We start from the raw sequence: 140,059 nt of genomic DNA on the forward strand, positions 1-140,059 counted from the left end.
TTGTCCATTGTGACTGTGCCTTGCAGTCAGCATCCAGAGCTTATCAGAATCCTGCTCAAACTTAATCCCTGCACCTCTGGCGAGCAGCTCAGCTGCCAGCAGCCTCTGCCCTGGCTGAGCAGGGCTGTACCCAAGCAGCTGGCTGGGTGCTGGTGGCAGAGCCCCAGGAGCCGGATCTGGGGGTGGGGGAATTGTCCCCCAGCGTCCGGGTTGGTGGAAGCAGTCAGCAAGCAGAAGCCCACTGGAACATGGATCTGGCTGCCAGCTGCCTTTGTCAGTGGGGCCAGCAGGTCGGGGTGACATTGGACATGCCAGCAAGCAAACAACACCTCTCTGGGGATGGTTTCTCCTCCTGCTCGTGGCAGGAGTCCATTTCCAAGCACCAAGGTCTCTACCTTTGTTTTGGATGAGTATTGTTCTATGCTGCTGGTGCACCAAGGGCTCCCCTGACCTCCATTTGCTGCACTGCTCTGCTTTTCTCCTGATTATTCTCCCAGGAACACAGGAGCTAGCAAGCCACAGAGGACAGGAAGAGCTGGAAGGTCAAAGCTAGGAACTGCCATCTTCATTGGGTGTCCCTGCCCATGGCAGGGGGGTTGGAGCTGGATGATCCTTGTGGTCCCTTCCAACCTTGACTGATTCTATATTCATTGCCATGGAGCAAAGCTGGAGGTGGGGAGACTGAGGCTGGAGGTGAGGAGGAAGTTGTTGAGCAGGAGAGTGGTGAGAGGCTGGAATGGGTTGCCCAGGGAGGTGGTTGAGGCCCCATGGCTGGAGGTGTTTGAGGCCAGGCTGGCTGAGGCTGTGTGCAGCCTGCTCTAGGGTAGGGTGTCCCTGGGCATGGCAGGGGGGTTGGAACTGGCTGCTCCTTGTGGTCCCTTCCAACCCTGACTGATTCTATGACTCTACACTCTCCAGGAAATGAAGGCATCACCACTGGTATTATGAATCACCCTTACCATTCAGAACTGAGGTTTCTTCCTGAGCTCAGTCTAGGCAAGCAGGAGCCCCAGCAAGGCTGTGCCTTCCTCTTTCCAGTAGGCAGCTCTTTGTATACTCTCCTTGTGAAGAGACCTGCACCCTGAACTGAAGTACTCCTCAGAGCAAAGCCTTGGTACACTGCTTCTGCTCCTCATCTTCCCTCAAGGTGATGTTTCCTCCATTTCACTCACATAAATCCACTTCCTTTCCCCCCAGACATCTTCTTGCCAACAGCATCAGCAGCCACAAGCCTTGATTTCAGCATGAGTCAGCAGGGCATGCCTGCAGCACTGAAGGCCAGCTGTGTACTGTACTGCATCAGCAAGAGCATGGACAGCAGGGCAAGGGAAGCTGTCAAGGGTTAGGGTCAGACCAGCCACTAGATGAATGACAGCTGCTCTCTATTAACCCTTCTCCCTTCCCAGAGGGGAGAGAAAGGCAACAAGAGGGGAGGGCTTAGGTGGAAAAGAAAATGAAACCAGCTTTGATGACAATAATAAAGGTGAAATGAAATAGATACACTTACACAACTGGTAAGTAAATATCAAGCCCAAGTCCCCCACCTCCCCTTACACACACACACACTCCCACCCTCTGGATGGCAGGAAAATGATGCCACCATCACTGATGCTGTGGCAGGTACTAGGGTAGTCTCAAACATGACTCAGTGGCAAATGGGAATCAGATTCAGGAGCTGGGATCAGGCATGCAGAGATTGGGATTAAAGGAAGATGGGCAGAGTCCTTCTTGGACACTGGCCACTGAAGGAGAGGCTTGACTCATGTGATCTGTGTTCAAACAAAGCCTGGCTGGGGCACTTAGTGCCATGGTCTGGTTGATTGGCCAGGGCTGGGTGCTAGGTTGGACTGGATGAGCTTGGAAGTCTCTTTCAACCTGCTTGATTCTATGATTCTAAGACTGGATGAGGCACTTAGTGCCATGGTCTGGTTGCTTGGCCAGGGCTGGGTGCTAGGTTGGACTGGATGAGCTTGGAGCTCTCTTCCAAGCTGCTTGATTCTCTGATTCTATAAATCCATAGGATGGAAACTCTTGCTGGCCAGTTTAGGGTCATCTGTCCTGCCTGCTCCTCCCCAGTTATACTGCTTACTGCATGCCTGACATGATACATAGGATTTAGCAGTGCCCTTGGTCTCCAAAGGAGCAGATACAAGCAAGAGCCCTTTCTGCACACCTGTGCCAGTTTTTCACCACCCTCAGTGTGAAAATGTCTTCCTTCTCTCCAGTCTGACTCTCCCTTCTTTCAGTCTGCACCCATCACCCCTCATCCTGACACAGCAGGCCCTGCTAAAGAGTCTGGCCCCATCTTTCTTACAAGTCCCTTTAAGTACTGAAAGGCCAAAAGAAGGTCTCCCTGGAGCCTTCTCTTCTGCAGGCTCAACAACCTCAACTCTCTCAGCTCATCTTCACAGCAGAGGGGTTCTGGCCCTCTGAGCATTTTTGTGGCATCCTCTGGACCTGCTCCAACAGGCTCCTCTGGACCTGTGCTGAGGATCCCAGAGCTGGACACAGTGCTGCAGGTGAGGTCTCACCAGGATGGAGCAGGAGGGCAGAATCCTCTCTGCCAACCTTTTGGCTGCACTGCTTTGCCCTCTGGCTGTGCTTTGCCCTCTGGGCTGCAAGTGCTCACTGCTGGCTCATGAAGGGCTCTTTCTGAATGCCACAGCAAAATACTCATCCATTGGCTCTGCAAAGCCATCAAATTACAAGAGGAGCTCTGCAAAGCCATCAAACTACAACAGCAGCTCTGCAGAGCCATCAAACTACAACAGGAGCTCTGCAGAGCCATCAAACTATAACAGCAGCTCTGCAGAGCCATCAAACTACAGGAGGAGCTCTGCAAAGCCATCAAACTACAACAGCAGCTCTGCAGAGCCATCAAACTACAGGAGGAGCTCTGCAAAGCCATCAAACTACAACAGGAGCTCTGCAGAGCCATCAAACTACAACAGGAGCTCTGCAAAGCCATCAAACTACAACAGCAGCTCTGCAAAGCCATCAATCTACAACAGCAGCTCTGCAGAGCCATCAAACTACAACAGCAGCTCTGCAAAGCCATCAAACTACAACAGCAGCTCTGCAGAGCCATCAAACTACAACAGCAGCTCTGCAAAGCCATCAAACTACAACAGCAGCTCTGCAGAGCCATCAAACTACAACAACAGCTCTGCAGAGCCATCAAACTACAACAGGAGCTCTGCAGAGCCATCAAACTACAACAGCAGCTCTGCAGAGCCATCAAACTACAGGAGGAGCTCTGCAGAGCCATCAAACTACAACAGCAGCTCTGCAAAGCCATCAAACTACAACAGCAGCTCTGCAGAGCCATCAAACTACAACAGCAGCTCTGCAGAGCCATCAAACTACAACAGCAGCTCTGCAGAGCCATCATACTACAACAGCAGCTCTGCAGAGCCATCATACTACAACAGGAGCTCTGCAAAGCCATCATACTACAACAGGAGCTCTGCAGAGCCATCAAACTACAACAGGAGCTCTGCAGAGCCATCAAACTACAACAGCAGCTCTGCAAAGCCATCAAACTACAACAGGAGCTCTGCAGAGCCATCAAACTACAACAGCAGCTCTGCAGAGCCATCAAACTACAACAGCAGCTCTGCAGAGCCATCAAACTACAACAACAGCTCTGCAGAGCCATCAAAGTGCAACAGGAGCTCTGCAAAGCCATCAAACTACAGGAGGAGCTCTGCAAAGCCATCAAACTACAACAGCAGCTCTGCAGAGCCATCAAACTACAACAGCAGCTCTGCAAAGCCATCAAACTACAACAGCAGCTCTGCAGAGCCATCAAACTACAACAGGAGCTCTGCAAAGCCATCAAAGTGCAACAGCAGCTCTGCAGAGCCATCAAACTACAACAGCAGCTCTGCAGAGCCATCAAACTACAACAGCAGCTCTGCAGAGCCATCAAACTACAACAGCAGCTCTGCAAAGCCATCAAACTACAACAGGAGCTCTGCAGAGCCATCAAACTACAACAGCAGCTCTGCAGAGCCATCAAACTACAACAACAGCTCTGCAGAGCCATCAAAGTGCAACAGGAGCTCTGCAAAGCCATCAAACTACAACAGCAGCTCTGCAAAGCCATCAAACTACAACAGGAGCTCTGCAGAGCCATCAAACTACAGGAGGAGCTCTGCAGAGCCAACGAACTACAACAGCAGCTCTGCAGAGCCATCAAACTACAGGAGGAGCTCTGCAAAGCCATCAAACTACAACAGCAGCTCTGCAGAGCCATCAAACTACAACAGCAGCTCTGCAGAGCCATCAAACTACAACAGCAGCTCTGCAAAGCCATCAAACTACAACAGGAGCTCTGCAGAGCCATCAAACTACAACAGCAGCTCTGCAGAGCCATCAAACTACAACAGCAGCTCTGCAGAGCCATCAAACTACAACAACAGCTCTGCAGAGCCATCAAAGTGCAACAGGAGCTCTGCAAAGCCATCAAACTACAGGAGGAGCTCTGCAAAGCCATCAAACTACAACAGCAGCTCTGCAATGCCATCAAACTACAACAGCAGCTCTGCAGAGCCATCAAACTACAACAGCAGCTCTGCAGAGCCATCAAACTACAACAGCAGCTCTGCAGAGCCATCAAACTACAACAACAGCTCTGCAGAGCCATCAAAGTGCAACAGGAGCTCTGCAAAGCCATCAAACTACAACAGCAGCTCTGCAAAGCCATCAAACTACAACAGGAGCTCTGCAGAGCCATCAAACTACAGGAGGAGCTCTGCAGAGCCAACGAACTACAACAGCAGCTCTGCAGAGCCATCAAACTACAACAGGAGCTCTGCAGAGCCATCAAACTACAACAGCAGCTCTGCAGAGCCATCAAACTACAACAGCAGCTCTGCAAAGCCATCAAACTACAACAGCAGCTCTGCAGAGCCATCAAACTACAACAGCAGCTCTGCAAAGCCATCAAACTACAACAGAAGCTCTGCAGAGCATCAAAGTGCAACAGCAGCTCTGCAAAGCCATCAAACTACAACAGGAGCTCTGCAAAGCCATCAAAGTGCAACAGCAGCTCTGCAGAGCCATCAAACTACAACAGCAGCTCTGCAAAGCCATCAAACTACAACAGCAGCTCTGCAAAGCCATCAAACTACAACAGCAGCTCTGCAGAGCCATCAAACTACAACAGCAGCTCTGCAGAGCCATCATACTACAACAGGAGCTCTGCAAAGCCATCATACTACAACAGCAGCTCTGCTTGCCTCTGATCTAGGGCTAGAGAGACTCTCACTCTGCCTCAGCATCACTGAGTGATTACAGCACAGCTTGACTTCTTTCCAGGGCTCACTCTTTTGGTGTCCCTTTGGCTTTCCAAGCTGACAAGTTGTTGCTCTAAATTTATCCTGCTCTTTGGAAGAGGGAGTGGGATAAAAGGGTTTGCAGCTACCAGAAGCGTGTCTGACCCTACTGGGCTACTCTCTCTTCTAATCTCTTTGTCACACCCAAGCATGAATACTCTGCCCAGTTGTTCTTTATTAGCTGGGTTCTGAACACAAAAGGCTTTCACTTCTGAACACCCAACAGAGAGAACATTTCCTCCCACGCTGAGCACCCTTTTTTCCCCTAACAAGCAATGCTTCAGACACAGCCCCAAGCCACTCCAGACAGGCTAGCAAACCCTAATTCAGACTATTGCTATTTGATCTTAAATACTCAGCACAAATTAAGCAGTCATTGCTGAACTGACAGCACCAGCATGCAGCTCCAGCTCCTGGCATTTAAAGGCATTTTCCCTGGTTGGGAAGCTCACAGAACCTGTAGGCAAGGCAAGGAAATGTGCAGAGCTGCCTCCTGTAACCCAGTGTGCACTGAACTAGGGGGGGTTGTGGGAGAAGGCACCAATGTGAAGTGTGGCTGCTGCTGATGTTGTTGTCTCAGGCTAACCTGGTAGCCAAGGAAGAGTTCATAGTGGTGTGCCCCAAGGATCAGTGCTGGGCACAGGCCTGTTCAATATCTTTATTGATGATCTGGAGCAGGGGATTGAGTCCAGCAGCAGTGAGTTTGCAGATGACACCAAGCTAGGAGCAGCTGTGGAGCTGTTGGAGGGCAGGAGAGCCCTGCAGAGGCACCTGGCCAGGCTGCATGGGTGGGCAGAGCCCAATGGGATGAGATTGAACAAGGCCAAGGGCAGGGTTCTGCACTTTGGCCACAACAACCCCAAGCAGCACTACAGGCTGGGGCCAGAGTGGCTGAGAGCAGCCAGGCAGAGAGGGAGCTGAGGGTGCTGGCAGAGAGGAGCTGAAGAGGAGGCAGCAGTGCCCAGGTAGGCAGCAGAGCCAATGGCATCCTGGGCTGGCTCAGGAGCAGTGTGGGCAGCAGGACAAGGGAGGTTCTTCTGCCCCTGTGCTCAGCACTGCTCAGGCCACACCTTGAGTGCTGTGTCCAGTTCTGGGCTCCTGAATTGAAGAGAGAAGTTGAGGTGCTGGAAGGTGTTTGGAGAAGGGCAGCAAGGCTGGGGAGGGTCCTGGAGCACAGCCCTGTGAGGAGAGGCTGAGGGAGCTGGGGGTGTGCAGCCTGCAGCAGAGGAGGCTCAGGACAGAGCTCATTGCTGTCTGCAGCTGCCTGCAGGGAGGCTGTAGCCAGGTGGGGTTGGGCTCTGCCCTTGGCCTTGTTCAGTCTCATCCCATTGGCCTCTGCCCACCCATGCAGCCTGGCCAGGTCCCTCTGCAGGGCTCTCCTACCCTCCAACAGCTCCACAGCTGCTCCTAGCTTGGTGTCATCTGCATACCTGCTGCTGCTGGACTCAATCCCCTGCTCCAGATCATCAAGCTTTCTTCAAGTCTCCACCAAGTCGTGGAGGATTTGGTTCTGGAGCTACACTAAGTGATGTTTTCCAGAGGCAGTTCCTGATGCAGTTTTCTCAGGAATTACCTGGCCATTTCCTGAATTTGCCCAGATCCCAAGAACCCAGCTTTGAAGCCAAGAATCACACAACTAAACAGCTTGGAGAAGACCTCTAAGATCACTGAGCCCAACCTAACACCTAACACCTTCCAATTCACTAAGCCATGGCACTAAGTGCCTCATCCAGCCTCCTCTTAAACACCTCCAGGGATGGTGACTCCACCACCTCCCTGGGCAGCTCATAAAAGAATTACCCCAAAGTTTGCACCTCCTAGGACAGAATGAATCCAACCTAGAGCCTGTGGAGAAGCCTCCCAGAATGATACTCTCAATGCACCACAGCTTTCAAATGATAACTACCATGAAAAACTGTTTCATCACTTCATGTTATCCTCATCTGCCCTTTCAGAAACGTGGAAGGAGAGCCCTGTCAAGCTGAATTACATCAGAGTCTCTTGTGGGCTGCAGACTTGTCTCTCTTGCAAGCTGTAGCCACTGTGTAGATGTCTGCTGCATTATCTTTGCACTTACCTATATGTGCAGGCCAAGTTCATCTCATTCATGCCTCTTCTCACATGCTGCTGTCTGATGGCTGTGCCCAGCCTGAGCCAGGGGAGGGTGTCCCTGCCCATGGCAGGAGGGTTGGAACTAGATGATCCTTGTGGTCCCTTCCAACCCTGACTGGTTCTAGGATTCTATGATGAAAAAAATTCATTGCAGAATCATAGAATTGTTTGGGCTGGAATAGATCTTTAGGATCATAAAAGTCCAGCCACTAACCCAGCACTGCCAGGTCATAGAATCAGAGAATCACAGAATCTCTGTGATTGGAAGAGAGCTCCAAGCTCAGCCAGCCCAACCTAGCACCCAGCCCTGGCCAAGCAACCAGACCATGGCACTAAGTGCCCCAGCCAGGCTTGGCTTCAACACCTCCAGGCACACAGACTCCACCACCTCCCTGGGCAGCCCATTCCAATGCCAATCACTCTCTCTGACAACAACTTCCTAACAACATCCAGCCTAGACCTCCTCTGGCACAACTTGACACTCTGTCCCCTTGTTCTGTTGCTGCTTGCCTGGCAGCAGAGCCCAACCCCACCTGGCTACAGCCTCCTTGCAGGGAGTCGTAGACCCTCAGGTAGTTGTAGACCCTCAGGTAGTTGTAGACCCTCAGGTAGTTTTGTCCCTCTTCAAGCCCCTCTAATGCTGAATTGTGTCATAGAATCACAGAACCAAGCAGGTTGGAAGAGACCTCCAAGCTCAGCCAGTCCAACCTAGCACCCAGCCCTGTCCCATCAACCAGAGCATGGAGCTAACCTCTCCAGCCATCCATGCTGCCACATAACAGGGCAGGGCATAGCACACCACCACATGAACTATTGATCAGGATCCTCCAAAGGCAGTGTTTGATCAGTCTGTGAAAAAAAAAGTTGGGTTTTTCTCCTTAAAACCAAGTGCAGATGGTGATGGTATCAGGCATCCTTCTCTGCCTGCACAGGTGAAGCAGCAAGCCAAGTTCTGGGAACAATTTGTCCCCAAGCAATTGTTTTTAACTCAGAGCAATTGCACAGAAGATTGGCATCAGGCTGTCTCTGTGCTTCAAATGCCCAGCCCTAGAGGTCCTCTGAGAGCACAGAGACCTTCTGGGTTTGGCCTTGGTGAGTGCCTGCTTAACTCACCTTAAAAAATAAAGGGGGAAAAAAGGGAGGAGGAAAGGATTTTTCCAAAGTAGTGGTGAGAAAACAAACCCTGAATTCCCTTTTCATTGTCCAGACAATTCCCAGGTCCAAGAAGCTTAACACAAGCCAGCAATGAGCACTCACAGCACAGAAGGCAACCATATCCTGGGCTGCATCCAAAGCAGAGTGGTCAGAACACTGAGGGAGGGGATTCTGCTCCTCTGCTCCAAGCTGCTGAGACCCTACCTGCAGTGCTGTGTCCAGCTCTGGGGTTCTCAGCACAGGAGGGATATGGACAAAATGTGAAGTGATAAGGGCAAATCCTGCCTGACAGACCTGGTGGCCTTCTAGGAACAGCTCACAACATGAATAGATGGGGGGTGAGCAATTGATGTCAGTTACCTGGCCCTGAGCAAGGCCTTTGGCACTGTCCCACACCACATCCTGGTCTGCAAGCTGGTGCCACATGGGTTTGAGGGATGCACCACTGATGGACACAGAACTGGCTTGATGGCTGCACCCAAAGAGTGGCTGTCAATGGCTCCATGGCCACGTGGAAGCCAGGGACAAGTGGAGTCCCTCAGGGGTCAGTCCTGGGACCTGTCTTGTTCAACATCTCTGTGGGTGCCATGGACAGAGGCACTGAGTGCAGCCTCAGCAAGTTTGCTGCCCACACCAAGCTGTGTGGTGCAGCAGCCAGGCTGGAGGGCAGGGATCCATCCAGAGGCACCTGGGCAGGCTGCAGAGGTGGGCACAAGCCAAGCTCAGGAGGTGCAACAAGACCAAGGACAAGTTCCTGCAGCTGGGTGGAGGCAATGCCAAGCACAAATGCAGGCTGGGCAGTGAGTGGCTGGAGAGCAGCCCTGAGGAGAGGCACTTGGGGGTGCTGGTGGAGGAGAAGCTCAACAGGAGCCAGCAGTGTGCACTTGCAGCCCAGAAAGCCAAGCAGAGCCTGGGCTGCAGCAGCAGCAGTGTGGCCAGCAGGGCCAGGGAGGTGATTCTCCTCCTCTGCTGTGCTCTGCTGAGACCCCACCTGGAGTCCTGCATCCAGCTCTGGAGCCCCTGGGACAAGAGGGCTGTGGAGATCCCAGGGACACCCTACCCTAGATCAGGCTGACCAGAGAGGTGGTGGAAGCCTCATCCCTGGAGGTGTTTAAGGCCAGGCTGGAGGAGGCTCTGAGCAACCTGCTCTGGTGTGTAGTGTCCCTGCCCATGGCAGGGGAGTTGGAACTAGATGATCCTTGTGGTCTCTTCCAACTCTGACTGATTCCTTGATTCTATGACTCTAGGTCTGCCTGTGCCCTCAGGTCCTACAGAGAGATGAGGGAAGAGTGGCCAAAGACTCAGACAGTTCCTGATCCTGCCCTGCAGCCAGGAAAGGAAGACATGGGAAAAGCCCCTTCTTGTGCTGAGGCCAGACAAGTGCCTTGGCAAGTCCCTTCAGGAAGCAGTGTGGGACAGAGGGAAGCAGATGGTCAGGCATTTAGGGGTCTGGCAGGAGCACTCTCTGGGCATTTGGCAAAGCATCCTAATTCAGCTTCATCTCCTTATGCTCTGGTACATGCTAGATGTGATGCTACTCTTCCTTGATAGGAATGTTGGTCCTGAGGGGGGGGTATATCAGAGCAGGAGACAGCATTGTGCATGCAGCTGGTGAGTTCAGAATAACTCAGTGTCAGCAGCCATGTCCTGGGCTGCATCTAAACTTCCTTGGGCCAGCAGGTCAAGGCAGGGCATTCTGCCTCCCTGCTCTGCTCTGGGGGAGACCTAACCTGCACTGCTGGGCTCCTCAGCACAGGAAGCATAGAATCATAGAAGCAGTCAGAGTGGGAAGGGAGCACAAGGAGCAGCCAGACCCAAGCCCCCTGCCATGCCCAGGGACACCCTACCCTAGAGCAGGCTGCACACAGCCTCACACAGCCTGGCCTCAAACACCTCCAGCCATGGGGCCTCAACCACCTCCCTGGGCAACCCATTCCAGCCTCTCACCACTCTCCTGCTCAACAACTTCCTCCTCACCTCCACTCTCACTCTCCTCACCTCCAGCTTTGCTCCATTCCCCCCAGTCCTGGCACTCCCTCACAGCCTCAAAAGTCCCTCCCCAGCTTTTTTGTAGCCCCCTTCAGATGCTGGCAGGCCACAAGAAGGTCCCCTGGGAGCCTCCTCTGCTGCAGCCTGCACAGCCCCAACTCTTTCAGTCTGTGCTCACAGCAGAGCTGCTGCAGCCTCTGAGCATCCTCCTGGCCCTGCTCTGGACACACTCCAGCATCTCCACAGCCCTCTTGTCCCAGGGGCTCCAGAACTGGATGCAGGACTCCAGGTGGGGTCTCAGCAGAGCAGAGCAGAGGAGGAGAATCCCCTCCCTGGCCCTGCTGGCCACACTGCTGCTGCTGCAGCCCAGGCTCTGCTTGGCTTTCTGGGCTGCAAGTGCACACTGCTGGCTGCTGTTGAGCTTCTCCTCCAGCAGCACCCCCAAGTCCCTCTCCTCAGGGCTGCTCTCCAGCCACTCACTGCCCAGCCTGCATTTGTGCTTGGCATTGCCTCCACCCAGTGCAGGACCTTGCCCTTGGTCTTGGTCCCCATATTGCTTAGGAATCCTCTTTAAATATTTGTAGTTTGAGCTCTCTGGACCTCCTAAGAGACACTCCATGGGCTCTCACATCTTCACCACCATGGCCCCCACAGCCTTTGTATTCACAGAGCTCCATCAGACCCCACAGCCTGAGGGACAGCTGCTTTCTTGAGTTGGCCTCTACCCCCTTGAAGGTGCTATGGGGAGTTATGTTTATTAGGAGCATCCTCAGTAATGGAACTGTAGAATGATTGGGGTTGGAAGACACCTTTAAAGGTTATATATAGTCCAACCCCCTGCCTTGATATTTTCAGCTAGCTCAAACTGCACAGAGCTTCATCCAGCTTGACCTGGAATGCTTCCAGGGATGGGGGATACTCAGCTGCAGAGTAGCTGCTAAGGAAAGCAAAGGCTTCAGCCCCACGAGCAGCAGGGAATCAGCACAGGGAAGGAGGGAGGAGGAAAATTTGGGCTGTGGTTGCGCACCCCAGGGACTAATTATAAACCCAGAGCTTCCCCCACATCAGTCCTGACAGTTCTGCAGCCCCCAGGCAGTGTGTGGAAGTGACTCCTCAAATCAGAGGCATGTCACATATTGAACTGAGGAAAGTGAGTCAGAGGTGCCCTAGCAATGTGCCCAAGAAGAAGTGACTGGCATCCAGCTGGGCTTCACCTCCTGCCTTTTGCTGACTCTTTGCCATCTTCTTTAGGCAGAATGAGCTGCTGTGTGGCAGAGCCAAAAGGCTTGGACTGAAAAAGGTTTGGCTCAGATTTCCTTCCTTCTGGAAGAAGCTCTAAATGTTGCAGTGAGAATCATCATACTCCCCTGGACTGATCCTTCTGTAGGAAGGATCAGTAACACTTGGAGCAGGCTCCTTCCTTACACAGAATCATAGAATGAACCAGGCTGGAAGAGACCTCCAAGCTCAGCCAGCCCAACCTAGCACCCAGCCCTCAACAAGCAACCAGACCATGGCACTAAGTGCCCCAGCCAGGCTTGGCTTCAACACCTCCAGGCACAGAGACTCCACCACCTCCCTGGGCAGCCCATTCCAATGCCAATCACTCTCTCTGCCAGGAGCTTCCTAACAACATCCAGCCTGCCACAACTTGACACTCTGTCCCCTTCTTCTGGTGCTGGGTGCTTGCCTGGCAGCAGAGCCCAACCCCACCTGGCTACAGCCTCCCTGCAGGCAGCTGCAGACAGCAATGAGCTCTGCCCTGAGCCTCCTCTGCTGCAGGCTGCACACCCCCAGCTCCCTCAGCCTCTCCTCACAGGGCTCTGCTCCAGGCCCCTCCCCAGCCTTGCTGCCCTTCTCTGGACACCTTCCAGCACCTCAACATCCCTCTTGAATTGAGGGGCCCAGAACTGGACACATCATCTCAGCAGTGGAGTGAAAACAGCAAAATAGGAAGCATTTTTACTTGAACTAATGCATGGGAGTTCCCTTCCCTGGTAGCTCCAGGCTGAGGAGAGACCTTTGTTTTCCTCTTGGAGGGGCTGGTGATGTGGATCAGTGCAAATGTAGAGTTTAGGCTGCCACTGCTGTTAAGGAGAATACAAAATGTTTCTGTAAGTATATGAATGGCAAGAAAAGGGCCAAGGACAACTCCAGTCCTCTTAGATAGGGAGGGGAACATAGTGACAAAGGATGAGGAAAAGGCAGGGGTGCTTAACACCTTCTTTGCCTCAATCTTCACTAGTGTGACAGGTTGTCTCCAGGACAGCTGGACTCCTGAAGTGGTGGATGGAGTCAGGGACCAGTACAGTCCCCCTCTAATCCATGAGGAAGCAGTAAGGGACCTGCTGCGTCATTTGGATCCTCACAAGTCCATGGGACCGGATGGGATCCACCCTAGGGTGCTGAGAGAGCTGGCAGCTGAGATGGCCAAGCCACTCTCCATCATTTATCAGCAGTTCTGGCTCGTTGGAGAGGTCCCCAAAAACTGGAAGCTGCCAATGTGATCCCATCCACAAGAAGGGCTGGAGGGAGGAACTGGGACAGGACAGAGCTGTCAGCCTGACCTCAGTGCCAGGCAAGGGCATGGAACAGCTCATCTTGAGTGCCATCACACAGCACCTACAGGGTGGCCAAAGGACCAGGCCCAGCCAGTACAGGTTTAGGAAGGGCAGGTCCTGCCTGACCAACCTGATCTCCTCTTATGATCAGATTCCTGCCTGGTGCATGTGGGGCAGGCTGCGGATGGAGTCTGTCTGGACTGCAGCAAAGCCTCTGGCACCATCTGCCACCACAAGCTCCTGGCACAGCTGGCAGCTCATGGTATGGACAGATGCACTCTGAAATGGGTCAAGAACTGGTTGCAGGGCTGGGCCCAGAGAGTGGTGGTGAATGGTGCCACAGCCAGTTGGCAGCTGGCACTTAGTGCCATGGTCTGGTTGACTGGCCAGGGCTGGGTGCTGGGTTGGACTGGATGAGCTTGGAGGTCCTTTCCAACCTGCTTGATTCTGTGACTCTATGAAATCACTGTAAGGGAGAATTAATCTTCCTTATTGTGAATCTTTGCATGTGGCTATGAGAAGAAAATGTCATTAATTAGACTTTTAAATCACTTTCAGATACTGGAATCACCTAAACTGCCAGCATTAATAAGACATGCAGGTAACAGTCTGGACCAACTCAGAATGACCTCAGCATCAGAAGTGAGCATAAAAATTCAGGTCACCCTACCTAAACACCTATGCAATCCTTCTTGTGTGCAGCTGCCTAGAACAGGCTGTCACCAAAACCTGCCTGTTTGTATCTGCACTGATAGTTCCAGGCTGTTTCTGTCGTGCAGGAACTGAACAACCTTGAACTTGCACCACTGAAGTAATCACGGGCAGGCTGGTACCAAAGAGCTATTCATCTCCTCCAGAGACACTTAGAAATGGCTGATGACCTGATTTTCATGCTTTGTTCTTCTGCAGAGATAAAGCAGAGGGAGGCTAAGCAATTGAAGTGTCTCCAAGTGAGCAAGACCTGTGGTCCTGCATCAAAGCCTGCATCATAGAATCATAGAATCAAGCAGGTTGTAAGAGAGCTCCAAGCTCATCCAGCCCAACCTAGCACCCAGCCCTGGCCAATCAACCAGACCATGGCACTAAGTGCCCCAGCCAGGCTTGGCTTGAGGGGGGGGAGGAAGCAGTTTTTGCACCTTCTTCTCCTCCCTGTTCAAACCCTCGGGGCAGGAGGATCAGGGAGAAGAAAGGAATTTGGACTGCTCTGGAACAAGGTTGTCCAGATTGGTGATAGATGCCCCATCCCTGGAAACATTCCAGGTGAGTGCCCAGGGCTTTGAGCAACCTGCTCTAGTTAATGATGTCCCTGCTGCCTGCAGGGGATTGGACTAAGGGCTGTAGCCAGCTGGGGTTGGGCTCTCCTGCCAGGCACCCAGCAACAGAACAAGGGGACACAGTCTCAAGCTGTGCCAGGGCAGGTCTAGGCTGGATGTTGTTAGGAAGTTGTTGTCAGAGAGAGTGATTGGCATTGGAATGGGCTGCCCAGGGAGGTGGTGGAGTCTGTGTGGCTGGAGGTGTTGAAGCCAAGCCTGGCTGGGGCACTTAGTGCCATGGTCTGGTTGCTTGTTGAGGGCTGGGTGCTAGGTTGGACTGGATGAGCTTGGAGCTCTCTTCCAACCTGTTCAATTCTAGGATTCCATGATTCTAAGTGACTTGTAAAGGTCCCTTCCCACCCAAAGCATTCTATGACTGTAAGGATAACTCCGATTGCAGCACAGGTTGGGATTCAGGCTGTGGATAGAGCCCAAAGCAGGGGACTGGATCAGCCTGATTGCTCCTGCCCTGTTCCCTGTGCAGGCAGCAGAGCCTGGAAGTTAGAAGCCCTAAACATCAGAGGTGCAGCCAAATCACCGAGGAACCGGAGAGTGGCACTAATAAAGCAGCAGATGAAAGAGGATGAGTTAGTGCTGGGGGGGGTTCAGAGGTCTGCAGTGGGCTGTAAATGCTCCTTGCCGGGCTGGGTACCAGGAACGTGCCGGCCTGCAGGGCTCCCAGGCTGACATGAAATGGTAGCCCAGCACTGACGCTGCTGGAGCTGGAGGTGGCAGCGTGTTGGGAGGGTGAGGTGTTTCCGAAGCGTGTGAGGGGAGGATGCTGACATGAGGACTTAACCCTGGGCACTGCACATGGAGCTGCTTCACTTGAGCAGAGAAGGAGAAATGCTAATCTGGAGCCCCGGTGCGCTGCCGAGCTGCTGGCCTCCGACACCCAGCCTGTGACCCTCAGCTTCGGCTTGCTCCCTGCCTGCTCCACAGCTACTGCCAGGGGCTTGCCCACCACGGGGCTCCTGCCTGCTCCCGCCGCTCCCCGGCCGCCCCGAACCTCGCTACCCCTCGCCAGCGCCGTCGCTCCCCCCCTGCGCTGCTCCACGGACAGCGCTACCCGCGCACGGACCCTCCCGCCGCGCCCCCACGCCCCTCCCCGCCCCGCCCCCGCCTCCTCTCCCGCCCCCACGCCCCTCCCCGCCCCGCCCCCGCCTCCTCTCCCGCCCCCACGCCCCTCCCCGCCCCCAGGCTCCTCTCCCGCCCCCACGCCCCTCCCCGCCCCGCCCCCAGGCTCCTCTCCCGCCCCCACGCCCCTCCCCTCCCCGCCCCCGCCTCCTCTCCCGCCCCCACGCCCCTCCCCGCCCCGCCCCCAGGCTCCTCTCCCGCCCCCAGGCCCCTCCCCTCCCCGCCCCCGCCTCCTCTCCCGCCCCCACGCCCCTCCCCGCCCCGCCCCCAGGCTCCTCTCCCGCCCCCACGCCCCTCCCCTCCCCGCCCCCAGGCTCCTCTCCCGCCCCCACGCCCCTCCCCTCCCCGCTCTCGCCTCCTCTCCCGCCCCCACGCCCCTCCCCTCCCGGCTCCCGCCTCCTCTCCCGCCCCCACGCCCCTCCCCTCCCGGCTCCCGCCTCCTCTCCCGCCCCCACGCCCCTCCCCTCCCCGCTCTCACCTCCTCTCCCGCCCCCACGCCCCTCCCCTCCCCGCTCCCGCCTCCTCTCCCGCCCCCACGTCCCTCCCCGCCCCGCCCCCGGCTCCTCTCCCGCCCCCACGCCCCTCCCCGCCCCGCCCCCGGCTCCTCTCCCGCCCCCAGGCCCCTCCCTCGTCCCCGCCCCCAGGCTCCTCTCCCGCCCCCAGGCCCCTCTGCCGTCCCCGCCCCCGCGCCGATGGCCCTCTCCTATTGGCTCCCACCGGCAAGGCCCCGCCTCCTTCCCGCCCACCATCCCTTCCGGTCCCGCCCATTCCTTAAATACCTCCCCGCGATGCTCCGGAACGTTTGTTGCGGGGTCGCGGGGCGCGCCGGGCCCTCCTTCAAAAGGATTGCTTCCGGTAAGGGCAGGCGCGGGCAGGGATTGGTCGGGGCATGTCACGTGAGCGTCCCACTTCCGGCTAGGCGGCGGTGAGCTTCCGGCCGGGCTGGCTCCGCCGGGCGGCTCCGGGAGCGGCGGGGCCTGGGGTCGGCCGGCAGCTGGGCTGGGCGCGGCCGCTGCTCTCCGCCGCCGCTCGGGGCTCCCCTCCTGGCTTACCCAGTGCCCCCTCGCCTGCCTGCCGGACCCGCACTCTGCCTTTTGCCAAGCACTGAGGATCTCCCTCCGCCACCACCCCCCCCGCTCCCCTCTAGCTGCCGAGTCACCCCCGAGACCCTCCCCGGCCGGGCCCTCGGGGCAGGCGCCCTGTGAGGGCATAGACCTTCCCAGAGCAGGCGGTGGGAGCTGTTCTATCCCCCGCCTCGTCCCCTCCTTCTCCCCGCATCGCCCACCGCCGGGCACGGTGCTGGCTTTCTCCGGCGTGCCCAGAAACGGGATCGCCGCTTGGGTTATGCTGCTCCACCCCCTCGGGGCCGCTCGCCCGCTGTAGACCATCCCCAGGTTGTCCATTCCGTTGCTGAGATTACTTCGTGGCTTTCCTCAGCGAGTTGTTGCAGAAAGGCTTCACCGGGCCCGTTTGCTTACAAGCATGGAGTTCGCGGAGCTGATCAAGACACCTCGAGCGGACAACGTAGTCCTGCACCGCCCTTTTTACCTGGCTGTGGAGGGGACTCTCTGTCTGACTGGCCATCATCTCATCTTTTCCTCACGGCGCCAAGATAACGCCGAGGAGCTGTGGCTGCTGCACTCCAACATCGATTCTATCGAGAAAAGGTATGCCTCCAAATTTCCCTGCCTGCTCCTGTCGGGTCGTTTGTGCCTTGTGAATCGAAAAGTTGTGGCCAAGACAGGCTTTACACCTCAGGTTCCTCAGTTCAGAGCCTGGAGGGAGTCAGAGCATGAGGCAGAACACGGGTGTCAGCAGGCTGATTACTCTGCTTGGATATTGGTATTCAGACTGTACTTAGGGAGGAAGTTCTTCACCATGAGAGAGGTGAGAGCCTGCAGTGGGTTGGCCAGGGAGGTGGTTGAGGCCTCGACCCTGGAGGTGTTTAAGGCCAGGCTGGATGAGAGTGTCCCTGCCCATGGTAGGGTGGTTGGAGCTAGATGATGCTTGTGCTCTCTTCCAGCCCTGACTGATTCTATGATTCTATATTTGGCTGTTGCCTCTTAAAATCATTTTTTATGCCACCTATGGAATTGGAGCTTTTATGTCTAAGCATTTTTGTGGACAGTATTTGGTGGTCATTGCTCAGTGGATTTCTTCAGCAGCCCTCAAAATGCTTTGTAAGGATACATCTTGACCACTGTTCCACGGAGATGAAAGCTGAGACACTACTGAAGTCATTTGCCAGCAAAACTGATGGCACAGTTGGACTCAGGACTTTCTCAGCCATAGATCAGTCTCCTGTTCTTTGATACTATTAATGCTTTACTCCTCCAACTGCTTATGGAAATCAGTAACACCTTTCACAGTATCACAGTATCATCAAGGTTGGAAGAGACCTCACAGATCATCAGGTCCAACCCTTTACCACAGAGCTCAAGGCCAGACCATGGCACCAAGTGCCACGTCCAGTCCTGCCTTGAACAGCTCCAGGGACGGCGACTCCACCACCTCCCCGGGCAGCCCATTCCAGTGTCCAATGACTCTCTCAGTGCAGAACTTTCTCCTCACCTCCAGCCTAAATCTCCCCTGGTGCAGCCTGAGGCTGTGTCCTCTTGTTCTGGTGCTGGCCACCTGAGAGAAGAGAGCAACCTCCTCCTGGCCACAACCACCCCTCAGGTAGTTGTAGACAGCAATAAGGTCACCCCTGAGCCTCCTCTTCTCCAGGCTAACCAATCCCAGCTCCCTCAGCCTCTCCTCGTAGGGCTGTGCTCAAGGCCTCTCCCCAGCCTCGTTGCCCTTCTCTGGACACACTCAAGCATCTCAATGTCCCTCCTAAACTGGGGGGCCCAGAACTGAACACAGCACTCAAGGTGTGGTCTAAGCAGTGCAGAGTACAGGGGCAGAATGACCTCCCTGCTCCTGCTGGCCACACCATTCCTGATGCAGGCCAGGATGCCACTGGCTCTCTTGGCCACCTGGGCACACTGCTGGCTCATGTTCAGGCGGGTATCGATCAGCACCCCCAGATCCCTCTCTGTCTGGCTGCTCTCAGCCACTCTGACCCCAGCCTGTATCTCTGCATGGGGTTGCTGTGGCCAAAGTGCAGCACCCTGCACTTGGAGCTATTGAAGCCATCCCCTTGGACTCTGCCCATCTGTGCAGGCGATCAAGGTCCTGCTGCAGAGCCCTTCTGCCCTCCAACTCAGTCACATCTGCCCCCAGCTTGGTGTCATCTGCAAACTTGCTGATGACTGACTCCATGCCCTCATCCAGATCATCTATGAAGATGTTAAAGAGGATGGGGCCCAGCACAGATCCCTGAGGGACACCACTAGTGACAGCCACCAGCTGGATGTGGCACCATTCACCACCACTCTCTGGGTCCGGCCCTCCAGCCAGTTCCTAACCCAGCACAGAGTGATGCCATCCAAGCCATGGGCTGACAGCTTTAGCAGCATACTCATTGCAGGAAAGCTGAGCTGTACCTGCAGCACTCCATTTTATTCCTGCCCATCCCCTTCTACTGCAGGGATTTCAGGGATTAGTCATCCTACCAGCACTTCTGTCTGCTCTTCATTACCCCATCACACTGCCCCTGCTGAGAGTGGCCATCTCATCTCACCTGGTCATTCTCTTCAGCTTCCTCACTTTAGCCCTTTCTTCATTTCACTTTTGCACTCCTCACAGTGTCAGTGATGCTTTATCTGCCTCTCATCTCACTTGGTCATTCTCTTCAGCTTCCTCACTTTAGCCCTTTCTTCATTTCACTTTTGCACTCCTCACAGTGTCAGTGCAGGTTTATCTGCCTCTCATCTCACCTGGTCATTCTCTTCAGCTTCCTCACTTTAGCCCTTTCTTCATTTCACTTTTGCACTCCTCACAGTGTCAGTGATGCTTTATCTGCCTCTCATCTCACTTGGTCATTCTCTTCAGCTTCCTCACCTTAACCCTTTCTTCATTTCACTTTTGCACTCCTCACAGTGTCAGTGCAGGTTTATCTGCCTCTCATCTCACCTGGTCATTCTCTTCAGCTTCCTCACCTTAGCACTTTCTTCATTTCACTTTTGCACTCCACACAGTGTCAGTGCTTTATCTGCCTGCAAGAACAGATTGCCTTTCTGCCAGCCAGGCTGGAAAAAAGCAGGTTGCCTCAGAATCTGAGAACAGATGAAGTACTGGACACTGATTAACTCTGATTTCTCTTAGTGTTTCTCTGAAATGCTGCATCTTGGGCTGAGGGTGGAGAGCAACAGGGTGGTGGAAAGCTTAGGAGATCTGCTTTTGATCTTATACTGCTCAGTCATTGGGGCTGTTTGGCCTCCTCCTCCTTGCTGCTTGGTACTAAGCTGGCTGCAGCTCCATTTTGAAAGTAGTTACAGACAAGCTTTTCTTTCTTTCTTTTAAGATTTGTTTTCTGAGCTCAATTGCAGTTACAATGTAAGTTAATACCAAATAAGCAAGGATGTGATCAGTTATGATGAGGGAGTAGTGCACTGCTAGCTCAGAACATGATTGAAATCAGGAATAATGTAGCCAGCAGGACCAGGGAAGTAGTTGTTCTTTATCATAGAATCACAGAATCAAGCAGGTTGGAAGAGAGCTCCAAGCTCAGCCAGCCCAACCTAGCACCCAGCCCTGGCCAATCAACCAGACCATGGCACTAAGTGCCCCAGCCAGTCTCTTCTTGAACACCTCCAGGCACAGAGACTCCACCACCTCCCTGTGCAGCCCATTCCAATGCCAATCACTCTCTCTGCCAACAACTTCCTAACAACATCCAGCCTGAACCTCCCCTGGCACAACTTGAGACTCTGTCCCCTTGTTCTGTTGCTGCTTGCCTGGCAGCAGAGCCCAACCCCACCTGGCTACAGCCTCCCTTCAGGGAGCTGCAGGCAGCAATGAGGTCACTTGGTCCTTCAAGCCTTGTCTGCTTCTGTTGCTTCCATCTGGACAAGCTTCAGAAGTAGGCCCATGTGAACCTCATGAGATTTAGGAGTGTGAAGTGTGACATCCTGCACCTGGGTCAGGGCAACCCCTGGTATCAGTCTAGGCTAGGAGATGAAGTGATGATGAGCAGCAGTGTGGAAAAGCACTTGGGTGTGCTGGTGGGTGCTGTGGTGGGCAGTGTGCACTCACAGCCCCCAAGCCAGCTGTGTCCAAGGCTCCTTTCAAACCTTCACAGGCCAGCAGGCTGGGGAAGTGGATTCTGGCTGTCTCCTCCACTCTAGTGGAGCCCACCTGTGGTGCTGTGTCCAGCTCTGGGGTCCTCAGCACAGGAAAGATGTGGAACTGTTGGAATGGCAACAGAGGAGGCCACAACCATGATGAGAGGGCTGGAGCACCTCTGCTGTGAGGATGGAGAGACCTGCACTAGAGATACAAAAGAGACTGTATGGGCTGGGGGTGGTGAAACACTGGCACAGGCTGCCCAGGATGGTGGTAGGTGCCATGTTGGCTGGAGCTCTTTGCAAGCTGCAGGTTGCCCAGGGAGGTGGTAGGTGCCACCTTGGCTGGGGCTCTTTGCAAGCTGCAGGTTGCCCAGGGAGGTGGTAGGTGCCACGTTGGCTGGGGCTCTTTGCAAGCTGCAGGTTGCCCAGGGAGGTGGTAGGTGCCACCTTGGCTGGGGCTCTTTGCAAGCTGCAGGTTGCCCAGGGAGGTGGTAGGTGCCACGTTGGCTGGGGCTCTTTGCATGCTGCAGGTTGCCCAGGGAGGTGGTAGGTGCCACCTTGGCTGGGGCTCTTTGCATGCTGCAGGTTGCCCAGGGAGGTGGTAGGTGCCACCTTGGCTGGGGCTCTTTGCAAGCTGATGCAGTTGAAGATGTCCCTGCAGGGAGGTTGGTCTGAATGACCTCTCAAGGTCCCTTTCTACCCCAAACCGTTCTATGATTAGATGATTCCTGGCTGCTTCGAGCACTCCTGTGGCGTCTGAGTAGACTCAGCTCCTTCTTGTTTGTTCCCTGCTTCCTGAGCTAAAATCTGCACTGTTCCTGTAACCATTAACGGCTAATTAACGCCAAGGGAAGCACTCGGGTCCTGTTCAGGCATCATCCCTTTTCCAGGTAGGTGAAGAGGACTGGAGAGGGCGTCTGTGAGCCGCATTCCTGTTGTAACGCAGGGCTTTATTCCTCCTGAGGAGCGGTGGTGAGACCTTAACTTCTCCGAGGTCTGCAAAGCAGGCAGCTCTGTGGCACTGCAAATATCCTTATCCAAGCCTCCTTATTAAAGACAAGGGAGTGGCGGCGTAGCCAGACTGAAATCTCAGCTGAACAATTAAATTAAACTCAAATGTAATCCCCAAAAGTTTCCATGTGTTCCTGTAATGAAACTGGGAGCTTTTAGCTGAGGTTTTCAGTGCTGTCAGGAAAGAACTGAAAACTCCTTTTGTCTTTTTAGCTTTTAAAGTAAAGCCATGAGGAAAAAAAAATCCTCTTTATCACATTGTACTTCCCCTTCCTGCCATATCACAAGGATGGAGTAAAGAAAAAGAGCAGGCCACAGCTTGGAAACACCAAATAAAAAATGGGAGGTTTCCTTATTTATTTCTTTTAAAGATGTTGCAGAGAAATACATTTGGAGCTTTGCCTTGTAGGCCATGTGGGACTCATACAATCAGCCAAGTTGGAAAGAGACCTCCAACCTCATCCAGTCCAACCTAGCACCCAGCCCTGTCCAGTCAACCAGACCATGGCACTAAGTGCCTCATCCAGGCTTTTTTTGTACACCTACAAGGATGGCAACTCAACTCCACCACCTCCCTGGGCAGCTGTTCTTCTCCTGTACTCACCACTGCTCAGGTCACACCTCGAGTGCTGTGTCCAGTTCTGGGCTCCACAGTTCATGTACTGGACCATGTCCAGAGAAGGGCAATGAAGCTGGTGAGGGGCCTGGGGCACAGCCCTGTGAGGAGAGGCTGAGGGAGCTGGGGGTGTGCAGCCTGCAGCAGAGGAGGCTCAGGGCAGAGCTCATTGCTGTCTACAACTCCCTGAAGGGAGGCTGTAGCCAGGTGGGGTTGGGCTCTGCTGCCAGGCAAGCAGCAACAGAAGAAGGGAACAGAGTGTCAAGTTGCGCCAGAAGAGGTCTAGGCTGGATGTTGTTAGGAAGTTGTTGTCAGAGAGAGTGATTGGCATTGGAATGGGCTGCCCAGGGAGGTGATGGAGTCTCTGTGCCTGGAGGTGTTGAAGCCGAGCCTGGCTGGGGCACTTAGTGCCATGGTCTGGTTGCTTGGCCAGGGCTGGGTGCTAGGTTGGGCTGGCTGAGCTTGGAGGTCTCTTCCAAGCTGGTTGGTTCTATTATGTTCTATTCTGTGTTAAATCTCATCATGTTCACCCAGTTCAAGAGAGACAGAGGCCTGCTGGAGAGAATCCAGTGAATAGTCACAAGGATGATTGGAAACTTGAATGTCTTCCCTACAGAGAGCCCTGGGGCTGTTTAGTCTGGAGAAGACTGACAGGATTCTGATCAATGCCTATAAGTATCTGAAGGGTGGGTGTCAAGTGGCTGAGGCCAATCTCTTTTTGGTGGTCAGTGGTAATAAGTAGTGGCTACAAACTGGAACATAGAAGGTTTCACCTCAACACGAGGAGAAACTTCTTTACAGTGAGGGTGACAGAGCCCTGGGGCAGGCTGCCCAGGGAGGCTGTGGAGTCTCCTTCTCTGGAGCCTTTCCAAACCTGCCTGGATGCATTCTTGTGCACACTACCTTGGGTGACCCTGCTTTGGCAGAAGGGTTGGACTGGATGATCTCTGGAGGTCCCTTCCAACCTCTAATCCTCTGTGATCCATACCTTAGAAGGTCTTGTTGTTAAGAGCCTCTTTCTCTGTGTCTTGCCATAGGTTTGTGGGCTCCTTGGGCACCATTGTTATCAAATGCAAGGACCTGCGGATTATTCAGCTGGATATACCTGGGATGGAGGAGTGCCTGAACATTGCTAGCTCCATTGAGGTAACACTTCCCACCACTTGTGTTCTTGGATCTTCAGCAGACCTCTTAACACCTTTTTTTTTTCACAGCTAGGAAGGCTTCCATGGGTGATCTGGAAGGCTGTCAAGGGTTAGGGTTGGGCTGACCACTAGACAAGTGAGAGATGGGTGAAACTGCAGTGTAGGCAGAGACTGCAGAGTCTGCTGTGGCCTCTCAACCAGGGGCATGAAGTGGAGTTCCTCGGGGGGTCTGTCCTCAGTCCAGGGCTCTTTCCCATCTTTGTCACAGACATGGCCAGTGAGACTGAGGCACCCTCAGCAAGCAGCTGCTGGCACCAAGATGTGTGGTGCTTGACTCACTTGAGGGCAGGGATAGCATCCAGAAGGATCTTGACAGGCCAGTGACAGCTGCATGAGGTTCAACAAGTCACAGTGCAAGAGCCTGCAGCTGGGCTGGGCCAGTCCCAGGCACGGATCCAGGCTGGGTACAAAACGGGTTGAGAGCAGCCCTGAGGAAAGAGCCCTGGGGGTGTTGGGTGCTGAGCAGCTCCCCAGGAGTCAGCAGTGCCTCCTGCAGCCCAGCAGGCGGCTGTGTGCTGGCTGCAGCCAGAGCAGTGTGGGCAGCAGGGCAGGAGAGGGGATTGTGCCCCTTGGATCTGCTCTGCTCAGACCTCACCTCCAGTCTTGCCTCCAGCTCTGCTATCCTTGGCAGAAGAAGGACACAGAGCTCCTGGAGTGAGGGCAGAGGAGACCACAAAGATGATCCAAGGGCTAGAGCAGCTCTGCTGTGAGCACAGGCTGAGGGAGCTGGAGGTGTGCAGCCTGGAGAAGAGAGGCTCCAGGGTGACCTTCCAGTAGCTGCAGGGTCCCTATGGGAAGGCTGTAGAGGGACTTGTCCTGAAGGTGTTTAGAGACAGGACAGCAGAGAATGGTTTGAAGCTGAGGGAGGACAGGGTTAGACTGGAGCTGGGGAAGTTCTTCAGTAGAAGGGTGGTGAGACACTGGAACAGGCTGCTCAGAGAGGTTATGGATGCCCTCTTCCTGGAGGTGTCCAAGGTAGGGATGGATGAGGCCTTGAGCAGCCAAGTCTAGTTTAGAGATGTCCCTGCCCATGGCAGGGGGGTTGGAGTAGATGATCTCTAAGGTCCTTTCCAACCTGAGCCATTCCATGAGTTTATTAACCCGCTCACTTCCCTAAGGGGAGGAGAAATAGAATGAGGGAGAGAGGCTTAGGGGTTGGAAAACTAACCCAGCTTGAATGGAAATTACCACAGTGTAATGAAATGTACAGAAATGTGAGTCTATATCCAAACCAGCAGCAAATCAAACCACCTCATGGAGTTGTCACTGGTACTGTGGGCAGGCACTGAGGGAGTCCCAGCCTGGACTCAGCACCAGACAGGAGCTGGATTCAGGAGCTGGATTGTGGAACTGAGTTCAGGAACACACAGATCAGGATCAAAGGCAGGATGGACAGAGTCCTCCTTGAGCACTGGCCAGTGATCCTTCTGATCCCTCAGCCTTGTGCTGAATTTGACATAGATGGGATAGAATCCCTTGTTGGCCATCATAGAGTCACCTGTCCTGTCTCTGCCTTCCTGCACCCCAAAGTGGCACACAAGATTTAACAGTGCCCTTGGTCTCCACAGGAGCAAGTGTAAACAAGAGCCTTTCTTCACCCCAACCCCATGGAGAGATACAAGCTGGGGTCGGAGTGGCTGGAGAGCAGCCAGACAGAGAGGGATCTGGGGGTGCTGATTGATACCCGCCTGAACATGAGCCAGCAGTGTGCCCAGGTGGCCAAGAGAGCCAGTGGCATCCTGGCCTGCATCAGGAATGGTGTGGCCAGCAGGAGCAGGGAGGTCATTCTGCCCCTGTACTCTGCACTGGTTAGACCACACCTTGAGTACAGTGTTCAGTTCTGGACCCCCAGTTTAGGAGGGACATTGAGATGCTTGAGCGTGTCCAGAGAAGGGCGACGAGGCTGGGGAGAGGCCTTGAGCACAGCCCTAGGAGGAGAGGCTGAAGGAGCTGGGATTGGTTAGCCTGGAGAAGAGGAGGCTCAGGGGTGACCTTATTGCTGTCTGCAACTACCTGAGGGGTGGTTGTGGCCAGGAGGAGGTTGCTCTCTTCTCTCAGGTGGCCAGCACCAGAACAAGAGGACACAGCCTCAGGCTGCACCAGGGGAGATTTAGGCTGGAGGTGAGGAGAAAGTTCTTCCCTGAGAGAGTCATTGGACACTGGAATGGGCTGCCTGGGGAGGTGGTGGAGTCGCCGTCCCTGGAGCTGTTCAAGGCAGGATTGGATGTGGCACTTGGTGCCATGGTCTGGCCTTGAGCTCTGTGGTAAAGGGTTGGACTTGATGATCTGTGAGGTCTCTTCCAACCCTGATGATACTGTGATACTGTGATAAACATCAACATTATCACTGCTAGCAGCTGCCACTCTCTGAAGAGCATACTGTTAGCTGCAGAAAGTGCTGCCAGGCACCTGAGAGGAGACTCAGCTGAGAAGTAAAATCACTGCACAGAATTAGTTCTGTTCTAGCTCAAACCAAATCACAGAACTAAGACCTGTGGAATACTCCCTTTCAACTGTTAAAATATCCTTTGTTGCTTGTAGGTGTTCTAAAACACAAACCAAATGACGAAACAACCCTGCTTTTCTTGCCACAGCTCAGCTGCAGTGTGCTGGAGTGTGAAGAGGCAAAACCAAAGGAAACTGAGCTCAGCAATAAGAGACTTGTTGAGTTTAAGCTCTGTTAGTACTGGGTAAAAGGCATGGAGGATGTGTCCTGTTAGGTGCACCTATTCACTGTGCATCTTTCTCACCCTTTGGTGCACTGCTACATAGAATTGTAAAAACACTTTGCTTGGAGAAGACCTTTAAGGTCAAAATTCCAACCACTACCTTAACTCTACCAAGGCTGATGCTAAACCACATCCCTTGGCACCACATCTGTGTACCTTTTAAACACTCCAGGGATGGTGATTCAGCCAGTTCCCAGGCAGCCTATTCCAGTGTCGAGTAACCATTTCAGTGAAGAACTTTCTTCTAACATCCAATCTGAGCTTAACTTGGAAGACCTTTAGGCCATTTCCTCTCATCCTATCAGTGGAGAAATAAGACCAAAACTCACCTCGTTACAACCTCCTTTCAGGTAGTTGTACAGAGCCACAAGGTCTCTCCTGAGCCTCCTTTTCTCCAGGCTAAATAGCTGCTCCTCAGCAGACCCTTTTTCCAGACCCTTCACCAGCTTCATTGCTCTTTGGACATACTCCAGCACCTCGATATCTTCATTGTAGAGAGAAGCTACACTTTGGCCACAACAACCCCAAGCAGCACTACAGGCTGGGAACAGAGTGGCTGGAAAGCAGCCAGGAGGAAAGGGACCTGCGGGTACTGATAGATAGTAGCTGAAGATGAGGCAGCAGTGCCCAGGTGGGCAGCAGAGCCAATGGCATCCTGGGCTGGCTCAGGAGCAGTGTGGGCAGCAGGACAAGGGAGGTTCTTGTGCCCCAGTGCTCAGCACTGCTCAGGCCACAGCTTGAGTGCTGTGTCCAGTTGTGGGCTCCTTGATTCAAGAGAGATGTTGAGGTGCTGGAAGGTGTTGGGAGAAGGGCAGCAGGGCTGGGGAGGGGCCTGGAGCAGAGCCCTGTGAGGAGAGGCTGAGGGAGCTGGGGGTGTGCAGCCTGCAGCAGAGGAGGCTCAGGGCAGAGCTCATTGCTGTCTGCAGCTGCCTGCAGGGAGGCTGTAGCCAGGTGGGGTTGGGCTCTGCTGCCAGGCAAGCAGCAACAGAAGAAGGGGACACAGACTCAAGCTGTGCCAGGGGAGGTCTAGGCTGGATGTTGTTAGGAAGTTGTTGTCAGAGAGAGTGATTGGCATTGGAATGGGCTGCCCAGGGAGGTGGTGGAGTCTCTGTGGCTGGAGGTGTTGAAGCCAAGCCTGGCTGGGGCACTTAGTGCCATGGTCTGGCCAGGGCTGGGTGCTAGGTTGGACTGGCTGAGCCTGGAGGTCTCTTCCAACCTGCTTGATTCTGCAATTCTAATCTGTGGAGATGGAAGACTGTGTACAACCCCCAGTTGCAATTGTATTGTCTCTTCCCTGCTTTTGTTTCTGCAGCTGCTCTTTATGTAGGTTTAACTCCCCTGCAAGTCTGGCAGTACTTGAAGCTTAATGTCTGTGTGCTTTTGCGTGGCTTGAGTTTGCACCAAGAATAACAGAGGAAAATAGAGGAAAATACTATCTGTTGTCTTTTTGGAACCAAGCATCCATCTGTATGAATTCAGCAGATGTTTATCTCTCTCACCTGCACAGGCACTTTCCACCCTGGATTCTGTCACTCTCATGTATCCCTTCTTCTACCGGCCCATGTTTGACATCGTGGAGGACGGCTGGCGCTGCTTCCTGCCTGACCAAGAGTTTGAGCTCCTCACTTCTGTGGTAAGTTGCATCAACAGTGTGCTCCTGTGGCCAGCAGGGCCAATGCCATGCTGGCCTGTGGTAGAAGGACTGCTTAGTAGGTCAAGGGACCTACTCCTGCCCCTCTGCTCTGCCCTGGTGAGGCCACATCTGGAGTACTGTGTCCAGTTCTGGGCCCTGTAGTTCAAGAGAGATATAGAACTGCTTGAGTCTGGCACAGAGCCACAAAGATGATGAAGGGAATGGAACAGCTCTGCTATGAGGAGAGCCTGAGGGAGCTGGGGCTGTGCTGCTGGGAGAAGAGGAGACTGAAAAGTGACCTCAGCAATGGTTATAAAGAGGTAAAGGTGAGTGCCAGGAGGCTGGAGCCAGGCTCTGCTGGGTGATGCCCAGTGACAGGACAAGGGGCAATGGGTGGAAGCTGAGGCATAGGAAGTGTCATGTAAACATGAAGAGGATGTTCTTCCCTGAGAGGGTGACAGAGTCCTGGAACAGACTGCCCAGGGGGGCTGTGGAGTCTCCCTCTATGGAGATATTCGAAACCCACCTGCGTGTGTTCCTGTCTGATCTGGTGTAGGTAATCCTGCTCTGCCAGGAGGGTTGGACCAGATGGTCATTGGAGGTCCTTTCCAGCCCCTGACATTCTGTGATCCTCAGGATTTTCATGGGCAGGCAGAGGTATTTCTGCAAGGAGTTTGTGAAGAACTGCACCCAGTAGTGTCTGGACTGGATATCTTGGATGGCACAAGCAGCTGTGGTGTGTCAGTGAAAAGTACCTTGTGCAGGTTCTCTGTAAACACAGACTAGTAGAAGAATTTGAGTTGTAAGGGTCTCTTGAGGGTCATCTTGTCCAACCACCCTGCACTGAGCAGGGACATCTTCGACTGCATTAGGTTGCTCAGAGCCCTGTCCAACATGACTTGACCTCCAGGGATGAGGTATCCACCAGTGTGGCCAGCAGGTCGAGGGAGATGATCCTCCCCCTCTACTGCACTCTGCTGAGACCCCACCTAGAGTAATACATCCAGTTCTGGAGCCTCTGTTCCAAGAGGGATGTGGAGATGCTGGGGAGTGTCCAGAGCAGGGCCAGGAGGATGCTCAGAGGCTGCAGCAGCTCTGCTGTGAGCACAGACTGAAAGAGTTGGGGCTGTGCAGGCTGGAGCAGAGGAGGCTCCCAGGTGACCTTCTTGTGGCCTTCCAGGATCTGAAGGGGGCTACAAAAAAGCTGGGGAGGGACTTTTGAGGCTGTGAGGGAGTGGCAGGAGTGGGGGGAATGGAGCAAAGCTGGAGGTGGGGAGAGTCAGGGTGGAGGTGAGGAGGAAGTTACTGAGCATGAGAGTGGTGAGAGGCTGGACTGGGTTGCCCAGGGAGGTGTTTGAGGCCAGGCTGTGTGAGGCTGTGTGCAGCCTGCTCTAGGGTAGGGTGTCCCTGGGCATGGCAGGGGGGCTGGAACTGTCTGATCCTTGTGGTCCCTTCCAACCCTGACTGATTCTATGATTCTATGTCTCTGTGCAACCCCATGTCAGTGTTTCACCACACTCAGAGTAAACCAAGTGAATGTTTCCAGAGATGGGACTGTCATGCCACATACAATCATAGGATCAACCAGGTTGGAAGAGACCTCCAAGCTCAGCCAGTCCAACCTATCACCCAGCCCTGTCCAATCAACTAGGCCATGGCACTAAGTGCCCCAGCCAGGCTTTTCTTGAAGACCCCCAGGGACGGTGCCTCCACCACCTCCCTGGGCAGCCCATTCCAATGCCAATCACTCTCTCTGTGAAGAACTTCTTCCTAATATCCAGCCTATACCTACCCTGGCACAACTTGAGACTGTGTCCCCTTGTTCTATCTGTGGGGAGGGCAGAGTGACTAAGATGCACATCTGCCTGTTGTGTGGATGAAGTTGAGACAACACTCATGGCCCATACATAAACATCTGCTTGAGTGGGAAATTTCTCTAGAGTAAAGGTTCTATAAGCTCTGGCATGCTCAATGAATCTACCTGAGCTGTGCAGCTCTGTGAGAATTCAGGTTCAGAGTTTAGAGAGACAAGAGGGGAAGATCAGCAGTCCTGGATCCAGCGTCAGACCTACCAGTGTGGACATTTGGTATAGAGAGAATCCCCTCCAGGGTTTTTGCTCCCATTTAGAGGCCTTAGTTCCCAGAGCAGTTGAGACACCAGGACTTGTCCATGGCATGGTAAGTAAGAGAAGTGGTGCCAGGCCTCTCCTAGTGATTTCATGGAGTGGCTGTGGCAAGCTGAGGTAGTAGACTGCTCCTCAGAACACACATTGATAGTGGTTTTTTTTACCTGTAGGACAGGAATTGTTCTCGTGGCATTGCCTCTTCTATCTGTTAGTCCAGCTTCATTTTGGGCTGCTGAATTGGACTAGATGACCTACAAAGGCCCCTTACAACCCAAACCATTCTGTGATTCTGTCCAGAAGGAACTGGCTTGGTTCCAGAAGCCTACTAGTTTTAGTGCCTTGGGTTAGCATCTGTGTTCCAAGTCTTTGTTTCACATTAAGCGTCTCTACTTGCTGCATCATCCTGTGTTTCTCAGACCACATCCATTAGAGCATCATAGAACACAAATGTTTTTAGCTGCATCCCAGCTTGTCTGCAGCACTTAATCACTTCCTGTTTATGACTGATATGAAGAATTTGATTAGCTTGACCAGATTGAAGCCATGAAATCACTGCAAAATTAAAGGAGTTGAGAGAGATTGCTATTTTTATCTCAGTTAAATTGTTCTCACGTGCCCCATCCTCATCTGTCAAAAGACTTACAAACTGACCTGTCACAGTAACTAGCACCACAGTTTGGGGTTTAATTTTAGCTGGAGAAGTCTCATGTGTGATCAGAGTGCTCCACTGTTTGGAAGCAAAGCAGCAGATGCTTTCTTGGCTCAGCTGAGGAAGCTTGCAGGTGTTTCAGTGAGAATCAGAAGGCTGCAATCTGAAGTGCTGTCTGGTGAGAAGGGAGTGTAAGAGCAGCATTGAAGGAAATCTTTTGGAGGTCAGTGGAAGCCTGCAGGAGATGGTTCTGCATCTGTTCACACTTTGCTTTCCATGTGCAGCTGACATCCTTGTTAGATTTCAGGGGTCAAATTCAGACTGGCCATGAGGAGGAAGTTGTTGAGCATGAGAGTGGTGAGAGGCTGGAATGGGTTGCCCAGGGAGGTGGTTGAGACCCCATGTCTGGAGGTGTTTGAGGCCAGGCTGGCTGAGGCTGTGTGCAGCCTGCTCTAGGGTAGGGTGTCCCATTTTTGGGGGATTGCAACTAGATGGTCCTTGTGGTCCCTTCCAACCCTGACTGGTTCTATGATTCTAAATCACTTCTGGTGATTGTATCTACTAGCACAATAATCATAGACCTATTTAGGCTGGAAAGGAGCTCTAAGGTCATTGAATTCAACCATTAACCTAACACCATCAGGTCTGCTGCTAAACCATGTCCCTCAGCACCTCATCTGCATGGCTTTTATGTACCTGCCGAGAAGCCAATCCCACCACTTCCCTGGGCAGCCTGTTCCAGAGCTTGATAACCTATTCTGTGAAGTTTTAACTAATGTCCAACCTAAACTGCCCCTGGTGCCACTTGGGGCTGTTTTCATCTCATCCTGTCACTTGCTACTTGGAAGAAGAGACTGAGCCCCCACCTCCTTACACCTTCTTTTCAGGGAGTTGTCCAGAGTGAGAAGGACACCCCTGAACCCTCTTTTCTTCAGGCTAAACAACCCCAGTCCCTCAGCCACTGCTCACAAGACTAGTGCTCTAGACCTTTCACCAACTCTGCTGCCCTTCTCTGAACACTCTCCAGCTCCTTCTAGTGAGGGGTCCAAGACTGAACCCAGCCTTTGAGGTGCAGCCTCACTAATGCTGAGGACAGGGCGATGGTCACTGCCCTGGTCCTGCTGGCCACACTATTCTGATACAGGCCAGAGTGCTGTTGGGTGGCTGAGTGCATATCCCCAGACAATTGTTAGGGCAAGAAAATGAGAAGTAGAAGAATTCATCCTTTGTAGTATGTGAGAAAATACTTCTGACTACTTCCTTTTTTCCTTTGGAGTCATCTCCTCCACTTCTTGTCAGCTCCCAATCCTTTGCTGCATCCTTAACTGGAATTAACTACTTCTGATTCCTTAATGTATAGAACTTTTGCTGGGAGAAATAAATGTTAACTTCATGCTTTCTCTGAGTTGCACAAAGCATGGTGGTGTCTGAAGATGAGGTCCACCTCTTCTTTTGCTGCAGTCCTTACTGCTTCACAGAATCAAGCAGGTTGGAAGAGAGCTCCAAGCTCAGCCAGCCCAACCTAGCACCCAGCCCTGGCCAAGCAACCAGACCATGGCACTAAGTGCCCCAGCCAGGCTTGGCTTCAACACCTCCAGGCACACAGACTCCACCACCTCCCTGGGCAGCCCATTCCAATGCCAATCACTCTCTCTGCCAACAACTTCCTCCTAACATCCAGCCTAGACCTCTCCTGGCGCAACTTGAGACTCTGTCCCCTTGTTCTGTTGCTGCTTGCCTGGCAGCAGAGCCCAACCCCACCTGGCTACAGCCTCCCTTCAGGGAGCTGCAGACAGCAATGAGCTCTGCCCTGAGCCTCCTCTGCTGCAGGCTGCACACCCCCAGCTCCCTCAGCCTCTCCTCACAGGGCTGTGCTCCAGACCCCTCCCCAGCCTTGCTGCCCTTCTCTGGACACGTTCCAGTGTCTCAGCTTCTCCTGCACACAGCTGTTACCTTGCTGTTCCATTTAGGAATGGCAAAACTGCAGACATGCCCCAAGCCAAAAACAAGAAGAGACTTTCCTACTGCTGGCTTTTGTTCTCACTTGGTTCATGTCAGGATATATTTTAGCAGTCTCAGGCAGGCTTTGCAGAGGTTAACTGGATCCCTGCAGAAGCTGCTCTGCTACCAGAGACAAATGCTGCTAATTGCTGCTGCTCCCTTCTTCCTTCCCATGTAGCAGTGAAGTATTACTGGGTGACATAACAGTGTCATCTGTCTAATGTTATAAATGGTGAGGAGAGGAGGTTATGGGCAGTGTTAAATTACCAAAGTGGGAGATAAATCAACTCTATAGTCTCCCATTCCTTTTCATACTGGTGATATCAGTGACAGCCAGTCTCTCCTGCAAGCCTCCCACAGAGTGCTGCTTTTGCCTTCCCTCCCTCCTGTGTGGCAGCAGTGTTTGGTAGTTTCTTTGGTTGTAAACAAAAACTGCACATGGTTGTATGAAATCTGCTGTCCTTTAAAGCAGACACCCCTAAAACCTATTAAATATCATCACTTGTGCATTGAAATCATAAGCTGTGACCGTGTGGCCTCCCTTACGTGATCCACCTCTACCTCTGATGTGGTGGCTGGAGGCAGTTTCACTTTGCTTCTGGGAGAACCTCTGCTTTGTGTACAGTGCAGATGTTCAGAGAAGCTGTTTTGAGGCCAATGGACAATTAAGATTACAACAAGGACAGTGCAAAACTCTCTGGATAGGCTCCTGCAAATGACATCAAATTAGGAGCAGGTGTGGATCTGTGGGAGGTTAGGAGAGCCCTGCAGAGGGACCTGGCCAGGCTGGATGGGTGGGCAGAGGCCAATGGGATGAGACTGAACAAGGCCAAGGGCAGGGTTCTGCACTTTGGCAACAACAACCCCAAGCAGCACTACAGGCTGGGGCCAGAGTGGCTGAGAGCAGCCAGGCAGAGAGGGAGCTGGGGGTGCTGGGAGAGAGGAACTGAATGTGAGGCAGCAGTGCCCAGGTGGGCAGCAGAGCCAATGGCATCCTGGGCTGGCTCAGGAGCAGTGTGGGCAGCAGGACAAGGGAGGTTCTTCTGCCCCTGTGCTCAGCACTGCTCAGGCCACAGCTTGAGTGCTGTGTCCAGTTCTGGGCTCCTCAATTACCTACCCTTGAGGTAGTTGTAGAGAGCAATGAGCTCTGCCCTGAGCCTCCTCTTTGCCGGGCTAAAGCTCCCCATGAGCCAGCAGTGTGCTCATGCAGCCCAGAAGGCAAATTGTGTCCTAGACTGTAGCAAGAGGAATGTGGCCAGCAGGTCAGGAGGGGTGATTCTGCTCCTTTCCTCTGCTCTGGTGAGACCCCACCTCGAATACTCTGTCCAATTCTGGTGTCCCCATCATAAGAAGGACACAGAGATGTTGGAGCTTCTCCCAGGCAAGCAGCAACAGAACAAGGGGACAGTCTCAAGTTGTGCCAGGGAAAGTATAGGCTGGATATTAGGAGGAAGTTCTTAACAGAGAGAGTGATTGGCATTGGATTGGGCTGCCCAGGGAGGTGGTGAAGGCCCCGTTCCTGGAGGTGTTCAAGAAAAGCCTGGATGAGGCACTTAGTGCCATGGTCTAGCTGACTGGATAGGGCTGGGGGATAGGTTGGGCTGGCTGAGCTTGGAGGTCTCTTGCAACCTGCTTGATTCTATGATTCTAAATGAGTCCAGAGGAGGGCCACAAAGATGATTCAAGGGTTGGAGCACCACTGCTATGAAGATAGGCTGGAGTAGTTCAGTCTAGAGAAGAGAAGACTCCAGGGGAGACTTTAGAGCTGCCCCACAATATCTGAGGGAATCCTACAGGAAGGCTGGAGAGGGACTTTTTGTCATAGAATCAACCAGGTTGGAAGAGACCTCCAAGATCATCCAGTCCAACCTAGCACCCAGCCCTAACCAAGCAACCAGACCATGGCACTAAGTGCCTCATCCAGGCTTTTCTTGAAGACCCCCAGGGACAGTGCCTCCACCACCTCCCTGGGCAGCCCATTCCAATGTAGTGATAGGACGAGGGGGATCCGAGGGAGAATAGGCTTAGACTGGGTTTTAGGAAGCTCTTCAGTGTTGGAGTAGTGGGACTCTGGAATAGCCTGCCCAGCGTGGCTGTGGATGCATTGCTCCGTGGAGCTGCTCAAGGCCAGGTTGAGTGAGGCCTCAGCCATCCAAATCTAGTTGAGAGACAACCCTGCCCATGGCAGCGGGGCTGGAGGTGAAAGTTGCTCTTCCCCAGCATGCAGTAGCAGGCAGTGTGAGCTGAAGCTTGTGTGCTCTGGTGTTTTGCAGACAGATGAGTGGCGCCTGAGCTGCATCAACAAGGACTTCTCCGTCTGTCCCTCCTACCCCCCGGTTGTGGTTGTCCCCAAGGCCATAGACGACGAAGCGCTTCGCAAGGTTGCTCTCTTTCGCCACGGCAGTCGCTTCCCAGTCCTCAGCTATTACCACAAGAAGAATGGGATGGTAAGCTGCATTGAGGGGGCTCTGTGAATCCACTCCAGGGAACTCTGGAGCCCTCAGCACAAGAAGATGTGGACCTGTTGAGGCAGAGCCACAGAAGTGGTCAAAAAGCCAGAAGACCTCTCCTTGAAGGGCAGGCTGAGAGAATTCCTCCACCTCAACATGTGGAGGGGATGAGACTGAACAGGGCCAAGTGCAGGGTTCTACACTTTGGCCACAACAACCCCAAGCAGTGCTACAGGCTGGGGCCAGAGTGGCTGAGAGCAGCCAGGAGGAAAGGGACCTGGGGGTACTAATAGATAGTAGGCTGAAGATGAGGCAGCAGTGCCCAGGTTGCCAAGAGAGCCAATGGCATCCTGGCCTGCATCAGGAGCAGTGTGGGCAGCAGGACAAGGGAGGTTATTCTGCCCCTGTACACAGCACTGCTCAGGCCACACCTTGAGTGCTGTGTCCAGTTCTGGGCCCCTCAATTCAAGAGAGATGTTGAGGTGCTGGAAGGTGTTGGGAGAAGGGCAGCAAGGCTGGGGAGGGGCCTGGAGCAGAGCCCTGTGAGGAGAGGCTGAGGGAGCTGGGGGTGTGCAGCCTGCAGCAGAGGAGGCTCAGGGCAGAGCTCATTGCTGCCTGCAGCTGCCTGCAGGGAGGCTGTAGCCAGGTGGGGTTGGGCTCTGCTGCCAGGCAAGCAGCAACAGAACAAGGGGACACAGTCTCAAGTTGCGCCAGGAGAGGTCTAGGCTGGATGTTGTTAGGAAGTTGTTGTCAGAGAGAGTGATTGGCATTGGAATGGGCTGCCCAGGGAGGTGGTGGAGTCTCTGTGCCTGGAGGTGTTGAAGCCAAGCCTGGCTGGGGCACTTAGTGCCATGGTCTGGTTGATTGTTGAGGGCTGGGTGCTAGGTTGGGCTGGCTGAGCCTGGAGGTCTCTTCCAACCTGCTTGATTCTGTGATTCTATGTACTTGCTGTAAGGGTCCCAGAGCACTGCAACAGGCTCCCCAGAGAGGTTGTGGAGTCTTCTTCTCTGGAGACTTTCAGGACCCATCTGGATGCCTTCCTGTGTGATCCTGCTCTGGCAGAGGGATCGGACTCAATGATCTTCAGAAGGTCCTTTCCAACCCCTAACATCCTGTGGTCCTTTGAATTTGGGTTGTTCAGCCTGAACAAGGCTCCAGGGAGGCCTTGTGGCTTTTCATTGCCTAAAGGGGAGGTATAAGAAGGATGAGGACAATCTTTACAGTGAAAGTGGTGAGACACTGAAACAGATTGCCCAGGGAGTTTGTGGATGTCTTCTCCTTGAAGGTGTTCAAGGCCAGATTGGCTGAGGTCTTGAGCAACTTGGTCTAGTAGAAGGTGTCCTTGCTAATGCCAGGGGGGGTGGAACTCGATGATCTTCAAGGTCCCTTCCAACCCAAACCATTCAGTGAATCTATCAGCTGTGTCTGGGTGGTGGAATGAGTAATCTCCAATTTAGAAGCAGCTATTAATCTGCTTGCTTGGGAGCATATGAGCTTGCTCATGCATCAAAGGCCAAGATGAGACTTGCAAAGCTGCTTGCTGGCACCTCTGCTTGAGTCATCTGCCAAGAGGCTTCACGCTGACAGCATGGCAGAAACCACATTGGCCTGTCTCAGGGTGCTGTGCTGTCTCCTTCACGGTGGTGTCGTGGTAACAGCAAGCATGCCCAGAGCCAGCACTGCTTCTGCTGTGGAGCTGTTGGAGGAGTGATCAGGACAATCTGTTCTCCAAGCCTGTCAGTGTAACATGTTTTGGGAGCAGTGAATTCTTGGTGTTGCACAAACATTCACCACCTCTCAACGAGCCCAAATCTAATTGAGGAACTGTGAGGCAACAATTAAGAAATGCACTTTAGGAAATGGTTGAGCAATTCTCTGTATCCTTTGCTGTTGTAAACGTTTCTGAGGAGGCTGGGATGGCCAACCTGCAGCTTTGAAACTTCAGCTGGGATGGCCAACCTGCAGCTTTGAAACTTCAGCTGGGGTGGCCAACCTGCAGCTGGGGTGGCCAACCTGCAGCTTTGAAACTTCAGCTGGGGTGGCCAACCTGCAGCTTTGAAACTTCAGCTGGGGTGGCCAACCTGCAGCTGGGGTGGCCAACCTGCAGCTTTGAAACTTCAGCTGGGGTGGCCAACCTGCAGCTTTGAAACTTCAGCTGGGGTGGCCAACCTGCAGCTTTGAAACTTCAGCTGGGGTGGCCAACCTGCAGCTTTGAAACTTCAGCTGGGGTGGCCAACCTGCAGCTTTGAAACTTCAGCTGGGGTGGCCAACCTGCAGCTTAGAAACTTCAGCTGGGGTGGCCAACCTGCAGCTTTGAAACTTCAGCTGGGGTGGCCAACCTGCAGCTTTGAAACTTCAGCTGGGGTGGCCAACCTGCAGCTTTGAAGCTTCAGCTAAGATTCTTAGTCAAATCACACAGGCTTACAGGATGTTTGGGGTTGGAAGGGACCCAAGGAGAGCATTGAGTCCAACCCCCCTGCCAGAGCAGGACAATGCTATCTAACACAGATCACACAGGAACACATCCAGACAGGCTTGCAAAGGCTCCAGAGAAGGAGACTCCACAACCTCTCTGGGCAGCTTGTGCCAGGGCTCTGGGACCCTCACAGTAAAGAAGTTCCCCCTTGTGTTGAGGCCTCTCTTGCTGCAACTCACACCCATTGCTCCTTGTCCTATCCCAGGGAGCAGTGAGCAGAGCCTGTCCCACTACTCCTGGCAGCCCTCAGATACTTATAAACATTTATCAACCCCCCTTTGAGTCTTCTCTTTTCCAGACTAAAAAGTCCCAAGTCCCTCAGCCTCTCCTCATCAGGCAATGCTCCAGGCCCCTCATCATCCTTGTAGCCCTCTGCTGGACTCTCTCCAGCAGATCCCTGTCCCTCTTCAACTGAGGAGCCCAAAATTGAACACAATATTCAAAATGAGGTCTCAGCAGGGCAGAGTAGAGTGGGAATAGAACCTCCCTTGATCTGCTGGACACACTCTGCTTAATACACCCCAGGATCCCATTGGCCTTCTTGGCCACAAGGGCACATTGCTGTGCCATGGATAACTTATTAGCCACCAGGTCCCTCTCCACAGGGCTGCTTTCCAGCAGATCACCTCCCAGCCTCTACTGGTGGAGTTTATTATTCCTCCCCAGATGCAGGACTCTGCACTTGTCCTTGTTGAACTTCACCTGGTTCCTCTGTGCCCAGCTCTCAGTCTGTGCAGGTCTCTCTGGAAGGTTTTCTAGCTTCCTGTTGTGAGCCCTGAATCAGAGGACATCTAGTCTGTCTTGGGGGGCATTTTAGATTTGCATTAAAATCGACCACCTACCAACTTCATCACTTTCTGCTTTTTCTCAGACTGGATGTTGTTAGGAAGTTGTTGTCAGAGAGAGTGATTGGCATTGGAATGGGCTGCCCAGGGAGGTGGTGGAGTCTCTGTGCCTGGAGGTGTTGAAGCCAAGCCTGGCTGGGGCACTTAGTGCCATGGTCTGGTTGATTGTTGAGGGCTGGGTGTTAGGTTGGACTGGCTGAGCTTGGAGCTCTCTTCCAACCTGTATGATTCTCAACTCAACTGAATCCTTGGGGGGAGCTTTGTTCACTTATCTCTTGGAATTCTGTATCTTTCCAAGTGTGAGGAATGTGTTAGCATTTGGCTTGGAGTGGTTGAACTTGTAACAATAGTGCTATCTGTCATCGTGCTCTCTCAGCTTTGAGTTCCTGAGGGGAGCTGGGCTCCCCTCAGGATATTTTACCTATCATTTATCTATCCCTGCTGGGATGCTTTTCTGAACTGAAAGGTATTTACTAGAGAGAAAAGGCAGCTCACATATCTGTGGACCTAAGGTTTATTAGTTTGGATAAAACTTTACCTGAGAGGCATTGTTAACACATGGGTGACTTAAATGTTTTAAAAACAGAGTTTGGGTGAGACTTTGTAGATGGCAATCTGAAAATCATAGAATCATAGAATCAAGCAAGTTGGAAGAGACCTCCAAGATCATCCAGTCCAACCTAGCACCCAGCCCTCAACAAGCAACCAGACCATGGCACTAAGTGCCCCAGCCAGGCTTTTCTTGAACACCTCCAGGGACGGTGCCTCCACCACCTCCCAGGGCAGCCCATTCCAATGCCAATCACTCTCTCTGTGAAGAACTTCTTCCTAACATCCAGCCTAGACCTACCCTGGCACAACTTGAGACTGTGTCCCCTTGTTCTATTGCTGGTTGCCTGGGAGAAGAGGCCACCCCCCACCTGGCTACAATGCCCCTTCAGGTAGTTGTAGACAGTAATAAGATCACCCCTGAGCCTCCTCTTCTCCAGCCTGCACACCCCCAGCTCCCTCAGCCTCTCCTCACAGGGCTGTGCTCCAGGCCTCTCACCAGCTTTGTTGCCCTTCTCTGGATATGTTCCAGCACCTCAACATCTTTCTTGAATTGAGGGGCCCAGAACTGGACACAGCACTCAAGCTGTGGTCTGACCACAAACTTGAAGCAGATAGAAGTAGCAGGAGCAGATTTGGGGGTTGCTTGTCTGTGCCCAGCTGTAGTGGATCAAACTTGAAGCAGACAGAATTAGAAAGCAGATTTGGGGGTTGCTTGTCTGTGCCCAGCTGTGGTGGATCAAACTTGAAGCAGACAGAAGTAGGAAGAGCAGATTTAGGGGGTTGCTTGTCTGTGCCCAGCTGTAGTGGCTCAAACTTGAAGCAGACAGAAGTAGAAAGCAGATTTGGGGGTTGCTTGTCTGTGTCCATCTGTAGTGGATCAAACCTGAAGCAGATAGAAGTAGGAAGTGTGGTGGGGTGAGAACTGCACTTGTTGATGTAACTCCTCAAAGCAAAGCTGGAGACCCAGGAGGATGCCAGCTGAGTTTTGCCCTCAGACTGATGGAAGAAGCTTTTAAGGTTGAGCTGTGTCACTCCTATGAGCTTTCTTACAATGATCTGAGTTCTTCTGGAAAACAGGAGTGTGCAGTGTGAATTTCAGCAGCACACTTCTCCAGAGAGAGAGCCTTTCACTCTGCCTGACATTGAGACCCAGCCACCTAATGCACCATGCACCCATGTGCAGTCTGCATTTGCAGAGCCCTAAGAAGTCCTCTAGTGAAGGTTTGCTTTGCATGACCTCTTTAAATCACCACTCCCAGCTTGGAGCTCAAGCTCTCAGTAGCTTTCAGTCTCAAGTCTCCACTTCCAGTGTTTAAAGGCTGGCTGTTTGTCTCCACAGGTCATGATGAGAAGTAGCCAGCCTCTCACAGGGACCAACGGGAGGCGGTGTAAAGAAGATGAGAAGCTGATCAATGCCACCCTGCGGCCTGGCAAGCGTGGCTACATCATTGACACGAGGTCACTGAATGTTGCTCAGCAGGCCAGGGCCAAAGGAGGGGGCTTTGAACAAGAAGCACACTATCCCCAGTGGAGGAGGATTCACAAGTGTATTGAGAGGTGGGTGGAATCACACAGGCTCTCCTCTCTGCTCTCCTTTGCCACTGGAATGGGCTGGCCGGGGAGGTGGTGGAGTGGCTGTCCTTGGAGGTGTTCAAACAAAGCCTGGCTGGGGCACTTAGTGCCATGGTCTGGTTGACTGTTGAGGGCTGGGTGCTAGGTTGGGCTGGATGATCTTGGAGGTCTCTTTCACCCTGCTTGATTCTATGAATTAACTCATCCCCAGGAGATTCCCTCCTGCAGTGAAGCCACTGCACGTTGTTGGAGGGCTGGGATGATCACTCTTCAGTAGAGGAGGTCCCTGGCAGGGGACATCATATTGCAGCTCCAAGGACATCAGGAAGCTGACCATTATTTGTCAAGGGAGGAACACTGCTGCTAGGACTGATCTCTCCTGGCCCTTCTGGTGCAACAGGTCCTTCCTCTCTCCAGCCTTTCTGTGAAGCCAGGATAAAGAGCCTGAAGGGAGGCTGTAGCCAGGTGGGGTTTGGGCTCTGCTGCCAGGCAAGCAGCAACAGAAGAAGGGGACAGAGTCTCAAGCTGTGGCAGGGGAGGTCTAGGCTGGATGTGAGGAGGAAGTTGTTGTCAGAGAGAGTGATTGGCATTGGAATGGGCTGCCCAGGGAGGTGGTGGAGTCTGTGTGACTGGAGGTGTTGAAGGCAAGCCTGGCTGGGGCACTTAGTGCCATGGTCTGGTTGATTGGGCAGGGTTGGGTGCTAGGTTGGGCTGGCTGAGCTTGGAGCTCTCTTCCAACCTGCTTGATTTTATGATAACGAAAAGGCTGTGCTGCTGCAATGCCTTCGCAAAGCAATTCCTTTTGCAGGAGAAGAGACAACTTAAGTTCAAAGAGTGGGATTCTGCTGGCAGTCAGCCATGGCTTGGCATTACCCAAGGTTTGCTGGGTCAGGGAACCTCCCTTCTGCAGGCTCATAACGTTTTGAAAGGACTGGGTATAAACTGTAGTGCTTTATTTTGGGCTCACTGTGTTTCTGTGGGCACATTGTCCTGGCTGCTGTGGAGCTGCTGCTGATATCAATGTTGTGCTTTTCCCAAAGGTTTAATATTCTGCAGGAAAGCCTCATCAAGCTTGTGGAAGCTTGTAATGACCAGTCACACAATATGGACCGCTGGCTCAGTAAACTGGAAGCTTCCAACTGGCTGACTCACATCAAGGAGATACTAACTGCAGCTTGTCTAGCAGCACAGTGCATCGACAGGTAAATATGTTTGCTTTCTTTCAGAAGTCCTTCAAATCCTCATTTAATGCAGAGAAGAGGGCATGGAGTCAGTCATCAGCAAGTTTGCAGATGACACCAAGCTGGGGGCAGATGTGGCTGGGTTGGAGGGCAGAAGGGCTCTGCAGCGGGACCTTGACCGCCTGCACAGATGGGCAGAGTCCAAGGGGATGGCTTCAATAGCTCCAAGTGCAGGGTGCTGCACTTTGGCCACAGCAACCCCATGCAGAGATACAGGCTGGGGTCGGAGTGGCTGAGAGCAGCCAGACAGAGAGGGATCTGGGGGTGCTGATTGATACCCACCTGAACATGAGCCAGCAGTGTGCCCAGGTGGCCAAGAGAGCCAGTGGCATCCTGGCCTGCATCAGGAATGGTGTGGCCAGCAGGAGCAGGGAGGTCATTCTGCCCCTGTACTCTGCACTGGTCAGACCACACCTTGAGTGCTGTGTTCAGTTCTGGGCCCCCCAGTTTAGGAGGGACATTGAGATGCTTGAGCGTGTCCAGAGAAGGGCAACGAGGCTGGGGAGAGGCCTTGAGCACAGCCCTACGAGGAGAGGCTGAGGGAGCTGGGATTGGTTAGCCTGGAGAAGAGGAGGCTCAGGGGTGACCTTATTGCTGTCTACACCTACCTGAGGGGTGGTTGTGGCCAGGAGGAGGTTGCTCTCTTCTCTCAGGTGGCCAGCACCAGAACGAGAGGACACAGCCTCAGGCTGCACCAGGGGAGATTTAGGCTGGAGGTGAGGAGAAAGTTCTTCCCTGAGAGAGTCATTGGACACTGGAATGGGCTGCCCGGGGAGGTGGTGGAGTCGCCGTCCCTGGGGCTGTTCAAGGCAGGACTGGACGTGGCACTTGGTGCCATGGTCTGGCCTTGAGCTCTGTGGTAAAGGGTTGAACTTGATGATCTGTGAGGTCTCTTCCAACCTTGGTGATACTGTGATACTGTGAAGAAGCTTGTTAAATACCTCTATTTCCACATTCCCTGTGGAGAAGGACCTGGGAGTGCTGGTGGACAAGAAGCTACCCATGGCACAGCAATGTGCTCTTGTGGTCGAGAAGGCCAATGGGATCCTGGGGTGCACTAAGAGGAGTGTGTCCAGCAGGTCGAGGGAGGTTCTCCACTCCCTCTGCTCTGCCTTGGTGAGACCTCACCTGGATTATTGCATTCAGTTTTGGGCACTCCAGTTCAGGAGGGACAAGGATCTGCTGGAGAGAGTCCAACAGAGGGCTGTGAAGATGATGAAGGGGCTGGAGCAATGGCTTATGAGAAGAGACTGAGGGCCCTGGAGCTGTTTGGTCTGGTGAAGATAAGACTTAGATCTAAACAGTGCTCATAATATCCGAGGGCTGATGGTCAAGAGGGAGGGGATAGACTCTTCTCAGTTGCACCCTGTGATAGGTCAAGGGGCAATGGGTGTACAGGAGGTTCCTCCTCAACACAAGGGGGAACTTCTTTACTGTAAGGGTCCCAGAGCACTGGAACAGGCTGCCCAGAGAGCTTGTGCAGTCTCCTTCTCTGGAGGCCTTCAGGACCCATCTGGATGTGTTCCTGTGTGACCTGAGCTAAATTGTATGGTTCTGCTCTGGCACGAGGGTGGGACTCTGATCTCCAGAGGTCCCTTCTAACCTCTAACTTCTCTGGAGGCCTTCAGGACCCATCTGGATGTGTTCCTGTGTGACCTGAGCTAAATTGTATAGTCCTGCTCTGGCAGGAGGGTGGGACTCTGAACTCCAGAGGTCCCTTCCAACCCCTAACATCCTGTGATCCTATAAACTGTTAGCACTGTGAACTACTTTTATAACCATGCAAGATACTGTTTCACCATGCCTAAGGAATGTTCTTCCAGTAATTCATGCTTGCCTTTTTTTAGGACGAGCCTGAGAGAGGAAATTTTGACTAAAAATAGAGGTTAGATCATCTGGTTTAGGTATATTCCTCTGCCTGATGCAACTGATCTAATTGATTTTGTCTTATTGAAGGTTTAGGTTAAAATGTGCTTACCTGAAGTGCTGTTTGCTAGCCTAGAAAAGTGGAAACACAGAGTGCAATTCAGTAGAGATGTTGAGGTGGAAGGTGTCCAGAGAAGGGCAGCAAGGCTGGGGAGAGGCCTGGAGCACAGCCCTGTGAGGAGAGGCTGAGGGAGCTGGGGGTGTGCAGCCTGCAGCAGAGGAGGCTCAGGGCAGAGCTCATTGCTGTCTGCAGCTGCCTGCAGGGAGGCTGTAGCCAGGTGGGGTTGGGCTCTGCTGCCAGGCAAGCAGCAACAGAACAAGGGGACAGAGTGTGAAGTTGTGGCAGGGCAGGTCTAGGCTGGATGTTGTTAGGAAGTTGTTGTCAGAGAGAGTGATTGGCATTGGAATGGGCTGCCCAGGGAGGTGGTGGAGTCTCTGTGCCTGGAGGTGTTGAAGCCAAGCCTGGCTGGGGCACTTAGTGCCATGGTCTGGTTGCTTGTTGAGGGCTGGGTGCTAGGTTGGGCTGGCTGAGCTTGGAGACCTCTTCCAACCTGCTTGGTTCTATGTTTCTGATTTGCAATTGTGCTTGGCTATTAAATGAGCAGAGTTTTGAGCAGAAATCTCAGTTTCTGTTTTGCAGAACATCCTGGGAGTGGGGGATCAGTCTTCATTGCAGTGCTTGTGGGAAAACTTCAAGTCCTTAACAACTCAATAAGTGGCACAAGCAAATGTTGATGTGCATTTCCATGCTCTAACTCAATGGACTAGCAACTGAAAATAGTCACAGGCTCACAGGATGTTAGGGGTTGGAAGAGACCCAAGGATGTCATCAAGTCCACCCCCTTGCCATAGCAGGACCACACAATCTAGCCCAGATCACACAGAAACACATCCAGACAGGCCTTGAAAGGCTCCAGAGACTCCACAGCCTCTCTGGGCAGCCTGTGCCAGGGCTCTGGGACCCTTGCAGGCAAGAAGTTCCCCCTTGTGTTGAGCTGGAACCTTCTGTGCTGCAGCTTACACCCATTGTTCCTTGTCCTACCCCAGGGAGCAGTGAGCAGAGTCTGTCCCCCTTCTCCTGCCCCCCAGCCCTCAGGTGTTTACAACACTGAGTAAATCCCCTCTCAGTCTTCTCTTCTCCAGACTAAGCAGCCCCAGGTCCCTCAGCCTCTCCTCATCAGGCAGTGCTCCAGTCCCCTCATCATCCTCATAGCCCTCTGCTGGACCCTCTCCAGCAGATCCCAGTCCCTCTGAAACTGGAGAGCCCAAAACTGAAGGCAGCACTCAAGATGAGTTCTCAGCAGGGCAGAGTGGAGGGGGAGTAAAACCTCCCTTGATCTGCTGGGCACACTCTTCTTAACACACCCCTTCAGAACCACAGCACAGAGATTTCTCTGTGCATCTTTTATCCCTGTGGCAGAGCCTGACTGCCAGAATGCTTAGCCAAAAGGGAAGCCTTTAGTGATGCAGAGCCCTAGTTAGTCTTGGTGAGTATCCAGCTGGAGAAGGTGGTGTGCTTCTGTGTGGGATGGGGAGGGAAGAAGGGGTAAAGAGCCAGGAAACTGTTGTATCCTGGGGATGTGTTCTGCTCAGTCACACTCTTGGTCCTTTCCTCCTTTGTTTCACAGGGAAGGTGCATCAGTGTTAGTCCACGGGACTGAGGGAACAGATTCAACACTCCAGGTAACTTCTCTGGCACAGATCATCTTGGATCCAAGGTGCAGGACCATACGTGGCTTCGAGTCTCTGGTTGTGAGGGAGTGGCTGCAGGTAAGAAATGCCAGTGGAGAAAATGTCCATCTGCTCCCTTGACAGTCGCCTTGGGACGTAGCCTGAGAGGCAGCAGCAGCCTGAGCCTTGGAATCATTGAATTCATAGACTCAGTCAGGGCTGGAAGGTACCACAAGGAGCAGCCAGTTCCAACCACCCTGCCATGCCCAGGGACACCCTACCCTAGAGCAGGCTGCACACAGCCTCAGCCAGCCTGGCCTCAAACACCTCCAGCCATGGGGCCTCAACCACCTCCCTGGGCAACCCATTCCAGCCTCTCACCACTCTCATGCTCAACAACTTCCTCTTCACAGCCAGTCTGACTCTCCCCACCTCCAGCTTTGCTCCATAAATCATAGAATAGAATGGTTTAGGTTGGAAAGGAGCTCAAAGCTCAGCCAGTTCCAACCCCTTGCCACAGGCAGGGACACCTCCCACTAGAACAGGTCACTCGAGGCCTCATCCAGCCTGGCCTCGAACACCTCCAGGGAGCTTGTGGAGCACAGAAGCACCCAATGTGATCAAAGATCACATTGGGTGCTTCTGTGCTTCACAACCTCCCTGGGCAACCTGTGCCAGTGTTTCACCACTCTCACTGTGAAGAACTTCTTTCTAACATCCAGTTTCAATCTCCCCTCTGCCAGTTTAAACCCATTACCCCCTGCAGCCCTGCCTAGTGTGAATGGCTGTTTTCCTAAAAGCAACATCATTAACTGAGTTGTTTGTCCAGGAGATACTGTAAGAGTCCAGAGGAGGGCTACAAAGCTGCTGAGGGGCCTGGAGCATCCTTCTGACAAGGAAAGGCTGAGAGACTTGTTGCTGCTTAGTTCCCTCCCCCAAAAAAAGACAAGACTGAGAAAGAATCTTCTCAGTGCATACATCAATGTCTAAAGGGTGGATATGAGGAGGATGGGACAAGACAAGTGGTGCCCAGGTGACAGGACAAGGGGCAACAGGCACAAATGAGAGCACAGGAGGTTCCATCTGAACATGAGGAAAAGCTTCTTTCCTGTGAGGCTGCCCAGAGAGGGTGTGGAGTCCCCTGCTCTGGATGTGATCCTGGGAAACCTGCTTTAGGTGAAGCTGCTTTATCAGCCCCTGTCATCTCATCTGGCTGCCCAGGGAGGGTGTGGAGTCTCCTGCTCTGGATGTGATCCTAGGAAACCTGCTTTAGGTGAACCTGCTTTATCAGAGATCACTTCCAGCCCCTGTCATCTCAGAATTCCACTCTCTCTGTGCAGCCTCTGCCTCTCATGGTAGTGTTTTGCTGTTGTAGAACTGCCTGTTTAGAGTGCTCAGGGTGAACATCTCTTTAGAACACTCCTCAGTGTAAATCACAATAGCTTAGTTTTACTCTTTGCACTCCTGCAACTGATCCCCTCAGCCTTGTCCTTCAGTGCACCTGTTCTTGGTGACATTCTCTGACCAAACAGAGAGCTATTTACAGAACCTGAAACAGGCAGCAGAGTTGGCCAGGGTTGCAAGCCCTTTGTTACTGGATGCTCAACGAGATTACAGCTGCAGGGAAGAGCAATGATAGCAGAGCTGCATGGGCAGAAGTAGCTCTGAAGCCTCTGCTCTGTGTACTTTGTGTGTGATGCTGTCTCTGGTTCTTTCTTCCAGGCTGGCCACCCTTTTCAGCAGCGTTGTGCCCAGTCAGCCTATTCCAACAGCAAGCAGAAATGGGAGGCCCCAGTCTTCCTCCTCTTTTTGGACTGTGTGTGGCAAATCCTTCGTCAGTTCCCCTGCTCCTTCGAATTCAATGAACAGTTCCTCATTATGCTCTTTGAACATGCTTATGCCTCACAGTTTGGGACTTTTCTGGGCAACAATGAAAATGAAAGGTTGGTGAGAATGATGTTTCTAGGGTTCAGTTTTGGGCCCTTTCAGTATGCCCAGGGAAGTGGTGGAGTCCTCCTCCCTGGAGGTGGTTAAAAGATGTGTAGGTGTGGTGTTGAGGGATGTGGACTTGGTGGTGGTAGAGTAGTGGCTGGACTCTAAAGGTCCTTTCCAGCCTCAGTGATTCTGAAATTTGATAAGTTTGTGCTTGAGCTTGCTTACAAGCTTGTGGCATTTGAGGTTATTGAGCAGACTATCACCTGGGTTCTGTGTCCTAGCCTGGGTTGGGTGCTGTGTTCTACCAGTGAGGCAGCTTTAGGCACACCCTGAGTAGAAGGGCTGCTGGGAGCAGTAAACAGGGTGGAGCCTGGGAGAACTGGAGACTCCCATGGCAGATGGCAGATGCCAGAGAGGTTTGGGTTCCTCTTTTGAACTTGGCAGATCTGTTGGCAGGACTTCTGACTCCAGTAAGGCCATGTCTGATGATCTCCTACTTAACTGAAGACCACTGAATGAGTGGAAGACTAGAACCAGATAAGGAGGAAGATTTACAAATTCCCTGTCCTTAAAGTAATCTTTGCTTAGAAGAGAGTCTGCTGTCCTCTGCAGTGCTGCTAAACCAGTCACCTACAAACCAAGTTAGACTTCAAACCAGTAAGATGAAATCTGAAAGAGAATTGAAAGTTACATGGAATAACCAGGCCAGGCTGGCTGAGGCTGTGTGCAGCCTGCTCTAGGGTAGGGTGTCCCTGGGCATGGCAGGGGGGTTGGAACTGGCTGCTCCTTGTGGCCCCTTCCAACCCTGACTGATTCTGTGAACCTGCCTGTCACATCTGAACGTGTCAGCCTGAGAGGTTTAAAGTCTGATGTTAAGCTCCTGCTGTCTGAAGCATTGTCAGGGATGGAGGATCTCCTCTCTGGGCAGCACTTGCATTTGTGAGTGCGTGCAGGGTGAAGGTTGCCAGAACCTAAGGAGAGAGACCCCTGTGTAACTCCTGGAGATGGGTCTGAGCCAGGACAACAGCTGATTTTTACTCTGTGCTCTGATGCTTGCTGCCACCAGAGGGACCTAACCAGACGTGCCCATCACACAGATCAAGCAAGATCACTGCTTTAACGTTCTGGGAGCTGCACCTTCATCCTGCCGTGCTGCAGACCTACCACACCTCCCAGACCTGTCTTAACACAGGAGTTCAATCCACTTCAGAACCTGGCAGCTAGACCACTTTGGGGAGTGACTGCTTCTTTATCTGGACAGAAGGCAGGCAGCTTCCACCCAGCTTGCAAATGGGCTTTCCTCATCTGTTCTTTGATTGTAAGCAGGCAGGTTGAGTGAACTGCTCTAGGTTTACACCTTGTGCCCTGCTGGTGAGAGGTGCTGAAGGGGTGAACAGCTCATGCGGTTCTGACAAAACAGTATGGAAGTGAAAGCTTGACTTGTTCCTTTGGCTTTGTTTAGGTCTAAACTGAAGCTGCCACAAAAGACTATGTCCCTGTGGTCCTGGGTAAACAGGTCTGAGGAGCTGAGCAAGTTCCAGAACCCTCTTTTTGAGGCCAACAGCCTGGTCATCTGGCCCTCGGTTGCCCCGCAGAGCCTGCAGCTCTGGGAAGGTAGGCCAGGATTGCTTTGTTACAGGCAGCTGTAGAGTTTGTAGCTACTTGGGAAGCTTCTCAAGTGTTTACTCCTGCTGTCTGTGCTTAGGCTCAGTTGATGGTGATTTCACTCCCTTTGAAGCCTGCTCCAAAATCCTTGTGGTGTGTGCCACCCCCAGAGGCACCATTCTTTCTCCTTCCCAGGTTTGCTGACACGCTGCTCGCTGCCAGAGAGTCTTCCTGCTGCTATTTCACTTCTGAGCATGGCATTGCTGCAGTGATATAGCCTGACCCATAGGTGTCCTGCAGGCCTGATGGTTTTGTTTTGTTTTGTGTCAACAAAGACTTCTCTTCCTCCACTACCAGCTGTGTTGTCCAGGATAATCTGTGCAGTGGATGCCCTGTTGCAGGACTTTCTCCATCCCATCTACTCTGAAGAGTTAACAACAGTGAAGCAAGCAGGGAGGGTGGAGACTGAATATGAATTGGTCTGATCTATATCTGCACCTGGGTTGGGGCAGTCCTTAGTGTCAGCACAGGCTGGGAGATGAAAGGGTTGAGAGCAGCCTTGTAGAGAAGAACTTGGGGTTATCATAGAATGGCTCAAGTTGGAAGGGACCTCAGAGATCATCTATTTAACCTCCCTGCCATGGGCAGACAGAACTCTCAACTGGACTTGGCTGCTCAAGGCCTCATCCAACCTGGCCTTGAACACCTCCAAGGAGGAGGCATCCACAGCTACTCTGGGCAACTTATTCCAGAGTCTGACCACCCTCATACTGAAGCACATCTTCCTAAGATCCAGTCTAAACCTACTCTCCCTCAGCTTAAAGCCTTTCTCCCTCATCCTGTCTCTAGGCACCCTTATGAGAAGTCCTTCTCCAGTCTTCCTGTAGGCTCCCTTCAAGTATTGGAAGGCAGCTGTAGGGTCTCCCTGGAGTCTTCTCCAGGCTGAACAACCCCAGCTCCCTCAGCCTGTCCTCATAGCAGAGCTGCTACAGCTCTTGGATCATCTTTGTGGGTACTGGTGGATGAAAAGCTGGACACGAGCCTGCAGTGCAACCCAGACCAGCCATATCCTGGGCTGCACCCAAAGCAGCATGGCCAACAGGGCCTGTTGTAACAGAACAAGGGCTGATGGTTTTAAACTGAGAGGGGAGATTCAAACTGAAGAGGAAGAACATTGTTTACACAGAGAGTGGTGAGATGCTGTCACAGGTTGCCCAGAGAGGTGTGAAGTGTCCCATCCCTGGACCCCCTGCAGGTCAAACTGAATGGGGCTCTGAGCATGCTGCTGTAGTTGAAGATAGAATCATAGAATGGGTTAGGTTGGAAGGGACCTCAAAGCTCATCCAATTCCAACCCCCCACCACAGGCAGGGACACCTCCCACTAGAACAGGTTGCTCAAGGCCTCATCCAACCTGGCCTTGAACACCTCCAGGGAGGAAGAATCCACAGCCTCCCTGAGCAACCTGTGCCAGTGTCTCACCACCCTCACTGCAAAGAACCCTTTCCTAACATCCAGTTTCAATCTCCCCTCTGCCACTTTAAACCCATTCCTCCTTGTCAATAGTCCCTCCTGTAGGCCCCCTCCAGATACTGGATGTCACTGCTCAGTGCAGGATAGGTGGACCAGATGATTTTTATAGATCCTTTCCAACCCAAACCATTCTGTGACTCCAGGAGAAAGGAATGAAAGTTCCTCTGTTGTTTTCTTTCCTTTGTTAACCTTGTTGAATGGAATGGTGACCTTGGGAGAGAGCAGGGTCAGTGTTCCTAAATGCTCTTTAGGAGGGGAGGTTAAGGAAGAACTGCCTAACTGGATGCACATGACTTGAGAGCTGAGAGAATGTGAGCACCATCTCCTCCTCCTCCCTTCTGACTGGTGTTGTCTCTGGCCTTGCAGGTGTCTTCCTTCGGTGGAACAGGCCTTCCAAGTTCTTAGATGAAGCCCATGAAGAAATGATCAACATTATAAAATACAACAAGGAACTTCAGGCAAAGGTTAATGCACTGAGAAGGCAGCTAGCAGAGATGGAAACGGATGAGAGGATGCAGGAGAACCTGTGAGCTTGGCAGGGCTTTGCCTCAGGTTCTTTCCTTTCCGCTCCCCTTTGTGTTGAAGACTGAACATGGAAAGTGCATGAATTGCAGAGTCCTCTGGGTCCAGTTCTCCCACTGCTGAAACCTTCACTTCTCAATTTATCCCTCCCTGCTTTCTGGGAGGGGGTTTCTGTTTTGTTTACAGAAGGAACACACCACTGGGCTTAGTGTCCTCTCTTGGCAGCTTTTGTCTTGAAGTCGTGTACAGTGCCAGCAGAAGCTGGACCTCTTACCTCCACCCACAACTGTGTGGATGACCAGGATGGGCCAAGAGAAAGGGATGTTTCAAATGGATTTGGAACGTTTCTGGTTTCATTGAACTCTCTAAATACTCCACAGGATTAAAATAGGAAGTTAATGTGCAGTGAGGTGAAAGGATTTGGTCTGGAAGCACCTCTTTTTTTTTGTCTCCAAGAGTAAGGCAGCTTAGTTCTTCACTTTGCCAGGGAAAAACCCAAACCAAGAAAACCAGAAAATGATGTCACCTAGCGGCAGGTTCTGCTTGGTTCTGCCTGGCACCACCTAGCTGCAGGTTGTGCCTGGTGCCACCTAGCTGCAGGTTCTATCCAGTTCTGCCTGGCGCCGCCTAGCTGCAGGTTGTGCCTGGTGCTGCCTAGCTGCAAGTTCTGCCTGGCACCGCCTAGCTGCAGGTTGTGCCTGGTGCCACCTAGCTGCAGGTTGTGCCTGGCGCCACCTAGCTGCAGGTTCTGCCCAGTTCGGCCTGGTTCTGTCTGGTATCACCTAGCAGCAGGTCGTGCCTGGTATCACCTAGCTGCAGGTTCTGCCTGGTGCCCCCTAGTGGCAGGTTGTGTCTGGTGCCACCTAGGTGCAGGTTCTGCCTGGTTGAGCCTGGTGCCACCTAGGTGCAGGTTCTGCCTGGTTGTGCCTGGTGCCACCTAGCGGCAGGTTCTGCCTAGTTGAGCCTGGTGCTACCTAGGTGCAGGTTCTGCCTGGTTGAGCCTGGTGCCACCTAGCGGCAGGTTCTGCCTGGTTGTGCCTGGCGCCACCTAGGTGCAGGTTCTGCCTGGTTGTGCCTGGCGCCACCTAGGTGCAGGTTCTGCCTGGTTGAGCCTGGTGCCACCTAGGTGCAGGTTCTGCCTGGTTGAGCCTGGTGCCACCTAGGTGCAGGTTCTGCCTGGTTGAGCCTGGTGCCACCTAGCGGCAGGTTCTGCCTGGTTGTGCCTGGTGCCACCTAGCGGCAGGTTCTGCCTGGTTGTGCTTGGCGCCACCTAGGTGCAGGTTGAGCCTGGTGCCACCTAGGTGCAGGTTCTGCCTGGTTGAGCCTGGTGCCACCTAGCGGCAGGTTCTGCCTGGTTGTGCTTGGCGCCACCTAGGAGCAGGTTGAGCCTGGTGCCACCTAGCGGCAGGTTCTGCCTGGTTGTGCTTGGTGCCACCTAGGTGCAGGTTGAGCCTGGTGCCACCTAGGTGCAGGTTCTGCCTGGTTCTGCCTGGCGCAACCTAGCAGCAGGTTGTGCCTGGTGCCACCTAGGTGCAGGTTCTGCCTGGTTGAGCCTGGTGCCACCTAGGTGCAGGTTCTGCCTGGTTGAGCCTGGTGCCACCTAGTGGCAGGTTCTGCCTGGTTGTGCTTGGCGCCACCTAGGTGCAGGTTGAGCCTGGTGCCACCTAGTGGCAGGTTCTGCCTGGTTGTGCTTGGTGCCACCTAGGTGCAGGTTGAGCCTGGTGCCACCTAGCGGCAGGCTCTGCCTGGTTGTGCCTGGCGCCACCTAGGTGCAGGTTCTGCCTGGTTGAGCCTGGTGCCACCTAGCGGCAGGTTCTGCCTGGTTGTGCCTGGTGCCACCTAGCGGCAGGCTCTGCCTGGTTGTGCCTGGCGCCACCTAGGTGCAGGTTCTGCCTGGTTGTGCCTGGTGTCACCTAGCGGCAGGCTCTGCCTGGTTGAGCCTGGCGCCACCTAGCGGCAGGTTCTGCCTGGTTGAGCCTGGTGCCACCTAGGGGCAGGTTCTGCCTGGTTGTGCCTGGTGCCACCTAGCGGCAGGTTGTGCCAGTTGCTTGTGATCCACTCAGGCCTCACATCTAAGGCTTTTGTGTTAAGCGTTGGCTTGGAAGCAGTAAGTTTAATACCGAACCAGAGCCAGAAGTGTCAGTGCAATACAGAACTGAAGTAGGGAATTCTGCTGCTAATGTTTAAGCCATGATCTTCAGGTGGAATTGTCTCTCATGGACAAATCCCTCCTAAGGAATAACAAACTTTTTTGTTCTACCTGGAAAGCAAAAAGGTCAAGGAGTTGGTGGAGATGTTCACTTGCAGAACAGTGTCTCAGTGCTGTCCCTTTTAGCTAGAGTCAAGCCCCCCTCCTTGGGAAGTTTGAACTACACTGGCTGGTTGTGTGCACTTGGACACAGGTTCACAGCATTGCTACAATGCAAGGGCAGAGCTTCATCTACAGCTCAACAAAGAATTGGTTCCTCCTGCTGTGATTTTTTCCTCTTTTTCTCCCTCTCATGCTCTCACTCTCCACTTTGTGAAACATCCAAAGCAGAAGTTGGGAGTTGAAGTGATCTAACATGTCAGGTTGCTGCTGCAGAGTTAAGAGGCCACCACACTACAACAGTTGGAACAGTTTAGATCATTTGTAGCTGCTGGAACTGCTGAAAGACTTTAAGCTTTTTGTTGTTCCAAAGTAACTTTGTGTTTTGTGGCTGATCTTTGTGTTTCTGTGACTGCAGTCTGCTCTTAGCAAATCAATCTCTCTAGAGATTTGGGTTTATTATGATTATCTCTCTTTTGAAAAGATAAGAGTGGTCTGAGATACTAAGACACCCAGGCATTTATTCAGCTTGATTCCACTGGGCATGACTGAGAAGTCTTGAATTAACAACAGTGCATGTGGCTGGGATTATCTGAAAAGGTTCTTGCTGTGAGCTGCTGCTTCTGTTGAAAGGAATGGAACTGCCCTGGCTCAGTAATGAGACCTCTGGAAACTTCTATGCTGCTTTGGTATGAAGCAGCCTTTATTTAAGAGCCACTTCACATAAAGACTTAGCTCTGGGTGACACTGGAGGAGATTTTTAGTTGGAGTATCTGGAGAATAATCTGCAAAACTCATGTAAGCTCTATAAAGCTCTGTAGGGTGATGAAGTGCTACCTTAATGCCTTCTTTTCTTCAGTCCTTCCTTAATTACTTCCACCTTGACTAACCTAAACTTAACTCCACAGTTCACCTGGTTTAAAACTTTAGAAGGTGCTTTTTTAAACCACTCTTCACTTAAGGTAGAAGAATAATTTCCCTCCCCACTTTCCTTTTAGGTTGGGAGGGTGACAGCCTTGTGAGCAAGCTTCGATTTGGTTCACTTGGTGAGCTGACACAGGGAGTGCAGCTCAGGGTGGCTGCTGATCCTCATGCACCGTGAGGGAGGCAGCAAGTCACCCCTGCCTTCCTCCCACCTCCAAAAACCGGTTTCTGGAGCTGCCTTCTGGGTGGACTGCAAATGTAAGCCCTGAAAATCATTGCCCACCCCTTAAAAAACCTGATGTCTCTGGGCTCTGTGTCTCCAGACTTGTGCATCTGAAATGCATTAGCCCTAGCCAGCTGGGTAGGATTCCAGAGGCACTATTTTCCCCACAACAGACTAGACACAAAACACACTTAAAGGTTATGTAATTTCCTAACATAGTAATTATATATTGAGCTAAATAATAGAGAAGCAGAGAGGCTTTTTTGGATCTAATTGCCTGCCTGCTCTAGGCTCTCATGCAAACTGCAGGCATCTGAGGAAATTGGGCAACCAGCTGTGAGAGCCAACAAAAGGCAGAAAACTCTGAGCTGGCATTCCCTCCTCCGCTTGCGTTCCAAGCCTGAATCCACACCCAAGTGCTGTGTGCTTGCCTTGGCTCTCTGGCAGCGTGGATCACAGCCTCCACGTGAAGAATGCTGGTGGTGTTCTGAGCAGCCCCAGCAGGTTCTTCCCCCAGCTCCTCTGCCACTGTGAACAGCAGAAGCTGCTGGAGGCTGAAGTTTTAACCTGCAAATAATCACTTCTGCGAGGCGTTAGCTGGAGCAGTCCCGGAGGGCTTTGCACCTGGTGGAGGGGAGAGAAGATGTGTGGACCCTGGAAGGGAGAAGGCTGTTGCCAGACCTCTTCTGTCGCAGTGCTTGCACATTCTGTCTTAACCTTTGCATTTCCAGGCTCCAGTGCAGTGGGTACTGGTGTGACACACAGTAGAGCACTCCAGACCTTGGCTCAGCTGCACGTCCAGCAGATGTGTTCGTGTAGTGAACAGTGATGATTGACCTGCTCCCTCTTAGAGGGGGATATCTGCTGGACTCCACCCCAGGAAGTCACTTAGCACTTCCCTGCCTCTTCCTGAGCTGTGGCAGGGCCCAGCTCTGGCTCTTCAGTCTGACACTGCCTTACAGCCTTGGGGACACCTCTGCTTCTGCTCCTTCCCACACCGATCTTTGCGCCATGAGCTGGACACTGAGGTTTCCCCCACCTCCAGACTCCAGTGTGGACATTCTGCCATGGACAGCAACCAGACAAACCAAGCAAGCAAGCAACAAACAAAGGGAAAAGGGATCTAACTTGCACAGTTTTCATAAGGGAACATTTACCTTCAATATTTTGATTGTATTGCTCTAACTCTTGAATGTGGCAACCGGTTTGAAGTGCACTATTGTCCACGTTGCATCTGATGCTATACCTTAAATTGCACTGTACAGCATATCAGCATCTAATGTCTGCTTTGCTAAAGCCTAGGGAGGTGCTGTGGTGCACAGGTTCTTGTCTGAGAGGAGATCTTCTCTGCTTGGCTCTCCCTTTGTAGCCAGGTGACGTTGGATGGCACTGTGTGGTGTGTGCTCTGTACCCCTCAACTACACATCCGAGCGCTGAGTGCACTTCAGACATCTGGAACTCAGTCCTGCCTTTGATGTCAAAAAGAAAGGAGTAAGAGGGCTGGGAGCTGTGTGCTGCTGGTAGGACCTGTGCGTACAGAATTTTAGCTGCTGTGGTGTTTGATGTATCACAAACAAACAGAAAAAGAACAAAAAAAACCCCAAACAATTATCATGGCTCAAATTTCTCCCCTCCTCCCCTCCCCAAAATGCCTAAGCAACCCAGATACCAAGTGGCTGTAAACTTTGCTGTAGATATGTTGAGATCACAGTAGAAATGTCTGTGCAAATTAAAAGATCGAAGACAAAACAAAAATGTCTTTCATTACAGTGCTGAAGCTTTTCTCGGTGCTGCCCTTGCTCTGCCCTGGAGGGCTGAGTGGCTGTGTCTGGCTGGATGGAAGCTCTGGCCTGGCCCCTTTGTTTTCTTTCACTGCATGTCTGTGCTGTCCTTAACAGCTGAACACATAGCATGGGGGTGGGAGAGGGACTTCAAAGAGTGTTCTGCGTTAGAAATGAGTGCCTGGAGAGCAGCTAGGAAGAAAGGGAGCTGGGGGTGCTGGCAGAGAGGAGCTGCAGAGGAGGCAGCAGAGCCAATGGCATCCTGGGCTGGCTCAGGAGCAGTGTGGGCAGCAGGACAAGGGAGGTTCTTGTGCCCCTGTGCTCAGCACTGCTCAGGCCACCCCTTGAGTGCTGTGTCCAGTTCTGGGCTCCTCAATTCAAGAGAGATGTTGAGGTGCTGGAAGGTGTCCAGAGTAGGGCAGTGAAGCTGGTGAGGGGCCTGGAGGGACTGTCTCAAGAGACCTCCAAGCTCATCCAGCCCAACCAGCCCTATCCAATCAACCAGACCATGGCACTGAGTGCCCCAGCCAGGCTTGGCTTCAACACCTCCTGGTGCAGTGACTCCACCACCTCCCTGAGCAGCCCATTCCAATGCCAATCACTCTGACAACTTCCTCCTAACATCCAGCCTAGACACTGGCCCCTTCTTCTGTTGCTGCTTGCCTGGCAGCAGAGCCCAACCCCACCTGGCTACAGCCTCCCTGCAGGCAGCTGCAGACAGCAATGAGCTCTGCCCTGAGCCTCCTCTGCTGCAGGCTGCACACCCCCAGCTCCCTCAGCCTCTCCTCACAGGGCTGTGCTCCAGGCCCCTCCCCAGCCTTGCTGCCCTTCTCTGGACACCTTCCAGCACCTCAGCATCTCTCTTGAATTGTTTCCCCCAAGCTGTGAAAGAAGCCAATCGAGGAACTCGCAGCTGAAGTGTGCTGGGCTGCAGTGGGTTGCTCATGGTTTCTCCATCTCTGTAAATGTCAAGTCAAGCCTTTGGCATTTGTCTTTCAGAGTCCTGATCCTTTGGTGCTCTGTTACTAGAGTGTTGCTGGTGGCTTTTGCTTGCCCTGTCTGATGTGGCAGGCCACATTAATAGGGGGTTTACACTGAAGGCTCCACATTAGCTCAGTGTCCTAAAGTGCTGTCAGAGAAGATGGCCACTACAGAGGGTGGGAGAAAGTTTGCCCCTTACCTAGAGATTGGGAGGTTTGGGAGAGGTCTTGATTGCTAATCCAGAGAGCAAAAGCATTTGCTTGGGCTGGAATAATCGGGCACAGAGAGAGCACTGAGCTCCCTTCCTGTGGGAATGCACCAGCTGGATGGAATAAACTCAGTGTTTGCTCATGCTGCTTTCCAGGGAAAGTGGACTCCTGTGCTTGTGTACACAGATTGAGGTGAAGCTGGCTCCTCTTGGCACTGCTCTCAACCTTTTAGCCAGTCTTTAAGTGTGGCTGTGCAGGTGAGGGTCTGCTGGAAGGGCTGAAGTTGCTGTGCAGCATGCAGGAGGGCTGGAGGTCTGCAAGTCAGGGCTGTCTGATGGACGCTTTGTACCTAGGATGGGCTTCTTGACCTGTTGTGGTGAAATCTGCCCAGCTCTGGAGTCCTCAGCACATGAAAGATGGAGCTGTGGGAGCATAGAATCATAGAATCAGTCAGGGTTGGAAGGGAGCACAAGGAGCAGCCAGTTCCAACCCCCCTGCCATGCCCAGGGACACCCTACCCTAGAGCAGGCTGCACACAGCCTCACACAGCCTGGCCTCAAACACCTCCAGCCATGGGGCCTCAACCACCTCCCTGGGCAACCCATTCCAGCCTCTCACCACTCTCCTGCTCAACAACTTCCTCCTCACCTCCACTCTCACTCTCCCCACCTCCAGCTTTGCTCCATTCCCCCCACTCCTGACACTCCCTCACAGCCTCAAAAGTCCCTCCCCAGATTTTTTGTAGCCCCCTTCAGATGCTGGAAGGCCACAAGAAGGTCCCCTGGGAGCCTCCTCTGCTGCAGCCTGCACAGCCCCAACTCTTTCAGTCTGTGCTCACAGCAGAGCTGCTGCAGCCTCTGAGCATCCTCCTGGCCCTGCTCTGGACACACTCCAGCATCTCCACAGCCCTCTTGTCCCAGGGGCTCCAGAGCTGGATGCAGGACTCCAGAGCTGGATGCAGGACTCCAGGTGGTGCCTCAAAAGAGTGGAGTAGAGGGGGAGAATCCCCTCCCTGGCCCTGCTGGCCACACTTCTCCTGATCATACTATCAGAGAATCAAGCAGGTTGGAAGAGACCTCCGAGCTCAGCCAGCCCAACCTAGCACCCAGCCCTGGCCAATCAACCAGACCATGGCACTAAGTGCCTCACCCAGTGTTTGCTCGAACACCTCCAGGGATGGCAACTCCACCACCTCCCTGGGCAGCCCATTCCAATGCCAATCACACTGATGCAGCCCAGGATCTGGTTGTCCCTTCTGGCTGCCAAGAGCAGGTCCAGAGGAGGCCACAAAAATGATCAGAAGGCTGAAAGTGCACTGCTGTTAGGACAGGCTGAGAGAGTTGGGCAGACAGCTCCAGGGAGACCTTATTGCAGCACTGCAGTGTGATTAAAGGGGGCCCAGGTGTTGGAGAGGGGAAATCAATTGACACGAGGAGATCTTTTCCAACATTATCAGTTTTGATACTCAGAACTCTGCCACCCCTGATCCTCTCATTTCAATAATATTTGGGTTCTTGCACAGTCATGGACACATTCTGTGGATAATATCCAGCTCTAGGAATAACCAGCAAAATAGATGAACTATAAATGAGCTGCAAGAGAAGGTTCTGCAGTCAAATGCAGCTTGCTGTCAGTGTGCTGCTTGCCCACTAGCTGGGCTCAAGCTCTTTCTGCTCTGTGGCAGAAGGCAGCAGAGAACTACAAAGAGGCATTGAGCATTTACTCACAGCTTATTATTGTTATTATCCACTCATGGGGGTTAGCCACAGTCCAAACAGTGCCCAAATGCTTTCAGGGGACTCTGTCTTGTTGGATGTTTAGGCTTGAATCTTCCTGGCTTCTGAGGAAAGGATGCAGACAATCTCTGATCTTGTCTCCTGGCTCCTTCTGGACCATCTGTTATATCCAGGGATTCTAAGCAGGACCTTCAGAGAGGCAGGTGTTGTGCAGTCTCAGCATGATGTCATGCTGGCCACACTGGCCAGAACTGGACACAGCACTCAAGGGGTGGCCTGAGCAGTGCTGAGCACAGGGGCAGAAGAACCTCCCTTGTCCTGCTGCCCACACTGCTCCTGAGCCAGGCCCAGGATGCCATTGGCTCTGCTGCCCACCTGGGCACTGCTGCCTCCTCTGCAGCTCCTCTCTGCCAGCACCCTCAGCTCTCTCTCTGCCTGACTGCTCTCAGCCACTCTGTCCTCAGTGCTGCTTGGGGTTGTTGTGACCAAAGTGCAGAACCCTGCACACCTCAACAAGCCTGCCTCTGCCCTCAGTTTTATCTTTCTTATCTTGCAGGGCTCTATGCTCTCTCTCACAAGCTGGCAACCTCCTGCACTCCCAGAGGCAGGGCTATCCAGCTGGGCTCTCTCAGGGAGGCCTTGGACAGCAGCTGAACCTGCAGGATGGGGCACTTTAAGTTCCATCTACCTTGTGCTGGTGCCAGTTTACTGCTCCAGTTGGTTGCCTTGGTGCTGGAGGAGGTAAGTTGGTTATTAAGACCTTTAAGATCAAGGACTTAGTGCCATGGTCTGGTTGATTGGCCAGGGCTGGGTGCTAGGTTGGATTGGATGAGCTTAGAGGTCTCTTCCAACCTGATTGATTCTATGATTTCATGACAAGATGCTAGAGGTTAGGCAGAAGTTGTTTGCAGTGAGGTTGGTGAGACACTGGCACAGGTTGAGGTTGGTGAGACACTGGCACAGGTTGCCCAGGGAGGTTGTGGAGCACAGAAGCACCCAACGTGATCTAAGATCACGTTGGGTGCTTCTGTGCTCCACAACCTCCCTGGAGGTGTTCAAGGCCAGGTTGGATGAGACCTTCAGCAACCTGTTCTAGTGGGAGGTGGGTGGAACTGGCTGAGCTTTGAGGTCCCTTCCAACCTAAACCATTCCATGCTTCTAACTGGGTTACTAAATCACTCCTGCTTCTTTGTCAGTCTGCAGGGTCATAGAATTGTTTTGGCTGGAAGAGAGCTTTAAGATCAAGGACAAGATGATCAATGTCCTGCTAGTAGTGGAGGGGGAGAGGGCTTCAAAACATCCTCCCCCTTGTAAGGAGGTGGAGTAGGGGGGGAGGAAAATAACAAACTCAGTTCCAAACTGAGCTGCCTTGAACCTTGTATCTACAACAAATGCCAGGGATGCTTTTGTCAGGGTGAACAAGGAACCCTTCTTGTCTTTGGAGCAGCTGGACAGGGAATCTGAAGGCCTTTGCAAGTACATCTGAGGGTGCAGGGCTTTGTGTAAGGTCTCCTGCTCATGCCCTCTAGCTGTGCCCACGTCCTGCCCAGCCAAGCATTAAGGGATGTGATTAATAGTTGTCACATGTGGCTGACTCTGCCTCTGATCTCTAGGCTGGGGAGATCTGTGTGTGTGTGTGCACGGGAGGGGTTTATTTTGCTAGCAGAGCTCTGTGCTAAAGGTTTCCCCTCTCAGGAAACTGTTTCTGGTGCTTGAATGGTGATCTGTGGTCTTGACTTCTTCTGCCAGGCAAGGAGCAAGAGAACAAGGGGACAGAGTCTCAAGCTGTTGCAGGTGAGGTCTAGGCTGGATGTTGTTAGGAAGTTGTTGTCAGAGAGAGTGATTGGCATTGGAATGGGCTGCCCAGGGAGGTGGTGGAGTCTGTGTGCCTGGAGGTGTTGAAGCCAAGCCTGGCTGGGGCACTTAGTGCCATGGTCTGGTTGATTGGGCAGGGCTGGGTGCTAGGTTGGACCGGATGAGCTTGGAGGTCTCTTCCAACCTGCTTGATTCTAAGATTCTGATGTGCAACTTCATAGCCCTCAAGCACAGACAAGACATTCTTGAGCTGTTTTTCTCACTCACACTGTGCCTGCTACTGTTGGCATCTCTGCTTAGGCTTAACAGCTGTGAGAGGCTGGTGAGCCTGTGGGAAATGTGGCTGCTTGCTCTTGGATGCATCCTGTATGCTCCTAGCCCTTGATAAATGACTTTGCAGCTGTGCTAACAACTCCATTTTGCAGAGAGGGGCGTTTCAGATTTCATTCTAACCACATTTTAGAGGAGGTGTTTCAGGCCAGGCTGGCTGGGACTGTGTGCAGCCTGCTCTAGGGGAGGGTGTCCCTGGGCATGGCAGGGGGCTTGGAACTGGCTGCTCCTTGTGGTCCCTTCCAACCCTCCCTGATTCTGTGATTCTATGATCATCTTGTTCCAGCCTCCCTGCCATAGGCCAGGCTGGCTGAGGCTGTGTGCAGCCTGCTCTAGGTTAGGGTGTCCTGGGCATGGCAGGGGGCTTGGAACTGGCTGCTCCTTGAGGTCCCTTCCAACCCTGACTGATTCTATGACTCTACACTTTCACACTGCTGTCCTGAAGCTCCTCTCCAAGGTCTTCTGTTGAAATCAGATATGTTTTGGAGTGAAGGTTTTTGAGGTTAACTGAACAGGGCACTTCAGAGATGAGGGATTTAAGTCCATGAAGCCTTGCAGACATCATGAAATGCTCTGATGTATTTTCATCACCTTTGCTCAGGTCAATTCATGGAGGTTACACTCTTTGACAACAACAAGACCCAGTGGTTCCCTGCACCATTAGGAGCTACACCGAGCAGTTATGCAGCTACTCCCAGTAGTGAAGGCATAGATTTCACAGGGCTTGAGCCCCCAGCAGGGAAGATCACAGGATGTTAGGGGTTAGGAGGGACCTCTGGAGATTTTTGAGTCTAACCCCACCCCTGCCAGAGCAGGACCACATAATCTAGTGCAGGTTGCACAGGAACACATCCAGATGGGTCTTGAAAGTCTCCAGAGATGGACACTCCACAGCCTCTCTGGTGTCTCATCAGAGCAGAGTCAAAAGGCAGAATCTGTCATTTCTGTCCTCCAGTCCCAGGTAGCCTCATGGCCTATCTGAGGATGCTCAGAGGCTGCAGCAGCTCTGCTGTGAGCACAGACTGAAAGAGTTGGGGCTGTGCAGGCTGGAGCAGAGGAGGCTCCCAGGTGACCTTCTTGTGGCCTTCCAGCATCTGAAGGGGGCTACAAAAAATCTGGGGAGGGACTTTTGAGGCTGTGAGGGAGTGACAGGACTGGGGGGAATGGAGCAAAGCTGGAGGTGGGGAGAGTGAGGCTGGAGGTGAGGAGGAAGTTGTTGAGCAGGAGAGTGGTGAGAGCCTGGAATGGGTTGCCCAGGGAGGTAGTTGAGGCCCCATGGCTGGAGGTGTTTGAGGCCAGGCTGGCTGAGGCTGTGTGCAGCCTGCTCTAGGGTAGGGTGTCCCTGGGCATGGCAGGGGGGTTGGAACTGGCTGCTCCTTGTGCTCCCTTCCAACCCTGACTGATTCTGTAGTTTAAATGTTTTGGGTCAGAAGGGACCTCTAAAGGTCATTCAGTCCAACCCCTATGCAGTCAGTAGAGACATCTTCAACTAGATCAGGTTCCTCAGAGCTCCATCCAACCTGACCTTGAGCATTCCCAGGGATGGGGCATCTACCACCTCTCTGGAAAAGCCTGTGCCAATGATTCACCATCTTCAGTGCAAACAATTTAATCTTTAGGTCTCATCTGCATCTCCTCTCTTGTAGTTTAAAGCCATCAGCCCTTCTCCTGTCACGACAGGCCCTGCTAAAATGTTTGTCTCCATCTTTCTTAAAAGCTCCCTTTAAGTGCTGGAAGGCTGCAGGGTTCTCATCTCCCCTGCAGAACTCATCACCATGAGGGTGGAAGTTAGCACTGTGGATATAAAAAGAGGTGATGAAGGATCTGCCCTCAGTGCTTTAAGAGATGCTCAGGTGGAGGAATCTCTGTCTCTAAGGGGAGCTGCTCTTGCTGTCCCTTGGCCACAGAAGATGTGGACCACAAGAAGGCAGCAAGACAAAAGCATTTGGCAGACACTAAAGGTTGAATCCTAGCACATAAGGGTGCAAGATGGGCAATGAAGCTGGTAAGAGGCCTGGGGCACAGCCCTGTGGGGAGAGGATGAGGGAGCTGGGGGTGTGCAGCCTGCAGCAGAGGAGGCTCAGGGCAGAGCTCATTGCTGTCTGCAGCTGCCTGCAGGGAGGCTGTAGCCAGGTGGGGTTGGGCTCTGCTGCCAGGCAAGCAGCAACAGAACAAGGGACAGAGTGTCAAGTTGTGGCAGGGGAGGTCTAGGCTGGATGTTAGGAGGAAGTTGTTGTCAGAGAGAGTGATTGGCATTGGAATGGGCTGCCCAGGGAGGTGGTGGAGTCTCTGTGGCTGGAGGTGTTGAAGCCAAGCCTGGCTGGGGCACTTAGTGCCATGGTCTGGTTGCTTGGCCAGGGCTGGGTGCTAGGTTGGCCTGGCTGAGCTTGGAGGTCTCTTCCAGCCTGGGTGATTCCATGATTCTGTGATTCTCTGCTGTATGTTGCCCTTATGCAGAGACGCTTCTGCACCCCCTGCAGTCTCTCAGATGTGTGCACCCAGTGCTGGAGTGAAGCCTGCTGCAGAAGCTCCTGCTTCCTCTGCCTGCCTGGAGAAAACGGCATCCTTCAGACAGCAATCTTCCACAGGGTGTTGAACAGCCTAGCTGATGCTACCAGCAGAAACATGCCTGCTTCTCAGCCTGCCTGAAGGGCTAACACCTGCGTTTTCACTTTGAAGAAACTCAGAAGACCTGGAGTGATGCCAGGTGAGTGATCTCAAAGGCAAGGCATCCGTGGCTCACACCATGCTTCACCCCACTGACAAAAGCAAACAAAACCCCCAAGGCAAACCTAGATGAAGAGCATCAAGTTCATGCTTTTAATTAAAGAGTGGCTTCCAGATCAAACCTTCCCCATCCCTTCTCCTCCCAGGGAATGGCAATCTGAGTGTGAGGCATGTGCTTGGCTGTGAAAGCAAAGCCAGCCACAGAGGGAAGACTACAACTGACTTGGATCAGTGTGAGGTTGCCCTTTGCCTGGCGACACAGTGTGACACCTTCTTGTGCACAAAGAGCAGCCCATGTCAGATCTGTTGGGCATGATGAAGGGCAGAGTCATAGAATCACCGAATCAAGCAGGGGGCAAGAGACCTCCAAGCTCATCCAGTCCAACCTAGCACCCTCACTGGCCCTGCTGGCCACACTTCTACTGCAGCCCAGGCTCTGCTTGGCTTTCTGGGCTGCAAGTGCACACTGCAAAGTGTGACACAGGGTCAGGTTTAAGTGCAGTGCTGGGCACAAACTGCCCCAGGCTGCAAGTGCACTCTGCAAAGTGTGACACAGGGTCAGGTTTAAGTGCAATGCTGAGCACAAACTGCTCCAGGCTGCAAGGGCACACTGCAAAGTGTGACACAGGGTCAGGTTTAAGTGCAACGCTGAGCACAAACTGCCCCAGGCTGCAAGTGCACTCTGCAAAGTGTGACACAGGGTCAGGTTTAAGTGCAAATGCTTTGCACAAAGTGCCCCAGGCTGCAAGGGCACACTGCAAAGTGTGACACAGGGTCAGGTTTAAGTGCAAATGCTTTGCACAAAGTGCCCCAGGCTGCAAGGGCACACTGCAAAGTGTGACACAGGGTCAGGTTTAAGTGCAATGCTGAGCACAACTGCCCCAGGCTGCAAGGGCACACTGCAAAGTGTGACACAGGGTCAGGTTTAAGTGCAAATGCTTTGCACAAAGTGCCCCAGGCTGCAAGGGCACACTGCAAAGTGTGACACAGGGTCAGGTCTAAGTGCAGTGCTGAGCACAAACTGCTCCAGGCTGCAAGTGCACACTGCAAAGTGTGACACAGGGTCAGGTTTAAGTGCAATGCTGAGCACAAACTGCCCCAGGCTGCAAGGGCACACTGCAAAGTGTGACACAGGGTCAGGTCTAAGTGCAGTGCTGAGCACAAACTGCTCCAGGCTGCAAGTGCACTCTGCAAAGTGTGACACAGGGTCAGGTTTAAGTGCAATGCTGGGCACAAACTGCCCCAGGCTGCAAGTGCACACTGCAAAGTGTGACACAGGGTCAGGTTTAAGTGCAATGCTGGGCACAAACTGCCCCAGGCTGCAAGGGCACACTGCAAAGTGTGACACAGGGTCAGGTTTAAGTGCAATGCTGTGCACAACTGCCCCAGGCTGCAAGTGCACACTGCAAAGTGTGACACTAGGTCAGGTTTAAGTGCAATGCTGTGCACAAACTGCCCCAGGCTGCAAGGGCACACTGCAAAGTGTGACACAGGGTCGGGTTTAAGTGCAAATGCTGTGCACAAACTGCCCCAGGCTGCAAGGGCACACTGCAAAGTGTGACACAGGGTCAGGTTTAAGTGCAAATGCTTTGCACAAACTGCCCCAGGCTGCAAGGGCACACTGCAAAGTGTGACACAGGGTCAGGTTTAAGTGCAAATGCTTTGCACAAACTGCCCCAGGCTGCAAGTGCACACTGCAAAGTGTGACACAGGGTCAGGTTTAAGTGCAATGCTGTGCACAAACTGCCCCAGGCTGCAAGTGCACACTGCAAAGTGTGACACAGGGTCAGGTTTAAGTGCAAATGCTGAGCACAAACTGCCCCAGGCTGCAAGTGCACACTGCAAAGTGTGACACAGGGTCAGGTTTAAGTGCAATGCTGTGCACAAACTGCCCCAGGCTGCAAGGGCACACTGCAAAGTGTGACACAGGGTCAGGTTTAAGTGCAATGCTGAGCACAACTGCCCCAGGCTGCAAGGGCACACTGCAAAGTGTGACACAGGGTCAGGTTTAAGTGCAATGCTGAGCACACACTGCCCCAGGCTGCAAGGGCACACTGCAAAGTGTGACACAGGGCCAGGTTTAAGTGCAAATGCGTTGCACAAACTGCCCCAGGCTCTCTAATCCCTCTCGGTTGCTCATTAAGAAGCTCCTGGTGCGTACAGCTTCAGCTAGGAAATTGCCCGGACCGAAAGGAACCATGCACACTGCTGTGCTTCTGCAGTTTTGCCTCACCGATAACAATTCCCTCACAGAGGGTGGTCAGACCTGGGCACAGGCTGCCCGGGGAGGCGGCAGAGTCCCCACCCCTGGAGGTGTTGGAGGAACGCGTGGCCGTGGCAGCTCGGGAGGTGGTTGAAGTGCCAGGGGGGCGTTAGGTCAGCGGCTGGGCTGGGTGACCTTAGAGGTCTTTCCCAACCGAATCGATTCTGTGCTCCTCTGACGCGGTTCAGGGCGAAGAGATGCTGACTTCACCGCTTCGCTGGCCTCGTGTATTTGCCTTGGGTCCCCTCGGTGCCACCGCGGCTGGGGTGAGCGGGAGGGCTCGCCCCGCCCCGCCCTGCCCTGCGGGACAGCCGCAGCAGCGCTGTGCCCCGCCGGGCGTGACGTCACGCCTGCGTGCCGCAGCTCTTACGTCACACCTCCCCCCGCTACTTTCCCCTCTCCTCGCCCCTGTCTCCTCCCTGGCAAGCGGTGACGTCCGCTCGGCCCCGCCTTCCCCACCGGCCCCAGGGGCTTCTCGGGGCGCGGCGCCGCGGAGCGGAGCACGAGGTGGCGGCGGCGGCAGGAGCTCGACGGGTGAGTGCGGGGCCGGGCTGCGTGCCCGTGGGGATGCGTGCCCGTGGGGCTGCGTGCCCGTGGCGCTGCGTGCCCCTGGGGCTGCGTGCCCGTGGCGCTGCGTGCCCGTGGCGCTGCGTGCCCGTGGGGATGCGTGCCCGTGGGGATGCGTGCCCGTGGCGCTGCGTGCCCCTGGGGCTGCGTGCCCGTGGCGCTGCGTGCCCCTGGGGCTGCGTGCCCGTGGGGATGCGTGCCCGTGGGGATGCGTGCCCGTGGCGCTGCGTGCCCCTGGGGCTGCGTGCCCGTGGCGCTGCGTGCCCCTGGGGCTGCGTGCCCGTGGGGCTGCGTGCCCGTGGCGCTGCGTGCCCGTGGGGCTGCGTGCCCCTGGGGCTGCGTGCCCGTGGCGCTGCGTGCCCGTGGCGCTGCGTGCCCCTGGGGCTGCGTGCCCGTGGGGATGCGTGCCCGTGGGGATGCGTGCCCGTGGCGCTGCGTGCCCCTGGGGCTGCGTGCCCGTGGCGCTGCGTGCCCGTGGCGCTGCGTGCCCGTGGGGATGCGTGCCCGTGGGGATGCGTGCCCGTGGCGCTGCGTGCCCCTGGGGCTGCGTGCCCGTGGCGCTGCGTGCCCGTGGCGCTGCGTGCCCGTGGCGCTGCGTGCCCGTGGGGATGCGTGCCCGTGGGGCCGGGCTGCGTGCCCGTGGGGCCGGGCTGCGTGCCCGTGGCGCTGCGTGCCCGTGGCGCTGCGTGCCCGTGGCGCTGCGTGCCCCTGGGGCTGCGTGCCCCTGGCGCTGCGTGCCCCTGGCGCTGCCTCACTGCCGGGCGGGCGGCCGAATGAATGAGGTGGGGGAAGGGAGGCGCTGCTCTCCCCGCGGCCGCGACGCCCGCAGCGGTGGCTTCCCCGCCCGCATCGCCTGGCCGCCGGGGGCTGGCGCAGCCCGGAGCCCTGCCCGGGGAAGGAGCCTGCTTACCCCGCGGCAGCGCCACCGCTCCGGCGGTTCCGAGGGAGGAGGTTGCGGGGCCGGAGCAGGGCGTTGGGCTTCAGAGCCCTTTTTGGCCCCTTAGCAAGTGAGCAGCTTGTCGTAGGGGGCTCCGCCCGTGTGCGCTGCCTGCGGGCGGGGCTGATGGGCTCCGAGGGCACCGCACCGCACGTTAGCTGCTGTAGCCTGACCGTGGCGCTTTTTTGGCTGCCCAGGTCAGGATTCCAGTCAGTCCCTTGGTGTCTGAGGCTGATGTCACTTCTCGGGGGGGGCATGGCGTTGTCCCAGGGGCCTGCGTCACCTCTGTTAACCGAGCCCTGGTCAAGGTTGTTCTAACCGAGGTTAGCCAGCAGCTGCCTGCGTAGGGAGCAGCACAAACCCTCTCACCTCGCTGCCCGCGGGCGTGAGGAGGGCCACAGGGGCTCTTGAACCCAGGGAATACCAACAGGGAGCTTGGAATGGCTTTGATCTATAGAATCACAGAATCAAGCAGGTTGGAAGAGAGCTCCAGGCTCATCCAGCCCAACCTAGCACCCAGCCCTCAACAAGCAACCAGACCATGGCACTAAGTGCCCCAGCCAGGCTTGGCTTCAACACCTCCTGCCACAGAGACTCCACCACCTCCCTGGGCAGCCCATTCCAATGCCAATCACTCTCTCTGCCAACAACTTCCTCCTCACAGCCAGCCTAGACCTCCCCTGGCACAGCTTGCAACTGTCCCCTTCTTCTGTTGCTGCTTGCCTGGCAGCAGAGCCCAACCCCACCTGGCTACAGCTTCCCTGCAGGCAGCTACAGACAGCAATGAGCTCTGCCCTGAGCCTCCTCTTCTGCAGGCTGCACACCCCCAGCTCCCTCAGCCTCTCCTCATAGGGCTGTGCTCCAGGCCCCTCCCCAGCCTCATCACCCTAGTTTTTGCAGCAGGAGTGCTCCCAGCTGCTGTGGTCAGATGGACTCTGCAGTTGGCAGCTCATGGACACCAGAGAGTAAAGCTTTGCCCTAGGACAGGCAAGGTGACATGTGCTTTGTCTTCTGGGTGCCCAAGGTGGGCAGTAGCTTCCCACTTGAGCTCTTCTTCATACAGCTGGGAAAAATTAGAGCAGCTTTTCATTGCACAAGCCCTGCTCCAGGACTGAAGCAGCAACTGTGTGGGTTTGGAGACAGCCATGAGTTGGGAACAGTAGCTTGGAGTTCAGTGTGTTGGCATGATCCGTGATCCCGAGCATCTTGTCTGTTTTGAAACTACTTTTGGGTGGGAATCTGTGAGATCCTGCAGTGATCCTAGAGAGCATCTTAGCTTCCCTTTGAAAGGAGCCAAGTTTCACACACAGAATTTCACACAGAATTTCTTAGATGGGAAAAGACCTTCAAGATCATCGAGTCCAATCATTACTTAATGATATGAATATGTCATTCAGTTAGAATTATCTGACACCTCTAAGTATGGGTTTCTGGCATGTCCATCACCAGGTTTATATGACTTTGTAGTTATTTTCACTCAACACAATGTGGAGAAGCATCCTGCGGCATCTCGGCAGCTGTGCAGCCCCTGGACGTGCAGTGGGAGATTGGGGATTTGGTTTTGACCTCTTTGTTCTCTCTGTTTCCCATTTTCCTTGGAGCTTGCTGTTGTGGAATTTTTCCAGAGCAAACCCCACGAGTTTCTTATCTTATCACTGTACCACTGTACTTATAACTGATACAGAAGGAACTGCTGGCTCCTCTGGATGTGTTTGTCGGCTTTTATGTGAGTAACAGGTGCTTGCCAGTTATATAACACCCTGGAACTCTTGCAAAGGAACAACAGCTGGCAGTTCACTTGCTGAGTGCCTGTTTCTCCTTTCCTCCTTTATTCCCTTTCCCTGTGCTTTAATCTCCTTACAAGCCCCAGAATTTCCCCTGCTCTCCAAGGGGGATTATTGCTTTTACATCCGAACATGTGTTTGCTTCATGCTAATCCTTTGCACCACAACCAGTCAGTTTAATACTTGGCCCTTGGGGATGAATCATAGAATAATAGGTTGGAAGAGACCTCCAGGGTCATCCAGTCCAACCTAGCACCCAGCCCAATGCAGTCATCCAGACCATGGCACTAAGTGCCTCATCCAGTCTATTCTTGAATACCTCCAGGGATAACAACTCCACCACCTCCCTGGGCAGCCCATTCCAATGCCAATCACTCTCTCTGACAACAACTTCCTAACAACATCCAGCCTAGACCTCCCCTGGCACAGCTTGAGACTGTGTCCCCTTGCTCTATTCCTGCTTGCCTGGCAGCAGAGCCCAACCCCACCTGGCTACAGCCTCCCTGCAGGCAGCTGCAGACAGCAATGAGCTCTGTCCTGAGCCTCCTCTGCTGCAGGCTGCACACCCCCAGCTCCCTCAGCCTCTCCTCACAGGGCTCTGCTCCAGGCCTGGGGTCTCCTTGGTTCAAGGTGCTGCTTTGAGGCATGGAATCTTAGAATGGTTTGGTTTGGAAAGGGACCTCCAAGATCATCTTGTTCCAACCCTTGTGCCACGGGCAGGGACGCACAGAGAGTTACAGACGTGTCAAAATCAGGCAGATGGGAACCAAATGATAGCCCTGGCTGAGGCTGCTCTCACACTCACAGCTTTTTTTTCTGCCTGGTTGGAAGGTATGGGACAACTCCTCCTTTCTGTCAGGTTTTGATTGGCTTTCAAAGGAGGCTGTGTCCTATAAATTGCCACAGTGCCTCTGCTTCTGTCCTATTGCCAGCCCAGGGGCAGGTGAGTGCAGAAGGGGAAGGAATTCCAGCGTCTGGTGGTTAATGCTTGAAGTTGGGGTTGGTTGTTAATTGCAGTGAATGAGGTGAGAGGAAATAACATGTTTCAGGGGTAAAGCTTCCTTATTTTACTTGATCTAGACAGCAACAGAATGAGTTGCTAATATCAGGAGTAAAATTAGTGACTGAGAAACTATTGCCAGCCGAGGGGCAGGTGAGTGCAGAGGGGGAAGGAATTCCAGTGTCTGATGCTTAATGCTCAAAGTTAGGGTTGGAATGAATGAGGTGAGAGGAAATAACATGTTTCACAGTTGAAAATTACTTATTTGACTTGATCTAGGCAACAGCAGAATGAGCTGCTAATAGCAGGAGTAAAACTAGGGACTGAGAAACTATTGCCAGGCAAGGGGCAGGTGAGTGCAGAAGGGGAAGATATTCTAATGTCTGGTGCTTAATGCTCGAAATTAGGGTTGGAATGAATGAGGTGAGAGGAAATAACATGTTCCAGAGGTAAAGCTTTCTTATTTTACTTGATCTAGGCAACAGCAGAATGAGTTGCTAATATCAGGAGTAAAATTAGTGACTGAGAAACTATTGCCAGCCCAGGGGCAGGCGAGTGCAGAAGGGGAAGGAATTCCAGCGTCTGGTGCTTAATACTTGAAGTTGGGGTTGGTTGTTAATTGCAGTGAATGAGGTGAGAGGAAATAACATGTTTCAGGAGCAAAGCTTCCTTATTTTACTTGATCTAGACAGCAGCAGAATGAGTTGCTAATATCAGGAGTAACATATAGTGACTGAGAAACTATTGCTGGGTGAGGGGCAGGTGAGTGCAGAAGGGGAAGGAATTCCAGTGTCTGGTGGTTAATGCTCAAAGTTGGGGTTGGTTGTTAATGGCAATGAACGAGGTGAGAGGAAATAACATGTTTCAGGGGCAAAACTTATTTTGCTTGATCTGGGCAATGGCAGAGCGAGCTCCTAATATCAGGAGTAGAATTAGGGACTGAGAAACTATTGCCAGCCGAGGGGCAGGCGAGTGCAGAAGGGGAAGGAATTCCAGTGTCTGATGCTTAATGCTCAAAGTTAGGGTTGGAATGAATGAGGTGAGAGGAAATAACATGATCCAGAGGTAAAGCTTTCTTATTTTACTTGATCTAGGCAACAGCAGAATGAGTTGCTAATATCAGGAGTAAAATTAGTGACTGAGAAACTATTGCCAGCCCAGGGGCAGGCGAGTGCAGAAGGGGAAGGAATTCCAGCGTCTGGTGCTTAATACTTGAAGTTGGGGTTGGTTGTTAATTGCAGTGAATGAGGTGAGAGGAAATAACATGTTTCAGAGGTAAAGCTTCCTTATTTTACTTGATATAGACAGCAGCAGAATGAGCTGCTAATATCAGGAGTAGAATTAGGGACTGAGAAACTATTGCTGGGTGAGGGGCAGGTGAGTGCTGAAGGGGAAGGAATTCCAGCGTCTGGTGGTTAATGCTTGAAGTTAGGGTTGGAATGAATGAGGTGAGAGGAAATAACATGTTTCAGGGGCAAATCTCCCTTATTTTGCTTGATCTAGGCAACAGCAGAACGAGCTGCTGATATCAGTGACTGAGAAACTAGTCAGAAGGTGATATTGGGGAAGGGAGGGTGTGAAAATATGGCTCTGATGTTTTTTGTTTCCCTTCATTTCCTTAGAGTGCAGAATTCCTCTTTGGGGCAGTAAGAAAGAAGGAATCTGTACCAAAAACCCCGACCAAACAAAATGCTTTTCACTTCAGTTATGAATTCAAGGAGTTCCTTTTGTATTCAGAGCTGTTAATCACTCCTACCAGCTTTAAAATGAGCCAACTCAGGTGTAGCAGAAGCAGCTACTCTGTCCGAGTTGGTTTTGCAGTTGACCACTGTGGTGGGACTAACTTTATCTTATGGTTTGGTTTGGGGGAAGTGTTTTTAAGGCATAGAGTTTCTTTTATATATATATATATATATATGTCTTTAGAATCATAGAATCAAGCAGGTTGGAAGAGACCTCCAAGCTCATCCAGTCCAACCTAGCACCCAGCCCTATCCAGTCAACCAGACCATGGCACTAAGTGCCTCATCCAGGCTTTGCTTCCCTGCCCCCTTCCCCTTTATATTTGAAATGGAAATCAATGCACATCATATGTGGGTTGGATTCCTTTTCTTTTTGCCTGCAGCTCTGCTGTTTGGTGAGCCAGGAGGTGGGTTGGGGTTTTTTTGTTCAGCCTGGTATAAAATGTGGTGACTGTTCCTTGAGCTCAGCCTGGACTTGCCAGGAAATTCCCAGCTCAATCCTGTGTGCTTTCGCTCCAGGTGTGGTTGGAAAAAGCCAGCCCAGTAGGTGGGAAACCAATTTGGTCCTGGCGTGGCATTTTTAGTAGCAACTAACTTGAGCCTGTGCTTTGTTTATAGAGCTCAAAATGCCTTTTTGGGCTCTTTGAGGGGAAATTTTCTGCAACAGAGAGCAGTGAGTTTCAGTGCTGTGAGAGGTGTTCATTATCCCGTTCTGAAACAAGGAGGGATTGTTGTGGCTCATTGCAGGGACAGTGCTGCCCTTTAACACTCTTGCTTTGGTTTCCTAGGGAGAAACCTGTCCTAGGAGAGGGAATTATCAGGGTATGTCTGCTTGCTGCCTTCTTCCCCAGCTCACCTAATTAGTTTTGCACCTAGTTTCAAGCTTGGCAAGGACTGAGTCTCAAACCCAGCAAGAACCTGTCTGTTTTGTGAAGGTGGGCATGCAGGGGAGGGAAATCTCAGTCATGCCTTGGCTGAGCAGCAGAGAATGCATGCAATTTGAGGGGACCTCTGGAGGTCATCTGGTCCACCCCCCTGCTTCAGGCAGAGTCACCCAGAGCCAGTACCATTGGAATGGGCTGCCCAGGGAGGGGGTGGAATTGCTGTCCCTGGAGGTGTTGAAGCCAAGCCTGGCTGGGGCACTTAGTGCCATGGTCTGGTTGGTTGGCCAGGGCTGGGTGCTAGGTTGGACTGGCTGAGCTTGGAGCTCTCTTCCAACCTGCTTGATTCTATGACCATGTCCAGATGCCTGTCAAAGGTCTCCAAGGATGGAGGCTCTGTGATTTCCCTGGGCAACCTGCAAGCAGCGACAGTGCTTGGGCAGCCTTGAAGTGAGAAGGTGTTTCTTGATGCTCAGGGGAACCTCCTGTGTTCCAGTCTGTGCCCATTGTCTCTGGTCCTGGCACTGGGCATCAGTGAGAAGACTGACTCCAAGCTCTTTGCACCCCTCCCTTCAGGTATTTATGTGCATTTATAAATTCTCTCCAGAGACTTCTCCAGACTGACCAGTCCCAGCTCTCTCAGCCTTTCAGACATAGAGTCATAGAACCATAGAATCAAGCAGGATGGAAGAGAGATCCAAGCTCAGCCAGTCCAACCTAGCACCCAGCCCTGGCCAAGCAACCAGACCATGGCACTAAGTGCCCCAGCCAGGCTTGGCTGCAACACCTCCAGGCACAGTGACTCCACCACCTCCCTGGGCAGCCCATTCCAATGCCAATCACTCTCTCTGCCAGGAACTTCCTCCTAACATCCAGCCTAGACCTCCCCTGGCACAGCTTGAGACTGTGTCCCCTTCTTCTGTTGCTACTTGCCTGGCAGCAGAGCCCAACCCCACCTGGCTACAGCCTCCCTTCAGGTACTTGTAGACAACAATGAGCTCTGCCCTGAGCCTCCTCTGCTGCAGGCTGCACACCCCCAGCTCCCTCAGCCTCTCCTCATAGGGTTTGTGTTCCAGGCCCCTCACCAGCTTCATTGCCCTTCTCTGGACACCTTCCAGCACCTCAACATCTCTCTTGAACTGAGTGGCCCAGAACTGGACACAGCACTCAAGCTGTGGCCTGAGCAGTGCTGAGCACAGGGGCACAAGAACCTCCCTTGTCCTGCTGCCCACACTGCTCCTGAGCCAGCCCAGGATACCATTGGCTCTGCTGCCCACCTGGGCACTGCTGCCTTAGCTTCAGCCTACTATCTATCAGTACCCCCAGGTCCCTTTCCTCCTGGCTGCTCTCAGCCACTCTGGCTCCAGCCTGTAGTGCTGCTTGGGGTTGTTGTGGCCAAAGTGCAGAACCCTGCCCTTGGCCTTGTTCAGTCTCATCCCATTGGCCTCTGCCCACCCATGCAGCCTGGCCAGGTCCCTCTGCAGGGTTCTGCTGCCCTCCAACAGCTCCACAGCTGCTCCTAGCTTGGTGTCATTCTCCAGTCTCTTCATCATCTTGGTGGCCCATGGACAACATAAGCTGAATTGTACCAAACAAGACAGGAGAAAGATGTCACAGCCTCTTAGATAGGAGTTAGTTACCTCCAAGATTGGGTCCTCAGGAAATGGGGCTGCTTAGAAAAACACAGAAAATCATAGAATCAACCAGGTTGGAAGAGACCTCCAAGAGCATCCAGTCCAACCTAGCACCCAGCCCTGGCCAATCAACCAGACCATAGAATCAACCAGGTTGGAAGAGACCTCCAAGAGCATCCAATCCAACCTAGCACCCAGCCCTGGCCAATCAACCAGACCATAGAATCAACCAGGTTGGAAGAGACCTCCAAGAGCATCCAGTCCAACCTAGCACCCTGCTTCACTTTCCATGCTGCAGGAATAGCTTTTTTGGTCCATGTTTTGGTTTGGGTTTTTTTTTGGTGGTGCTAAGGGTAGGTGTATAGGGTTGGTGTATGACAGGGAATGGCAAGGGACTGGTGCAGTGCCTGGAAAAGATGGACTGATGGCTTCTGCAGCACTGTGACAGGAAAGGTACAGCTTGAATAGGTCAAGCCTGTAGTTGGGGATCCCTGTGAGAGGTTTGTGGCTGTGAAGTGCAGCTTAGCTACTTCATGGTGTGCTAGTTTGAAGCTAGCTAGAATGATTTGGTGAGAAGAACTAGATCACAGGCTGTGAAAGGAGAACAGTGGTGACGTCTGCTGCACTCCTAGGCTTGCTGAGGTGGATAAGAGCAAGAACACAAACATAGATAAGGGAGTTGCTCTCTCTCTGGGCTTTGAGCTGCATTTCTCTCTCTCTAACTTAACCTGCTGTCTTTGACTAATCCACTTTGCTTCCCCTGGGCAAACCTCCATTCTTCCTTGGGACTGGGGTAAGGTAGAGAGGGGTGGGAGAAGGTGGAAGGGTGGTTGGGAGCCCCTCCTGGGGACTCAGGTTTCTGGCAGGGCTGTTGTGTTTCTGTATTACCTTTAACTTGTCTATTTCTGTCTATAACTGCATAAGTTGCAACTATCTGCTTGTCTCTTGTGCTAAGCTGTAAATGTAAAGCTTCATTCAGTTTCCAGAGCTGCTGAGCCTAGTCTGGGTGATTCCCAAAGTGGTGATGGGGGGCAGGGAACACCCAAACCATCACCCATGGAGGGTATAGGAACTGACCATGCTCCTCAGACTAATCTAAGTGGAGTGAGGAGAGAAAGAAATCTCAGAATGTCTTTGATCAGTTTAAATATGCAAATGTGCTTTTGATAATCTGCTTTGGGGGTAGGGGGTATCTTATTAAGCACATGATAGGCAGTTTAGCAAGGCTTCTGTAATTAAATAGCTCGACTCCCTGAAGTACCAGAAACTTCTCAGCCTTATGTAAGTGAGAGGAACACCTACATTAAGTAATTGTTTGCTTTCCTGCTGGAATTAGTAGTGCTGGAATTCATCTGCTGTGATCTCTTGTTCTGGTCTTCCTGCTCTCAACTCTCTTTTTAATAAGGTGTGGCACAATGAGGAAAGAATTGAGAAGGGAATCTTCAGCCAGCTGGTTTGTAATTCAAGAGGGATGCTGAGGTGCTGGAAGGTGTTGAGAGAAGGGCAGCAAGGCTGGGGAGGGACCTGGAGCACAGCCCTGTGAGGAGAGGCTGAGGGAGCTGGGGGTGTGCAGCCTGCAGCAGAGGAGGCTCAGGGCAGAGCTCATTGCTGCCTGCAGCTGCCTGCAGGGAGGCTGTAGCCAGGTGGGGTTGGGCTCTGCTGCCAGGCAAGCAGCAACAGAAGAAGGGGACAGAGTGTCAAGCTGTGTCAGGGGAGGTCTAGGCTGGATGTTGTTAGGAAGTTGTTGTCAGAGAGAGTGATTGGCATTGGAATGGGCTGCCCAGGGAGGTGGTGGAGTCTGTGTGGCTGGAGGTGTTGAAGCCAAGCCTGGCTGGGGCACTTAGTGCCATGGTCTGGTTGACTGGATAGGGCTGGGTGCTAGGTTGGACTGGCTGAGCTTGGAGGTCTCTTCCAACCTGCTTGGTTCTCTGATTTTATGCTTTCATCTGGGAATTCACTTCTAGCCCTTTGGGAAAGAGAGTTCAGCGTTGGGGAATAAGAAAGAATTGAAGTGATTGTGCTTTGAGAGTTGTGTTTGAAAGAAGCAGACTGGAGCCTCAGTGTGTGCTTTAGTAGGGATTCTCCATCTCCTTCCCCAGCATGGAAGATTTGGAGAGCATGAGAAGTAAAGCTGCATGTAGATTGGGGTAACTTACTGCTCCTTGTGCAGTGTGTTAGTGTGAGTGAATCCTGTCTCTGTGTGTGTGTGTGACACAGTTAAGGACACTGTGGTAGGGTTTGGAAGGGACCTCTGTAGGTCGTTTAGTCCAGTCACTGCTGCTGAAGCAGGGTCACCCAAAGCAGGTTGTGCAGGGTTTCAGAAGTCCCTCGAGAAGCAGAGTCCAGAGCCTCTCTGAGCAGCCTGTTCTAGTGCTCTGTCACCCTCAGAGCAAAGAAGTTTTGCTTGAGGGGTAGGTGGAAGTTGCTGAGTTCCAGTGTGTGGCTGCTGTGCCTCGCTCTATCAGTGGGCACCAGTGGAGACAGGCTGGCCCCACCCTCGTGGCCCCCACCCTTCAGATACTGATAAGCACTGAGAAGATCTCCTCTCAGTCTCCTTTTCCCCAAGCTAAACAGCCTCAGGTCACTCTGCCTTTCCTTAGGGAAGAAACACTCCAGTCCCTTCAGGGTCTTTGTGGCCTCTGCTGGCCTCTCCAGCCATTCCCTGTCTCTCTTGACCTGGGGAGCCCATAACTGATCACAGCACTCCAGATGTGACCTCACAGAGTGAGGGGGAGAAGAGCTTCATCCAACCTGCTCTTGTTAATGCAGTCAGGGGACCATTTCCATGAGTTATGGATCAATAACTGCTGCTTGCTTTGCTTCCCTGGGTGCTGTCCATCACACATGAAGTTGGAGCAAAGCAATGCTCTCAGAAGAGGTTTTACTGCTGCCTCTGTTGGCTGAGCTGGATCTTGCTGATGCAATACTAAGCAGATTTGCTTATTCACAGCAGTCTGACAGACTTGCACTCTACCCACAGCCAAGCTGTGTAATCACAGCAAGCTGAACTTGTTGAATCCTGTATTTGTTGTCCTTCCTGCTTGGAGTCACAGCTTCCAGTGCCTGTTTGAAAAAGGCTTCAGCTTCAGCCATCTCCTCACTGTTCATTATGCTGGACTCTGGGCTGGGGCTGTGGGTGTTTTTCTTGAGCTCACTCTGGTCAATGCATCATTTGTGCTACTTCACAGGCTGCTTCTAGTAAATGTGGCTCTGGGGTGACACATCAGCCAGGATTTGGTTTGCAGCAAGCTTCTCTGAAACCCTTCAGAGTGTTTAAAGTGAATGTTTATAAGGAGGTAAAGTGTAAGTGCCAAGAGGATGGAGCCAGGCTGTGCTTGGTGATGCTCAAGGACAGGACAAGGGGCAATGGGTGGAAGTTAAGGCAGAGGAAGGTCCATAGAAACACAAGGAGGAATTTGGACAAGGCCAAATAGGAGCTGCATATAGGTTGGGGTAGTCCCCAGTGTCAATACAGGCTGGAGGATGGTGGGATCCACAAAGCTGCTGGAGGGAATGGAACAGCTCTGTTATGAGGAGAGCCTGAGGCAGCTGGGGCTGTGCTGCTGGGAGAGGAGGAGACTGAGAGGTGACCTCAGCAATGGTTATAAAGATGTGCAGGTGAGTGCCAGCAGGCTGGAGCCAGGCTCTGCTGGGTGATGCCAAGGACAGGACAAGGGGCACTGGGTGGAAGTTAAGGCAGAAGAAGGTCCATGGAAACATGAGGAGGAATTTTTCTCCCTGTGAGGGTGACAGAACACTGGAACAGGCTGCCCAGGGGGGTTGTGGAGTCTCCCTCTCTAGACATATTCAAGACTTGCCTGGTTGCATTCCAGTGTGACCTGCTCCAGGTGATCCTGCTCTGGCCTGGCTGAGCTTTGGAGGTCCCTTCCAGCCCCTGATGCTCTGTGACTCAGTGAAAATGTTTGCAGTGGTCGAGCTGTTCACGATGACTCCTTTCTCTTGTTCTCAGAGCACATTCAGAGGAAGATGGCAGTCATGAAGAGCGTTGGCAGGGCTGTCAGCCAGCTGCTGCAGAGCTCGGGCTGTGGCTGTGGTGTCTCCGTCGTGCCGGTTCGATGCATTGGAGTCTCACCCCGCCAAGTGGCTTCTGATGCTGCCTTCCACTCGGTGACCTTTGCTGAGACAGATCATCCTCGGGTGCTAATTACAGGTCAGCACTCCTCTCCTGGCTGTTCCTGCTCCAGCTGCTCAGTCCAGCCTCCCACTTCCCTCCTCCCTCCCGAGCGAGCAGAGTACTGGAAGCAAAAGTACTCAAACTGTTCTGGATCTGTGATCATCGTTTACATAGCCATAGAGCACTGGAGGTTGGAAAAGACTTCTGAAGATCACTCTAATCAGGGTCACCCACAGCAGGTTACACAGAATTGCATCCAGGCTGCCTTCAAATCTCTCCAGAGAAGGAGACTCCTCAAATTCTCTGGGCTCTGTCACCCCAAAGGAAAGAAGTTTTGCCTCCTGTTCAGGTGGAACTTTCTGTGCTCCAGTCTGTGCTGGGCATCACTGAAAAGAATCTGGCTCCATCCTCCTGACCTCTACCCTTTAGATTTGATAAGCACAGAGAAGGTTCCTGGTCTTCTCCAGGCTAAAGAGCCCCAGGTCCCTCACCCTCTCCTCCTCAGAGAGGTGCTCCAGTCCTCTCATCATCTTCATAGCCCTGTGGAGTATTCTATCTCCCTTTGCTGTCTAGAGCTACCTGAAGCTCCCAGGTGGGGTTGGGCTCTGCGGCCAGGCAAGCAGCAACAGAAGAAGGGGACAGAGTGTCAAGTTGTGCCAGGGGAGGTCTAGGCTGGATGTTGTTAGGAAGTTGTTGTCAGAGAGAGTGATTGGCATTGGAATGGGCTGCCCAGGGAGGTGGTGGAGTCTCTGTGGCTGGAGGTGTTGCAGCCAAGCCTGGCTGGGGCACTTAGTGCCATGGTCTGGGTGCTTGGCCAGGGCTGGGTGCTAGGTTGGACTGGCTGAGCTTGGAGCTCTCTTCCAACTTGATTGATTCTATGGTTCTATGATATAAGATCAGAGTCCTGTATGAGCTTCATGTTAACTGGAACAGGCTGCCCAGGGAGGTGGTGGAAGCCCCATCCCTGGAGGTTTTTAAGGCCATACTGCCTGGGGCTGTGAGCAACCTGATCTAGTATGAGGTGTCCCTGCCCATGGCAGGGAACTGAATGATCTTTGAGGTCCCTTTCAACCCAGACAGTTCTGTGATTCCTTTCTTTTTTCCATAGAATCAACCAGGTTGGAAGAACCCTCCAAGATCATCCAGTCCAATTTCCTTGAGGATAACATAAGAGCTTTTGGAGTCACTGAGAAAAACCACACTTCTTTCTGATGTGATGCATGTAATAATGGAACTCTGGATTTTAATAGCCCTTTTTTCCTCTGAATTTTATCTCTTGTGCTTTGTCTTTTAGGTGGTCTTGGCCAGCTTGGGGTAGGACTTGCTAAGCTTCTGAGGTATGTCATGATTTTTCTTGCTGTTAATGAGGAATTGAAGCTTTAGCCAGCCCTTTGTTGTGGAGGCAGGGAATGAATGTGGCTGAGTCAGGGATAATAAAAATACAAGTATTGTATTTTCCTGGAATCCTGCCCCCAAACTATACACAAAAATTAGTTTAGGTTTAGTTACAGATTCAGTTCCATTGGGAATTTCTTCCAAAAAATAAAGGTGTTATAGACAACTGTAGAGATCTAGGAAGTAAGGAAATGGAAAAGGCTGGATGTTAGGAGGAAGTTGTTGTCAGAGAGAGTGATTGGCATTGGAATGGGCTGCCCAGGGAGGTGGTGGAGTCTCTGTGCCTGGAGGTGTTCAAGAAAAGCCTGGCTGGGGCACTTAGTGCCATGGTCTGGTTGATTGTTGAGGGCTGGGTGCTAGGTTGGGCTGGCTGAGCCTGGAGCTCTCTTCCAACCTGCTTGATTCTGTGATTCTATGCTGCAGGCATTATCCAGTAGAATCATAGAACCAGTCAGGGTTGGAAGGGACCACAAGGAGCAGCCAGTTCCAGCCCCCCTGCCATGCCCAGGGACACCCTACCCTAGAGCAGGCTGCACACAGCCTCACACAGCCTGGCCTCAAACACCTCCAGCCATGGGGCCTCAACCACCTCCCTGGGCAACCCATTGCAGCCTCTCACCACTCTCCTGCTCAACAACTTCCTCCTCACCTCCACTCTCACTCTCCCCACCTCCAGCTTTGCTCCATTCCCCCCAGTTCTGCCACTCCCTGACAGCCTCACAAGCCCCTCCCCAGCTTTTTTGGAGGCCCCCTCAGATGCTGGAAGGCCACAAGAAGGTCACCTGGGAGCCTTCCCTTCTGCAGCCTGCACAGCCCCAACTCTTTCAGTCTGTGCTCACAGCAGAGCTGCTGCAGCCCTCTGAGCATCCTCCTGGCCCTGCTCTGGACACACTCCAGCATCTCCACAGCCCTCTTGTCCCAGGGGCTCCAGACCTGGCTGCAGTACTCCAGGTGGGGTCTCAGCAGAGCACAGCAGAGGGGGAGAATCCCCTCCCTGGCCCTGCTGGCCACACTTCTGCTGCTGCAGCCCAGGCTCTGCTTGGCTTTCTGGGCTGCAAGTGCACACTGCTGGCTCCTGTTGAGCTTCTTCTCCAGCAGCACTCCCAAGTCCCTCTCCTGAGGGCTGCTCTCCAGCCACTCACTGCCCAGCCTGGAGTGGCAGAGCTGCCAAACTCAGAGATACCTGAAGCTTTTCTTCCATGAGTGGCATGATCATGGAACACTCTCTTCACAGCAGCAGGAGAGAGCCAAAACTGCCCATGTCCCCAGTCTGGAAGGCAGCCATGGAGTTGGCTGCTGATATGGCCTGAGAGGAGCCTGGCCTGGATGTCACCGGTGGCTCTCTCAAAAGGACCCTAGGGCTTGCCAAGCCTGCAAGTTTGCAGAGAAGGGTGCAGAAGTGGGGAGAGCTGTCCACAGGCAGGGAGGGGGAGAAAAGGAGAGCCGCACAAAAAGGTAGGAGCTGTCCAAAAGCAGGAATGGTCCAGTCACATGTGATGGTTTGGGTGTTACCTGCCCCCCACACACACTTTGGAAATCACCCAGACTAGACTCAGCCTGCTCTGGAAATTGAATGAAGCTTACATTTACAGCTTAGCACAAGATACAAGCAGGTATTTTCAGTATATACAGTTATAGACAGAAATGGACAAGGTAAAAGGTAATCCAGAAACACAACAGCCCTCCCTGAGTCTCCAGGACAGGCTCTCAACCACCCTTCCACCTTCTCCCACCCCTCTCTACCTTACCCCAGTCCCAAGAAAGAATGGAGGTTTGGCCAGGGGGTTAGAAAGCAAAGTGGATTAATCAGAGAGATGGCAGAGAGACGAGAGAGAGAAAGGCAGCTCAGAGCTCCCCAGCAGAAGTGAGTTATCTGTGTTTGGGTTCTTGTATCTCTCAGCAAGCCTGTGAGTGAGGTAGACATCAGCACTGTTTTCCTTTTCACAGCCTGTGATCTAATCCTTCTCACCAAAACATTCTAGCTAGCTTCAAACAGCACATCAGGGCAGGACCCTGTCCTGTTGGGCACTCTGTGAAGGTGAGGAACTGTCAAGGCAGGAACTTTCCCCATTTTCCCTTGCTCTATCTGTCCCTTTCTTTTTTATCCTCCTGTCAAAAAAGAGTGGATGTGGTGCTTGAGGCTGTGGTCTGGTGATGCAGGATGCTGGGATGCAGGTTGGACTGGCTGGTCCTGGTAGTCCTTTCCAACCATAGCAGTTGATAGCGATTGGATGTTGTGCTGAGGGATTTGGGTTAGTCAAGGACTTGTCAGTGTGAAACTACTGATTGGACTCAAGGAGCTTGAAGGGCTTTGCCAATCTAAGCAGTTCTGTGATTCTAGACAAAGTGTCCATTTACCATTTCATACTGAGTGTAAAACCCCAGCCAAGCAGCAGCCCAGTTCCAGCGTGGGCTCCCACACAGGTCAGCACACACATGGCAAAGGCTCCTGTTGCTCTTCCCCCTCAAGCCCACAGCACAGAGGGGGAAAGCAATATTCACACCTTCTTTCCCCAGTCAAACCCATGGAGGGGAAGGGAGAGGAAAGGAATTTGGGGTACCCCAGGACAACTTCTAGAAGCAAAGGTTTTCTGAGAAGTTTATAGCAAACCTCTGCATTCCTTTTTCCTTTCTCACTTTGCATTTCACCATCGTTTTGCTTCTTACTCCTGTGCTTAATTTAGGTGCACCTATGGTACTCTGTGTGTCCTAAAACAGCATCATTGCCTTGACTCAGCATCAACTCCCTGCTGGGTTCAGTCTGCTTCCAGTTCAATGGAAGTGTTCAGAATATGAATCCTCAGAGAGGGGTCATAGAATCATAGAATCAAGCAGGTTGGAAGAGACCTCCAAGCTCAGCCAGTCCAACCTAGCACCCAGCCCTCAACAAGCAACCAGACCATGGCACTAAGTGCCCCAGCCAGGCTTGGCTTCAACACCTCCAGGCACAGAGACTCCACCACCTCCCTGGGCAGCCCATTCCAATGCCAATCACTCTCTCTGCCAGGAGCTTCCTCCTCACAGCCAGCCTAGACCTCCCCTGCCACAACTTGAGACTGTGTCCCCTTGTTCTGTTGCTGCTTGCCTGGCAGCAGAGCCCAACCCCACCTGGCTACAGCCTCCCTGCAGGCAGCTGCAGACAGCAATGAGCTCTGCCCTGAGCCTCCTCTGCTGCAGGCTGCACACCCCCAGCTCCCTCAGCCTCTCCTCACAGGGCTGTGCTCCAGGCCCCTCCCCAGCCTTCTCTCAACACCTTCCAGCACCTCAACATCTCCCTGCAATTCAGGAGCCCAGAACTGGACACAACACTCAGGGGGTGGCCTGGGCAGTGCTGAGAACAGGGGCAGAAGAACCTCCCTTGTCCTGCTGCCCACACTGCTCCTGAGCTAGCCCAGGATGCCATTGGCTCTCTCTGGCAGTTTCAGTTAAGTAACTTCAAGACTGAAGTGATCTATTTTTTGAAGCACAAACAAAAATAAAGATCAAGGTGCAAGTTCTTGAGGTTTTTAAGATTTAGTGAAAGTTGAACAGATAAAGCAAAAGGAGTACACAGAAAATGTATTTCATCATAGAATCATGGACTGGTTTAGGATAGAAGAGACCTCAAAGCTCAGCCAGTGCCAACCCCTTGCCACAGGCAGGGACAGCTCCCACTAGAACAGGTCACTCAAGGCCTCATCCAACCTGGCCTTGAACACCTTCAGGGAGGGAGCAGCCACAGCCTCCCTGGGCAACCTGTGCCAGTTTTTCTTCACCATCATCACTGGAAAGAACTTCTTCCTAACATCCAGTCTGAATCTCCCCTCTGCCAGTTCAAACCCATCCCTCCTCATCCTGTCATTACAAGACCTTGCCAATAGTCCCTCCCCAGCCCTCCTGTAGGCCTCCTTTAGATATTGGAAGGCCACTCCAAGGTCTCCTCAAAGCCTTCTTCGCCTCCAGGGAGGGAGCAAGGCTCACATCCAGTTACCTTGAATATTTTGTTGTTATCTTTTGAATGCAGGATGCTCTGACAGCTCTCTCTAGTCCACATCATTGCCCATATCAAGTCCTGCTCAGCTTCTGACTGTTATTTGCACACAGGCAGTGTTTGTTGCCAAGGATGTGGGCCCTGACTAAACCTGAGCAAACTGATTGCATTCAACACTCTGCTACAGTTGGAATGTTTTCTAGCATTTGGGAGTCCTGCTGGACAACAAATTCAGCATGAGCTGACAGCTCAGGAAGGCCAGTGGTCTCCAGGATGCATTTAGAAGACCTCAGCCAGTGGGTCAAGGGAGTTCTCCACCCCCTCTACACTGCCCAGCAAGGCCACATCTGGAGTACTGAGTCCAGTTCTGGACTCCTCACTTCAAGGGAGAAAGGGAACTACTGAAGAGAGTCCAGCAGAGGCTGCAAAGGGAGTGAGGAGTCTGAATCATCTGTCTTATGAGGAAAGATTGCCCTTGGAATGGGCTGCCCAGGGAGCTGCTGGAGTTGCTGTCCCTGGAGGTGTTGAAGCCAAGCCTGGCTGGGGCACTTAGTGCCATGGTCTGGTTGCTTGGCCAGGGCTGGGTGCTAGGTTGGACTGGCTGAGCTTGGAGCTCTCTTCCAACCTGCTTGGTTGTAGGATATTGATCTATGACCCTGACTGTGCCATGTGGGTATTTTCACACAGGAAGCGCTTTGGGAAGAACAATGTGATTCTGTCTGACATCAGGAAGCCTGCAGACAGTGTTTTCTACAGTGGTGAGTGACTGGGGAAGCACCTGGGGAAAGAAGAGCACATCTTGGCTTTAGCCCTGATGTTATGGAACCATAGAATTCATACATTCAGTCAGGGTGGGAAGGCACCACAAGGATCAGCCAGTTCCAACCCCCTGCCATGCCCAGGGACACCCTACCCTAGAGCAGGCTGCACACAGCCTCACACAGCCTGGCCTCAAACACCTCCAGCCATGGGGCCTCAACCACCTCCCTGGGCAACCCAGTCCAGCCTCTCACCACTCTCCTGCTCAACAACTTCCTCCTCACCTCCACTCTGACTCTCCCACCTCCAGCTTTGCTCCATTCCCCCCACTCCTGCCACTCCCTCACAGCCTCAAAAGTCCCTCCCCAGCTTTTTTTGGAGCCCCCTTCAGATCCTGGCAGGCCACAAGAAGGTCCCCTGGGAGCCTCCTCTGCTCCAGCCTGCACAGCCCCAACTCTTTCAGTCTGTGCTCACAGCAGAGCTGCTGCAGCCTCTGAGCATCCTCCTGGCCCTGCTCTGAACACTCTCCAGCATCTCCACATCCCTTTTCTAATGGATGCTCCAGACCTGGATGCAGTACTCCAGTTGGGGTCTCACCAGAGCAGAGTAGAGGGGGAGAATCACCTCCCTGGCCCTGCTGGCCACACTTCTCCTGCTGCAGCTCAGGTCTGAACAAGAAGTGCATTAAACTGAACCATTTAGTGTAGGAAACTTCAGGATATTGCCTTCCTGCCCTGGAGTCTTGTCAAGACATTGATTTCTTCTGTCTGTCATTCCCTTTCTCTACATATGACTGTTTTCTGGTTGGCTGTTTGTTTATTCCCACTGTTGTTTTGCTATGTCATTGAGCAGAATAACTTCTTGGGTCAACCTGAGCTTGGCTTTGCTGCTCCTGCTGTAAAAAGAGAGGCATTTATTCCTTGGGAAACTTAAATCTGTGCTTTGGTTAGACATGCTTGGGCAAATTTGAGGACAGTGTGGGGTGTGGAGTAGTTCTGGATTATCTCCTTTAGCAACTCAGCACAGGTTTTTCTTTGTCATGACTGTTTATTGATCATAGAATCATAGAATCAACCAGGTTGGGGATGTATTTAGGTGTTATATGAGATGGCTCTGGGCAACCTGATCTAGTGGAGCATGTCCCTGCTCGCTGCAGGGAGTTGGACTAGATGACCTTAGAGGTCCCTTCCAACCCAAACCATCCTTTGATTCTATATTCCCTGTTTTCATGGGGCAGGCTGTGGATGTAGTCTACTTGGACTTCAGCAAAGCCTTTGACACTGTCTGCCACAAGAAGCTCCTAGCCAAGCTGGCAGCTCATGGCTTGGACAGATTCACTCTGTGCTGGATCAAGAACTGGCTGGATGGCAGAGCCCAGAGAGTGGTGGTGAATGGTGCCACATCCAGTTGGCAGCTGTCACCAGTGGTGTTCCCCAGGGATCAGTGCTGGGCCCAGTCCTGTTCAATATCTTTATTGATGATCTGGATGAGAGGATTGAGTCCAGCATCAGTAAGTTTGCAGATGACACCAAGCTAGGAGCAGCTGTGGAGCTGTTGGAAGGTAGGAGAGCCCTGCAGAGGGACCTGGCCAGGCTGCATGGGTGGGCAGAGGCCAATGGGATGAGACTGCGCAAGGCCAAGTGCAGGGTTCTGCACTTTGGCCACAACAACCCCAAGCAGCACTACAGGCTGGGGACAGAGTGGCTGAGAGCAGCCAGGAGGAAAGGGACCTGGGGGTACTGATAGATAGTAAGCTGAAGATGAGCCAGCAGTGTGCCCAGGTGGCCAAGAGAGCCAATGGCATCCTGGCCTGCATCAGGAACAGTGTGGCCAGTAGGACAAGGGAGGTTTTTCTTCCCCTGTACTCAGCACTGGTCAGGCCACCCCTTGAGTACTGTGTCCAGTTCTGGGCCACTCAATTCAAGAAGGATGCTGAGGTGCTGGAACATGTCCAGAGAAGGGCAACAAAGCTGGTGAGGGGCCTGGAGCACAAATCCTATGAGGAGAGGTTGAGGGAGCTGGGCCTGTTTAGCCTGGAGAAGAGGAGGCTCAGGGGTGATCTTATTACTGTCTACAACTACCTGAAGGGACATTGTAGCCAGGTGGGGGGTGGCCTCTTCTCCCAGGCAACCAGCAATAGAACTAGGGGACACAGTCTCAAGTTGTGCCAGGGTAGGTATAGGCTGGATGTTAGGAAGAAGTTCTTCACAGAGAGAGTGATTGGCATTGCAATGGGCTGCCCAGGGAGGTGGTGGAGGCACCGTCCCTGGGGGTCTTCAAGAGAGGCCTGGATGAGGCACTTAGTGCCATGGTCTGGTTGATTGGATAGGGCTGGGTGCTAGGTTGGACTGGATGAGCTTGGAGCTCTCTTCCAACCTGTTTGATTCTATGATTCTATGACCTTCGAGGGTCCCTTTCAACCCAGTGCAGTCTGAATCTGTGTCCTTGCTACTTTGCTGACCACTGCTGGTAGGTGTGCATTCTGCTCTGCAGCCAAACCCTCACGACTGGGACAAGAAGCAGCAATCTGAGCTTGATGTAGAACTTTTCTTTATCTCCATTCTTCTTAGCACTCACCTTTCTGCTGGTTCCCTTTCTTCTAGGTCCTTTTATCTATGCAGACATCTTGGACTACAAGAACTTACGCGAGATAGTGGTGAATAATCGGATCACTTGGCTCTTCCACTACAGTGCTTTGCTCAGTGCTGTTGGAGAAGCAAACGTCCCTTTGGCCAGAGCTGTAAATATTACTGGTATGTGACAAGGCTGTGAAGTTCATGACTCCTTCAGAGGCTTCAGAGAGCTCTGCCTGTGCTGATAGCTGTGCTTTGTTCCAGGTTTACATAACGTGCTGGATATCGCAGCGGAGCATAGTTTGAGGCTCTTTGTTCCAAGCACTATTGGAGCCTTTGGACCCACCTCTCCTCGAAATCCAACTCCTGACCTCTGCATTCAGAGACCAAGGACAATCTATGGAGTCTCCAAAGTTCATGCTGAGCTCATGGGAGAAGTGAGAATGGTTTTATTTGCTTTGGTTTGTGGAAGTTCTGGGAGAACTCCCAGGCTTTTGTAAGATCTCTCACCGGAGTAGTTTCTATTCCCCATCCATTCACACAGGACCACAGAAGCATTCAGGTTGGAAAAGCCCTTCAGGATCACCAAGTTCAACCAATAACTCTATGGTTCACCCTAAACCAGATCTCCAAGCACCACATCCAAACAGCTTTTAAACACATCCAGGGTTGGTGGCTCCACCACCTCCCTGGGCAGCCCATTCCAATGCCTGACCACGCTTGCTGGGAACAAATGTGTCCAGTGTCCAGTTCTGGGCTCCTCAGTTCAAGAGAGATGTTGAGATAATGAAATGTGTCCAGAGAAGGGCAGCAAGGCTGGGGAGGGGCCTGGAGCACAGCCCTGTGAGGAGAGGCTGAGGGAGCTGGGGGTGTGCAGCCTGCAGCAGAGGAGGCTCAGGGCAGAGCTCATTGCTGCCTGCAGCTGCCTGCAGGGAGGCTGTAGCCAGGTGGGGTTGGGCTCTGCTGCCAGGCAAGCAGCAACAGAACAAGGGGACAGAGTCTCAAGTTGTGGCAGGGGAGGTCTAGGCTGGATGTTGTTAGGAAGTTGCTGGCAGAGAGAGTGATTGGCATTGGAATGGTCTGCCCAGGGAGGTGGTGGAGTCTCTGTGCCTGGAGGTGTTGAAGCCAAGCCTGGCTGGGGCACTTAGTGCCATGGTCTGGTTGCTTGGCCAGGGCTGGGTGCTAGGTTGGGCTGGCTGAGCTTGGAGGTCTCTTCCAACCTGCTTGATTCTGTGATTCCATCATTCTGTGATTCTATTATCCAGGCCAAACCTGTCCAGTCACAAGTTGAGGCCATTCCCTCTTGTTCTATCACTAATTACCTGTGAGAAGAGACCAGCACCAATCTGTCCACATCCTTTCATGTAGCTCTAGACAGTAATAGATCTCCCCTCAGCCTCCTCTTTTTCAAACTATCCATCCCCAGCTCCTTCAGACACTCTTCATAGGATTTATTCTCCAAAATTACTCCTTCCTCCAGGCTTTAATGCTCAGTAGTAGACTGAGGCAGCTCTTAAGGACAAATCTCTTTTGAGTATTGTTGGAACCATCTTTTGAGCGTTGCTGATGGAGATGATCTTTTTAGGTGAGGCTTCACCAGTACAGGGGCACAAACACTTCCCTGTTCCTGCTGGCCACACTTCCTGACCAAGGCCAGAATGCTGTTGGCCTTCTTCACAGTATCACAGTATCATCAGGGTTGGAAGAGACCTCACAGATCATCAAGTCCAACCCTTTACCACAGAGCTCAAGGCCAGACCATGGCACCAAGTGCCACGTCCAGTCCTGCCTTGAACAGCTCCAGGGACGGCGACTCCACCACCTCCCCGGGCAGCCCATTCCAGTGTCCAATGACTCTCTCAGGGAAGAACTTTCTCCTCACCTCCAGCCTAAATTTCCCCTGGCACAGCCTGAGGCTGTGTCCTCTCGTTCTGGTGCTGGCCACCTGAGAGAAGAGAGCAACCTCCTCCTGGCCACAACCTCCCCTCAGGTAGTTGTAGACAGCAATAAGGTCTCCCCTGAGCCTCCTCTTCTCCAGGCTAACCAATCCCAGCTCCCTCAGCCTCTCCTCGTAGGGCTGTGCTCAAGGCCTCTCCCCAGCCTCGTTGCCCTTCTCTGGACACGCTCAAGCATCTCAGTGTCCCTCCTAAACTGAGGGGCCCAGAACTGAACACAGCACTCAAGGTGTGGTCTAACCAGTGCAGAGTACAGGGGCAGAATGACCTCCCTGCTCCTGCTGACCACACCATTCCTGATTCTTGAGATGTCCCACAGCCTGAGGGGTTTTCAACTTCTGGACACTGTGTCTTAAGCCTACTTTAGAAACCAACCAGCATCAAGCATCCACCTCTGCTGATGTGGACACAGCATAGAGAAGGAGCAGTGGGGACATTGGCAAGGAATGGAGACGTTTTAGTAGCAGCTTGTGCCAGGAAGTGGTTCCAGTATGGAGGTTCTCCCTGTGGCAGCTCTTCCATGTGAAATCAGTGAGTTCTGTGGCCTGGTCTCAATGCCTGAAGCTCCTTTTCTCTCCTCTCTCTGCAGTACTACCACTACCGCTACGGCCTCGACTTCCGCTGCCTGAGGTATCCAGGAATTATCTCTGCTGACTCTCAGCCTGGTGGGGGAACAACTGGTAAGTGACTTGTGGCCAGGTCTCTCTTGCAGGCAGGGAAAACCAAGCCAGTGCAGTCCTGGGGATTTCAGCTGTGGCAGTGCAGAGCATCAGTGCAGAGATCTTATTTGGGCTGTGCTCCAATACCTTTATCCTCTTCAGCCTGGGGCTTAAGTCCATGGTCTTTGTCATTAGACAGTAACTGAGAGGGTTGGAATTCATTACATTGATGTGCTTTGGTAGCACTTCAGACTCTGCTCTTTTGCTCCCCTTGCTTTGGTAGCACTTCAGACTCTGCCCTTTTGCTCCCCTTGCTTTGGTAGCACTTCAGACTCTGCTCTTTTGCTCCCCTTGCTTTGGTAGCACTTCAGACTCTGCCCTTTTGCTCCACTTTCTTTGGTAGCATTTCAGACTCTGCCCTTTTGCTCCCCTTGCTTTGGTAGCATTTCAGACTCTGCCCTTTTGCTCCCCTTGCTTTGGTAGCACTTCAGACTCTGTCCTTTTGCTCCCCTTGCTTTGGTAGCACTTCAGACTCTGCCCTTTTGCTCCACTTTCTTTGGTAGCATTTCAGACTCTGCCCTTTTGCTCCCCTTTCTTTGGTAGCATTTCCAGCTCTGCCCTTTTGCTCCACTTTCTTTGGTAGCATTTCAGACTCTGCCCTTTTGCTCCACTTTCTTTGGTAGCATTTCAGACTCTGCCCTTTTGCTCCCCTTTCTTTGGTAGCATTTCAGACTCTGCTCTTTTGCTCCCCTTTCTTTGGTAGCATTTCAGACTCTGCCCTTTTGCTCCCCTTTCTTTGGTAGCATTTCCAGCTCTGCCCTTTTGCTCCCCTTTCTTTGGTAGCATTTCCAGCTCTGCCCTTTTGCTCCCCTTTCTTTGGTAGCATTTCCAGCTCTGCCCTTTTGCTCCCCTTTCTTTGGTAGCATTTCCAGCTCTGCCCTTTTGCTCCCCTTTCTTTGGTAGCATTTCCAGCTCTGCCCTTTTGCTCCACTTTCTTTGGTAGCATTTCCAGCTCTGCCCTTTTGCTCCACTTTCTTTGGTAGTATTTCAAACTCTGCCCTTTTGCTCCACTTTCTTTGGTAGCATTTCAGACTCTGCCCTTTTGCTCCACTTTCTTTGGTAGCATTTCCAGCTCTGCCCTTTTGCTCCACTTTCTTTGGTAGCATTTCAGACTCTGCCCTTTTGCTCCCCTTTCTTTGGTAGCATTTCCAGCTCTGCCCTTTTGCTCCACTTTCTTTGGTAGCATTTCAGACTCTGCCCTTTTGCTCCACTTTCTTTGGTAGCATTTCCAGCTCTGCCCTTTTGCTCCACTTTCTTTGGTAGCATTTCAGACTCTGCCCTTTTGCTCCACTTTCTTTGATAGCATTTCAAACTCCCATTTTGCTCCCCTTTCTTTGGTAGCATTTCAGACTCTGCCCTTTTGCTCCCCTTTCTTTGGTAGCATTTCAGGCTCTCCCCTTTTGCTGCACTTTCTTTGGTAGCATTTCCAGCTCTGCCCTTTTGCTGCACTTTCTTTGATAGCATTTCAAACTCCCCTTTTGCTCCCCTTTCTTTGGTAGCATTTCAGACTCTGCCCTTTTGCTCCCCTTTCTTTGGTAGCATTTCAAACTCTCCCCTTTTGCTGCACTTTCTTTGGTAGCATTTCAGACTCTGCCCTTTTGCTCCCCTTTCTTTGGTAGCATTTCAAACTCTGCCATTTAGCTTCAGTGTGCAAATGCCCAAATAGCATCAGGATGGTTCAGGACGACTCCTGCTATACAATGTAAATCATACCCAATTCTGCTGCTAGATTAAAATCTAGAGAGATTCCAGCCTAGAGATTAAGAAAACCCTAGAGATTTTAATCTGGAGGCTTGGGGCTCAGTCTGAGGATTGCTTACTGTCACAAACCCCAGGCTGAGGTGGATTAGTCACCCACCTATTGCTCTTTCCCACAGATTATGCTGTCCAGATTTTCCACGATGCCATAAAGACAGGCAAATTCCAGTGCTACCTAAAGCCAGACACTCGTCTCCCTATGATGTATATTGATGACTGTCTGAAAGCCACTCTAGAGGTCATGGAGGCCCCTGCAGAGGCACTGAGCATGAGGACCTACAACATCAGTGCCATGAGCTTCACTCCTGAAGAGCTGGCGCAGGAGGTGCAGAAGCATATTCCTGAGCTGGAGGTGACCTACAATGTGGATAAAATCAGGCAGGCCATAGGTTAGTATCAGCCTCTTTGGCAGCAGGTAAGAGATGTTAGGGTGCTGTGTGTTTAGAACAAAACAAAGTTTCTCCTCTTTTTAGGCGCTTGCAAATTGCCCTCCTGTGCTGTTTAACTGGTAACAGCTTGCCAGTCATGGAATCAGTCAGGGTTGGAAGGGAGCACAAGGAGCAGCCAGTTCCAACCCCCCTGCCATGCCCAGGGACACCTTACCCTAGAGCAGGCTGCACACAGCCTCACACAGCCTGGCCTCAAACACCTCCAGCCATGGGGCCTCCACCACCTCCCTGGGCAACCCAGTCCAGCCTCTCACCACTCTCCTGCTCAACAACTTCCTCCTCACCTCCACTCTGACTCTCCCCACCTCCAGCTTTGCTCCATTCCCCCCACTCCTGCCACTCCCTCACAGCCTCAGAAGTCCCTCCCCAGCTTTTTTGTAGCCCCCTTCTGATGCTGGCAGGCCACAAGAAGGTCACCTGGGAGCCTCCTCTGCTCCAGCCTGCACAGCCCCAACTCTTTCAGTCTGTGCTCACAGCAGAGCTGCTGCAGCCTCTGAGCATCCTCCTGGCCCTGCTCTGGACACTCTCCAGCATCTCCATATCCCTCTTGTCCCAGGGGCTCCAGAGCTGGATGCAGTACTCTAGGTGGGGTCTCACCAGAGCAGAGTAGAGGAGGAGAATCCCCTCCCTGGCCCTGCTGGCCACACTTCTGCTGCTGCAGCCCAGGCTCTGCTTGGCTTTCTGGGCTGCAAGTGCACACTGCTGGCTCCTGTTGAGCTTCTCCTCCAGCAGCACCCTCGAGTGCCTCTCCTGAGGGCTGCTCTCCAGCCACTCACTGCCCAGCCTGCATTTGTGCTTGGCATTGCCCTGACCCAGCTGCAGGACCTTGCACTTGGTGTTTTTGAACCTCCTGAGCTTGGCTTGTGCCCACCTCTGCAGCCTGTGCAGGTCCCTCTGGATGGATCCCTGCCCTCCAGCCTGGCTGCTGCACCACACAGCTTGGTGTGGGCTGCAAACTTGCTGAGGGTTCAGCTTTAGCACTTCAAAATGGTCAGTGATGGTGAGTCTTGAAGTGTAAAGACTTGCTCCTTAAACCTCATGCTCCTTGTTTCTTCTCTCTTCTCCCTGCAGCTGACAGCTGGCCGATGAACTTTGATGACAGCAACGCCCGTAGGGACTGGGGTTGGAAACACGATTATGATCTCCCTGAGTTGGTGACTACAATGTTTAGCTTCCTGGGCTCTGACTCCAGGATTGCTCAAGCTAACTGAAATAACTTTGTAAGATGTTTCCAGATTTCCACAGAGGACCAGGAAGAAATGGCTGAATTAGTTTATCCTTTTCTGAGGCTTAGAGCATGTCACTTATTAGAGGTTTTCTTGCTGAGTAGCAGTAGAGCTGGGCAGAAACATGCTGCAGCTGGAATGTACTGTTAGATCACCAACATCATTTGGTGCAGTCTCCAAGCACAGCACTGATGACAAACATCAAAGATTCTTGGACTTTCACACTTAAGCAGCCAGGAAAAAAGAAGGAAAACCAAAATACACCTCCTCCTGGCTGATGATTCTCCAATCATTCCTGCTGCCTGCCTCTTCTTTGGCAAACAACCTGGGGCAAGACTGTCAAACCTGGGAGTTATGAGCATATCCCTCAAAGTTAGTGATGGGGTTTTCATTTTGCTGGTGGAGGATATTGGGTTGTAGTAAGATAGGATCCTCTCTCCTCTTTGCTTACAAAATGAGGTCAAAAGAGCTAGTTTAGGGTTGGTGGAGGATATTAGGTTGTAGTAAGATGGGATCCTCTCTCCAATTTGCTTACCAAAAAGAGGCCAGAAGAGCTGCTTTAGGGTTGGTGGAGGATATTAGGTTGTAGTAAGATAGGATCCTCTCTCCTCTTTGCTTACTAATGAGGTCAAAAGAGCTACTTTAGGGTTGACAGAGGATATTATGTTGGAGGATATTAGGTTGTAGTAAGATATGATCCTCTCTCCTCTTTGCTTACAAAAAAGAGGTCAGAAGAGCTACTTTAGGCTTCCAAATTGCAGAGGGTGTTGCAGTGCTGGTTTGAAATCAACCTTTGGTCAATAGCTTCTATTTATAGATATCTACATATAGTGCTGTATAAACCTATTCTTTTCTATACACAGGGCATAGAAAGCAGCACTATTCTTACAGTGCTTACAAATGTGAAGGGGAACAGGACTTGAATTCTCTTTATGCTGTACAACAACCCCAGAGTTTACAAGCTAAGCTGTGTCCTGCCCTTTGGAAGTGCTGCTGCCTTTGGTGTAAGCCCAGAGGCAGATCCGAAACCCGCAGAGCTGTGCCGTGTATGTGAACTTTAAAGAAGGAGGGGCCCAGGTATGGGTTAAATTACACTACTTTCAGCTATCCCAGTTGTTTGCCACTCTTAACAGGAGGACATACTGCCTGGAGCAAGCTTTAAAGGTGGGTGGATGATGGAGCCTTACAGTAGGGTCAGGTCAGCCTTTGAAATCTGTTTGCGCTCGCTGCGTCTCCCACATGTGCTGTCAGCCTGTTTGTAGAGGCTTCTTTATGTGTAACTGTCACACACTTCTGTCCTTCAGAGAGGGGATCCAGAAGCTGAAACCATCTTGTAGCTGTTCTGCTCGTTGAGTTTCATGTGCAGGAGATTCTGGGATTAACAAGAGAGCCTTTAGTAGATGCGAGCAAGGAAGCTGTGTCTGCTCAAAAGCAGAAAGTGGAGAGCCAGGAGAGCCTCTTTGGGTTAAACACCAGTTTCCATGGATCAGAATCCCAGCCAGGAGAGCCTCTTTGGGTTAAACACCAGTTTCCATGGATCAGAATCCCAGCCAGGAGAGCCTCTTTGGGTTAAACACCAGTTTCCATAGAGCAGAATCCCAGCCAGGAGAGCCTCTTTGGGTTAAACACCAGTTTCCATGGATCAGAATCCCAGCCAGGAGAGCCTCTTTGGGTTAAACACCAGTTTCCATGGATCAGAATCCCAGTCAGGAGAGCCTCTTTGGGTTAAACACCAGTTTCCATGGATCAGAATCCCAGCCAGGAGAGCCTCTTTGGGTTAAACACCAGTTTCCATGGATCAGGATCCCAGTCAGGAGAGCCTCTTTGGGTTAAACACCAGTTTCCATAGATCAGAATCCCAGCCAGGAGAGCCTCTTTGGGTTAAACACCATTTTCCATGGATCAGAATCCCAGCCAGGAGAGCCTCTTTGGGTTAAACACCAGTTTCCATAGATCAGAATCCCAGCCAGGAGAGCCTCTTTAGGTTAAACACCATTTTCCATGGATCAGAGTCCAATCCAGGAGAGCCTCTTTGGGTTAAACACCATTTTCCATGGATCAGAGTCCCAGCCAGGAGAGCCTCTTTGGGTTAAACACCATTTTCCATGGATCAGAATCCAATCCAGGAGAGCCTCTTTGGGTTAAACACCATTTTCCATGGATCAGAGTCCAATCCAGGAGAGCCTCTTTGGGTTAAACACCATTTTCCATGGATCAGAATCCAATCCAGTAGAGCCTCTTTGGGTTAAACACCATTTTCCATGGATCAGAGTCCAATCCAGGAGAGCCTCTTTGGGTTAAACACCAGTTTCCATGGATCAGAATCCCAGCCAGGAGAGCCTCTTTGGGTTAAACACCAGTTTCCATGGATCAGAATCCCAGCCAGGAGAGCCTCTTTGGGTTAAACACGAGTTTCCATGGATCAGAATCCCAGCCAGGAGAGCCTCTTTGGGTTAAACACCAGTTTCCATGGATCAGAATCCAAGCCATCAGCTCCTGTGGCTGTAGTGTGCCTTGAGAAACAGCATCTGGAGACTTCTGCTCTTATTGTATTTATTATTCTTTTCCCAAAGAAAAAATTGTCTTTCCCTGTCAAAACACCTGGAAATTCCCTCCAGGAAGCTCTCCATCTCTTTGTTGTAGTTGTTGTCTCCAATACTCCAGCACTGTGTGTAGCTAAACACCTTCAGGTTCGTGGGTTTGGGGTTTTCGTTTGCCGATGACTTCTTTGCTGTGCATTCTGTGAGGGTGCTTTGGTTGTTGCCAGTCCCTTTTGCTCTCTGTGACCCTGAGGTGTCTCCTCACCACGTTTCTGTCTCTGGGTGAAGGAGTCCACGAGCTGCAGGGACTCTCCTCTCACAAGAGCAACCTACAGCTGGGAAATGCTGTGGTGAAACCCAGTTGTTTTCAGCGCCCCTTCCGCTTGCGCCTCTCGCTTTCCTACGGCTCTTGCTTGTTTCATGCCTTGGTGGAGCCTGGGTTCCCCAGCTGCCTCAGCTCCCCAGACCCTCAAAGCTCCTGTGGCCTCTTGCTGGGACTTGATTTTACACATTGTTTACGTTTCTGGAAAGACAAGGGTCTCAAACTTGGGCCTCTGTCGTAGCTATCACATTGGTCAAGTGTAATGTTTGGCCCAATGGGCCAGCCAAGCCAGCCCTCCCCTCGAGAGGAGAAGGCTCAGGCAGAAAAGTCTGTCTCAGGTGGGCTTTTTTGTGCTCTGCCCTGCCAAAACAGGACTGTCTCCTGGGGAACTGTGACTCTTGCACCATTAGGGCTTTAGTGTGACCTGAAGCGTCTCATCCGCTCCAGTCTCTCACAGTTCAGACCCTGGGATCTCCCCATTGCCTTGTAAAACAAAGACTTGTTGGGTCTCAGTCCATTTGTTTGCTCTCTGCTTGGTTCAGAGCCTCAGAGTGAGGAGCCAGAAGGTTCTGCTGAAACACTCTGTCCTCCTTGTTCAGAGCCTCAGAGTGAGGAGCCAGAAGGTTCTGCTGAAACACTCTGTCCTCCTTGTTCAGAGCCTCAGAGTGAGGAGCCAGAAGGTTCTGCTGAAACACTCTGTCCTCCTTGTTCAGAGCCTCAGAGTGAGGAGCCAGAGCACTGCTGAAACACTCTGTCCTCCTTGTTCAGAGCCTCAGGGTGAGGAGCCAGAGCACTGCTGAAACACTCTGTCCTCCTTGTTCAGAGCCTCAGAGTGAGGAGCCAGAGCACTGCTGAAACACTCTGACCTCCTTGTTCAGAGCCTCAGAGTGAGGAGCCAGAGCCCTGCTGAAACACTCTGACCTCCTTGTTCAGAGCCTCAGAGTGAGGAGCCAGAAGGTTCTGCTGAAACACTCTGACCTCCTTGTTCAGAGCCTCAGAGTGAGGAGCCAGAGCCCTGCTGAAACACTCTGTCCTCCTTGTTCAGAGCCTCAGAGTGAGGAGCCAGAGCACTGCTGAAACACTCTGACCTCCTTGTTCAGAGCCTCAGAGTGAGGAGCCAGAGCACTGCTGAAACACTCTGTCCTCCTTGTTCAGAGCCTCAGAGTGAGGAGCCAGAGCACTGCTGAAACACTCTGACCTCCTTGTTCAGAGCCTCAGAGTGAGGAGCCAGAGCACTGCTGAAACACTCTGTCCTCCTTGTTCAGAGCCTCAGAGTGAGGAGCCAGAGCACTGCTGAAACACTCTGACCTCCTTGTTCAGAGCCTCAGAGTGAGGAGCCAGAGCACTGCTGAAACACTCTGTCCTCCTTGTTCAGAGCCTCAGAGTGAGGAGCCAGAGCACTGCTGAAACACTCTGTCCTCACCCATGGCTTTGCACAGAAGGTGTTATGCCAAGAGTGAAATCCACACCCTTGGCATTCTGAACAAGAGAAGCATGTCTTTCTTTGTCCCCCAGGTTGCTGACTTCACTCAGGAGCAGCTGCTCCAGAAACTTCTCTTTGGCAAAGCCTGAAATAAAGCCCCTTGCAACGGAGAGTTGTTAGGAGGTGACAAGGTGGTGATGCTGATGTGATCAGAGCTATGTGGTCCAAGTCCTGTTTGAAGTTCTGATTTTCAGCCTGACCAATGACTTAGATTTTTTTTCTCCTCCCTTCCCCATTCCCTTCTCTTGTCACTATGTTATGGTATCCTTGGTGTTAAACCACTTTGGTGTGGTCCAAGATGTCTTCACTTTTGCTACCCATTTGAAATTTGGCTTGGTGGGCAGAGGCTTCTCTGGTGACACTTGAGCACTGTAGCTGTTAAAATACCTAGTCAGGAGAAAAAAATACTTGTTAAGAATATTTTTTTCAACTCTTTGAAGTTGTGGATGATGCCTTCTTTAATAAAATCCTACCCAGACACATCCTGCCTCTTCGTTTTCCTTGGTTGGAGTGTGGAAGAGTGGTGATGAAGGATCACAGAGTGAGGGGGGGTGGAAAAGATGCCTGGAGATCATCCAGTGCTAAGGCACTGCTAAAGCAGGGTCACCCACAGCAGGTTGTCCAGGATGGGGAGGGACTACTGACAAGTTCTTGTAATGACATGACAAGGGGTTTAAACTGGCAGAGAGGAGATTCAAACTAGATGTTAGGAAAGGGTTCTTTACAGTGAGAGTGGTAAGACACTGGAACAGGTTGCCCAAGGAGATTGTGGATGCTCCCTCCCTGGAGCTGTTCAAGGCCAGGCTGGATGAGGCCTTGAGCAGCCTGTTCTAGTGGGAGATGTTTCTGCCTTATGGCAGGGAGTTGGAACAGGATCATCCTTGAGATCCATTCCAACCTTAAAGCATTCTATGATTCCAAATCATGGAGTATCTGAGGGGTGGGTGTGACTGAGGCCAATCTCTATTCACTGCTCAGCAGCAGTGACTGAGGCCAATCTCTGTTCACTGCTCAGCAGCAGACAGTGACTGAGGCCAATCTCTATTCATGCTCAGCAGCAGACAGTGACTGAGGCCAATCTCTATTCATGGTCAGCAGCAGACAGTGACTGAGGCCAATCTCTGTTCACTGCTCAGCAGCAGACAGTGACTGAGGCCAATCTCTATTCATGGTCAGCAGCAGACAGTGACTGAGGCCAATCTCTGTTCATGCTCAGCAGCAGACAGTGACTGAGGCCAATCTCTATTCATGGTCAGCAGCAGACAGTGACTGAGGCCAATCTCTGTTCACTGCTCAGCAGCAGACAGTGACTGAGGCCAATCTCTGTTCATGGTCAGCAGCAGACAGTGACTGAGGCCAATCTCTGTTCATGCTCAGCAGCAGACAGTGACTGAGGCCAATCTCTGTTCACTGCTCAGCAGCAGACAGTGACTGAGGCCAATCTCTGTTCATGCTCAGCAGCAGTGACTGAGGCCAATCTCTGTTCATGCTCAGCAGCAGACAGTGACTGAGGCCAATCTCTATTCATGCTCAGCAGCAGACAGTGACTGAGGCCAATCTCTGTTCATGCTCAGCAGCAGACAGTGACTGAGGCCAATCTCTGTTCATGCTCAGCAGCAGACAGTGACTGAGGCCAATCTCTGTTCACTGCTCAGCAGCAGACAGTGACTGAGGCCAATCTCTGTTCACTGCTCAGCAGCAGACAGTGACTGAGGCCAATCTCTGTTCATGCTCAGCAGCAGACAGTGACTGAGGCCAATCTCTGTTCACTGCTCAGCAGCAGACAGTGACTGAGGCCAATCTCTGTTCACTGCTCAGCAGCAGACAGTGACTGAGGCCAATCTCTGTTCATGGTCAGCAGCAGACAGTGACTGAGGCCAATCTCTGTTCATGGTCAGCAGCAGACAGTGACTGAGGCCAATCTCTGTTCATGGTCAGCAGCAGACAGTGACTGAGTCCAATCTCTGTTCACTGTTCAGCAGCAGACAGTGACTGAGGCCAATCTCTGTTCACTGCTCAGCAGCAGACAGTGACTGAGGCCAATCTCTGTTCATGGTCAGCAGCAGACAGTGACTGAGGCCAATCTCTGTTCATGGTCAGCAGCAGACAGTGACTGAGGCCAATCTCTGTTCATGCTCAGCAGCAGACAGTGACTGAGGCCAATCTCTGTTCATGGTCAGCAGCAGACAGTGACTGAGGCCAATCTCTATTCACTGCTCAGCAGCAGACAGTGACTGAGGCCAATCTCTGTTCATGGTCAGCAGCAGACAGTGACTGAGGCCAATCTCTGTTCACTGTTCAGCAGCAGACAGTGACTGAGGCCAATCTCTGTTCATGGTCAGCAGCAGACAGTGACTGAGGCCAATCTCTGTTCATGGTCAGCAGCAGACAGTGACTGAGGCCAATCTCTATTCATGGTCAGCAGCAGACAGTGACTGAGTCCAATCTCTGTTCATGCTCAGCAGCAGACAGTGACTGAGGCCAATCTCTGTTCATGGTCAGCAGCAGACAGTGACTGAGGCCAATCTCTGTTCACTGCTCAGCAGCAGACAGTGACTGAGGCCAATCTCTGTTCACTGCTCAGCAGCAGACAGTGACTGAGGCCAATCTCTGTTCATGGTCAGCAGCAGACAGTGACTGAGGCCAATCTCTATTCATGGTCAGCAGCAGACAGTGACTGAGGCCAATCTCTGTTCACTGCTCAGCAGCAGACAGTGACTGAGGCCAATCTCTGTTCATGGTCAGCAGCAGACAGTGACTGAGTCCAATCTCTGTTCACTGTTCAGCAGCAGACAGTGACTGAGGCCAATCTCTGTTCATGGTCAGCAGCAGACAGTGACTGAGTCCAATCTCTGTTCACTGTTCAGCAGCAGACAGTGACTGAGGCCAATCTCTGTTCATGGTCAGCAGCAGACAGTGACTGAGTCCAATCTCTGTTCACTGTTCAGCAGCAGACAGTGACTGAGACCAATCTCTGTTCATGGTCAGCAGCAGACAGTGACTGAGGCCAATCTCTGTTCACTGCTCAGCAGCAGACAGTGACTGAGTCCAATCTCTGTTCACTGTTCAGCAGCAGACAGTGACTGAGGCCAATCTCTGTTCACTGTTCAGCAGCAGACAGTGACTGAGGCCAATCTCTGTTCATGCTCAGCAGCAGACAGTGACTGAGGCCAATCTCTGTTCATGCTCAGCAGCAGACAGTGACTGAGGCCAATCTCTGTTCACTGCTCAGCAGCAGACAGTGACTGAGGCCAATCTCTGTTCATGGTCAGCAGCAGACAGTGACTGAGGCCAATCTCTATTCACTGCTCAGCAGCAGACAGTGACTGAGGCCAATCTCTATTCATGCTCAGCAGCAGACAGTGACTGAGGCCAATCTCTGCTCATGCTCAGCAGCAGACAGTGACTGAGGCCAATCTCTGTTCACTGCTCAGCAGCAGACAGTGACTGAGGCCAATCTCTGTTCACTGTTCAGCAGCAGACAGTGACTGAGGCCAATCTCTGTTCATGGTCAGCAGCAGACAGTGACTGAGGCCAATCTCTATTCATGGTCAGCAGCAGACAGTGACTGAGGCCAATCTCTGTTCATGCTCAGCAGCAGACAGTGACTGAGGCCAATCTCTGTTCATGCTCAGCAGCAGACAGTGACTGAGGCCAATCTCTGTTCATGCTCAGCAGCAGACAGTGACTGAGGCCAATCTCTGTTCACTGTTCAGCAGCAGACAGTGACTGAGGCCAATCTCTGTTCATGGTCAGCAGCAGACAGTGACTGAGGCCAATCTCTGTTCACTGCTCAGCAGCAGACAGTGACTGAGGCCAATCTCTGTTCATGCTCAGCAGCAGACAGTGACTGAGGCCAATCTCTATTCATGCTCAGCAGCAGACAGTGACTGAGGCCAATCTCTGTTCACTGCTCAGCAGCAGACAGTGACTGAGGCCAATCTCTGTTCATGGTCAGCAGCAGACAGTGACTGAGGCCAATCTCTGTTCATGCTCAGCAGCAGACAGTGACTGAGGCCAATCTCTATTCATGGTCAGCAGCAGACAGTGACTGAGGCCAATCTCTGTTCACTGCTCAGCAGCAGACAGTGACTGAGGCCAATCTCTATTCACTGCTCAGCAGCAGACAGTGACTGAGGCCAATCTCTGTTCACTGCTCAGCAGCAGACAGTGACTGAGGCCAATCTCTGCTCATGCTCAGCAGCAGACAGTGACTGAGGCCAATCTCTGTTCACTGCTCAGCAGCAGACAGTGACTGAGGCCAATCTCTGTTCACTGTTCAGCAGCAGACAGTGACTGAGGCCAATCTCTGTTCATGGTCAGCAGCAGACAGTGACTGAGGCCAATCTCTATTCATGCTCAGCAGCAGACAGTGACTGAGGCCAATCTCTATTCATGCTCAGCAGCAGACAGTGACTGAGGCCAATCTCTGTTCATGGTCAGCAGCAGACAGTGACTGAGGCCAATCTCTATTCATGGTCAGCAGCAGACAGTGACTGAGGCCAATCTCTGTTCACTGCTCAGCAGCAGACAGTGACTGAGGCCAATCTCTGTTCACTGCTCAGCAGCAGACAGTGACTGAGGCCAATCTCTGTTCATGCTCAGCAGCAGACAGTGACTGAGGCCAATCTCTGTTCATGGTCAGCAGCAGACAGTGACTGAGGCCAATCTCTGTTCACTGCTCAGCAGCAGACAGTGACTGAGGCCAATCTCTGTTCACTGCTCAGCAGCAGACAGTGACTGAGGCCAATCTCTGTTCATGCTCAGCAGCAGACAGTGACTGAGGCCAATCTCTGTTCATGGTCAGCAGCAGACAGTGACTGAGGCCAATCTCTGTTCACTGTTCAGCAGCAGACAGTGACTGAGGCCAATCTCTATTCACTGCTCAGCAGCAGTCAGTGACTGAGGCCAATCTCTGTTCACTGCTCAGCAGCAGACAGTGACTGAGGCCAATCTCTGTTCACTGCTCAGCAGCAGACAGTGACTGAGGCCAATCTCTGTTCATGCTCAGCAGCAGACAGTGACTGAGGCCAATCTCTGTTCATGCTCAGCAGCAGACAGTGACTGAGGCCAATCTCTATTCATGCTCAGCAGCAGACAGTGACTGAGGCCAATCTCTGTTCATGGTCAGCAGCAGACAGTGACTGAGGCCAATCTCTGTTCACTGCTCAGCAGCAGACAGTGACTGAGGCCAATCTCTGTTCATGGTCAGCAGCAGACAGTGACTGAGGCCAATCTCTATTCATGGTCAGCAGCAGACAGTGACTGAGGCCAATCTCTATTCACTGCTCAGCAGCAGACAGTGACTGAGGCCAATCTCTATTCACTGCTCAGCAGCAGACAGTGACTGAGGCCAATCTCTGTTCATGCTCAGCAGCAGACAGTGACTGAGGCCAATCTCTGTTCACTGCTCAGCAGCAGACAGTGACTGAGGCCAATCTCTGCTCATGCTCAGCAGCAGACAGTGACTGAGGCCAATCTCTGTTCACTGCTCAGCAGCAGACAGTGACTGAGGCCAATCTCTATTCATGGTCAGCAGCAGACAGTGACTGAGGCCAATCTCTATTCATGCTCAGCAGCAGACAGTGACTGAGGCCAATCTCTGTTCATGGTCAGCAGCAGACAGTGACTGAGGCCAATCTCTGTTCACTGCTCAGCAGCAGACAGTGACTGAGGCCAATCTCTATTCACTGCTCAGCAGCAGACAGTGACTGAGGCCAATCTCTATTCATGGTCAGCAGCAGACAGTGACTGAGGCCAATCTCTGTTCATGGTCAGCAGCAGACAGTGACTGAGGCCAATCTCTGTTCACTGCTCAGCAGCAGACAGTGACTGAGGCCAATCTCTGTTCACTGCTCAGCAGCAGACAGTGACTGAGGCCAATCTCTGTTCATGGTCAGCAGCAGACAGTGACTGAGGCCAATCTCTGTTCATGGTCAGCAGCAGACAGTGACTGAGGCCAATCTCTGTTCACTGCTCAGCAGCAGACAGTGACTGAGGCCAATCTCTGTTCACTGCTCAGCAGCAGACAGTGACTGAGGCCAATCTCTGTTCATGGTCAGCAGCAGACAGTGACTGAGGCCAATCTCTGTTCATGGTCAGCAGCAGACAGTGACTGAGGCCAATCTCTGTTCATGGTCAGCAGCAGACAGTGACTGAGGCCAATCTCTGTTCACTGCTCAGCAGCAGACAGTGACTGAGGCCAATCTCTATTCATGGTCAGCAGCAGTGACTGAGGCCAATCTCTGTTCATGGTCAGCAGCAGACAGTGACTGAGGCCTATCTCTGTTCATGCTCAGCAGCAGACAGTGACTGAGGCCAATCTCTGTTCATGGTCAGCAGCAGACAGTGACTGAGGCCAATCTCTGTTCATGCTCAGCAGCAGACAGTGACTGAGGCCAATCTCTGTTCATGGTCAGCAGCAGACAGTGACTGAGGCCAATCTCTGTTCATGGTCAGCAGCAGACAGTGACTGAGGCCAATCTCTGTTCATGGTCAGCAGCAGACAGTGACTGAGGCCAATCTCTGTTCATGGTCAGCAGCAGACAGTGACTGAGGCCAATCTCTGTTCATGGTCAGCAGCAGACAGTGACTGAGGCCAATCTCTGTTCACTGCTCAGCAGCAGACAGTGACTGAGGCCAATCTCTGTTCACTGCTCAGCAGCAGACAGTGACTGAGGCCAATCTCTGTTCATGCTCAGCAGCAGTGACTGAGGCCAATCTCTGTTCATGGTCAGCAGCAGACAGTGACTGAGGCCAATCTCTGTTCATGCTCAGCAGCAGTGACTGAGGCCAATCTCTGTTCATGCTCAGCAGCAGACAGTGACTGAGGCCAATCTCTGTTCATGGTCAGCAGCAGACAGTGACTGAGGCCAATCTCTGTTCACTGCTCAGCAGCAGACAGTGACTGAGGCCAATCTCTATTCACTGCTCAGCAGCAGACAGTGACTGAGGCCAATCTCTGTTCATGGTCAGCAGCAGACAGTGACTGAGGCCAATCTCTATTCACTGCTCAGCAGCAGACAGTGACTGAGGCCAATCTCTGTTCACTGCTCAGCAGCAGTCAGTGACTGAGGCCAATCTCTGTTCATGCTCAGCAGCAGTCAGTGACTGAGGCCAATCTCTTGCCACTGCTCAGCAGCAGTAAGGCGAGGAGCAGCAGCTGCAGACTGGAACATAGAAGGTTTCACTTCAACATGAGAAGAAACTTCTTTACAGTGAGGGTGACAGAGCCCTGGAGCAGGCTCCCCAGGGTGGTTGTGGAGTCTCCTTTTCCAGAGACTTTCAAAACCCTCCTGGATGCATTCCTGTGCAAACTACCCTGGGTGGTGCTGACTTGGCAGGGAGGTTGGACTGGATAATCTTAGGAGGTCCCTTCCACCCTCTAAAGTTCTGTGATCTTAAAGGTCTTTTCTTACCAAAACCATTCTGTGGCTTAATGAATCATAGGATTGGTCAGGGTCAGAAGGGATCACAAAGATCATCTAGTTCCAGCCCCCCTGCCATGGGCAGGGACACCCTACCCTAGATCAGCCTGGCCTTAAACACCTCCCTGGGCAACCCATTCCAGGCTCTCACCGTTCTCATGCTGAACAACTTCCTCCTCACATCCAGTCTGAAATGGCAAGGAAAGGAGTTCTGAGGAAGGAGCTTAAGAACAACAAGAAGAAGAAGATTGTAGCTTCTCATTCCTGCTTCTGTGCAGGTCTTGACTGCAGCTGTTGCACAACCTGTAGCGGTGTAGTGCTGATCTACCTGTGCACACACCAGCAAGGAGGGCTGAGCCCCACCCTGCCTTGTTAGCCCATGTATAAACACTCCCTTCTGGTTACACAAAGCCTTTCCCTCCTCCTACACCCCCACTTTCTAATGGTGGGAACATCTTGAGCAGGAAACCTTCCACCAGGCCAGGATTTGGTGACTAATGCAGCCATTATGTTTCTTGCAGAACTGCTGAGGGTGTTAGAGTGCTGCCATCTTCCCAGCTCCTTCTCACTGGCACTCACTTTGGTGCTTGTTCACACGTGCTCAGTCTGGCTTCTGTAAGTGCTCTAAGGGAAGCTTGTCCTGGATTAGATGTCCTGGCTTGCCCCACTCTCCTGCTGATGGGGGAAGCCAGAGGAAAACAGACTTGGGCCATTATGTCCCCTCCCAAAGTGATAAACAGGACCCACAGGTGTTTAGGCACTTGTTGGTATCTTGCCCAAATAAGGGTGAGCAAGCCCTGGGGTCACCTGCTGTGGTCAGTTTGGGAGATGCCATCTGGTTGGTGAATCTCTGCGGCCAAAGGAGCCTCTGCACTCAGGCAAGGAATAGAAATGGAGCTACTTTGCAGGCAGTTGAGCTGCTTCTGCCTCACTGCTCTGCCTCAGTGCATGCTGCCTCTGCCCTGCTGCCTCTGCCTCGCTGCTCTTGGGCAAGGTGTTCTGCTGTGCTTCGTGCTTCAGACCAGCTTAGCCCTGATGTTTTGGGCTTGGACTCCCTGGGAACTGGAGTGCCTCAAGTACCCCAGCAGCAGGCATTTAAGTGCCTCACGCCATGGCAAGCAGTGCCACCACCATGATGCTCTCTGCACCCCTGCAAGAGATCTGCCTGCACCTCTGCAAACCTCCATGCCAAGAGGAACCAAGATCAGGTCAGAGATCCTCTGCCTCTTTCCCAGCACCCTGGGAAGATCTGGAAGCCTCTCAAGGGAACAGTGTGGCCAGCAGGACAAGGGAGATTCTTCCTCTGTACTCAACACTGGTCAGGCCACACCTTGAGTGCTGTGTCCAGTTCTGGGCCCCTCAATTCAAGAGAGATGTTGAGGTGCTGGAAGGTGTTTGGAGAAGGGCAGCAAGGCTGGGGAGGGGCCTGGAGCAGAGCCCTGTGAGGAGAGGCTGAGGGAGCTGGGGGTGTGCAGCCTGCAGCAGAGGAGGCTCAGGGCAGAGCTCATTGCTGCCTGCAGCTGCCTGCAGGGAGGCTGTAGCCAGGTGGGGTTGGGCTCTGCTGCCAGGCAAGCAGCAAGGGAAGAAGGGGACACAGTCTCAAGCTGTGGCAGGGGAGGTCTAGGCTGGATGTTGTTAGGAAGTTGTTGTCAGAGAGAGTGATTGGCATTGGAATGGGCTGCCCAGGGAGTCTCTGTCCCTGGAGGTGTTGAAGCCAAGCCTGGCTGGGGCACTTAGTGCCATGGTCTGGTTGTTTGTTGTGGGCTGGGTGCTAGGTTGGACTGGCTGAGCTTGGAGGTCTCTTCCAACCTGCTTGATCCTATGAACCCTGACTCTTGAACTGAAATAGAGCCCAGGGAAAGGAGCTTCCTGAAAGTCACTGCCCAAGCCTGGGACAGAAGTGCAGCTCCTGCCTGGGTCTGGCCATTGTGCAGTGATTAATTCAGTAGATGTGAAACTTAATTCCTTTGCTGAAGCCCACAAAGACACAGCTGCTTTCTGCTTTTGGATGCTGAAGACTACAGAGAGCTGAAGGGGTGGAGGAACCTTTCTCCCTCCATCATGAGGCCTGAGGGTGATTAACCTCCCTGCTTTTACAAACCCCTCTTTTTGCTTCTCAGGAGAGAGTCAGGCTCTGACATGCCATTAGTCAGGCTCTGACACGCCATGTGTCACAAGCTCTTCATGCCTCTGGGGAGAAGTCATGCCCAGGGAGGTAGAGAGAGAAGAGCAGCAGGGTCAGGCAGAGGCCAGGAGCATGGCTCTGGGAGCTGGGTCACCTGCCTTGCAGCCCTCCTCCTGACACCCCATGTTTCAGCCAGGGCTGGGGACTCTCTTGACGCTCTGAAGGAAGATTGCTTCTATTTCAGGCGAGTGTTAGCTGGCACAGCAAAACCTTTGCCCTTCTGCTGCTGGCTCAGACCAGACAGGTGCCCCTGAGGCTATTTTCAGCCTCATACCATACTTGTACATGACCCTGAGCATGCCACAGGCCTGAGCTCCTGGGACATGCTGGGGTTGAGGGGGTGTGTGAGGGGTAGGCTCTCACATACCCTCTGGATTGCAATGCCACAAGAACTGCTGCTGTCCTTCCTGGGTGCTCCCATTACATCACAGGGGGATGGATGGCAGTGGTGATGCCAGCTCCTGGAATAAAACTGACTTTAAGAATGACTGTAGCTTCAGACAGCAGCTAAGAGAGCTGGCACACAGCTCCTGCCAGCTGGGGTAGGATTTGAAAGGCATTTGTGCTTCTGCAGTGCTGCTGTGGAACTCAAATCTGGAGTGAGCTTAGCTCACCTAGGGAAGAGTCTGCTCCTTGCACCTGAGACTGCAAGTGGAAGCACTTTAGGGCTTGCTCTTGCAAGCTGCCAGGGATTAGCTTTGCACAGCTGAGGAATCAAGTCAAAGGTTCAATAAAATTGAGGTCTACCTCAGCTCTGGAGCAGTTGTCCAGTCCAGCCTGAGCCAAGGCTTGCTTCTATGCATTTCATATCTTCCATCAGATATATTTTCAGAGTCATGGAATCAAGCAGGTTGGAAGAGAGCTCCAAGCTCAGCCAGCCCAACCTAGCACCCAGCCCTGGCCAAGCAACCAGACCATGGGACTAAGTGCCCCAGCCAGGCTTGGCTTCAACACCTCCAGCCACAGAGACTCCACCACCTCCCTGGGCAGCCCATTCCAATGCCAATCACTCCCTCTGACAACAACTTCCTCCTCACATCCAGCCTAGACCTGCCCTGGCACAGCTTGAGACTGTGTCCCCTTCTTCTGTGGCTGGTTGCCTGGCAGCAGAGCCCAACCCCAGCTGTTATCCTTTGAGAAGCTCCTGAGAAGGTGCAGCACACAGCTCTGAGGGAGCCTCAAAAGTGGGACTTGGCCATCCAGACACACCTGAGGAGAAGTTTGAGTGGGCTCTTGAATGGCTTCTCATAATCAAACCACATATCCCCTGCCTTGGCCCTCTGAAGTCCAACAGGTGCAACAAGCTGTGCCAGGGGAGGTCTAGGCTGGATGTTGTTAGGAAGTTGTTGTCAGAGAGAGTGATTGGCATTGGAATGGGCTGCCCAGGGAGGTGGTGGAGTCTCTGTGCCTGGAGGTGTTGCAGCCAAGCCTGGCTGGGGCACTTAGTGCCATGGTCTGGTTGATTGGCCAGGGCTGGGTGCTAGGTTGGGCTGGCTGAGCTTGGAGCTCTCTTCCACCCTGCTTGATTCTATGAATTAACTCATCCCCAGGAGTTTCCCTCCTGCAGTGAAGCCACTGCACGTTGTTGGAGGGCTGGGATGATCAATCTTCAGTAGAGGAGGTCCCTGGCAGGGGACATCATATTGCAGCTCCAAGGACATCAGGAAGCTGACCATTATTTGTCAAGGGAGGAGCACTGCTGCTAGGACTGATCTCTCCTGGCCCTTCTGGTGCAACAGGTCCTTCCTCTCTCCAGCCTTTCTGTGAAGCCAGGATAAAGAGCCAGCAGCAGCAGAGCTGTTGCAAGAGCAATGTGTCACAGGAGGGAAAGTAAAGTCCAGAGTTCATCCACCTGCCATTGTCTTCCCCTTCCACCAGCAGTGCTGGTTCTTTGCAGCTCAGAATTCACAGAATCACAGAGCTAAGTTGGCCAAGCCCCTCAGGAGCACCAAGTCCAACCATTATCCCTCCTCTACAAAGTTCACCCTAAACCATCTCCCCAAGCACCACATCCAAACCACCCTTAAACACATCCAGGCTTGGTGACTCCACCACCTCCCTGGGCAGCTCATTCCAGTCCCTGACCACTCTCTCCATGAAATAATTCTACCTGATGTCCAATCTAAACCTACCCTGATGCAGCTTGAGGCCATTCCCTCTTGTTCTATCACTACCTGTGCAAAGAGAGCAGCACCAGTTGCTCCACTGTGTTCTTTCAGGTAGCTGTAGGCAGCAATGAGGTCTCCCCTCAGCCTCCTCTTCCTCTCAATACCCATCCCCAGCTTCCTCAGTCTCTCCTCATAAGATTTATTCTCCAGGCTCTTCCCCAGCTTTGTTGCCCTCCTCTGGACCTGCTCCAGCACCTCCACATCTCCCTTGTGGGCAAAGTGTCCCTGGGGCATGTGGTGGTGGGGGGTTGGAACTGGCTGATCCTTGTGGTCCTTTCCAACCTTGGCTGCTTCTGTGATTCTATGATTGTTGTACTGAGGTGCCCAAAACTGAACACTCAAGCTGTGGCCTTACCAGAGCAGAGTCCAAGGGGACAATCAGCTCTCTGCTCCTGCTGGCCACAGCATTTCTAATCCAAGACAGGATGCCACTGGCCTTCGTGGCCACCTGGGCACACTGCTGGCTCATGTTCAGCTCCTGTCTGTTATAATCCCCAGATCCCTTTCTGCCAGGAAGCTGCTGCCCCAAGCCTGTAGTGTTGCTTGGGGTTGTTGTGACCCAAATTAATGAGATCTGGTTCATTTTTTTGGCTTGCAGGGTGGCACCACCTCTCTCAGCACCTGCCCTTCGGTATCTCCTGCCAGCAGTGTGCACTTGCAGCCCAGAAAGCCAAGCAGAGCCTGGGCTGCAGCAGCAGCAGTGTGGCCAGCAGGGCCAGGGAGGGGATTCTCCTCCTCTACTCCACCCTGCTGAGACCCCTCCTGCAGTACTGCATCCAGTTCTGGAGCCCCCATTACAAGAGGGCTGTGGAGATGTTGGAGAGTGTCCAGAGCAGGGCCAGGAGGATGCTCAGAGGGTTGCAGCAGCTCTGCTGTGAGCACAGACTGAAAGAGTTGGGGCTGTGCAGGCTGGAGCAGAGGAGGCTCCCAGGTGACCTTCTTGTGGCCTTCCAGGATCTGAAGGGGGCTACAAAAGAGCTGGGGAGGGACTTTTGAGGCTGTGAGGGAGTGGCAGGAGTGGGGGGAATGGAGCAAAGCTGGAGGTGGGGAGAGTGAGGCTGGAGGTGAGGAGGAAGTTGTTGAGCAGGAGAGTGGTGAGAGGCTGGAATGGGCTGCCCAGGGAGGTGGTTGAGGCCCCATGGCTGGAGGTGTTTGAGGCCAGGCTGTGTGAGGCTGTGTGCAGCCTGCTCTAGGGTAGGGTGTCCCTGGGCATGGCAGGGGGGCTGGAACTGGCTGCTCCTTGTGGTCCCTCCCAACCCTAACTACGATTCTATGATCTCTTCCTCCACTGAGGGCAGGGGACTTGCAAAGCCTCCTGCAGAGGACAGGATCTACTCAGGGGCTTGTTCAGTTGCTTGCTTTGCTGACTGGCTGATGAGCTGCCAGAAAAACAGCAGCACCTTTATTTCTTCATCAACCTGACCCTAAGCCTTGTAGTCTTCCTGCTGGGTGGAAAAACTGCCCCATCCCTTGCACAAGAGCAGTGGGGCATCATCCGAGACATGGCACAGATTACAGAGTCAATGTCTGAGCTGCCAGTGACCTGTGGCTGCCCCAGGGGTGTTTACCCTGTTGGCAGCATGTCTGGGATCAGGGCCAGGAGCAGATTTTTCCACCTCCAGCCTTCCCAACTGGCAGCAGTGGCTGAGACGTGTGCCTAAGATAACACTGAGCCTCTGGGAGAGGGAAAATGCCATTTGCCTCCTGTGCCCAGGCACAGATGCCTGCCAGTGAGCCTTGTGGGTCCTCAGCCAGCACGAGAGTGGGGCCAGCAAGACAGGCAATTGCTTGGGAAGGGTTGTACCTTAGCCCCTGGGGCATGCTGTGGCCAGACAGTGTGGCTGTGCAAAGGGCCAGGGCAGCTTGCAGGGGTTCTGTCTCTCTGGAGATTGCAACAGTGCTGAAGGGGTTGTGATGAGGAGAGGCAGTTGCACAGAGAGGGAAAAGGTGTGTGTGTGGGGGGGGGATTGGGCTGGGGATCCAAGGGAGATGAGGGACCCCAGTCAGCAGCACCTCAGCTTTTGGCTGGGGGCTGTAGCTCACCACTACTGCCTTGCCCTTGGCTGGCCCTACTGGCACTCAGACATCGCCCTGGTGTGCATCCATCTGCCACCTCCTTTGGCAGAAACAGTGTGATGGTTTGGGTGTTACCCACCCCTGCTCCTGTGAAATCACCCAGATTAGACTCAGCTGAGCTGGGGGTTGAGGAATGAAGCTTTAAACTCACAGCTTAGCACAAGATCCAAGCAGGTAGTTACAATACCTGCAGCTACAGACAGCAATGCACAAGGTAAAGGTAATCCAGCAGCACAGCAGCCCTCCCAGAAACCAGTGCCCAGGAGGGGCTCCCAACCACCCTGCCACCTCCTTCCCACCTCTCTGCCTTATCCCAGACGTTGCCTTATGTGCAAGGTGGTTAGTTTGAGGAAGAGGAGGCTGAGGGGAGACTTCATTGCTGTCTACAGCTACCTGAAGGCAGAGGCTGCTGCTGGGCTCTGCTCACAGGTAATTGGAGACAGAAGAAGGGGAAATGGCCTCAAGCTGAGGCTGGGGAGGTTAAGATTGGACATTAGGAAGAAGTTTTTCATGGAGAGAGTTGTCAGGCAGTGGAATGAGCTGCCCAGGGAGGTGGTGCAGTCACCCTCCCTGGCTGTGTTTAAGGGTGGTCTGGATGTGGTGCTCAGGGTTATGGTTTAAGGTGACTCTTGCAGAGCAGGGCTCTAGGTTGGACTTGGTGACCCTGAGGGGCTTTGCCAACCTGCATGGTGCTGTGGTGCTGTGATAAGGAAAAGCTTTAGGAATATGAAAACCTTGACTCCAGGTTCCCAGAGCACAGGGAGGTGGCACAGTCTGCCTCTCTGGAGACATTCAAATCCCACCTGGGTGTCTTCCTCTGCAACCTGCTGTGGCTGCCCCTGCTTTAGCAAGGGGGTTGGATTCGATGATCTCTTTGGGTCCCTTCCAGCCCCTGACATCCTGTGGCCCTGTGATCATCATCAGAGGCCTCCTTCCAGCCCCCACTGTCCTGTCACTCTCTGATTAACAAACTGCAGGAGTTAAACAGATGATTTTTGTCTGTCAGAGATCATTTCCTTTCTCCCTGTCAGGGCAGGGCCAGGCAGCATTAATGTCTGCTCCTGAACTGAAATACTTCTGAGTGCTAAAACCAGAGCAAGAGGAGCCCTGCTCACACCAGTGGCAATGCTGCCAGCAGCTCCACTTGTGCAGCTCAAAGCCTGGAGGTGCTCCCAGCACCTTGCTGTTACTACCAGAAGGTTTCTGCTCATTGCTCCTACCATCTCCTAATGATGGCTGCTTTTGCAGTGATGCTGCTTGCATGTTTGCTGAGCTCAAAGCATCAGCCACATCCACAGGAGTTTCCAAACCACTTCCCAGTGCAGCCACCTGCCACAGAATCATAGAACCAAGCAGGTTGGGAGAGACCTCCAAGCTCAGCCAGTCCAACCTAGCACCCAGCCCTCAACAAGCAACCAGACCATGGCACTAAGTGCCCCAGCCAGGCTTGGCTTCAACACCTCCAGGCACAGAGACTCCACCACCTCCCTGGGCAGCCCATTCCAATGCCAATCACTCTCTCTGACAACAACTTCCTAACAACATCCAGCCTAGACCTGCCCTGCCACAACCTGGGACTGTGTCCCCTTGTTCTGTTGCTGCTTGCCTGGCAGCAGAGCCCAACCCCACCTGGCTACAGCCTCCCTGCAGGCAGCTGCAGACAGCAATGAGCTCTGCCCTGAGCCTCCTCTGCTGCAGGCTGCACACCCCCAGCTCCCTCAGCCTCTCCTCACAGGGCTGTGCTCCAGGCCCCTCCCCAGCCTTGCTGCCCTTCTCTGGGCACCTTCCAGCACCTCAACATCTCTCTTGAATGGAGGAGCCCAGAACTGGACACAGCACTCAAGGGGTGGCCTGAGCAGTGCTGAGCACAGGGGCACAAGAACCTCCCTTGTCCTGCTGCCCACACTGCTCCTGAGCCAGCCCAGGATGCCATTGGCTCTGCTGCCCACCTGGGCACTGCTGCCTCCTCTGCAGCTCCTCTCTCCCAGCACCCCCAGCTCCCTCTCTGCCTGGCTGCTCTCAGCCACTCTGGCCCCAGCCTGTAGTGCTGCTTGGGGTTGTTGTGGCCAAAGTGCAGAACCCTGCCCTTGGCCTAGTTCAGTCTCATCCCATTGGCCTCTGCCCACCCATCCAGCCTGGCCAGGTCCCTCTGCAGGGCTCTGCTACCCTCCAGCAGCTCCACACCTGCTCCTAGCTTGGTGTCATGCAGTAGGAAGCACTACCTCCATCTCTTCCAAGACAACTGGAGCCTGTTGCAGCTTTGTTTGTCACTTGGCCAGGGAAGGGGTCTCTGTCCCTGCTGAGATGCCTGTTGAAGTGGAAGGTTTGATTTAAGGCTTGACTTGTCTTCTCCCTGGAAGCCATTAATTAATTAGTGCTGCTTTTGGCCAGGAGGCAAAAGCTGAGGTGGGGAATGCTGCTGCTCCTCTGGGCATCGGAGGTGAGAACAGCCAATGGAGATGATCAGAGGACTTCTCTGCTGTGCCAGAATCACTCCTTGAGCAGCTCCTCTGGGATCACAGAAGAAAGCTGGGCCAGGTGTCAGGGAGTGCCAGGACTGGGGAGAATGGAGCAAAGCTGGAGGTGGGGAGAGTGAGAGTGGAGGTGAGGAGGAAGTTGTTGAGCAGGAGAGTGGTGAGAGCCTGGAATGGGTTGCCCAGGGAGGTAGTTGAGGCCCCATGGCTGGAGGTGTTTGAGGCCAGGCTGTGTGAGGCTGTGTGCAGCCTGCTCTAGGGTAGGGTGTCCCTGGGCATGGCAGGGGGGTTGGCACTGGCTGCTCTTTGTGCTCCCTTCCAGCCCTGCCTGATTCTATGATTCTAGGTCTCGAATATCTCCAGAGAGGAAGACTCCACAGCCCCCATGGGCATCCTGTGCCAGGGCTTTGGCACCCTCTCAGGGACAAAATTCCTCCTCATGTCTCCATGGAACTTCCTATGCCTCAGCTTCCACCCAGTGCCCCTTGGCCTGTCCCTGGGCATCTCCCAGCAGAGCCTGGCTCCAGCCTGCTGGCACTTGCCCTTTGCCTATGTACAAGCATGAACGAGTCACCTCTCTCCTGAGAGGCCATGCTCAGGCAGGAGGTGCAGGCAGGTGACCTCAAGAGGCACTGCATGAGGCCAGCACTGCTTTTTTTGGTGTTCTCTTCTAAAGGTCTGCAAACTCTGCCTGTTTCCTCTTGCTCCTCCTCAGGCTCTGCTGCCAGTGGCACTTTGGAGTGGACTTCCTAAGGCAGTGCAGCACTGTCAGCCTGGCTTTTTTTGTCTGTCTGATGCCAGCACTCCCCAGCAAGAAGTAGAAGCCCTGACTGCTTTCAGCCAGGCTCTACTGGGGCCTCAAGAGGCAAAAAATGCCAACTCTGTAGACATTTCGGGGCATATGCAACTGGAAGGAGAATGAGAGGTGCTCCAGAGTGATCTGAAGCTCAGACAGCAGAGAAGCCCCTTCCCTGGCAAGGATCTGGTCCTGCCTGGAGGCTTCTCTGCCCCTAGAAGGCAGCCTCTTCTTGCCATCTGCTGGTAGGATTCTTTGGATTCTTTCTGCCTGCAGGATGCTTTGGGAAAGGGAAAGGTGCCAGGAGAGGGAGCCAGAGCCTCAGCTGAGAGCTGGGAATCAGAGTCAAAGAATCATAACATCATAGAATCAAGCAGGTTGGAAGAGACCTCCAAGCTCAGCCAGCCCAGCCTAGCACCCAGCCCTCAACAACCAACCAGACCATGGCACTAAATGCCCCAGCCAGGCTTGGCTTCAACACCTCCAGCCACGGCCACTCCACCACCTCCCTGGGCAGCCCATTCCAATGCCAATCACTCTCTCTGGCAGGAACTTCCTAACAACATCCAGCCTAGACCTGCCCTGCCACAGCTTGAGTCTGTGCCCCCTTGTTCTGTTGCTGCTTGCCTGGCAGCAGAGCCCAACCCCACCTGGCTACAGCCTCCCTGCAGGCAGCTGCAGGCAGCAATGAGCTCTGCCCTGAGCCTCCTCTGCTGCAGGCTGCACACCCCCAGCTCCCTCAGCCTCTCCTCACAGGGCTGTGTTCAAGCTCAACAAGTACTGTGAGGGTGGCAGAACATCAGAAGAGGTTGCCCAGGGAGTGGGTTGGGGTGAGACTCAACAGGACTCTGGCTCAAGGTGAGATCCAACAGGACTCTAGGCAGCCTGATCTAGCTGAGGATGTCTCTGCTGACTGCAGGGGGGGGCTGGACTAGATGACACTTGGAGGTCCCTTCCGACCCAGACCAGTCTGTGATCCTATGATCCTATGTGTGTGTGGCAGCAGACAGTGGTGTGCCCATGGGGCCAGGCTTCCCTGTGCACTGTTAGCTGCATATGGTTGTGGGGCCACCAACCTGGACATGATGGAAAGCTCATCCAGGTGTGCACCTGGATGGTGTCTGACTGAGACAGGCAGGAGAAGCTTGGGCTCTGTTTTCAGGGTGTGCTGACATCAAAGTTGCTTGGGTTCATCCTTCTGCTCTGGGGCAGACAAGATAGGGTGGGCACATCTCCTCCCAGATGCTGAACTTGACAAGAGATGCACCCAAGGGTGGGTTGAATTCCCAGTTTTGTGAGAGATGCCCCCTGTGCTGCTGTGTTAACTTCAGCTTCAGGCTTTTGCCTTCCCATTTCCCTTTTCCCTAGCCTCTGAGAATTAAGGAATGCTAAGAGAGATGTCACAGCCCCATCTCAACATCTCAAGGAGACTTTGGAATCATAGAATCAACCAGGTTGGATGAGACCTCCAAGATCATCCAGTAAGTGTGGAGCATTTCTGCAGTGCCAGAAAATGCTGTGTGGATACCCTAACCCCAACCCTACAATGAAATCCTGTCCCAGCAAGCTTGCAATCCTACTCAGGGTAGAGAAAAGCACAGAACTGAGTGTGGGAGGAGGTGATAAATGAGATTGATGCCTCTATTGGGAGGGCAAGACTAGTAGAAAACTGGAGGCCTTGAGAGAAGCAGCATCTTACCATCTGCACTTGTCACAGGCTCACAGATGTCAGGGGTTGGAAGGGACCCAAAGAGACCATCTCTGGTCAGGCCACACCTTGAGTGCTGTGTCCAGTTCTGGGTACCTCAATTCAGGAGAGATGTTGAGGTACTGGAAGGTGTTTGGAGAAGGGCAGCAAGGCTGGGGAGGGGCCTGGAGCACAGCCCTGTGAGGAGAGGCTGAGGGAGCTGGGGGTGTGCAGCCTGCAGCAGAGGAGGCTCAGGGCAGAGCTCATTGCTGTCTGCAGCTGCCTGCAGGGAGGCTGTAGCCAGGTGGGGTTGGGCTCTGCTGCCAGGCAAGCAGCAACAGAAGAAGGGGACAGAGTGTCAAGCTGTGGCAGGGGAGGTCTAGGCTGGATGTTAGGAGGAAGTTCCTGCCAGAGAGAGTGATTGGCATTGGAATGGGCTGCCCAGGGAGGTGGTGGAGTCTCTGTGCCTGGAGGTGTTGAAGCCAAGCCTGGATGAGGCACTTAGTGCCATGGTCTGACTGATTGTTGAGGGCTGGGTGCTAGGTTGGGCTGGCTGAGCTTGGAGCTCTCTTCCAACCTGCTTGGTTCTATGGTTCTGTGATCAAGTCCTACTTCCTCTGCCAGAGCAGGACCAGACAATCTAGCTCAGGTCACCGAGGAACACAGTGAGGCAGAGAAAGGATGAGGAGTCTGAACTTGGTGTCTGCCCCTTGAAATGCATGGGTGGTAGTGCCCCAACCCACACATCCACCCATGGCTCGACTACCCTGGCCCCAGGGGCTAGAGTGGTGTTGGGTGCTCAGAGGCTGAGCAAGCACTGTCCTGTAGCTCATCTTCAGCTCAGTTTCAGAGCTTCCTGAATTATTGAGGGCTCTGATGCATTAGTCTATAATTAGCTCCCCAGGCCTTCTCCCCATGGGCTGGAGATGGGAAGATGTTTTCTTCCTCTTTCTGGGATGTTGCTCTGACTTGAGTGGACTGCAGAGGGAGGAGGGGAGCAAGGAGTAGCTGTGGACTTCGGGGAACATCGAAGGAGGAGCAGGATGCCATAGAATGCATGGAGTTACTTAACAAAGAGGCCACCTTCATTCCATCAAGGAAAGGAGCTTGGGGAGATCCCAGGCTGTCTGGCAGGTCATAGACCCAGATTGCTGGCATTGATTGAGGCTGTGAAGGCCTTAGAATCATGGAATCAGTCAGGGTTGGAAGGGACCACAAAGATCAGCCAGTTCCAACTCCCCTGACGTGGGCAGGGACACCCTACCCTAGATCAGGCTGCACACAGCCTCAGCCAGCCTGGCCTTACCTCCAGGGACAAAGTCTCAACCCTGGGCAACCCCTGCCAGCCTCTCACCACTCTCATGCTCAACAACTTCCCCCAGGTGCCTCTCCACAGGCTGCTCCCCAGCAGTCACCTCCCAGCCTGTACAGCTGCAGTTTGTTATTCCTCCCCTGCTGCAGGACTCTGCACTTGTCCTTGTTGGACATCCCCACGGCTCTTTCTCTGCTGTTTGCTCTCCCTTTTGAGCTAGGGAGGGAGCCTTTTGTGTGAGTACCACTGACCCCATGGTGCCACCTGGGTGGCCAAGGGGTAGACTGCCTTCCCTTCAGCACCCCCCCAGCCCTGGATCCATCCTCTTGGGCATCTCTCACTCAGCACCGGGAGCTCTTGCAGTCACCACCACGCAGCCTGTCAATTCTTGCCTCAAGGTGCACATTAAATGTGTGTTTAAAGCACACTCCCTAGAAAACAGACCCTTTTTGGAGTGAGCTGGGACAATTAAAGGGATGGCTTAGCTTCTGCTGGATGGGAAGGGCAGTGCTGGGGCCAGGACCAAGCTGCAGGCAGGTCTGGAGTTGTGGTACTGCTCTGTGCCCACTTGCCTTTGAACTTGCCTTTGAGGCTCTGGGCACAGGTTTGGCCAGGATTAGTCTCACAGACCCAAACTACACTTGCAGATGTGCATGTGGGGATGTTTGACTGAAAAGGGCTTTCTGGAGGAAGGAGGATTACCCAAAAGATGCTACCAGCACTCAGATGGAGATGCTGCTGTCCTCTCCATGTCCTTTCCTCTGGAGGAGGCTCAGGGCAGAGCTCATTGCTGTCTGCAGCTCCCTGTAGCCAGGTGGGGTTGGGCTCTGCTGCCAGGCAAGCAGCAACAGAAGAAGGGGACAGAGTGTCAAGTTGTGCCAGGGCAGGTCTAGGCTGGATGTTAGGAGGAAGTTGTTGTCAGAGAGAGTGATTGGCATTGGAATGGGCTGCCCAGGGAGGTGGTGGAGTCTGTGTGGCTGGAGGTGTCGAAGCCAAGCCTGGCTGGGGCACTTAGTGCCATGGTCTGGTTGCTTGTTGAGGGCTGGGTGCTAGGTTGGGCTGGCTGAGCTTATTAGCCTGTGTGATAGTTGTTCTCTCTCCTGTAGGAAACCATGGGGGTCCATCCCAAGAGCCACTTCAGGTCAGAGGGATCAGCTGTGGGGGATGTGGAGCCTGCTGTTCCTGGCTGCTGTGAACCAGTTCTGATTTATGCAGGCTGCAAGCTCTTGCCAAGTATTTGGGGATTGGTTCTATCAGGTCTTTTAATTGATCCTTTCCACCTCTAATTGCTCCTTCTCACTGTGGCTGTTCACTTGTGAGAAAAATCCATTTGGTCTTTGCTTAAGGTTGAGATGGAGGCTCTGGAGCCTGCACTGATGGATACCCAAGTGAACAGCCTTGGTCTGGTTGATTGGCCAGGGCTGGGTGCTAGGTTGGGCTGGCTGAGCTTGGAGGTCTCTTCCAACCTGCTTGATTCTATGCTGTCTTCAAGACAAAGAGGCTGGTGTGGCAGCAACAGGACAAGAGGCAGAGGGCACAAAGGGAAGCATAAGAAGTTCCACCTGAACAGGAGGCAGGAACTCTTTCCCGTGTGGCAGAGCACTGCCACAGGCTGCCCAGGGAGCTTCTGGAGTCTCATTTCTGGGAGAGATTCAAAACTTGCCTGGACAAGTTCCAGTGCAACCTGCTGTAAATGAAGACAGGTTAGCCAAGCTGATCTCCAGGGTGCCCTTCCAACCCCTGCCAGCCTGTGCTTCTGTGACTTCTTTGTGGGCATCATTCCATGCTGAAAAGACAGAGCTAAGGGGCAGAGCAAAGTCACCCCAGAGAGCCATGGGACCAAGCAGGGCCAAAGGGGATTGTTCAGTCTCTGGCAGAGAAAATCCAGGGCAGATGGGACACAAGGAGATGTCCATGACCTAAGTGTGATGCTTGATGAGACCATCAGATAGATGCTGCCAGCACTGACATTCATGTGTAGTTTCTTGGGGCAGGGAAATGATCTGAGCAACCTCTTAAAGCTCTTTCCAGATCCTTTCATCTGCATTTCCTGAGGACCAGGCAAGCTTTCTGACCCAGAGAATGACCTTCCCTTTCACTCAGCCGTGCAAAAGCCCACAGATGAGTGGATAAGAAAGCCAAGGGGGAAGTTTCAGTTCAGGGCACAGGCCATGAGAGCCTGTTGGAAGTAAACAAGGCTTGTTTAAAAGATGCTGTATGCTGCACTACTGATGTTCCCATCTCCCACTCATCACTGCAAGCTAATTACCCTTCCTGGAGCCATCAACCTTTTTGTTGCATCTTGTGTGTGCTGTGCAAGGACAGGAATGTGAGCCAGTAGCTTGTAGCTGGGGGCTGCCCCTTCTCTTTAGTCTTCCTGTAGTTTTTCTGCTGTAACTGCTCATGTAATTGCACACTAATGAACTCTGTCCTGGCCTCTGAGGATCTTTGAGTCCCTGCCATGCTTTCTTGAAGGAACCTGGGGTCAATAGGAGGAGAATCACAGAATCAGTCAGGGTTGGAAGGGACCACAAGGATCATCCCTTCAGGGAGCTGCAGACAGCAATGAGCTCTGCCCTGAGCCTCCTCTGTTGCAGGCTGCACACCCCCAGCTCCCTCAGCCTCTCCTCACAGGGCTCTGCTCCAGGCCCCTCCCCAGCCTTGCTGCCCTGCTCCAAACACCTTCCAGCACCTCAACAGCTCTCTGGAACTGAGGGGCCCAGAACTGGACACAGCACTAAAGGTGTGGCCTGAGCAGTGCTGAGCACAGGGGCAGAAGAACCTCCCTTGCCCTGCTGCCCACACTGCTCCTGAGCCAGCCCAGGATGCCATTGCCTCTGCTGCCCACCTGGGCACTGCTGCCTCCTCTGCAGCTCCTCTCTCCCAGCACCCCCAGCTCCCTCTCTGCCTGGCTGCTCTCAGCCACTCTGTCCCCAGCCTGTAATGCTGCTTGGGGTTGTTGTGGCCAAAGTGCAGAACCCTGCACTTGGCCTTGTTCAATCTCATCCCATTGGCCTCTGCCCACCCATCCAGCCTGGCCAGGTCCCTCTGATAGACTGAGAGGGAGCAGGATTCAATCATTTTCTGTCTGAAACCAAGCACGGCTCCTTAGGACTTGCTATGGTTCATCAAATTACTGCGCCTCGTTGCTGGGAAGCAGTGGAAAGGGTCTGGTCCCATCCTCTCATCCTCTGTTTTTTAGATATTGATAGAAGTCAGTCTCTGAGAAACCCAGACACCTCCTCCAGCTTCTGGCCACAGGCCTTGGCTTCTAGCCCTTGAGAATGCTGCTGCCTTTGAAGCAAAGCTGGGGACAATGGAACCTTTTTTATACCTCAGCATCAAAATGAGCAGGACCACAAAGGAAAAGACTCAGATTTTCCACGTTCCTGGGCCAGACAGGTGGAAAACTGTGCTGCCAGCCAAGCAGAGAGGGAAACTCAAGCCACATGAGGTGCTCCAGCCAAATTTGAACTTCTCCTCCTCACCAAGGCTTTCAAAGTGCTCTTCCTGAGGCTGAAGACTGATGGGTTCATTCCATCCTTTCCCAAGTGTCATTTCACTTAGTCTGACCTTATTCTAACAGCTCTGAGTGTTTAATGTCTGGGATATATTCCCAGTCAGTTTAAACCTCAGGTCCAAGGGCTGGCTGACTGGTTTCCTGCTTCAGTGTCTGCTGCACTTGGATGCCATACTGGCTGCAGGTGATTTCTGGCTGGCTTTCCCCACAGGCCAGCAGTTTTCAGTGGAATAGTGTATTGCCTGAGTGTGGTTTGCCTTTCCATGGGGAACACCTGCTTTACTCCCTGGAAATTGTTACCCTGTGATGAATCTGAACAGAGAACTCCATTCCCACCTCCTGAATAGCCTCTCTGTGCAAAGCTCTGCTCTGATGTTTCAGGGTGAGTGGTTCCCATCTGGTTTAGGTAGTGGGGTTAGGTTAGAATGGGTTTGGTTGGAAGGGACCTCAATGCTCAGCCAGTTCCAACCCCCTGCCATAGGCAGGGACACCTCCCACTAGTACAGGATGCTCAAGGGCTCATCCAGCCTGGTCCTGAACACCTCCAGGGAGGTTGTGGGGCACAGAAGCACCCAATGTGATCTTTGATCACATTGGGTGCTTCTGTGCCCCACAACCTCCCTGGGCAACCTGTGCCAGGGGCTCACCATCCTCAACCTGTGCCAGGGTCTCACCACCCTCACTGCAAACAACTTCTGCCTAACATCCAGTTTGAATCTCCCCTCTGCCACTTCAAACCCATCCCTCCTCCTCCTGTCATTACAAGACCTTGCCCATAGTCCCTCCCCAACCCTCTTGTTGCCCCCTTCAGATCCTGGAAGGCCACTCCAAGGTCTCCTGGAAGCCTTCTCTTCTCCAGGCTGCAGAGCCCCAACTCTTGTGGCATGTTTTCATTGAGCAGAGCTGCTGCAGCCCTCTGAGCATCTTCATGTAGTGCCATGGTCTGGTTGGTTGGCCAGGGCTGGGTGCTAGGCTGGACTGGATGAGCTTGGAGGTCTCTTCCAACCTGCTTGATTCTATGATTCTGTGATTTGTGGCCCCCTCTGGACTGGTTCCAACAGTTCCACCTCCTTGTGTTGGGGGCTCCAGAGCTGCACACAGACCTCCAGCCAAAGGACACTTTCTACTCTCCCAATCTGTTGCCTTTTTGTCCTCATTAATGCTATTTCCATGCTTGACAGTTGTGATTTGAATAATTTGAACTGATTAGTGTTTACACAGCAACGTTAGGAGGAAATGAAACCACACCACAGCCAGCAGCCAGCTCGAGGCTCTGAAGAGCTGTTTTGTCTGATTTCCTAAAGGAAGAGGCTTACACAACCATGCAGATCTGTGCCTCTGCTTCTCTGCAAGGTCAATCACCTTCAAATACATCACAAATTGCAGCCATGTCTGATCTTAGGGTGCAGGGCTTGAAGATATTTGGTTCCTGCAGGCTTTAGATGTGCTGGCTGGAGGAGAGGAGCTGGGGGCATTGCAGAAAGGTTCCTCAGACTGTTTTATATCCATAGAATCATAGAATCAAGCAGGTTGGAAGAGGCCTCCAAGCTCAGCCAGCCCAACCTAGCACCCAGCCCTCAACAGGCAACCAGACCATGGCACTAAGTGCCCCAGCCAGGCTTGGCTGCAACACCTCCAGGCACAGAGACTCCACCACCTCCCTGGGCAGCCCATTCCAGTGCCAAACACTGTCTCTGCCAGGAACTTCCTAACAACATCCTGCCTAGACCTCCCCTGACACAGCTTGAGGCTGTGTCCCCTTCTTCTGTTGCTGCTTGCCTGGCAGAAGAGCCCAACCCCACCTGGCTACAGAGAGTCACAGAACTATAGAATCATAGCATCACAGAATCATGGAATCAAAGAATCACAGAATCAAAGAATCACAGAATCAAAGAATCAAAGAATCATGGAATCAAAGAATCACAGAATCAAATAATCACAGAATCATGGAATCAAAGAATCATGGAATCAAAGAATCACAGAATCAAAGAATCACAGAATCAAAGATTCACAGAATCATGGAATCAAAGAATCACAGAATCATGGAATCAAATAATCACAGAATCAAATAATCACAGAATCATGGAATCAAAGAATCATGGAATCAAATAATCACAGAATCAAAGAATCACAGAACCAAAGAATCACAGAATCATGGAATCAAAGAACCAAAGACTCACAGAATCATGGAATCAAAGAATCACAGAATCAAAGAATCACAGAATCATGGAATCAAAGAATCACGGAATCAAAGAATCACAGAATCATGGAATCAAAGAATCACAGAACCAAAGAAGCAAAGAATCATGGAATCAAATAATCACAGAACCAAAGAATCAAATAATCATGGAATCAAAGAATCACAGAATCATGGAATCAAAGAATCACGGAATCAAAGAATCACAGAATCACGGAATCAAAGAATCACAGAACCAAAGAAGCAAAGAATCATGGAATCAAATAATCACAGAACCAAAGAATCACAGAATCATGGAATCAAAGAATCAAAGAATCACAGAATCATGGAATCAAAGAATCACAGAATCATGGAATCAAAGAATCAAGGAATCAAAGAATCAAAGAATCACAGAATCAAAGAATCACAGAATCATGGAATCAAAGAATCACGGAATCAAATAATCACAGAATCATGGAATCAAAGAATCACAGAATCAAAGAATCACAGAATCATGGAATCAAAGAATCACAGAACCAAAGAAGCAAAGAATCATGGAATCAAATAATCACAGAATCAAATAATCACAGAATCATGGAATCAAAGAATCATGGAATCAAAGAATCACAGAATCAAAGAATCACAGAATCAAAGAATCACAGAACCAAAGAATCACAGAATCAAAGAATCAGAGAATCACAGAATCAAAGAATCACAGAATCATGGAATCAAAGAATCACAGAATAAAGGAATCACAGAATCATGGAATCAAATAATCACAGAATCAAATAATCACAGAATCATGGAATCAAAGAATCATGGAATCAAATAATCACAGAATCAAAGAATCACAGAACCAAAGAATCACAGAATCATGGAATCAAAGAATCAAGGAATCAAAGAATCACAGAATCATGGAATCAAAGAATCACAGAATCATGGAATCAAAGAATCACGGAATCAAAGAATCACAGAATGATGGAATCAAATAATCACAGAACCAAAGAATCACAGAATCATGGAATCAAAGAATCAAAGAATCACAGAATCATGGAATCAAAGAATCACAGAATCATGGAATCAAAGAATCAAGGAATCAAAGAATCACAGAATCATGGAATCAAAGAATCACAGAATCAAAGAATCACAGAATCATGGAATCAAAGAATCACAGAACCAAAGAAGCAAAGAATCATGGAATCAAATAATCACAGAATCAAATAATCACAGAATCATGGAATCAAAGAATCATGGAATCAAAGAATCACAGAATCAAAGAATCACAGAACCAAAGAATCACAGAATCAAAGAATCACAGAATGATGGAATCAAAGAATCACAGAATAAAGGAATCACAGAATCATGGAATCAAATAGTCACAGAATCAAATAATCACAGAATCATGGAATCAAAGAATCATGGAATCAAAGAATCACAGAATCAAATAATCACAGAACCAAAGAATCACAGAATCATGGAATCAAAGAATCAAAGAATCACAGAATCATGGAATCAAAGAATCACAGAATCAAAGAATCACAGAATCAAAGAATCACAGAATCATGGAATCAAAGAATCACAGAATCATGGAATCAAAGAATCATGGAATCAAAGAATCACGGAATCAAAGAATCACAGAATCATGGAATCAAAGAATCACAGAACCAAAGAAGCAAAGAATCATGGAATCAAATAATCACAGAATCAAATAATCACAGAATCATGGAATCAAAGAATCATGGAATCAAAGAATCACAGAACCAAAGAAGCAAAGAATCATGGAATCAAATAATCACAGAATCATGGAATCAAAGAATCATGGAATCAAAGAATCACAGAATCAAAGAATCACAGAACCAAAGAATCACAGAATCATGGAATCAAAGAATCACAGAATCAAAGAATCACAGAATCATGGAATCAAAGAATCACAGAATCAAATAATCACAGAATCATGGAATCAAAGAATCATGGAATCAAAGAATCACAGAATCAAAGAATCACAGAATCATGGAATCAAAGAATCACAGAACCAAAGAATCACAGAATCATGGAATCAAAGAATCAAAGAATCAAAGAATCACAGAATCATGGAATCAAAGAATCACAGAATCAAAGAATCACAGAATCATGGAATCAAAGAATCACAGAATCAAAGAATCAGAGAACCACAGAACCATAGAATCAGAGAATCAAAGAATCACAGAACCAAAGACTCAAAGAATCAGAGAACCACAGAATCATGGAATCATAGAATCTCAGAATTAAGGAATGACAAAATCAAATAATCCCAGAATCTAAGAACCACAGAATCACAGAATCATAGAATGGTCTGGGCTGGAAGGGACCTCTAAAGGTTATCTAGTCCAGCCCCCCTCCCCAGTCGGCAGGAACATCCTCAACCAGACTTGATGCCTACTAGGATTGTGAATCAAGTACTGTCATTGTTCAGGAGATGCTCTGACCTCCAGCAGGCAGCTGAGGGTAAAACCTTGGAAGAACCAAACCAACCTTCCCCTATTTACTCGTGTATTTGACACTGTGTGCGTGGGCACATTTGTTTCTAAGTCCAGGAACTTCTAAAGGAAAACAGGCCTGGATTTCCTTGCTGGTTGCTTTTAGTTTCTTTCCCCCTGAAAAGGCTAAAATGCACTCCTCTGATTTAGGAAGCCCTGAGTGCTGGCAGTGAGCAGACACAGCCCAGGTGCTTCCTCAGCGTCTGGGTGGATGGTGGGGAAGAGCCTGGCTCTGCCTGCCTGTCCATGTGCTCTGCAAATGCAGAAAGAGATGAACATTTCTGCCTCTGTTTTTCCTGCTAGCCCATGATCCTGCCAAGGAAATGCAAACACATGCCCTGCTGGCTGCAAGAATTAATAACCAGTTCACTGAGACAAATGTCTGCCAGCCTCGTGTCTTCACGGCTCAGCAAACGCCGGCGCTCAGGCGCTTCCAGCTCTCCTCTGCCTGTGACACAGATGGGCTGGAGAGCTGCTCCAGGAGGAAATTAGCTCTCCTTGAGACCCCAGTTTATGCTGTTTGCCAAGGTCTCTGTCCTTGCAGGAGTTCTGGGCACTGTGATGCACAGAATCATAAAATCATGAAGGTTGGAAAAGATCTTTAAGATCATCGATCGAGTCATAGAATCATAGGATCAAGCAGGCTGGAAGAGACCTCCAAGCTCAGCCAGTCCAACCTAGCACCCAGCCCTGGCCAATCAACCAGACCATGGCACTAAGTCATAGAATCACAGAATCAACCAGGTTGGAAGAAACCTCCAAGCTCAGCCAGTGCAACCTAGCACCCAGCCCTGGCCAAGCAACCAGACCATAGAATCATAGAATCAAGCAGGCTGGAAGAGACCTCCAAGCTCATCCAGTCCAACCTAGCACCCAGCCCTAGCTAATCAACTAGATCATGGCACTACACAAAGATGCTGAGAGGGCTGCAGCAGCTCTGCTCTGAGGACAGGCTACAAGAGTTGGGGTTCTACACCTTGGAGAAGAGAAGGCTTTGAGGAGACTGTGGAGTGGCCTTCCAGTATCTGAAGGGGGCTACAGGAGGCCTGGGGAGGGACTATGGAAAAGGTCTTGTAATGACAGGATGAGGAGGGATGGGTTTGAACTGGCAGAGGGGAGATTTCGACTGGATGTCAGGAAGAAGTTGTTTGCAGTGAGGGTGGTGAGACACTGGCACAGTCCATCCTATCACCCAGCCCTATCCAATTACAGAATCATAGAATCAGACAGGTTGGAAGAGAGCTCCAAGCTCAGCCAGTCCAAACTAGCACCCAGCCCTGGCCAGTCAACCAGACCATGGCACAAAGTGCCCCAGCCAGGCTTTGCTTCAACACCTCCAGGGATGGTGACTCCCTGGAGTCATTGCTGTCTGCGGCTCCCTGCAGGGAGGCTGTAGCCAGGTGGGGTTGGACTCTGCTGCCAGGCAAGCAGCAATAGAACAAGGGGACACAGTCTCAAGCTGTGCCAGGGGAGGTCTAGGCTGGCTGTGAGGAGGAAGTTGTTGTCAGAGAGAGTGATTGGCATTGGAATGGGCTGCCCAGGGAGGTGGTGGAGTCTGTGTGCCTGGAGGTGTTGGAGCCAAGCCTGGCTGGGGCACTTAGTGCCATGGTCTGGTTGCTTGTTGAGGGCTGGGTGCTAGGTTGGACTGGATGAGCTTGGAGGTCTCTTCCAACCTGATTGATTCTGTTGTTCTATGATTCACTGCAAGGAACAGCAGAAGAATCACTCCAAAGACAGCTTGGGCCTCAACAATCACAACTGCTACCAAGAGAAGGAAGATCAGGACTAAAAAGGAATTTTGGTGAGGTGTAATTAATCAAATCTACCAAATAAATCACAGCCTTACCTCCGAGGGAGATGGAGAAGCAGGGGGTCAGAAAACAAGGCTGAGCAACTCTCCCTCCCCACAGCCAACATGCAAATCCAGCCTGAGCAATTTCTGGAGCAGTGAAAGGTCAGTGATGGATTTGGAGACCTGAATTCCTGACTACATCACCATGCAGATGTGCTTCCTGGCACTGCAGCTCCCACTGCAGCAAGTGAGCTTGGAATGCAGATAGAAAGAGGAAGGGGAAGGAGCAAACTCCTCACTTGACAAGCATGCAATGAGGAGACAAAAAGCCCTTCCATGCCTGATTAACCTAGTTTTGTCTCATGCTGTCACCCCCTCCCTGCCTGCCTTTGCTTCCCAGAGCATAACCCCTGGTTGAGGTTGCCTTGCTGGGGTAAAACGAGGCTGTGGAGCCCTTGGCAAACAAAAGACATGGACCTGTTGGAGTGGGTCATAGAATGATAGAATCAAGCAGGTTGGAAGAGACCTCCAAGCTCATCCAGTCCAACCTAGCACCCAGCCCTAGCTAATCAACTAGATCATGGCACTAAGTGCCCCAGCCAGACTTGGCTTGAATGCCTCCAGGGACATCTCCCTGGACATCCCATTCCAATGCCAATCACTCTCACCAGCCTCATTGCTCTTCTCTGGACACCTTCCAGCACCTCAACATCTCTCTGCAATGGAGGAGCCCAGAACTGGACACAGCACTCAAGCTGTGGCCTGAGCAGTGCTGAGTACAGGGGCAGAAGAACCTCCCTTGTCCTGCTGCCCACACTGCTCCTGATCCAGCCCAGGATGCCATTGGCTCTGCTGCCAATGGAGGAGGCTGAGGGGAGACCTCACTGCTGTCTACAGCTGCCTGAAGGGACATTGTGGAGAGGCTGCTGCTGGGCTCTGCTCACAGGTAAATTGAGACAGAAGAAGGGGGAATGGCCTCAAGCTGAGGCTGGGGAGGTTTAGATTAGACATTAGGAAGAATTATTCCATGGAGAGAGTGGTCAGGGAGTGGAATGAGCTGCCCAGGGAGGTGGTGGAGTCACCCACCCTGGATGTGTTCAAGGGTGGTTTGGATGTGGTGCTCAGGGCTGCAGTTTAAGGTGATTCTTGCAGAGTAGGCTTTGAGGTTAGACTTGGTGACCCTGAGGGGCTTTGCTGTGAGTCTGTGGCACAGAGTGGCTCACACAGACACAGGCATCACGTTTCACAGTGTGCTACACACCCCCCAGTGCCCAGCAGACACATCACCCTCCTGGAAGCTGGTCCCCAGCCAGAGATCTTTATAGGTGCCTGTGGGCAATTAATGGGCTTTGGCAGCCGTGTTAATAAGTCATAATCCCTTTGTAACAGTGAGTGGGGCCCTCAAACCCCCTGGGCTCTTCAAGGTCTGATTGCCTCTCTGAATGCTTGATGCCAGCTCTGATGCCTCCTCACGCTTCACTGCAGGCAGCCTGCTCTGGGTGAGCAGAGGCAGACATGCTCTCAAGGAAGCCAGATTCACATTTGGCTTTGCCAAGGTGGCTTTCCCTGACCCTGCCAAAAACAAGGCTTGAAAAAGAGTAATCACAGAATCATAGAATCAAGCAGGTTGGAAGAGAGCTCCAAGCTCATCCAGCCCAACCTAGCACCCAGCCCTCAACAAGCAACCAGACCATGGCACTAAGTGCCCCAGCCAGGCTTGGCTTCAACACCTCCAGGCACACAGACTCCACCACCTCCCTGGGCAGCCCATTCCAGTGCCAATCACTCTCTCTGACAACAACTTCCTAACAACATCCAGCCTAGACCTCCCCTGGCACAACTCCAGACTGTGTCCCCTTGTTCTGTTGCTGCTTGCCTGGCAGCAGAGCCCAACCCCACCTGGCTACAGCCTCCCTGCAGGCAGCTGCAGGCAGCAATGAGCTCTGCCCTGAGCCTCCTCTGCTGCAGGCTGCACACCCCCAGCTCCCTCAGCCTCTCCTCACAGGGCTGTGCTCCAGGCCCCTCCCCAGCTTTGTCACTCTTCAGAGGTGACACTCAGAGGAAGGGATATTTAGCACAAATGTGAACCTTCCTCCTTTATTCAGGCAGGCAACTGCCTCCTGGACACGTTAAAGTGAGGATGTGCACACATAGATCCTGGGACCTGGAGACAGATGAAGTCCGAGGAGGGACATTTTCATGTCCAGAGGACTGCTAATGTCTGCATTGCAGGGGAGCAGGAGGGCTTTGGAGGTTTGCCTGGGGTCTGATGATGCCTTGCAGTTCACAGAGGCAGCCTAAGATCCCATTGCCAGTGTCTGGTCCTGCAAATCCTCCCTTTCCATCACCCCCCCTACAAATCCAGGGCACATGGGCTGCTCTGCAGGGGAGCCAGGCTGGGTCTCAGCTGCAGCCAGGAACACAGCAGCATGCCCTGGAGCAGGCAGCCCTGGCACAGGGACATCACTTCCTTATTTCCCAAGATATCCTATGCCAGCGAGTTCTGACCCTTCGTTCTGGCACAGCCACTGGACAGATGGTCACAGGAGTCAGCTCAGGTATGAAGACAGCTCCTCCGTGCTCAAAACCCTCCCTTTTCCCTCTGCTTCCAGGCAAGGAAGGGGCTGATTAGCACAAAATCCATGGCAACCTGGTCGGCAGCCTCTGAGCCAGCTCCTCACTCCCTCCCCTCCTCGGAGTGCTTTTGTCTGCTGCTGGCACTTCCTTCCACCTGGCCATTTTTTTGCTCATCTCCCAGATTTCAGAGGCAGCAGCTTTGCTCTTCTTTCCCCCCTCTGCTCAGTACTGCTTGGAGTTCAGTAGGTGCAGGTTTCCCCCACCAGCAAAAGATGTAGCTGCAAGAGCCAATTGTGCTGCTTCAGCATCACAAAACCCATCAGTGATGTGCATGGAAGCTTGGTGGGAGCAAGAAGCAAGCTCACACGGACAAGGAAGGGATGGAGTACATGGGAGCCTGCAAAGCAAGCCTGCAAAACTCCTGGGAACCCTCACTGTAAGAAGCCAGGCAAGGATTTATGCTGCCAGGAAGCCTGGAGGTAGGTAAATAACCCAGACTGGCACCCCGGGATGGTGATTTCCACCTGTAGATGGCCCAGTGAGGCAAAAATCAAGCTGGGACTGCAAAAGTCATCTCAACAGCAACCTGGCAATGACAAATCATAGAACCAAGCAGGTTGGAAGAGAGCTCCAAGCTCAGCCAGTCCAACCTAGCACCCAGCCCTCAACAAGCAACCAGACCATGGCACTAAGTGCCCCAGCCAGGCTTGGCTTCAACACCTCCAGCCACACAGACTCCACCACCTCCCTGGGCAGCCCATTCCAATGCCAATCACTCTCTCTGCCAGGAACTTCCTAACAACATCCAGCCTAGACCTCCCCTGCCACAGCTTGACACTCTGTCCCCTTGTTCTGTTGCTGCTTGCCTGGCAGCAGAGCCCAACCCCACCTGGCTACAGCCTCCCTGCAGGCAGCTGCAGACAGCAATGAGCTCTGCCCTGAGCCTCCTCTGCTGCAGGCTGCACACCCCCAGCTCCCTCAGCCTCTCCTCACAGGGCTGTGCTCCAGGCCCCTCCCCAGCCTTGCTGCCCTTCTCCAAACACCTTCCAGCACCTCAACATCTCTCTGCAGTTGAGGAGCCCAGAACTGGACACAGCACTCCAGGGGTGGCCTGAGCAGTGCTGAGCACAGGGGCAGAGGAACGTCCCTCATCCTGCTGCCCACACTTCCTGATATCCTGGTGAAGAGAAGACTGAGAAGGAATCTTCTTGATGCTTATCAGTATCTAAAGGTCAAGAGGATGAGGCCAGGCTAGATGAAGAGCAGAGGTCCCTGCCAACCCCCACCATCCTGCAACTGTGTGATGCTGAGCTGCTTGGCCAGGCTTTTTGGCACTCTTGCCAGAATGGGATTCCTCAGGAGCTCATCCCAGTATCCCAGGGTGATTGTCAGGAGTCTCTGGCAACAACACAATGCTGACACTTCTCCTGGGGGGCAGATTCAATTCATCACATCCAGGTACCCCAAGGGCTTTCACACACTCCAGAGGAGGCAGTTTCCCTGGAGGCAGCTGTCTGAGAAGAAAAAGTGGATGGACTCCAGGGCTGCTCTTAAAAGAGGCAAAATGGTTTCATGTCTGGAGTGGGTTCAGTAAGAGGGATTTCAGAGAGGGGTTTCTGGCTATGGCCTCTGGCCTGCTCTTGCTTCAAAGGGTGCTAAATTCCCCTGTTCCTGCCAGTTCATCCTCAGCAGGCTGCACTCGCAGGCCTCCAGCCTTGCAGACTCCAGGTTAGTTCCATCAGGGATGCTCACACACTGAGCTTGGGCTCTTACTGCTCCTCTCTGTGGGTCCCAGAGAGGGAAACTCTGCCGTGCTGATGCTGCTGTGTGTTATGGTAGGGTCCTTTCTAATGGGAATGCACTGACTGGTCCTGCCTGACCAACCTGGTCTCCTTTTATGATCAGGTTCCCTGCCTGCTGAATGTGGGGCAGGCTCTGGATGGAGTCTACCTGGACTTGGACACCCTCTGCCACAACAAGCTCCTGGCACAGCTGGCAGCTCGTGGCTTGGACAGATTCACTCTGATATGGGTCAAGAACTGGCTGGAGGGCTGGGCTCAGAGAGTGGTGGTGAATGGTGCCACAGCCAGGTGGCAACTGTCACTAGTGGTGTGCCCCAGGGGTCAGTGCTGGGCACAGTCCTGTTCAATATCTTTATAGATGATCTGGAGCAGGGGATTGAGTCCAGTAGCAGTAAGTTTGCAGATGACACCAAGCTAGGAGCAGCTGTGGAGCTGTTGGAGGGTAGCAGAGCCCTGCAGAGGGACCTGGCCAGGCTGGATGGGTGGGCAGAGGCCAATGGGATGAGACTGAACAAGGCCAAGGGCAGGGTTCTGCACTTTGGCCACAACAACCCCAAGCAGCACTGCAGGCTGGGGGCAGTGGTGGAGCAGTGCAGGAGCTCAGATGCCTGATGCGATGCTCTCCTCAGCACAGGAGCAGTCTGGCTGCAGCTGGTAATGCTGCTTCCACTTGAAGATAAGCCTGTGCCTGCAGCCTGGCCTGGCTGGAGCCCAGCATCAGCACAAAGAGGGCTTTGTATGAGTAGGATGCACAAGAGGATGGGGCAGAGCAGTGCTCCAAGGAAACCGGAGGCCTGCAGACAAAAAGGGGTCCCCAGGGAGAAGCTAAAAGGGGACCTTTCTCTCTGTGCTCTTTGCAGGGAGCTGCATGCCCTCATTAATGAGCCACAGGTGAACAGACCCCTGCAGATGAGGGACACTGACAGGAGAACAAAGCAGGGAGGCAGGAGTAAAGAGGGACACTGCTGGGAGAGAAAGAGGAGCTGAGCATGGAGGAGTGTGGGCTGAGCTTGGAGGGCTGTGAGCTGAGCCACAGTGCTATCTCTCAGCTCTGCCAGGCTGGAACCCATCAAAAGCCTTACTTCCTACAGCCTGTGGTGCTGGCAGCCTGGCTGGAGGTGACAGACTCTCAGAATCACACAACCACAGCATACATCCAGCTGGAAGAGACCTCCAAGATAAGCCAGTCCAACCCTCAAGCCAGCACCAAAGGGTCAACACTAAACCATGCCCCCAGGGTCACTCACTGCTTGAACACCCCCAGGGACTGCAACGCCACCATTGCCCTGGGCAGACCATGCCAGTGTCTGACAACCCTTTCTGTGAAGAAGTCCTTCTTAATATCCATCCTGGGTCTCCCACTGGGGAGGGGAAGGCAGCAGGCTATCAGGGGAAAGCAGGTGCCTGTGCTCCCTGCAGCAGCTGGGCAGGCTGGGCTGGATGTCTGGCCAAGCTAGGGGAACACAGACTGGGCTGCTTAGGGCTATGCTTTAAGGGAAAGCTTCTAGAGCAGGGTTATAGGTTGGATTTGCTGATCCTGAGGGGCTCTGCCAACCTGCCTGTTCCTGTGATTCTGTGACTCAGTGGGGCTTAGGGAGAATCAGAGAATCAGAGAATCAAGCAGGTTGGGAGAGACCTCCAGGCTCAGCCAGCCCAACCTAGCACCCAGCCCTCAACAAGCAACCAGACCATGGCACTAAGTGCCCCAGCCAGGCTTGGCTTCAACACCTCCAGCCACACAGACTCCACCACCTCCCTGGGCAGCCCATTCCAATGCCAATCACTCTCTCTCACAACAACTTCCTAACAACATCCAGCCTGAACCTCCCCTGCCACAACTTGAGACTCTGTCCCCTTGTTCTGATGCTGCTTGCCTGGCAGCAGAGCCCAACCCCACCTGGCTACAGCCTCCCTTCAGGCAGCTGCAGACAGCAATGAGCTCTGCCCTGAGCCTCCTCTGCTGCAGGCTGCACACCCCCAGCTCCCTCAGCCTCTCCTCACAGGGCTCTGCTCCAGGCCTTTCTCCAGCTTTGTCACCCTTCTTTGGACACCTTCCAGCAGCATCAGCTCCCAGGAGAAGGATCTGGCAGTCCTGGTGGTCAAGGTCACTATGAGCCAGCAAAGTGCCCTCATGGCCAAGAAGGGACCTGGGGCTGTTTAGTCTGGAGAAGAGAGACTGAGAGGGGATTTAATCAATGATTATAATCGTCTGAGGGCTGGGAAAAAGGAGGGGGGGACAGGCTCTGCTCACTGCTCCCTGGGATAGAACAAGCAGCAATGGATGGAAGCTGCAGCACAGGAGGTTCCTGTTCAACACAAGGGAGAACTTCTTGCCTGGAAGGGTCCCAGAGCCCTGGCACAGGCTGCACAGAGAGGTTGTGGAGTCTCCTTCTCTGGAGCCTTTCAAGGCCTGTCTGGATGTGTTCCTGTGTGATCTGTGCTAAATTGTGTGGTCCTGCTGAGGCAGGGGGGTTGGACTGGATGATCTCCTTGGGTCTCTTCCAACTCCTGACATCCTGTGAGCCTGTGAGCCTGCGATCTGGCCTCAAGAGAGTTGTCCTTTGCCTATCTGGGGAATTGAAGGTTTCTGTGAGAAGAGAAAGTGACCAAAACAACTGTCTAATATTTTTTTGAACACATATTTACTTTAAAGAAACCTTATTCAGAGCTTGGGAACAAACCTGGCCCTGGCATCTGAAATTCAGGCATCTCAGCACAAAGCCTGCTTGGCTAATTAAAACGCTTCTTAGTGAGCTAAGCTGCTAAAAGGGAGCACACAAGAAATGGAAATAAGGCAAGGAAGTGAAAGAAAAGTGCAAAGACATCACTGGGGTACTTAGGAGTGAAAGCAGAAGAGTTAGAGAGCAGCTGGAGCAAAGACTGGCCAGGGATACTGTGAGTAAGAGAAAGGGGGGGAGGGGCGGCAAGTGTTTTAACAGCACACTGCAGGGAAAATGTGAGTGGGTTGTTGGATGAGGGCAGAGCCTAACAATGAATGATTATGGAAAAGGTTGAAGGCCTTCCCCCCCTCCCCAATTTATGTAAAGCAGGCTTGCTCCAAGCTTCTGCATATCTTCAGGCTTGCTCCAAGCTTCTGCATATGGACAGGCTTGCTCCAAGCTTCTGCATATCTTCAGGCTTGCTCCAAGCTTCTGCATATGGACAGGCTTGCTCCAAGCTTCTGCATATGGACAGGCTTGCTCCAAGCTTCTGCATATCTTCAGGCTTGCTCCAAGCTTCTGCATATGGTCAGGCTTGCTCCAAACCTCTGCATATGGTCAGGCTTGCTCCAAGCTTCTGCATATGGACAGGCTTGCTCCAAACCTCTGCATATGGACAGGCTTGCTCCAAGCTTCTGCATATGGTCAGGCTTGCTCCAAACCTCTGCATATGGACAGGCTTGCTCCAAGCTTCTGCATATGGACAGGCTTGCTCCAAACTTCTGCATATCTTCAGGCTTGCTCCAAACCTCTGCATATGGTCAGGCTTGCTCCAAGCTTCTGCATATGGTCAGGCTTGCTCCAAGCTTCTGCATATCTTCAGGCTTGCTCCAAACCTCTGCATATGGACAGGCTTGCTCCAAGCTTCTGCATATGGTCAGGCTTGCTCCAAACTTCTGCATATGGTCAGGCTTGCTCCAAACCTCTGCATATGGACAGGCTTGCTCCAAGCTTCTGCATATGGTCAGGCTTGCTCCAAGCTTCTGCATATCTTCAGGCTTGCTCCAAACCTCTGCATATGGACAGGCTTGCTCCAAACCTCTGCATATGGACAGGCTTGCTCCAAGCTTCTGCATATGGTCAGGCTTGCTCCAAACCTCTGCATATGGTCAGGCTTGCTCCAAACCTCTGCATATGGACAGGCTTGCTCCAAGCTTCTGCATATGGACAGGCTTGCTCCAAACTTCTGCATATGGTCAGGCTTGCTCCAGACCTCTGCATATGGTCAGGCTTGCTCCAGACCTCTGCATATGGTCAGGCTTGCTCCAAACCTCTGCATATGGTCAGGCTTGCTCTAGACCTCTGCATATGGACAGGCTTGCTCCAGACCTCTGCACATGGTCAGGCTTGCTCCAAGCTTCTGCATATGGACAGGCTTGCTCTAGACCTCTGCATATGAACAGGCTTGCTCCAGACCTCTGCATATGAACAGGCTTGCTCCAAACCTCTGCATATGGACAGGCTTGCTCCAAGCTTCTGCATATCTTCAGGCTTGCTCCAAGCTTCTGCATATGGACAGGCTTGCTCCAAGCTTCTGCATATCTTCAGGCTTGCTCCAAGCTTCTGCATATGGTCAGGCTTGCTCCAAACCTCTGCATATGGTCAGGCTTGCTCCAAACCTCTGCATATGGACAGGCTTGCTCCAAACCTCTGCATATGGACAGGCTTGCTCCAAACCTCTGCATATGGACAGACTTGCTCCAAGCTTCTGCATATGGACAGGCTTGCTCCAAACCTCTACATATGAACAGGCTTGCTCCAAGCTTCTGCATACGGACAGGCTTGCTCCAGACCAAGCTTAGCAATGGCACTTGGGAAAGTGAAGAGCCAGCAGTGGGAGAAGAAAAAAGTTAGGGGCTATTTAGTGACATTAAATGCATTCACATGCATGAAACCAGATGAGATTTAACCCAGTGCTCTACTAGGACTCTCAGAAGGAATTGTGAGGCTGCTGCCTGGTAAAAAACACATGGTACTTGTCCTCTGTTCACACTGCAGGTGTCTCAGAGCACTGTGCATGTCTTAGGGAAGGGGGAAAGGAGTGCCCAAGAGTTACAGAGGTTAGCTTCACCTTGGGCCCAGTAATAGTCATGGGAATCTTCTGGGAATTAATTTCAGGAGATAGGAGTCAAAAAATCACAGAATTATAGAGTCACAGAATCATAGAATCATAGAACCATGGAATCACAGAATCATGGAATCAGAGAATCATAGAACGAGTCAGGGTTGGAAGAGACCACAAGGAGCAGCCAGTTCCAACCCCCTGCCATGCCCAGGGACACCCTACCCTAGAGCAGGCTGCACACAGCCTCACACAGCCTGGCCTCAAACACCTCCAGCCATGGGGCCTCAACCACCTCCCTGGGCAACCCATTCCAGCCTCTCACCACTCTCCTGCTCAACAACTTCCTCCTCACCTCCACTCTGACTCTCCCCACCTCCAGCTTTGCTCCATTCCCCCCACTCCTGCCACTTCCTCACAGCCTCAAAAGTCCCTCCCCAGCTTTTTTGTAGCCCCCTTCAGATCCTGGAAGGCCACAAGAAGGTCACCTGGGAGCCTCCTCTGCTCCAGCCTGCACAGCCCCAACTCTTTCAGTCTGTGCTCACAGCAGAGCTGCTGCAGCCCTCTGAGCATCCTCCTGGCCCTGCTCTGGACACTCTCCAGCATCTCCACAGCCCTCTTGTCCCAGGGGCTCCAGAACTGGCTGCAGTACTTCAGGTGGGGTCTCAGCAGAGCACAGCAGAGGGGGAGAATCCCCTCCCTGGCCCTGCTGGCCACTCTGCTGCTGCTGCAGCCCAGGCTCTGCTTGGCTTTCTGGGCTGCAAGTGCACACTGCTGGCTCCTGCTGAGCTTCTCCTCCAGCAGCACCCCCAAGTGCCTCTCCTGAGGGCTGCTCTCCAGCCACTCCCTGCCCAGCCTGCATTTGTGCTTGGCATTGCCTGGAAGACTCCAGGGACTCCAAGCTGCAGAGCAGGGTTGTGTGGAGGTGGTTGTACTTGTGCAAGGTGGAAGTTTGGGGGTGAGAGGAAACATACTAAGGCACCTCAAACACCCTGTAAATCTACAAATCTGCTCCCTGATCCAGAGCAGTTCCTGGCTTATGCTGCCTCTTGAGCCATGCCTGCTGGTTGGTTGAGTCAGTGCTGGCTGGTTTGGGCCAACACCATGCCAGGAGCCATGCTGACAATCAAGCAGTCAGACCTAGCCCTTGGGATGCCACCTGTCAAAGCCAGTGAAGCTTGGGGTGGAATTAGCAACGTGGCAGAGGGAGCAGGGCAGTCTAATGAGCTGCTGGTTTCACAGGATGAGTTTAACAGCATTAAGAACTTGATCTGTCTGATCAGGTGAGAAGCCTTAAAACAGGCTTCCCATTTGAATTCACCCACAGGACTGGCTCTCATCTGAAAGTCCAGTCCCAGCAGCTTCCAGAGTGGCAAGAGCCATGCTGAGCATGCCAAGGTGTTCACATCTCAAAGTACAGAAGGTCCCCAGCTGTGTCTCAGGCTGGGCAGCCACAGCATGGGGCATCCCACAGCTCATTTTCCACCTCATAATCAGAGGATAATTGTTCTAACTACCTTTCTGGTGGTGCTAGGAAGGAGCTGACCTTTGCAGATCTCCACAGAGCACTGCTAGCAGCATTCCTACTTCCCATTGAGTTGCCTCCTCAGCTACCCAAGCTGCAAGCTAAGTGGCTGGGGGACACTTCCTCTGCCTCCCTGAGCAGTCAGTCCCCATCCTAAAGAAACCCCCTCGTAGCACATGGCATTTTTGGAGCAGCTCCTTCCTACCCTCATTATTCCCAGGGAGAAGAGACAATGATCTAAGAATGCAAAACTGAAACCCCTCCAGAAAGCTGCAATTTATGAGCAGCCTGTTCCAACTGGCAGAGGGAAACCATCAGTGGAACAAAAACATTGTGTAATAGTCTACCTCCTCCTCCTCCCTCTCCAAGAGACAGGCAGAGGGGGGCAGGGGGTGAGACAGACTCCAGGGAAAGAGGATGCCAGGGAAGGGGCAGTGGTGAAACACTGAGCATCTCCCACAGAGTAGCTTGGGTTGGAAGGGACCTTTAAGGGTTGTGTAGCCCAATCCACCAAAATCCTGGGGCCTGGGTATCAGAGGCCTCTGGCAGTGGCTGGCTTTTGAAGCACACAGAAGAGAAGAGTGACCAGGATGGTTTGGCTGTCCCAAGGATCAGGCCACAGGGACTCTGCCCCATCCACCTCTTGCAATGATGGGACAAGTCCAGGTGTCAACTACCCTGAATGATGGATGAGTGGAGCTGGACTCTTGGTCCTTCCTCATTGAACAGATTAAAATGAGGGAGATGAAAGCCCCAAATCAAGAATTTGCCTCAAGTCTGATCATCATTTACCTTGAAATCCACATCCAAACAGTGCAGCTTGGGGCTCAGCATCACAAGATTGATGATGGTTATCCAGGCCCTAGAGATATCCCTAAACCTGGAAAAGAGAAGACTAAGAGGAGACCTTAGCAATGCTTACAGATATCTGAAGGGTGGGAGTCAGGAGAAGCATAGAATCATAGAATCAAGCAGGTTGGGAGAGAGCTCCAAGCTCATCCAGTCCAACCTAGCACCCAGCCCTCAACAAGCAACCAGACCATG

At 52.6% G+C, this 140,059-nt stretch overlaps 2 protein-coding genes across 3 annotated transcripts; both read left to right on the plus strand.

Moving 5' to 3' along the window:
* The first annotated feature begins 16,646 nt into the window (after nucleotides 1-16,646).
* Nucleotides 16,647-51,978, plus strand: MTMR9 (myotubularin related protein 9). Of its 2 annotated transcripts, XM_064146821.1 has the most exons (10): nucleotides 16,647-17,273; nucleotides 23,442-23,550; nucleotides 27,846-27,971; nucleotides 35,021-35,194; nucleotides 40,410-40,627; nucleotides 41,683-41,844; nucleotides 45,438-45,579; nucleotides 47,203-47,423; nucleotides 48,878-49,029; nucleotides 50,919-51,978. In XM_064146821.1, exons 1-10 carry the CDS (start codon nucleotides 17,089-17,091, stop codon nucleotides 51,080-51,082), a joined length of 1,653 nt encoding a protein of 550 aa, XP_064002891.1. In that variant the 5' UTR covers nucleotides 16,647-17,088; the 3' UTR covers nucleotides 51,083-51,978. The 2 variants fall into 2 exon arrangements, with proteins under 2 accessions (XP_064002891.1, XP_064002893.1); XM_064146823.1 differs by lacking the exon at nucleotides 35,021-35,194.
* A 14,856-nt stretch (nucleotides 51,979-66,834) lies between these two features.
* LOC135177039 (L-threonine 3-dehydrogenase, mitochondrial-like) lies at nucleotides 66,835-94,077 on the plus strand. The gene is made up of 9 exons (XM_064146689.1): nucleotides 66,835-66,905; nucleotides 78,887-79,087; nucleotides 80,346-80,388; nucleotides 85,104-85,174; nucleotides 87,779-87,928; nucleotides 88,013-88,185; nucleotides 90,293-90,383; nucleotides 92,300-92,569; nucleotides 93,701-94,077. The coding sequence occupies exons 2-9, from the start codon at nucleotides 78,904-78,906 to the stop codon at nucleotides 93,838-93,840; spliced, it is 1,122 nt and encodes a 373-aa protein (XP_064002759.1). The 5' UTR covers nucleotides 66,835-66,905; nucleotides 78,887-78,903; the 3' UTR covers nucleotides 93,841-94,077.
* The last annotated feature ends 45,982 nt before the right edge of the window (nucleotides 94,078-140,059 follow it).

The sequence above is a fragment of the Pogoniulus pusillus genome, chromosome 7 (assembly GCF_015220805.1).
Source record: "Pogoniulus pusillus isolate bPogPus1 chromosome 7, bPogPus1.pri, whole genome shotgun sequence".
Taxonomy (NCBI): domain Eukaryota; kingdom Metazoa; phylum Chordata; class Aves; order Piciformes; family Lybiidae; genus Pogoniulus; species Pogoniulus pusillus.

Excerpts from the sequence above, each read along its gene's own strand:
- MTMR9 (XM_064146821.1), top strand. The coding sequence starts at position 17,089 with ATGGAGTTCGCGGAGCTGATCAAGACACCTCGAGCGGACAACGTAGTC. Across the intron at positions 17,274-23,441 it reads ATCGATTCTATCGAGAAAAG|GTTTGTGGGCTCCTTGGGCA; the intron begins GTATGCCTCCAA and ends GTCTTGCCATAG. Across the intron at positions 49,030-50,918 it reads GAGCCTGCAGCTCTGGGAAG|GTGTCTTCCTTCGGTGGAAC; the intron begins GTAGGCCAGGAT and ends CTGGCCTTGCAG.
- LOC135177039 (XM_064146689.1), top strand. The coding sequence starts at position 78,904 with ATGGCAGTCATGAAGAGCGTTGGCAGGGCTGTCAGCCAGCTGCTGCAG. Across the intron at positions 80,389-85,103 it reads GGACTTGCTAAGCTTCTGAG|GAAGCGCTTTGGGAAGAACA; the intron begins GTATGTCATGAT and ends ATTTTCACACAG. Across the intron at positions 88,186-90,292 it reads ATGCTGAGCTCATGGGAGAA|TACTACCACTACCGCTACGG; the intron begins GTGAGAATGGTT and ends CTCTCTCTGCAG.